General features: G+C 30.0%; 6 protein-coding genes across 10 annotated transcripts in view; 2 read left to right on the forward strand and 4 right to left on the reverse strand.

Moving 5' to 3' along the window:
• The window catches only part of LOC113870046 (triose phosphate/phosphate translocator, non-green plastid, chloroplastic-like), a 3,715-nt gene extending 867 nt beyond the window's left edge, over positions 1–2,848 (reverse strand). The window contains exons 1-7 of one of the 3 annotated variants that reach the window (XM_027506644.1): positions 2,268–2,848; positions 1,925–2,047; positions 1,686–1,838; positions 1,335–1,420; positions 1,137–1,221; positions 908–1,027; positions 734–802 (exon numbers count right to left, since the gene is read on the reverse strand). In XM_027506644.1, the coding sequence (XP_027362445.1) occupies positions 734–802; positions 908–1,027; positions 1,137–1,221; positions 1,335–1,420; positions 1,686–1,838; positions 1,925–2,047; positions 2,268–2,624 (993 nt within the window). In that variant the 5' untranslated portion in view covers positions 2,625–2,848. Of the gene's footprint in view, positions 1–733; positions 803–892; positions 1,028–1,136; positions 1,222–1,334; positions 1,421–1,685; positions 1,839–1,924; positions 2,048–2,267 lie in introns of all 3 variants that reach the window. The other 2 variants (XM_027506655.1, XM_027506649.1) reach the window with 2 other exon arrangements.
• Positions 2,849–12,122: 9,274 nt separating this feature from the next.
• Positions 12,123–15,562, forward strand: LOC113853113. Its single transcript, XM_027483567.1, has 6 exons — positions 12,123–12,549; positions 12,635–12,748; positions 12,938–13,018; positions 13,428–13,600; positions 13,723–13,819; positions 15,141–15,562. Exons 1-6 carry the CDS (start codon positions 12,331–12,333, stop codon positions 15,252–15,254), a joined length of 798 nt encoding a protein of 265 aa, XP_027339368.1. The 5' UTR covers positions 12,123–12,330; the 3' UTR covers positions 15,255–15,562.
• A 12,710-nt stretch (positions 15,563–28,272) lies between these two features.
• On the forward strand, positions 28,273–32,197 carry LOC113852490. The gene is made up of 8 exons (XM_027482781.1): positions 28,273–29,247; positions 29,809–29,842; positions 29,956–30,183; positions 30,456–30,545; positions 30,957–31,022; positions 31,114–31,205; positions 31,314–31,361; positions 31,973–32,197. Exons 1-8 carry the CDS (start codon positions 28,877–28,879, stop codon positions 32,088–32,090), a joined length of 1,047 nt encoding a protein of 348 aa, XP_027338582.1. The 5' UTR covers positions 28,273–28,876; the 3' UTR covers positions 32,091–32,197.
• Positions 32,198–40,403: 8,206 nt separating this feature from the next.
• On the reverse strand, positions 40,404–49,881 carry LOC113852475. Of its 3 annotated transcripts, none has more exons than XM_027482761.1 (5): positions 47,905–49,881; positions 46,243–47,238; positions 44,159–44,384; positions 42,381–42,523; positions 40,404–40,966 (listed from the first exon to the last, which is right to left on the reverse strand). In XM_027482761.1, the coding sequence occupies exons 1-5, from the start codon at positions 49,498–49,500 to the stop codon at positions 40,658–40,660; spliced, it is 3,270 nt and encodes a 1,089-aa protein (XP_027338562.1). In that variant the 5' UTR covers positions 49,501–49,881; the 3' UTR covers positions 40,404–40,657. The 3 variants fall into 3 exon arrangements, with proteins under 3 accessions (XP_027338562.1, XP_027338564.1, XP_027338563.1); XM_027482763.1 differs by lacking the exon at positions 40,404–40,966 and adding an exon at positions 41,370–41,929 and having other exon boundaries at positions 47,905–49,812; XM_027482762.1 differs by lacking the exon at positions 40,404–40,966 and adding an exon at positions 41,774–42,010 and having other exon boundaries at positions 47,905–49,812.
• A 1,636-nt stretch (positions 49,882–51,517) lies between these two features.
• Positions 51,518–55,545, reverse strand: LOC113849240 (anthranilate phosphoribosyltransferase, chloroplastic). Its single transcript, XM_027479000.1, has 10 exons — positions 55,198–55,545; positions 54,971–55,114; positions 54,657–54,818; positions 54,485–54,568; positions 54,098–54,286; positions 53,281–53,371; positions 53,108–53,167; positions 52,839–52,957; positions 51,940–52,074; positions 51,518–51,855 (listed from the first exon to the last, which is right to left on the reverse strand). The coding sequence occupies exons 1-10, from the start codon at positions 55,396–55,398 to the stop codon at positions 51,838–51,840; spliced, it is 1,203 nt and encodes a 400-aa protein (XP_027334801.1). The 5' UTR covers positions 55,399–55,545; the 3' UTR covers positions 51,518–51,837.
• Positions 55,546–70,506: 14,961 nt separating this feature from the next.
• Positions 70,507–73,222, reverse strand: LOC113852563 (glutaredoxin). Its single transcript, XM_027482877.1, has 5 exons — positions 72,905–73,222; positions 72,704–72,818; positions 71,854–71,942; positions 70,898–70,996; positions 70,507–70,776 (listed from the first exon to the last, which is right to left on the reverse strand). Exons 2-5 carry the CDS (start codon positions 72,808–72,810, stop codon positions 70,691–70,693), a joined length of 381 nt encoding a protein of 126 aa, XP_027338678.1. The 5' UTR covers positions 72,811–72,818; positions 72,905–73,222; the 3' UTR covers positions 70,507–70,690.
• Positions 73,223–124,335: the final 51,113 nt, after the last annotated feature.

A 124,335-nucleotide genomic window follows, 5' to 3' on the forward strand; every position in this document is an offset into this window, starting at 1 on the left:
TAGCAAAGAGAAGACTCCCTATTCATTACTTTGTTTTCCTCCATTTAATTTTTTCCTCTAATGACAGTAGTGTTAAAAAGTTTCCACTACCATCGCCGTTCATGTCTGTATATTAGCTCAGAAATGAGTAATGACTTTATTTCTTAAGCACAAAATTCTTCGGATAAAACAACTTTCTAATTGCATTTAATTAGTCAAAAAGACGTTAGGATAAGGAAAGACTTCAGTCATAATCACTTAATTAATTAATGAAGCCCACTCCAACACTTGAATGCTCTCCACAGGCAGAAAACTCTTCTTGAGTTACAAGACATTGAATACTAGTAGTATAATATCACACAGCATAATAGTTGTACTGTTTCTTAACTTTTTTAAAATATTCTTAACCATGTAAGAAGTTTATCCTATTATGTTTAACATTACACATCAAACAATTGATTTTTACAAATAAGTAACAATCAATTATGTTTAGTCTAGCAGTCCAAAAGTAAAATGCTTATAAGAATCATAGATTAAAACACTCTTGATTCTTGAATAGCAATAAGTTTGCAGCTCAACTGTCACTGGCCCCAATCTCTATGACGGGGTGTGATGTTGATGTTGAAGGTGCCATCATCTATCGAACCAGTTATACCACCATTACATGATGCATGCATGTTGAAACTTCAATGCATCCCCAAAAACAACAAAATATATAAAAGGGCATAATGCATAGGAGAGAAAAAAAACTCACTTGCTGATATGCATGGAAACAGAGAGCAGCAAGAAGAGATCTGATGTACAATTGTCTAACATTTAACCCCTTCAAGAAAGTTGTGATAATGTTAGTAAACTCAACATAATAATATCTTTTGATTGTGGCTAATGGTAACAGCAATCTATCTATTTTAACCATCAAGATACTCACAGCAGATTGCAGATAAGCAGGGGTAAATTTGACACCCTCCATGAAGACAGCCACAGGTGTTAACAAGAAGAATGACATTACTGTTATTATAGAGAAGAGAGTAATGTTGTCCATAGAATCCTGAAAAGAATAAAATGCTTGTTATACAAACGGGCTTCTGACATGGAAATATTAATATCAATAATGAAATATAACCAAAACATTTAGACGAGCTCATTGATCATATTACCTCTTTCTTAACCATGACCTTTTTGCTAAGAACATTACGAGACTGATTTGACACATTTGACGCCATTGCACTCCAAAATCCAGCCCTGTTCAACATACCACAAAAAAAAATATTCCAATTCACATGACCAAAACTTCTCGTTTCAAATAACCTCTCCTCTTCCTCTAGAAGGAACAAGACAAAGAACATGCACCTTACCAATTGAAAGAGGCCTCAGTAGCAGATGCCAGTGCAACACCACCAACAATAGGCAGAAGGGAACCAACCACCCATGGTGTAGGCATCTGTCAGAAAGTTAAACATGGAATTAAGATTGGAAAACATTAACTCAATGTATCAAATGTTTTAATTTCCTTTCAAAGGAAAATCCTAACAATACATAACTGATCACAGCCAACTACGTTAGAAATATACCAGTACGATAATCATCATCAATTACGTGAACAAAAAAGATATTTTATGCAAGCAACAAAAGCCACTAATAATAATAATAATAACAATAATTTGCTTGCGTTGCAAGAATAGACAAAAATATATAGTATATCTAACCTCTCCAAGAAACATGGCAGAAAGGACCACCGAAAAGAAAGGCTCCATAGCTTTGATCGTGTGAGTGAACGACACAGCCACCTTTCCAAGACTCATATTGGTGAAAAGGTTCCCCAAAGTATGGACCAAAGCCAATGGCAAAATAGCCGCAAGCTGCCAATAAATCACATACAACCAACATTAACATCACAAAACACAACACAAACACACAAATTCAACACAGCAAGAGAACAAAATACCTGAGCACCACTTATTTTCGGTCTCTTATAGAGATTCAAACCCCACATTAACGTCACAAGCACAGTCCCAACAGCAAATTGAACAGCCGTAACAGTCACCGGAAAATGATAAGCCTTCAACACCTGCGAAGAACAAAAGACACACACACAAAAAACGCATCACGATAAAACCAAATCCAATTCACCAAGCATTGCCAATTACAATTCCTTTCACAATTACAATCAAATCAACACAAATCAAAGTGCGTGCATGGCAAACGATTATTCCTTAGCAATAATCGCTTATTTTTAAATTGATAAAAGAGAGAATAACAGATCTCGCGAGAGCGAAGAGGAATAGAACCTGTTTGTTGTAGATATTGAAGTAGATGTTAAAGAGGTACCAAAGGCCAAACAAGGCTCCGAGTTCGAGAGTTTTGAAAAAGGCGTTTTCAGAGGGAGCGCTTTCGGGAACAACGCTATCGGCGGCGCGAACAGGGGGAGAAGGAAGGGGTCTGAACTTGAAGGAAGACGAAGGAGCGAGGCACCAAGATCGGCGTGTGAAGGAAGAGCATGAGTAAGAAACGCCATTGGAGTTTACGCCTTCGTTGTTGTTGGGTTTGGCAGAGAAACGAACGGTGAGAGAAGGTCTCCACTGTTTGTTGTGGTTGATGTTGCGGAGAGGGAGAGAAGGGGAGAGAGTGAAAGCTGCGCTTTGCATTTTCGAGATCTGAAAAGCGAAAACTATAAACGGAAACGCTACACAAGAGCGCGCTTCTCTTGTGTATCTCTATGAGAGAGAGCCAAAGGCTGTGCCTTCTTAGTTTTTATGGAGAATGAATGAGAGAGAGAGAGAGAGTCCCTCGGAGTGTCCGCCACCAGCAAGGTTTGGTGTGTGACTTGGTGGAATCGGGGTAGGTAAGTCCAAGAGAGAGAGAGAGACATGTGTTGTTTTGAAACGGAAGATACTTTAATAAGATGCATTCACCTGAAAGTGAAACAATTTTACGAAAAATATTAAATTTATTAATATATTTTTTATTCAAAATTATAAAAATAAACTTTTATGATTTTTAATAGATTTTTTATTAAAATTATTATTTACTTAGTTTTTAAGTGCGGACATCGGTTAACAATATTTAATAATTAATCATGAAAAAAAATAGAAAATAAAAAAAATGAATCTTGATTCGCAAAAGTAGGATATTCCATTTGTACTGATATTTATGCTTGCGTTTTTTGGTGGCTGGTGTTTTGGGGGAGATGTGTGAAATTTAAATTTTTAAGGGGAAAAAAAACAAATGGTGGAGAACGAAACATAAATTGGGATAGAAAAAGGAATAAGCTAACATCGTTAACATTTAGAATCAAAAATGTTTTCTTTTTCCTTTCTCGGTTATGTCTCTTGATTAAAAGATTTAATTTTTGCATTTGAACTATAAGTTTTTTTTTTTTCCTTATCTTGAACTGTTATAATTAGACAAGTCAAATTATATTATAAAGTTAGAGCTTAGCATTTTGACAAGAAAATTCATGAGATGATGACTAAGTGAAAGAGTTGCGTTTGTAAAGGTTAATAATATTAATCTTTTAAAGATGTATTTTAGACGTGTTTGATCCCTATACAAACTTGTAGAAGAAAGAGATTTATGACGATTTACTCAGAATATAAAAGATACGAGCAAGATGTGTTCATATATGATATGGGTGCTCTTATATGTATGGATTTCTGACTGCCCTAATTCCCTTAATAAATATTTGATTTTAAATTAATTTTATCATTTTTAAATATTTAAAATCAGCTAGATTAATGTTTCAACAATTTCTTAAATAAAATTATATCTTTCTTTGGATTTTGAAAAATATTAACTAGTATCTTAAAAATTTTGCTTAAGAAATAAAAATTATTAAGAAAAGCTATTATTGTTACCTATTATTTTTTAATACATTATCAACATAATTTTTAATTTTATTTATTTTTAACCATCAATACCCTTATTTTTTTTAATAAGTTCATGGTTATATCGTTGGTTTTGATTTCTTGCATCTTCACTTTTAATTGTGAATTCTCTCCAGGTCCAATAAAGTATTAAAAAGCATTAGTACGTGTTTGGATTTACTTCTTTTTAGAAAACTTTCAATAAAAATAAATTACTATAAACGCATTCTTTACCTACCATTTTAAAAAATAAAAGTTACAAAGCTATTAAATTTAGGAAAAACATAACAATTGGAAAGAGTAAAACATGATTTAGTAAAATAATTAGAAAAATGTTTTATTTCAGAAAAACAAAAGTTATGACATTTATATCTCTTTATTCTTTGTGTTGTCATTGTGTGCATTAAAATATAAAATTAATGAATATTTAATTAAGAATAGTAATTTTTTTAACAAGATTATAACCATATAGAAAGAGTCGCTAATATTAGAAGTTATGTATTTAAATATAATTATATATATCATCTTTAAAATCAATCAATTTTGCATTATAATTTGTGTTTTTTAGTGGTATCATGGTTAGACTTATGAACCAATGAGGGGTAGAATTAATGAGAAAAATGTTCATTAAATTATGAGTCTATTAAGTTTTTAAAACTATTCATATTGATTGTATTTTATTTATTGATATAAATATAATTGATTTCATGTCGTTGGGGTAAGAAGCGAGAAAGATGGTAGGTGAGCGGTTGAACCTAAAATTTCGGAAAGTCACACTATCAATGCCGGGACACTTAATTGCATATATACCCAATTTAGTGTATAGGCATAAGGACTTCTAATTAAAGGTTTTCTGTTAAATTCCACTTTGCATATCAAAGAGAAGGAGATCACACTGTCATACACCACCCAATGTTGAGTTAACATAACGTAACCATGTCAAATATTCTGTTTAGATTCACGTTAAATGCTTATAAATTTATGTATAATTTAGTGTTCTTAGTTACAAATTTTGTATTAAATATATATTTATTAGTCTTTAAATACACTCAATCGGTCATATTTTAATTGGCATATTTGTCATAAACTAATTCAACACTAAATAAAAAAAAGTGTGTATATTTTTTAAATAATTTTTTAAAAATAAATTATATTTTTATAAGGAAAATAATATTTTAAAAATTGAAGTATAAGAGGCTACTCTAACTCACTGTTATAAAGCATGATTATTGATCCAAAAGGATATAAAAAAAACACCAATTCAAAACAAATACAAGTAAATAATGATATTTATAGATGCATTTTTATTATGGCCTCATGCTACCTTTGTACATAATATTTTAATGTCAAGATATATTTTGTTTGATTATATGTACCCAATATTTTAATGTCAATATTTTAATTACGTTAGTAGGCCTCATGTTTTATTTTAAGGTACTGCAATGTATTTAAAGTTAACGTGATTAAAGATATTAGAGCAATGCATAATAGTTATTCAGCCCAAAGCATGATTTTGTCTTAATTAATTCAATAATCTTTGTTTTGTCCATTACCTTACCCATAAATCTCCTAATTTCCAGCTAGTCATAAGCTCCAATACTATTCCAAATTAAGGAAGTGCATATGATTATGAGTTCAACCTTTGAAACACTCTTTTCAGTGCAATTTAGTGTAAGTTTAATAGTTAAGCAATTATACTCTGGAGGAGAATATTGCCTTGTGTGAATATTCATACTCATCATGGTTAGAACATGCATATTATCGATGTAGTCATAGAAGTTATAATTCAATATAGTTATAGGATATCATATATTTTAAATTCTAGAATGAACTTTGGGAATCATCTATGGGTGTTACATAAATGACACAAAGTAGCACATTTATGGTTAGGCCAATCGCCAACAAACTTTCGCATGTCTCACTTAAATAAACATTACTAAAGTTGTGGTAAGTCCATTCCTGATGGAGTTGATGTAGTCATGAAAGTTACATTTTAGTATAGTTGTGAAATATCAAGTATTTTAAGTTCTATGTGAACCTTGGAAATGGTTTGAGTGTTGCCTTAATGATACAGAGTAGTGCCTTGGTGACTGGGCCAATCACTAGTAAACTTACGCAAGTCTCACTTGAACAAAAATTACCAAAGTTGTAATAAGCTCATTCCTAAATTTGTCCATAAGATATATTTTTAATTGAATATATTATGTTTTGCCTGTGAACTACTACTAATAAGGAATGAAGTCATATGATCACGTCCAATAAATGATGATTATGCAATGTAGTGAGACATTAGCATTTTTGGACCACAAGCATGACATGAAGCATGTTAATGATAGACATGATTCATTATTAAATCTACATCAAACATCGCTTATTGTATAGATTTGAATATGTTTGATGTTAAACTATTTGCAAAGTTTTGTTTGATTGAGAATGTATGAGTGAAGATTATGCTCGTACATTAAAACCCTAATATCTTAACACACACAATATTGTAATACTTATCATGTTGAACTCTCTATGTTGGCATAAAAATTATTGCAGTGTTGATTCTTGATAAGGAATATTTACAACATTTGGATCAAAAGGAAAGTTGGCTTTTGTTAAACTACATGTAGCAGGAATATTAGTCAATTCAACAATGGCAAGAGTTATGTTCATTTGCATTAGTGGAGCTTGTTTCACTTGATAATTTACACCTTAATCCAAGAGTCTTCTCTTTAGTTACAATTATTAGTGTTTTATAAGACTTTAATTGTGGTTGATCAATTTTTTCTTGTGTGCATGGATTTCCTTAGGATAGGTTAATTTTTGTTGATAGTGCAAAATTCTCATTATTAGACTTAGAGCCTTTTATCATTTTTGTCTTTTAGTTTAGGACAACCAATAATGTAATTAGACCTACCACGAGTTATGTATATAAACTCTTTCTCCTAATCATATGGATGCTTTTAGATTGAAATTCTATTTTTTTATATTTTACTTTTATTTTGTTTGGTTAGAACTTCTAATTTGTAGATGAATTAATGCAATTTGATTAATATTTTTCCCTTCTCATAGTACTACAAAGTATTGATATATTGTTCTATAAGCATTCATCATGATCCAATAATAATAATGACCCTTTAATTTTCATTTTTGTTTGTTACTATTACCATACCTACCATAAGCAAAACAAAAATAGTTAGTTTATTAAAAAATATATAATAAACATAATAAATACATATTTATAAGTTGTCAAAATCTACACAAATAAGTATGATTGCCTAAATTTACAACCACGTTTGGAAGGTTGATATGAACCTCAAATTTGTGTTTATTATCATACTAGTTAACAAATGAAGGTTAAAATTATTTTATATGACAAATAACACCATTAAAAGTATCACATTTATCGAATTATAATTGAGTACACTTGTTCAAAATTTTCCTTTTCAAGTCTACTTTGTTATATAGTTAATAAAATGTTAGTATGTGCGGTTAAATTTTGCTTATTTTCACATATGGTTCTTAGAATGTAGCATCTCACTTCTTTAAGAAATTTTACAATTAATTTGTTCCCAAATTCTAAAACTTTAGCACTAAACACTTCACATTTATGGTTACATGTATTATCTATTTTTACTCATTTATTAAAATGAATCTTTATCTGTGGATTCTTTGGCCACTTAGACAAATAAGCTTAGGCCTTTTCATTTATTATTTTTAAATATGTCATGTTCATATTAAATTAAGGAATTATTATAGCCCTTGCACACTTCCATAATAAACTACTCAATTATAATTTTTTGTAGTTTATTCAAGTCACCAAGGTTCCATACAACAACTAGAAAACCACTTCCAATTCTCCTTATTCTCTATGTCCACAATGTCATATGCAATGATATAAAAATGATTGTAATTGCATCAACCTGCATAAACTCTTCCAACTGGAACATTATCTTTTTGAGAAAAGACTCCATCCAAGCAAGGAGGGGAATCCCATAACAACGAACCCAAGTCTCTCTCTGCACATACATCATACTAGGATGCCACTCAAATATATCATATAACCACTTCTCCCATAAATTCCTATTTATGAGAATAGTATCCTCAATCAACACCAGCATCCGACTCCACCAAGACCATATCATTCCTCATCGTAATGGTCTTAATATCCAATAACTCTTCTTGGAGTAACTCCTTCCTAACACAACCCAAACCTTGTTGGCGTTATAGTTGTCCTACCATAGCATGTCAACAATCATCAATTACCTCAGCATCAACCAAAAAATGTAGATGACACCATGATAGACGATGTTGAGTCGCTATCAAAATAACTAAGTTTTCTAAATATTTTGTAGTGTAGAGCCAAACCTAAGTCAATTCATTGAGACATATTCTCAGTCAAATTTAATTTTAGGTTTTATTTTAAAAAAATGCAAATAAGGTTTTTGAGGTTTTGAAAATTATAAATTATTTGAATTGAATTACAGACACAATAAAATTGAATAAAAATAAATTAAGAAATATCAATCTATAGAATATCAAATGCGTGTAATTCCAATTAACACAGTATCTAAATATTTAAATCTGAGTTTGAACAATCACTCAATTCAATTATTAATTCAATCAAATAACCTAATTAAACAGAGTTACGAATTAAATCAAATAATCATTTAATCTAATTCGTATTAATTATCAAATCAAGCATTAATCGAGTCCTAATTTGAATTCTAATAACAGAAAAGTTAATCACAATCGCAATACCCAATCCTGAGATTAGAGATAAGAAGAGAACAAACTCAGAGCAATTTAACACATAACTCAAGTCAGAATTATAGCGTTTGGATTCTGCGGATTGAACGAAAGGTTTAGCTTTCCATTAAAGCACTTAACCCATGCAAGAATGACAGAGTTTGAGAAAAGGTAAAAACAAATATTCTTATTTCGGCCAAGTCTCAAAATCTCAAAGTGTTTTTATCACCCCTTAAATCAAAACCTTATTAGTCTATTTATAAGCTTTGATTAGGGTAAACTAAATGGATAAAATTTGAGCCTTAATTATAACTACAAGCCCAAATACAATTATCTAATAACAAAGCGTCTAAATGCAATCTCGCAACAATATTCATCAAATCTACCTCAACTTCAAAAATAATAAAAAATTGAAATCAACTACGAATTCACCGATCCATATATGCATTTTGAAGCCCTGGATGTGTAGAATCTAATGCAACTAAAATCAGCCAAAAATGATATCCGTAGAAAAAGTTATGACCAAAAGAATAGTCATAGGTTAGAATTACCGAAAAATACAAAATTAAAATATTTATATGTAATAGGCCTAATTTATTCCAATAAGTAGAAAATAGTAAGAACTCTAAAAACAAAGCACATTAAAAGTGTTTATAAACCAAAATAAAACTATAAATATAAACCTAAAATATGTCACATCAGACCATGACTCTTTCTTACGCACACATTCCCTAGTAACACTAGGTTCAGGCATCACCTTACCCTTCAACTTGTCAATATAGGATATTCCCATTCAACGCTCCTATCCTAGATCAAACATACACCTGTTTTTTGCAACCTTATCATCCCTTTTCCTTGCCGACGGCATCACTTGCAAGTGACTTGAAAGATTGATTTGCAAGTGCTAGGAACCAATAACAATAGAACCCAGACTTTTCTCCAAACCCTCCGCATCACGCACATTTGAGAATCTGACGAAGCCAAACTTTTGTCCCATCTTATCACGTTTTTTAGGGACAAAGGTGTCAGCCATCGAACCCCACCACTAGAATATTTTCCATAACACACTGATCTCTTGATTCTCTAACACATTCGTGGAGAAGAAAGACATTGAATTGTTTAACACCTTTTCTAGATGACCTCCAAACCCACCACCATGAACTATCACCTTTAACCTCCACTGTCTACAATCAACCTTCACATAAACCCCCTGGCTCAAGACATAATTACTTTAAATTTGAATTTTGTTAGATATAATTATTATCTTTTACAAACAATGGTAAAATAATGCCTTTTTCTAAAAGAAAAGAAAATGATAAATGATGCCCTTATTGTTAATTACTAAAAATTTGTGTTAATAAATAAAAATAAATTCAAGATAATAGATTTTTAAAATTAAGTAAAATTATAAAAATAAATTATTTAAATAAAGTTATATAATTCCTATGTTTATTAAATTGTGGTGGTGTATGAAAATTTTAAAATTTAAGTTCCAATAATAGTATTTGTGAGGGATAATTTTTTTTTTTTAAGAAAAAGTAAAACATGAGATATTTGATGGGGAAAAAGGTTGCGTAACTTGCTGAAAAATCAGTTCATCCTAGACATTTTTCGTTTAATTGCAAGCATTTAACTTTATAATAAAAAGTTAGATATTTTATCAGTAATTTAGATTGTAGAAATATATTGAAATGATGACAACTATTTTTCAATTCTTAAAAATATGATTTTTTTTTGCATTAATGCATTTTTAAATTTTATTTTTGTCTTTAAAAATATAAAAATATGTACTTTTAATCTTTAGTAAAAAAAATAAAATGTGTAATTTTTGAATAAATAAGTTAATTAAATATTTATTTAATAAATTCATATAAAAAGTTTGGATCATAAATTATTTTGATAAACATCAATTGAGATTTTATTAAACTATGTTTAAAAAAATTATAATGGTTATGAATTATTTTTATTAGTTTTATTAAGTTATATGGAAAATGCTCCAAACAAGTAATAACTCTTAATAATATATTACCATAAATATATTTTGGTTAAGTAACGCATTTCTATAAATATTTTATTACTTTTTTATTCTCATAAATTTTAAAATTTTATGCCATTGTTAATTTGTTATTAATATTGTTGTTTTTGGATGAGATAATTAAAAATTTTAGAGAATTTAAAATTTTAAAAAATTCAAATTTTATTATTTTAAAATATTTTATTTTAATATAATAATTAATTTTTTTTTCATTTAAAATATTTTTGTTTGAAAAGAGTTAAATTACTTACATTTAAAAAAAATAATAAAAGTATCACTATATTTGATCAAGTTAATTAAAATATGAAATTTTAATTATTAAATTAATCATGATTAAATAAAAATATGAATGAAACATATAATAAATAAAAATAAGTACTTCTAAATTCTCACACTTTTTTAGAATTTAAAATTTTTTATATTTTAATCTATTAAATTTTTCCACTAAAATTTCAAACAATAAATTTTAACTTGTAATATTATAAATTCTTTTAAAAGAGTGAATTATTCACTTGAAATATCTCATTCAAATGTACCCTCAGCAATAAAATGATATTCATCTAGTTAAATTGCTTTAAAAATATTTTAAAGTATAATTTTGTTTAAACCACATATATCTTTTATTAGAGACAATCATATTAAAATTGAATAAAATTATTATGACTGACAAAACTTTTTTTTTTTAGTATTTAACACAATTACATTCATTTATAAAATTTGAACTCAAAATATTTTTAAATTGTCATATGATATGGCATGTCTAAATATATGTTTTTAAATAAGTAAAAATATAATTTTTTTAAATAAAAAGTTTAAAATAATTAAAGTTAATAAAATAGTCTAAAAAAATTAAAATCAAGTTTAATTATGTATATGAACCGTCCTATTTTATCTAAGGAAAATAATTAACGTACTTTAGAAGTAAATTTTAGTTAATTTATTCCATTCAATAATAATTTATAGACATAATTTTTTAATTCAACAATTGATTTTAGATTATGAATAAGTAAATTAAATTTACAAAATTTGATAAAACTTATTTAATTCTAACAAATAATACAAATTTTTAAATATAAATGAATATTAATTATAAGATTATGTAATTATGAATGTTGAATTTGTTCAGATTCTGACATGCATAATAATAAAAATAGGATTATATGATTAAACAATTCAATAATAAAATTGAATATCTATAAATAATTATTAAACAAAATGAATTAAGATGACTTACTCCCGATTAAGTATACCCCTTCCTATATCTAAGGACAAGAATCTTTTGCTCCGTAGCCGCTATATCAGCTACGGCGTGGTTTAAGGCACAATATCTAACATAATTAGCGAGGCTAAATATTTTGCAATATTTATCCCATTCCCCATAATACCCTCAATACAAGCACTAGCTTCAAGCTGTGCTCGTTTGAAATTAAATATCTCTATAAATACGCAATGGCAAATTCGGCATCTCACTTTATAAAACTTTAATTTTAGCATGCAGACACAGATTTATGATCAACCCGTAAAAAACGGTGACAGCCCCAAATCCAATAGAAGAAAGGAAACCCGCAGAAAACGTGCTAGCACACAGTTCAAAAAGTGACTCTCATGTACGGCAAATTAAAATATCAACGCTACTTAATCTGATTCCAATCCATTCTGATTTGATTCGCACCTTCGAGCTTCAGATTCTTTTTGGTTTATAAAATTTGAAGGAACATGCAGTCTTTAAGCATCAAGTTTTGCCTGGGTTTACGGTCAGCCGTTATGACGGACTCCGAGGCGGTGATGAATTGCAGGAACCGGAGGAGAGGGAATTGGAGAGTGATCGTAGCGTGCGGCGGTGCGGAGAGGAACTGGAATGAGAGTTTGAGCTTGTCTCGGAGCCACAATTACGCCATGTTGAAGCACCGGATGGACGCAGCTGCCAAGTCTGAGGTTACTGTTTTTTCTTGGGAAAAATGTTTTTTTTTTTTTTTTATGATGAATGCGGTTTCTTATTTTGGGGAATTTGAAACGTTAGAATTATGAAGAGGCTGCGAGGATTCGTGACTCGTTGAAGTGCTTTGAAGATGATGTGCCGGTTCTGCGTCTGCGGAGGTTGTTGAAGGAAGCTATTGCTGACGAGAGATTTGAGGTGTGTCTATTTTTGTTATTAATTTGTGATTTTCTGTTGATTGAAAGCTCCACGTTTTACTTGTCTCTCTCTTTGTCGTCAACCATATAGTTGGGACATATGACAAGTTTATGTTGCTGTTTACATTTATTTGACTTTTTTTTGTGTGTGTTTGTGACCCAATGTTCTAATACACATTGTTGAATGCAGGACGCAGCAAGATATCGTAATGAGTTAAATGAAATTGCCCCACATTCTCTCTTGAAATGTTCGAGTGATGTTACAACCTCGGTAGGAATACTACTTTTACTAACAACAATTGTATTGTGACCTAAGATGGTTCTTTCTTGCTATCAAGTTAACTGCCACAGTATAATAATTAGTTCAATGCTAAGTAGCTCTCTTGGAAAATCAATTTAACCCATGGTTTTCATGTGGGTTGATACATCTGTTTGGGATATCATACTTCCCAAGTTTCAGGATACCATTTCTTTTTAAGAACTAAATGTTACATTTTTCTTTTTCCTTTTCATGTAGAAAACTGTACACTTCTGATTTTTTGGTTTGTAATTAGTTGTACCTAAAAATAAATTTGTTCCTATAAATTCCTAAAGGAAAGAAATGAGAATTCCTATTTCATGTGAGTCGCCACATAATTGTAATTATGTAGTTTTTAACTGTATATTTTCAACTTATTCAGGGAATCCGAGTCCAAGTTAAGAGTGTATATATAGAGGGCAGAAGTCAGCCTTCAAAGGAGATATATTTCTTTGCATATAAAATCAAAATTACCAATAACACTAACCGCCCTGTTCAGCTTCTCAGAACGCATTGGATTATAACTGATGCTAATGGTAAAACTGAAAATGTCTGGTGAGTTAACTATTCTTTTCTACGCTATCTACGTTCTTTATGCTTTCAAGGTTTTTTTTCATGTCCTTTTAAACTCGCGTTTGTTCAAGTTCAATGTAACTATCTTCACTTTCCACATGCAGGGGAATTGGGGTTCTTGGTCAACAACCAGCTATACTTCCTAGGACTAGTTTTGAATATAGTTCTGCACGCCAATTAAGCACACAAAATGGTCGAATGGTAAGTTTTTTTTCTCCTCCTCAGATGTCATCCGACCCTAGTGTGAAAAGGTTTTTGTTGTTGTTCTTTTATGATGTTAGATAATAAGAGTTGCTTTGAGTTTATTAATTGAAGATAGTATGCCCTTGGAATATTGCTCTTAGTGTTTGGTGCATTAAATTGATGCATTAGAGCTTTAGATGGCACGAGTATTATGGAATCAAACAGTGGATGTTATCAGCAAGATAGATAAAAAAAGAAAAATCAGATTATTTATGTTATGTACGACTGAAATCTAATGTAACTATCTTCACTACTCCTCAACAGTGGTGTTTATTGTTGACATGCGATATAGGTGAGTGAATATATAGAAAGACATTCATTCCAATGCTCGAAGTCAATTAATAATTGTTGAGAGGGACTCTTAGCCGTGTAAGAGAAATCGGATTATTTGGGTTTGTGCCAACTGTTGAAGAGTTCTGAGGTCTCCCATGATGGAGTTGTTGGGAATATTATTCTATTCATAGTGACATATGTTCACAACAGTTTCTTATAACTGTTTTTTTCCTTCTATCTTTTCACATCACATTACTCGCCTTATTTAATACTTATCTGTTTTTTCTTTCAATCACTCATTTAATTGTAAAAAAAGATATGAAGAATACGAGTAAGAATATAATTTTGATTGGGAATTTTCAAAAGGAGATCCTCATGGGGATTTAGGCCGAGATATGGGATACCCAACTGAGCTCAACCGATAGTTACAGATCCAACACTGTCGATGGCATTTGGCCTGGGTCCAGAATAGTTAAGAATATTGATTAATTTGCTTCAATCAATCAGTTGTTATTTTTTCTGACAAAAAAAAAAAGACATTTTATATTCTTTTGCTTGATTCCTCGAAAGCTTGTATCTAGAAAAACCTGTAATAGACCTTTGAAGATAAACATATTTGGTCATTTAAGTCATAGTTGATGGTGCTATGACATGAAACCAAAAAAAAAAAAATTATGATCAATTTTGTAATCAGCACTAAACGGATCAATTACTGGAAAAACAAAAGCAAAAGTTAAAGGCTTAATTGAATTTGACGGTCATATATAGATGATTGACTGCATCCTTTTTCACTATTTTATGTCTACTTTCACGTCAATGCCTAATATGTACTATCATTTTAACTTTGCATAAAAGGGAGGAAAATAATGATTGTACTCATTTGATACTTATTATCAATGACTTAAATAAATGTCTGTTTAATTCATGATTGACTTCAAGTTTCAAGCATTTCTAGATCTCTTTCCTTTCAATTGAACATAAAGCTAACTAATCTCCTATAATGCAGGAAGGTGACTTTGAGATGATACATGTTGATCGAGTAGGCTCGAGAGCATTTAACGTGGCCATTGCCCCTTTTTCTCTTGCTCTACTTGGAGATGATGATGGTCAAACTATTTGAGATAGAATTACACCATCACCTTCTTAAAATGCGCAAAAGAAGCATCGATTGGTTGTCAATATCATTGAACAAGATATGCTCACGCCTCACAGTCGTATTAAGAAATTAAAGCTGGCTATGTGCATTAGAGAATGAGTGATTGTAAAGGTTTAGCCTTACAGATTTTGTATTTGTATTTGTATTCTATTTTCTTGCTTTCTGGTTAGAACCTTATGTTGTTGTATGGTGTGTACAGAACTCCAGAAAGAAATCAATTTTCATGTGTATATATTGACCTTTCAAGTTGTATTATGCTTTCAACCCTGACTAAATAAAAAAAACATTGAAAATGCATAGAGAAGAAACTGAGAAAGAGAACTGGTGATGTAATTAACTTGGGGTAACCAAGGTGAAGGAGATGGACTTTTAATAGCAATTATCAAACGAATATATCAAATCAGTTACTAAGAAGAAAAGAATACTATAATTATTAAGATTACGTTTATTTGCATTTTTTAAAAGAGTTTTTTCTTTTTTAAAATGAAAAAAAAAGTATTTTAAAAAGAATTTTAAACATTCGGAAAGCACAAACATTTTCACTTAGTTAATAATTATCAGAATTTAATTTTGAGTTTCAAATTATTATCGGAATTGAATATAGTATCAAAAAATGGCATAATAACCGTTTGAGCTTTCAAATCAGGGATGATATGAAGTCGTGCAGGAATCACTTTCTTGTGTTAGAAATCGCAAGGCATACCGACCGAGTGAGTGAGTTTTGCCCGTGTTTTGTGTTAACCATGCGATAGTCATGTCCTTTCACAAGTCCATTGCCGGTTTGGCTTGTGCGTAAGCTGCAAGGATATTAAAACCATACATATATGTATGAAGGCCATTCTTTTAGATAAAAATAGTATATTGGAACGGTAATACCACACATATATTAAAAATTAATTAAACTTAATTAATTTTAAAATTTAAATAAATTTTTAAAAATACCCAACTTTTTATTTTAATATTTATTATTTATAATATTTAATGATTAAATTTAATTTTTAGTTCTCATAGATAAAATTATTCTTATTTAATATATATATATATATATATATATATATATATATATAAAGAGAAAGAGCGAGAGATATTTGATTCAACAACCACTTTAAATTTAGTTGAATGCTGTTAAAATTCTAAATAATATTTTTTGTTTGAATTGCACTAGTTTTAATGTTCTACTTTAAAATTGAATTATTATATTATTAAATTGAATTTTATATCTGTATAACATATACGTACGCATTTTTTATATTTATATATTTAAATTTTTTAAATAAATTAAATAATCGAAAGACCGGTTAAAATACTAGTTTTGAATATTTAAAATTTATTTAAATATTTATTTTAGTTTTGTTTAATGAAGGCACGATTTAATTTTTAATATGCTTAAAAAAATATACTATTAATGTAATTTTTTTATTTTTTTATATATTAATTTTTTTAAAAGTGCTTTTTTATTTATAAAAGTGATTGCAACTATAAACTTCGTCCTATAAAAGTGGGTTGACTACCGATTGACTGCAAGCATCACACTCACACGTCGAAGTCATTTTTTAAAAATTTAGTTTTGTTAATTGTAATCATATTTAAATAATAATTTTTATTAAAAAAATTCTTTTGATAAATATATAAAAGTGTAATAAATATTTTTAAACATACATTTTATTATTATTGGTTACGCAAACTTAGGGTCATATTTAAAATTTTTAGATCTCTGACAAAATTATTATAACAAATTAGTGTAATGTAAATTACTAATTTTTATATTGTTTTAAAAAAAATTGAACTTTTAAATATTTTATCAAATTTTGTAATTTTTAAATTATAAAATTTTATTCTTAAAAGAAAATACTTTTCATAGTTTTTATTGTAAATAATAATAATTTTTTATAAACATTTATATTAGTAATAAAATATCTTAAAATATTAACATTTATATTCATAATTTTAAATAAATTTTTAATATGTGTAACACGTTATAAAAACTTATATGATAAGTTTTTATTGAAAATTATAGTATATAATGTATTAATATTATTAAATAATACAATTTTTAATAAATTTGTTTATCATATTCCTTTAAACATATTAAAAAATAATTTTTAAATTACATAATTTTATTAATAAAAAATAATACAGTAAATTTATAATAAAATAATTTAAATTGGTATATTTTTTAAAAAATAAAAAAATATTTAAAATTAACTGCAGACCTAAGGTTCCCGACTCTACTTAAAAATCATTTTTAAATATTAAATTTAATAAAATTATATGCTTTTTAAGGATCTTGTTAACTATTATCTTTAAAGTATTGGTTAAAAAGATTGTATTAAAATTATTTTAAAATTGTATTAAAAATTATTCTAACTCTACGTATAAATAGAATTTTTAATAAAAGAGATTTTAGGATAATAGGTGACGTCTTAAAGTTTTTTTACTACAACACTTCTTGCTTGAATAATGGGTAACGTCTTCCTTGTTAACATAGTTTTCTCCTTGACATGACTGATAATTTTAAGTTGATTATTTTTTTATTATATAAAATTTAATAAAATTATTAATTAGTCTCTTAAAATACTAATTAAAGAATCAATAAATCATTCAAAAATATGTTGAGTGTATTAAAAATTATTTAAAAAGTTTTAGATCATTATATTTTTAATAAAAATAATCTTTAATTTTTTTACTTAGACTATGCATATAATATATAGATCTCTCCTACTCGAATTCAAGTACATGTGTTAAGATGAAATAATTTTTTTATCAATTAATTTATATACTCAAAGATAAATTCTTTTAATAGTATCGTAAGAACTCTGGTTAATATTTTTTAAATTTGATATTATCTTTTTATTTGGTTAGGAAAAATTATTATAAAAATTATGTGCATAAATTTTATCCATTTTTTATGCCCTTCTATTTGATATCTTTTCCATTTATTTGGTACGATCTTGAATCTTAATTTAACTTGAATCTTTAGGAGGAAAAATCTTAATTAAACTTTAATCGTTAGGAGAAAATGAGAAAGTTGTCTAAGTTGTATTTACTATTGATTTCTTTAGTTTGAATTGCGTGATTCTCCATTTGTTTGATATAAATAAGTTTAATTAATTTTAAATTTAAGCTAATTTTATTTTTCCATTGATTTTTTATTCAATTTTAACTTTTTAGGTTATTTTGTTTAAATATTTAATAATTTATTATAAATATAATATTAGGATTTGAAGAAAATAAATTTTAATATTTTTAATTATTTTAAGTGTAATTATATATATCTACATATATACATATAAAAAAAGTTAAAATATTTTAATATTTAATGTCAAACTTTATCATTTATATTATTTAATAATTTTTATAAATTTTTTAATTAATAAATTCTATAGTTAATTTAAAAATTTTATCAAATAAGTTAATTTTATAAAATTTAATACTAAATTAAAATAATTTAATATTTTATTATATTACTTTTTAATAGATAATATATTTTTAAAAGATGAATAAATATCAAATTTTGAATAATGTAAACGTTGATACATATAATTATAAAGATAATTAAGATATTTTAACAATTAAATTAATTAATTTTATATTTTATAAAAATTTATTAAATAATATAAATGTTTAAATTTAATTCTTGATGTCATTTGATCCTAACACTAAGGATTAAACTTTGATATTTATATTATTTAATATTTTTTATAAAATAAGATATTAAATAATTTAATTAATTATTTAAAAAAAATTATCAAATAAATCAATTTAAAAAGTTATACAAAAATAAAATTAATAAAGACTTTAACATATTATTTTATTTTAATAAATAATATATTTTTAAAATATGAACAAATATTAAATTTTAGATAACATATTTATAAACATCAAACTTATATAAAATTTAATATACATAATCATAAAAAATAATATAAAATAATTTATCATTTATATTAATCAATATGTCACATTTTATAAAAAAAGTTGTTAATATATAAGTGTATAAATTTTGCTTGTATTCTGGCGCGTTAAATTTCAATTGAAACGTGCACAGATTTGGCTCGATTGTAATTTAATTTGATTGAGTTATTATATTTAGTTGTTTGAAAGCTTTCAACGGATCCCAATTGCTGCTATAATAATTTGCTTTTAAATCATATATTCAGTTAACTACCTAAATTCAAATGTTTTTTTTTTATTATTATTGAAATTTCAACTTATCTCCTCAAAACTTTTTTATAAGAAGGAGCTAGTAACAATGGTATATTCATCGAACAAATTTTCATGAATTCTATCTATTTATTGTTCTGTTTATTCAATAAAAATTTTTGGAAGAGTCTATGAATCTTGAAAGATTTTTAAGGACAGAGCTCTTTTTATGTCTTAGGTTGTTAGTATTTTCTTTCTATTTGTTTCAACATTTCGTATGTCATTGTCGCACCAAGTTGCGTGCTTGCGCAGAACCAACCTCAAATCTCATTGTAAGCTCAAATGCTAAACTCATTCTTTATTCATTGTGTAAACGTTGTTTTCTCTCTCGCTGAATTTTAGGAAATGGTGGTAAACCAAGTTTTAGCTCAGTTTTTACTTTCTCTTAGTTTAGTTTACATGTATTGCTACAGTGTTATCTTGCGTTTTGGATTTGAATGAGTGTCTATGAGAGTAATCTGAATGAGATTCTAATTTTGTATTTTTTTAATGAGATCTAATTTTTGAATCAACGATGATGAGAGATGAGAGATGAGAGAAAAGTTATTATTCTCTACAATTCAAAGGCATTAAGCCTAAATTTGGTATATTACTTTACGTGTTTTAATTATATTTTTCATTAAAATTAGTGTTAAAGTATAAATTAATGCTAATATTTCATAACAAAAAGTTGTTTATTTAATTACAAAATTAAGACTTTTTTTATGGGAGAACAACGTAAAATATACTTATAATATTATATCCAAGATTTATTTTTGGTTACATTATAAATTAAGTTCATATACTTGACATTTTCTTTAATTTGATCCCTACATTAAAAAAAAAGTTACAATTTAGTTCTTAATTCTTACCCAAGTAAATATTTTAGTTAGCCCTTACTATTAAAAAAGTTAACAACGTTAAATGAAAAAAAGCAAAACATAAAATTTAAGTAAAACTTTAATTTTAATTAAAAAGTTAAGAGAAAACATACTTAAAAATTACATCTAAATTTTATCTTCCAAAAATTGAATTAGATTTGAAAGTAGATAAAGAAAAGATTAGTGGAGCCCTAAGTACACGAGAGCTATTTGGAGTAGTCCTTTACGTTCACACAAAGAATCCCAACTAGAAAGTCCCAGCCATTACGTTCAACACTTGATAGATAAAAGCACTTGAATCTCCTCCTCTTGCTAATGTAAATTAAAACTAAATAGGGTTCCTCTTCTTCGTGCACTCAACTTTCAAGCTACGCAGACCATTTTCCTTCCATTGTCACCGAAATGAAAGGTATGTCCCTTTCTCCCAATAATTTCTCCATGAATTTGTGCAGACGATCACAACATGATCGTTTGGTATATTCACAATCTTTTTTTACACATTTCTTTGATTTAATTTGTAGAGTCAAGTTTGAATTTTTCACAATTATTATTACAGTTTAAGAGAGATTAAAAAGAGAAAAGAGAAATATGAGATAAAATATGTGATGAGAGAGAAAATAAACGATAAAAAGAAGAAATAAATTGTACAAAATAAGATTTTGTTATAAGTGTATTATTATCTTTTTTAGTTTACTATAAAATCACTGCAATATAATGATACCAAAATGGTTCAATATAGTAATGAAGTCATTTGAATATATTTTATATGTTTAAAATTAATTTTACACATAATTAAAATTAAAATTTGTATTCAATAAAATTGATTTTAATCAGGTATATGACTTATTAAAGTTTAATATATATATATATATATATATATATATAATTAAGCTTTATGTTTTAATATTTAAATAAATAGTTTATTTAGCTGAACTTGCTCTTAAAATTTATTCCAAAAACAAATAAATTTTCTCAAAATTAATAAACAGAACCTAGAGCAGCTATTTTTTTTTTTCAACATCTTCATTTTTACTTTCTTTCTATTAGTTCTATTTTCAACTTTTCGTTATGAAAGATACTCAATTATATGTTTCCTTATACACCGATGGTTCATTTTTTATTTTAATTTATTATGATTTTTCTTTTATGAAATCTGCATGAGCGCGTCTTAATCTTGCTACGTACACACAGAAAAAATCAACTAATATTGAAGTTCATAACAATTTTTACACTTTGGATGTTAAATAAATATGTAAAAAAACCTATAATTTCGTGAAAGTGAAGTATGCGGTTTTTTGTAGAATGTTTTTAGTTATTTCTAAAACAAGAGAAAGCGATAGAAAACGCGTTTTCCTTAAGAATGAAGTTATGAAATGTTACACCCCTCAACTAAGCTGTTTTTTTTGTGAGAGCTGTGTCAGATCTCTCTAGTTTTTCTTCTTTTCGGTGATGTAATCAACTGTAATATTCCTCAATCCTAATAAGACTCGTGAAAACTTCCACTTCAAAATATCATTATAATTTTTTTATTCTATTATTGATATTTTATTTTCTAATTTTATAAAAAAAATTGTTTATGTAGCCTTATTTCATTTAATAAAATTATTTTAATAAGAGAATGTGGTATAATAAAATTATTTTAATAAAAAATCCTCTACTTATTACTAATGTATTTTAACTTTTACGAGATGAAATGCGTTTGAAATTTTATTTCTTTTTTGTGATAAGGACCGAAAAATTAGAGGTCAGCAGCTATATACGTTAATTAGTTCGAATATCTAAAAGTTTAAATCAATATAAGGAGAGTTTGCATAACTAACTTAAAAGCTCACTACTTATTTTTATTGCGATTCTTTAATTATAATTATAATGTAAAGGTTTAAACTAGCCACTAAAAGGTTGATTAAAACTAATCCTTAAAAGTAATTATGCGTACAATTAAAAAAATTATATCTTTGTATTTAATAAAATGTTAAGAATATAATGACGTAGACACATTATTAAAAGAGTGAAAAAAAAAATTGGGGGCTGTTGCCGGTGAGACCTTTTAAAGATCAGTTCAATGAACCCAAGCTTTTGGTTCCGTTATTTTTACCTAGTAATTTTATTATAATAACTAAAATTTCTTATTTTAAAATTATATAATTTTTTATTTCAAAAATTAAAATTATCACAATTTAATTTATTTTAATTTTTCTTTAAAGCACAAAAAAAATTTATAGTTTAATTTTTATTAACATTATTTTTTCACAGTCTAATTTTTATTTATATATTATAATTTTCTAAATCTTTTCATGCTCTACTTTCTTTTTTTAAATGTGTTAAAGGTGAAAATTATTTATATATTGTTGTATGTTTTTATTAAAGATGAGAATATTTTATATTTATTTTATTATTTGATGTCGAAATTAACTTTTAAAACTCTTATAATAATGATATGTTTTACTGTTTCATGCAAAATAGGTTGAACTCGTTTAATTTCTTGAACTATTAAAAAAATGTAAATTTATGAAAAAAATATTTTGATAAAAATTTAAAATAAATGTTTAACAATGTTGTAACAAAAATAAAATAAAATAAACTGTAATTCATTTTAATTTTTTAAGAAAAAAAGTTATATAATTTTAAAATAAAAGAAAGAGTTATGTAATATATGTATCTTTTAAAGGGGAAAGGAAATATAATTCACTCTAGTATTTAATTAGCACTTTATGTGGATAATATTGTTTATTTTTTAATTCACTTATATTTCTATATATATATATCCAATGGAGTTGCTGATGCTCTTCGGGGGTTTTCTTTTTAATCTGATTCCAAAGTGTAGGAAAAAAGAGAATGTCTAATCATCATCATAATCAATCAATCATAAAATCAACGCTAACAATTATAGCAAGAATTATTAAAGTATAAAGAATTTTTTTAAAAACCATAATTAATAACCTTTAATTTAAAATCAATAATCAAATTTTATATTATAAATAAGGGCACTTTATTTAATAATTAAAATATTTAATAAAATTTTTATTGTTTACAACTTGTCAGACATATTTTTTAATATCGAAATTATTTAAAAATAATGTATAAATTATTTTTTTAATATAATACATTTACTTTTTACATATTTTTTTATTAATTTTATTATAAACTTTTAAGATAAAATTGTTATTCAATTTTTTATTTTATAAATATTTTAAAAATGCTTGTAAATTTATATGTTTATATTTATAAAATATATTTTACTACTTTATATAAATTTTTATATTTTCTGGATTTATATATAAATTTCATAATACTTAATATATCATTTTGATTATTTGAAAATAAATTAAAATTTAAAATTATTATCATTTTATTAAATTTTTATCAGTTTTATATATATATCATATGTGGTTATAGAGTTAAATTAAAATTTTTTATAAAAAATTAATATTTCAAATATTTTTAATATATATATATATATATATATTTACTTATAAAATATTTTTTATTTAACTATTAAGTTATATATATATATATATATATATTATTTTTTTAATAAAATACAAGTGTTAACTAGTTTTCAACAAAAAAATTAAACAAATTATTAAAAATCAGCCAACAAATTCAACAAGGAATGTCTCAAGTTGATTGATGTGGAGTTTTAGGTTTATGAGTTTGTTAAGACGTCCCTAAACCATGCTGTCACCAAACTATTGAATCCAAAGCATAGAAAATATGTTTAGCAAGCATATGCATATATATCATCGGCTCTTATTTTCACAAACGACAATCATATCTTATTTGCCAATCTAGAGCTTTCGCGTATAATATTAAATTTATAACTCAAATGGGTTAGTGGAGCCTTTTATTTTCATTGTCGTTTAATAGTAACTTGGCCCAAATTAATGGGTAAAAAAGTCAATGTAAAAGCCATAAAATGTGGGGATTCATTGAAATTAGGTACCCGGCGGGTGAGCTTAATGTTGCTCACTGTCACAATCGATCCAGTGCCACGGTGTTTCGCTTTCATTCAAACTCAACCAAAGCCAGATTCCATTTACTGTTTGCATGTACCATCTCTTTCTCTATAGGACCACTAAACCAAAAACAGTTGCTTCTTCTCATCCATGCCTCTATATCAAAACAATCATTTAAATGGCTATTCAAAAAAAGATTTTGATAATTACGTGTAAAGGATTATTATTCTTATGTCATATGTATAATTTTTCTTTTATAACACTTTATTATTAAAAGATAATTTTAAAAAGTTATGTATAAAAATTTAAAAGATAACTAAATTAAAGAGTTTAATCTTTAAAATACTTTTTTAGATTTAAAATACATTTCTTCTCTAATACTTATATTTATTTTCTTGATGATTTGACATAAAATTATCGTATAATAATTATCATATTCAATTTTTTCCTTTTATTTTGAACAGTAAAATATTTTTGTTAGTATAATTTCTATTTAAAAGAAATAAAACTGCTTATATAAACATTATTGATTTACATTAATGATATGAAGTCAATTATATTAACAAACAATATTGTTTGTATAATATTTTGATATATATTATTGATATATCACATATCATGTTAGTTATATTATTAAGATAGATATATTGACAACACTTATCTTAGTAAATATATATATATCGAGATCGAGAGAAAGAGAGAGAGAGATTTTTTAATTGTGTAGGCTAACCAATTTGTAAAAGTTATTTTGTCATCATCTTTCATATACTTTCTTATTTTTGTCTTTTTAATGTAAATATTTGTCCTTTCTTTTGATGGTTTTTAATTGATAAGACTAATGTTATTTCTATACCTTATGTTCTATGCTTCCCCATACCTGTATCTAAGTTATCATCACGTGTTGCTAAAATTGTTATTATTAACTGTCCTGCAAAAGTTTGATTGAGATATGATAACTTTAGAATGGATTACAGTTTTAGCAGTAGTTAATGACAATAAGTTGCGGAGGGATGTATAAAAATAAAGTGCATAAATAATATTACTTCGTTAATCAATAATGAGGAAATCATTAAACTCACATGGAAAAAGAAAATCTTTGTTGATATTATATTTGTGTAAATGTATTTTGAGGGTGTCATCATTATCATCGGTCATCATAGCTCATATAAATTCCTTACTTCAACGGATGCTTTTGCACTAAGCTTTATGTACATAACATAATTACCTCTCTTCTCATTTTTCAATCATCAATAGAAAAAAGTTAATAAATACATGCGATTACGGATTTTTAATACTATGCTTTAATTTATCTTAATAATTAATATTGACTTTTAATATCAATGTTGTTCATACAAATTATTGAAATAAAATTAAAATTTTAATTAAAAATAACATAAAAACATTTAAGTATAGTAAATATTTTATTTCTTATAAAAAATATTTTACAAAAATTTCATATAAATTGATATATCATATAAAAATATATTAAATGTAAACTGAGATAATTATTTGTTAAAAAAATATGTTAGCTAGTTATTCATTCTTTTAAAGGTAAGATAAAAGGTAAAATTATAAAATTTAGTAAATTTTTTATTAGTAAAAAACTAAAATATGTTGTGAAGATAAAATTGAGTATAATACATGTTTTTTCCAACTAAGTTTGTTATATTATATTTTTTAAAAATTATACATGTTGATAAATCAATCTATTATTTACATTTTAATGCTTACATGAGTGTTTTGTTTTGTTTTATTCTCTTTCATATTGATAATGTTATAATATGGATAAAAAGATAAAAGTGTATTTTTTTAATTACATTAACTAATTTATAAACAAATATCAATTATAAAGACCAAATACATATAATTAAATCTTTAAAACTAAATGTATAATTAAACCTTTATAATATTACACTTGAAAATTAATAATTTTTGGATATAGTGATTGATATTTTATAGCATTTATATCATTGAGAATAAGTGAAATAAAAAAAAATCTATAAAATGAGTAATATAATTTAAAAATAAAAATTAAATATTACAAAATTAAAATAAACAATTTTTTTTATCTTTCACTCACCGGATCACTTTTAGATACAATGAGCATTAATAATGCATGAGTGTTAGTTTAGCGACATTTATAATTATAAAAGAATTACCATATTTTATCTTTATTTAATATAAAAATTATAAAGTATTTTTTATTCAAGATTTATGGAGTTACACACCTACCATTGAGTGTCTACCTAGAAAAACATAATTTTTTACAGATATTTGTTAAAATGATTTTTATTTTTAATTTAAAGTTGAAAAGTGTTCACTTTTATTATTTTATTAATGCTTTTAAAACTGATATTTTCAAGAAAAATTTTAAAATTAAATTTTTTTAATAAAAAATTCTCATGAAAAGGACAACGATATTTTATTCTTATGAAGGTGAAAATGTGTATATATATATATATATATATATATATATATATATTCATAAAAATATTTTTGAGAATCTTTTAAATATACTAAATATATTTATAACTTTTCTAAAAACATTGATTGTTATGAAACATGATTCGTGACAAACATAATTTTCATAAACGAAAAATAGTTAATATATATCAAACACCTCCTTAGAAAAAAATTATAATAAGAGTTCATGTTTTATGAAAAAAAAATAAAATTCAGGTATACATAGAAAATTTGGATTCTCTGCAGCCCTTCGTCTTCTCCTGCAAAAAATAGCTTATGACAAATTTTGTTGCATATAAAATTTACAAACTTTTATAACTGTTAAATATAAAATTAATGGGTGAGATCTCTGTTGCAGAGACTGCACAGCTGCAGAAAATTCAAATCCATAATTTATAGAAAATCATTTAAAAATAAAAAATAAAATTCATATAAATTTAAAGACGAAAATGTCCTCTAGATGCGAGGCGTGTTGCATTTGGCATGTGGGCATTTGGTTGGAGTGATGGATCCATAATTACAATAAAGAACGATAATCATTCATGCTGGTCACTGTTGCTCCTATTCCAACAAATCAAGGTGCTCTCAACGGTGGGCCCCATCAACACAGTCTCATCCTTTCACCTCTTTTTACATTCTTCACAACCTTAACTCATTCTCCCAAAACAATCCTTTCTCATACCACACTGTTCAGTCTATTCAATTCTTCCCCAGTCACGTGTATTTTAAAAAAGATAATTTTTAATATTTTTAAATAAATTTTTTATTTTATAAGTTAGGACTTCTAAAAGATATTTAAAAATATAAAAAATAATATAAATATTATATCATCATTTACATAAATTTTATATTGTATTATATAAATTAACCATAAGTTTGATGAATTGTCCAAATCAAACATCATGTACGATCCTACCAAGGGTTAATAAGCTCTAATGCACCATATAATCTCCTCAACGCATCGTTTTTACCCCCTTGTTTTTTTTGTATTGTGTCTGTCATATCCCTCTCAGTTAGTTAAGCACTTTCCTTTTCCTCCTTTAACAGCAACCAAGGACTCGCACAAGACACCTGTTATTGGATTACATACATGATGCATCTCCATAGCAAGAATTCCATACAAAATCCAAAAACAAAATTGTGCACTGTCCTGTCCCTTTCCCTCTCTGTCCTAAAAACTATAAAAGTAAAAAATAAGATTGGTAATCCTAGAAAACCCCACAAGAAGCATGCATGCATTAATTTAAAATTTGCATGAGTATATATATATATATATATACGGAGATCAAAATTGACAATAATAGTAATTAAATAAAAAAGAAAAATAAAAACAAGATAAGAAGCTTGTGCTCAAAGCACCATCCTTTTCTTTCCCTTCTCTGTCTGTAACCTTGAACCGTTTTTCCAACATACAAAAGCAAAGAAGCAAAGCATCTTCACTTCTCGTACACATCCACATTGCCTTGCTTTGCCTTGCAAGTTTCAACCTTTTTCCTTGCTTAAGAGTTTAGCTCCCTCCTTTATTGTTATTTTTTTTCCCTTTATAAAGCCAAATGATGCACTGTTAAAACTGTCGGTGTATCTTTTTGTGCATAAATTTCTCCCAAGTTTGGAATCTCTATTTAATCCAAACGTTTAATGTGGTCAAAATGGGTCAAGAGTTCAAACTTTTTGGTTTTTGATGCCTCAAAACTTTTGTACCTGTTCATATTTTTGAGAATCATGTGAAACCCATTAGTACTTTCCCGTCGATTCCTTTTCATTTGTATAAAATGGCTCTATCTCATTGTGGTGGTTCATTTGTTCATGAGTTTTCGTTCAGAGTCCACAATGGACTCTGAGTTTATTAGAGTTAGACCCTTTCCAAAGTTTCAATCTTTGCTTTCTGGGAATTTCTGAAATATCAATAGCAGGATACTAGTTCAATTTGTTCATTCATTCTTCAACAGTGGTTTTTTCCCCAACATTGTTTTTTTGTTTTTAATTCTCTTTTCCACCTTTAATAATCTGGGAAGTGGAAAGAAAACCACCACCCCAACCTTACCATTTTTGCTGTGAGAAACCTGAAAAGCACAAGAAGAAGAAGAAAAGTAAAGTAACTCAAATGAATTTTATAACAGGTTCTCCCAAAGGCTCTTGGCAACCAATTATGACTGCCAAGACAAACGTCCAGAGTTACTGGCTTAATTGGAGAGTTTTGCTTTGTGCCATTTGGGTTTTGGCATCAATCATCTTGTCATCATTGCTTATATGGAAGTATGAACGTTCGAGAAAACCAGCAAGAAATGGTGGCAGGGAAACCCAACAAGAAACACAAGCAACTTTGTATGAGGATGAAACTTGGAGGCCTTGCCTAAAGGGAATTCACCCTGCATGGCTCATGGCTCTCAGAGTTGTAGCATTTATTGTGCTTTTGGTGCTTCTCAGTGTCAATGCTGCTGTTGATGGAGGAAGCATTTTCTACTACTACACTCAGTAAGTTCTCTTCCCTTGCTGAATTTATCTGTCTCAAATTGGAAGGGACCTTATGAATAGGCACATTGTTCTACGTTGTTTCTTGTTGGATGGAACATAAACACTGCATTTGAAACATGCTAGACTTAATCTCAAACTACAATGAAGCTAGAAGTTTTGACAGTTAAAGGGAATCGTTTATATAATTGCTATTGTTCCTTCTCTGGTCTTGGAGTCAAGCCTATGAACTTTGTTTGGAAGAGCTTATAGAAATAGTCTGTAGCTCCCATACCCTTTTTTTCCAGCTTATTTCAATAAGCTTCTTTGTATTGCTTATCAGAGTAAAACTTTTCAGCTTATTCAAAGAAGTTTTATGGTCAATTTTATAGGAAAGCTCTCATATAAGAGAGTTTATTGAATAAGCACTTAATTAGGCATGCCTTGCTTGATTTATCATACCAATTTAAGCAACTACCATTTATAGCCACTGGGCAATTTCAACTCTCACTATATTCAGGCATATTCCAAGCATTTTTTTTTGGCAGTAGATTTGATTTAATTTTTTAATAATTTCTGAAACAGGTGGACTTTTACTTCAATTACCATTTATTTTGGGGTAAGTGTTAGCCTATATCTTATTCTTCTGTATTTATGTAATTGTTACTCATGTCTATCACTTAGTATGTTGTATCATAAATACCCCTTGTCCTCGTGTGCTTGATGTTGCAGCTTGGATCTTTGCTCTCCATGTACGGATGTTACCAACATCATAAGAAAGCAACTGGGGATAAGGTTGATAATGTGGATGGAGACGCAGAGCAAGGAATGTATGTTGCTTCTGAACTACCACAGAGTTCCAATGCATCTGACCAAGAGAAAAGCTTGGGAGCCCCAGAGGAAATTCTTGTTCGCCAACATGCAGGCACATGGGGTTATATTTTTCAAATAATATTCCAGGTACACTTTTCAATTTTCTTAGATCACTGATTGAACTACAAGGATGGTTTTTTACTATGACTTTTTCAAAGATAGAGTTATAATTGTGATGAGTTCAGTTCATGGTATTACATTGCACTCTGCTTTTACCCAACTTTGATTAATACGTTCAGCATTCCTTGCATATGCTGCATGTCTCTTCCTCTAGTTTTATGTTTATAAAAGCGTATGTCAGGTAATATAGCTTTTCCATTGACCACATAATTGAATTTTGTTTGTTCACTTTTCAACAGATTAATGCAGGTGCTGTAATGCTCACTGATTGTGTATTTTGGTTCATAATTGTTCCATTTCTAACCATCAAAGATTACAACCTAAATTTTGTAAGTATAATTTTATGACCTCATTGAATGACAAACTGTTTCTCATTGATCCTTCCCTATCATATTAAATATCACTTAGTACTAATATACACAATTAATAAAATGATTAGTTTTATCAATTACTATGATAAAATAAATTGATTTCACTTAAATACTCACGTTAAAAATGCTGAAGTTATTATAGTAGTTAGGTTATTAATCTTATAATTATGTTAGTGGTTAGTTGGTAAAAAGTATCCATAAATAAGGGTATTGTTGGAAAAAATAATTATGTTTTCTTAATATTTTAAGTGACACAAATTTGAGGCAAATAAAAAAGTTCAAAAAAGGCATCTAATTTCTTATAACTCGTACCAAAAATTAGGGAGACTTCTAAGTTTAATAACCATTTGTTATACTCTATTGTGGCAGTTGATAGTCAATATGCACACAATCAATGCTGTTTTCCTTATAGGTGACACAGCTTTAAATTGTCTGGTGAGTTCCTATATTTGATTCCATTTAATTGTCGAATTTCAATGCTTATGTACCGGTAGATTCTTACCCTTAACTTTTCTTTCCTCTTTAGAGGTTCCCTTGGTTTCGAGTAGGATACTTCTGCCTGTGGACAGTCACGTATGTGATTTTCCAGTGGATTGTTCATGCTTGCATTAATCTCTGGTATGAAGTTTTTGACTCTCTGCTTTTAGTTTGGCTTAACCTAAACTACTATAATAACATCTTAGCACCATTCATTGTCTAATATAAGTTTATTCTCTGGAGAAACAGGTGGCCATATCCATTTCTTGACTTGTCATCCTCATATGCTCCACTGTGGTACCAACTTTATTTCTTTCCCATTACATTCTGCATAACTGGTCCATTTTCTAACACACCCTCTGTTTCTTTTTGTTTGTCTGTTTTAAGAGGATAATATAGATTAATGGATGCAATTAATATCTTTGTTTATATAAAAATTATTGTTAACTTCAAAATATTATCTCCACTGTTATTTGTCTCTCATTTATTATAAGTGTGTAAAAGTATCTCAGAATTAGGTACCGATAAAAGGGTAATTAAAAAGTTAACTATTAATATTTTCTTAAAAAATAAAAAAAACAAAAGTTTTTTTAACGTAAGGGTTAAGTTTAAGGGTTAAATTTAAGCATTTAAAAGTAGTAAATTTTCATTTAAAAAGAAAATATTCTTACATTATAAATATGAAAGTGTAATAAATATTTTTTTAAATAAAAGTTTACTATTTTTTTTAAAGGGATAGATAAAAACAAAAAGAGAGAAAGTAGGAAATTACTCTTATTAGTCCATGCCACTAACATGTTACCCTCATTTCCATCATTGTTCTAGCCCTTATAAGAAAAGTGATTCCTATTAATAACTTGAATTGATATGCTCACCTATTTCTTCTATGGCTTGTACTTGATATGTAGGTACTTTGCAGTGGCATTACTGCACATTCCATGCTATGGAATCTTCGCCTTGTTGATGAAGCTGAAACACTATGTCTTGTCAACGCGGTACCCGGACTCATATCAATGTGTTAGATGACTTCGTCTTAGGACCGAACTACACTAGCTACGATTTTCCGAAGAATATCGTTTTTACCATAGAACGAAAGAAGAACAAAAGTGTTAAATAGTACAATTTAGCAATAAGAATTCAGACGAACAAATAAATAGCAAAATATATCTTTTTCTTTTTTTGTTCGAGGAAGATTAGCAACTAGAATTTTGCTCACTTTCTGCTAACACATTTCATAAGGCATGCGATGCGATGTAACTAATCGTGAATTCTTAAGAACTAATCTGATTAAGCACTGAATCTCGGAAATCGGATTATCCATTAGTGTTAATTCTTGAATATCCATAATTATTTGCAACTGATCATCATGAATTCGGATAATTATTTTTTTCATGTGTTCAAAGACATTTAAAAATTTATGTATAATAATTTTTAAGAATATAATTGTAATGCACTGTCAAGTAATTATAATATATTCGGATAAGAATTAATGTATTTAAATTAACTTATTTTAATAATAGTTTTGATAAAATTTATTATTTGTTATGTATTTTTAGAGATACCTTAACTCTTGATAAAAAAAAAAGAGCATTATTGATAGGCCTAGCGAAACATCTTCTACATGTTGATGCTTGCAATCTGGCGGATGGTTAAATAAAATTAATAAAAATATGTGACAACTTGAGGCTCCTTCGTGGTGCAAAAATGTTGCCAGGATGGGGCATTATATATATACATATATATAACTTTTCTATTAAAATTTTACGGTCTCTATTACATGATTGAAACGTGATTACTTTTTTCTTCTCACAATTAACCTTATAAATGTAAATTATTTTCTTAAATTTGGATCAAGTGATTTAATCATTAACTTCTAAAAAGTTGTAATTTAGGAAAACGTTTTGCAGTACTGTTGAAGATTATATTCTTTTTTCTTTAAAGAAAATCATTTTGCATGAATGGTTATTTTTCTAAATTTATTTAAAATAAACAAGAAAAATAACTTACAAGCGAGGAAGTATAACAAAAAACTTTGTTGAATAGAAATGTTCGCAAATTGTTAAAAATATTTTTTTTTTCTCTCCAGTTAAAAAGTCATCTAATTACATCTTAAAATTATATTGCATCTTGGTTTGATTTAATTTAAAAATAAAATATTAAATCTAATATAATTTATTCAAAAGTGTTTTTTTTTTTTATAGTGTAATAAAGTTAAAATTAAGCAGAAATTAAGGCAAAGTTACTTGTCCAAACATACATCATGCAAGACGAAGTTTGGAAAGTTGGCCCAAACAGTATAAGGTGCACCAGATAAAGCCACTCAACTAACTAAGCAGTGTGTTACTCTATTCAGCTCTCAAGGAATATGCGACATATACAATGTTTAACTCCTTCCCATCAACTCCCACTGTTGTCACCATGTCTAAGCAATCAGACTTATAAATCACAAATCGGTTTCCCGTGTCCCACACGAGTGAAAGATCTTCCCTAAATGAATTTGCAAAACTATGCCTCCAATTTCCAGTACTATCTCTAATGACACCACTAGTACCCATCATATTGTTTCATGGTAACTAACTACCATCTTCTGTAACCTTAACGTAAGGGTAATCTGGAGGCCGCCAAATAACGTCTGTCTTCCAAGGCTTGTTTTGTTTTTGAATCTTTAGGTTATCAGATACGTCCATAATAATGTTCCGTATCACATAATGGGAAGTCCATGCTATACCACCCAAAACAGTAGTGTTCCGTCATCTCTAAACCCACCAAGCCATCATGGCCAGGACGCCACCATAAGGAAGCATTAGCTTATGTAAAAGATCACGTATGGGACCAACTACAAGATCTAGTGCAAGAGCACAAAGAGAATAGTCTGTTGCAGATTTGAATGAAGCTATTGCTGCATATTTGAATGAAGGGCCAACTTCACCACCTTTATCAACTCCACCAAGTCAACTAACCAGATCTGAATAAAGTGACTGTGTTTTTTGGGAACCATTTTGGGAGGGAGAATAGTATGAATGTTATATTGTATTGAGAGTAATGTAACTTTATTTTAAACAATGTGCAGTAGGTTACTTTAAGTTAGTATTCATGTGAATGAGAACTCTTTTATGGCCCACTTGTTGTGCCTTTTGATTACATTAACCAATGTACAACATGCGCACTTTTTGGGACTACTGTTCTGTATGTTGATATCTTATTTTAACACATTTTTTAATATGGAAATTTAAGGTATCATTGTCCAAATTTGGAAGTTTAAGGTAGTAATATGAAAAATTAGATAAATGGAAGTAGTAATACGAAAATATTGAATTATGGAGGTAGTTAAACAAAAATAGTTATGTATTGTGATGCAGTATTCAATTTATGGATTATGAATAAGTAATCACAACAGTAATTGGTGCTGACATGAGGCTAATGTATGTAATTACTTGCTGCTGGAATTAATTTTAAATTATATTCATTTACCAATGTGCTGAGGCTAATTATGTCATTGAACCAAATTTAATAGGCTGAACAAAATAAAAAAGCCAAAATCAATAGACTGAACAGAATAAAAAACACAGTTAACAGAGTCACGAGCATAAATCTTATGTCATTGAATTTATTTAACCATATTCAAAGCAACTATTGCTCCATTGAATTACAAACTGTCTTTATTTTAAAACTTTCCTACCAACAATATTCATTGCTACTACTAGGGGTGTCCATTGGATCGGGTAAACCAATAAACCCGATAATCCAAACCGATCCAAACTAAAAAAAATCCAAACCAATGCTTAACGGGTCCGATCCGAACCAAACCGATCAAACCCGACGTGGTTTGGTTTGGATAACGGGTATTACTATATCAACCCGATAACCCGTGTTTATACCCGATGAACCCGAGCAAATTCACTTTGAAGAGCGGTTTGGAGAGCGGTTCAATTTCAACCGCTCTCAGAAGTGACATTTGGAGAGCGGTTCAATTTCAACCGCTCTCAGAAGTGACATTTGGAGAACGGTTCAATCCGAACCGCTCTCAGAAGTGACCTTTGGAGAGCGGTTCCAATATAACCGCTCTCAGAAGTGACATTTGGAGAGCGGTTCCAATATAACCGCTCTCAGAAGTGATATTTAGAGAGCGGTTCAAACCGAACCGCTCTCAGAAGTGACCTTTGGAGAGCGGTTCGGAGAGCGGTTATATTGGAACCGCTCTGCAAATGTTTCACCCCTTAACTTAGTTACGCACTTACGCCGCTGGTGAGGACAACCGCCATTAACCTGTTTTGTTGTTCCGCTACAGCTCAACTTGGATTTCTCTCGCTTCCGCATCTCAAATTTGAATCAAAGTGAGTATATGTCTAATTTTTTCTCTACTTTTTCTGTTTTTAATTTTTACTCTGCTCTGAAATCTGTTTATGCTTATGATTTTGCAGCCCACAAATGGCAAATAACAGTGAAACTGCTGAGAATACCCCAACAAGTTCAAGTGGCATGGAACTACAGCAAGGTGGTGTAGACACTCCATTGCTGCAAGAGACTCCTGCGCAAGGACTAGAGACTCCTACACAGGGACAAGAGACTCCTACGCAAACTCAAGGACTCAAGGTATTAAAAAGAAAACCTAGTCGACCGCCATCCAATGCTTGGGAACATTTCACTAGACAAAATGACAAGGCTATTTGTAACTATTGCCAAAAGTTATATGCATCTAATAGTTCTACCCATGGAACCACAAACTTGAATAAGCATGTTTTGTGTTGTCCGAAAAACCCAAATAGGATAGTTGATAAGAGACAAAAAACACTTGCACTTGGAAAGGAGAGTGAGGATGCCTCTACTGTTAGTTTTAAACTTGTTGATTTTAATCAAGATCGAACCCGGGCAGCACTTGTTAGGATAATAATTATGGATGAGCAACCTTTTAAGTTTGTTGAGAGTCTCGGATTTAGAAAATTTATGCTTGAGGCTCAACCGAGATTCAAAATTCCTTCTCGACAAACTATTGCTAGAGAGTGCATGCTACTGTTTGAATCAGAAAAGGAGAAGTTGAAAGCTATATTGTCTAAAAATGATCAAATGGTTTCACTTACGACTGATTGTTGGACTTCAATTCAAAACATGAATTATATTTGTGTGACTGCTCATTATATTGATGCTGGGTGGGAATTGAATAAAAGGATATTAAGCTTTGGGTTGATTACTGACCACAAAGGTGACACCATAGGTAAATACCTAGAGAAATGCTTGAAAGATTGGGGGATTTCAAAGATTTGTTGTATAACTGTTGATAATGCAAGTGCTAACAACTTGGCTATTTCATATTTAATTAGGGGCATGAGTGATTGGAATGGTAGAACTTTATTAAATGGAGAGTACATGCATATGAGATGTTGTGCCCATATTTTGAACTTAATTGTTGGTGATGGTTTGAAGGAAATTGATATCTCAATTGCTAGAATTAGAGCTGCATGTAAGTTTGTTAAGGGATCTCCGCTTAGATTGGCCACTTTTAAAAGGTGTGCTCAAGAGGCAAATATACCTAGTCAAGCATTGTTAATTGTTGATTGTCCCACTAGGTGGAACTCCACTTATTTAATGTTAGAAGTTGCTGAAAAATATGAGAAAGCATTTAGTCGTCTTGAGTATGATGATCCTGCCTATTTAATAAATCTTGAGAGTGAAGGGGGGTGTCCTAATAGCGATGATTGGACTCATGCACGCATGTTTGTGAAGTTTCTGAAAATTTTCTTTGATGCAACTCTTTCCTTTTCTGGATCATTGCATGTTACATCTAATACTTTCTTCCATAAGTTGAAAGATATTAAAAAAATATTGAATAAGTGGAGGCAAAGTAATGATATTGTATTACAAAGGATGACCAAAAATATGCAAGTCAAGTTTAGCAAGTATTGGGAGAATGACACTATAAATTATCTCCTATTTGTGGTTGTTTTCCTTGATCCTCGCTATAAGCTTGAGTATCTTGAGTTTTGTTTTAAGCGGATGTATGGTGTAGAAAAATGCAATGAATTGATGAAAAAGTTGAAGGACCTCATCAATAAATTGGTTGAACTTTATATGACACAGTATCCTATTGATGAATCTAGTAGTGTTGCCTCTCAGTCTAATCTTGATATTAGCAATGATGGTAATGATGATGATGATGCATGGGAGGATGAATTTAGAATGAATGTGAAAAAAAAGCAAGGTCAAGTGAAAAGGAATGAGATAGAAAGGTACTTGGAGGATGATGTTGAAGACAATGCTCCCGGATTTGATATTTTGCAATGGTGGAAATCAAAGTCCTCAACGAAATATTATGTTCTTTCTCATATGGCTAGAGATATATTGGCTATTCCAGTGTCCACTGTATCCTCTGAGTCAACATTTAGCACAGGAGGTCGAGTTCTTGACCCATTTCGTAGTTGTTTAAGTCCCACAACTGTTGAAGCTTTAATTTGTACCCAAAATTGGATAAAAGCTAGCAAGAAGGTTGATTTACAGGCTGAAATGGATCAACTTACGATGCTTGGAGAAGGTATTGAACTTGTTAATTTTTTAATCTATATCTTCAAAGTTCTATATTTATTTCGTTTTGAACTAATTTTTTTCCCCTTTTTATGTTTCTGTTTGAATTATTTTGGCTTCAGAGATGGCTGAGGCTGAAGCATTTACAGATGTTCAAGTTCAACCCAATATATCCACTTCTTGAATTTAATTTTTTTGTTTTGATTGAGACTTATTTTGAATTTATATATTTGTATTAGAATGTTGTGTAATTGTGTTAAATTTATGTGTAAAAAATTATTCAAATGAAAAATATTGATATTTTTCTATTTTTTTTATACATATTTTATTTTAGTTTATTTTATCGGAAAACCCGATGATCCAAACCGAACCAACCCGTTCGTGTTTGGTTCGGTTTGGTTCGGATTTTCAATTTTTTTTTACAAATCCAAACCAAACCAAACCAATCAATTTTTGATCGGTTCGGATTTTTTTTTCTCCTAAACCCAAACTAAATCGACCCGTGGACACCCCTAGCTACTACAATGCTGACAATGGTAATGAAAAATCAAAACACAATCACTAAACATCTTAAAATCTTCACCCTATTCCTCTCAACAACAATCTTTTTCTTTTTCTGAGATATTTTAAGCTTCATTGCTGCAAGTTGTTGCTGGAGATTATCACATTCTTGATGAAGTCTCACCATCTCTTCTTTAGTTTTTGCCATTTTCTCCTCAGTTGCTTTTTCAACCTCCATTAAATCACCAATCTTTGCCTTTAACTCTTGAATTTTATGGATTTCTTTCGACATAACAGACTTATTGTCCTCATCTATAGGGTCTTTAACCCAACGAAAATAATTGCAAGAATTAGGTTCCTGCAAACCAAATACAAACAAATTTGTAAACACAATCGCACACAATCGTAAATTTAGAACAAATCTGTAGCAAGTTGAACTTACATTCCAACCAGAGCATCTCCAAAATCTTCTACCAAGATTAACCTTGCTCTGTGAGGTCAAAATTATAGTCGGTATTTTACATTTGCAAGTTAAACCACGTTCAATAGATGAGCATGATGAACCATCAACATTACTCATTTCGTGAAGACGAAGACTCAAAACGGAACCCCAGATGGATAATGACAACACACGATAAAGAACCCTAACTTTCCTTTTCCTTTTCTACTTCTTCTTCCTTTTAAATTCGTTTTCAGCGTCTTCGTTCAGTACTTCTTCAATTACAAATTTAGATTTGGCCCTCTTTCCCTCATATCAGCCAAAACGCAAATGTAACTTTTAGGTTAAAATTTAAAAATGCTGATGTGGAATCTGATGTAGTAGTTTAGGGTGAGGTGAATGAGAGAGAACGACGGTGACGTGGCAAAGTGTTAGCCACATCACCAATTAACTGACGAAGGTTAACGTCAGATATAAATTTGAAAAAAAAAATTAGTTAGGCATTAAAATGAAAAAAAAAATTTCTGAGGTAGTTTTTTAAATTTATCCCTATTTAGAGGAAGTCAAAACATATTTAAACCTTAATTTTATGTATATTTATGAGTTTAAAATAATAAATTAATAAAAAATAAAATTAAATATTTTATAATCATTTTATTTTTTCTTTTAATTTAATAATTAGCATTATTGTTATTATATATATATATATATATATTGAATTTAATTTAAAATTTTATATTAAGTTTTATTACAAATTTTTTATTAAGATAAAAATTTAAAAATATAAGTTATTTTAATTTAAATATAAATTATATTAAATTAAGATGAGTCAAAATTTAAATTTATAAATATTTATTAGTTCTTACTATGTTCACATATTATTTTTCTACATCGATAAATTTTATAATGCAAAATATTCTATGTCTACAATTTCTACAATGAAAATATTTTTTTTTTAATGTATTAACTTTCATTAAGTTGATTTGACAAATTTTGTCAATATTATTTTTTATTGTTTATTTTATCTGTTTATTATAACTTTATTTATTGAAAATAAAATATTTTTACACAAATAAAATATAATTCTCAGAAGGAAAAAAACTAAAATCTATAATATTTTTAATAATTTTATAAGATAAATAAAATAATAATAAAAATTTTATAATATGAAAAAATTATAGTTAATATTCAAATAATATTTTAAAATTTATTTATAAAATTATATAATAATTTTTATTTTTATTAATTTTATTTAATAACAACAATCATTATAAATAACTAATATTATATAAATTTTATTTTTCTTTTTCTTTTTTTAAGTAATTTTATTAGACTACAAGTTTATAATAAAAAAATATCATATAAAATAAATATTTTTATTGAATATTTTAATAATTATTAAAATTCATATCAACTTTTCTCAAATCTAAATTTTTTAAGGACGTGTAAATGTTTTTGGTCCACAAAACTTTGAACTTAACTCTAGTCTTATTGACTTTTTTGCCTTATGAACTTCTGATTTGACGGACTTTTTGACCCTCACTCAGATGGAGTAAAGCAAAGGCTGTGCCAAATAAACTTTTTGACAACTCTATTTTCAAGTGCATGAATTCTGCTGTGTTTTTCCATATCCATAGCTCTCTTCTCATCGGTAAACCAATGTTATATATAATGTGGCAACAATTTTTACGTACAATAAAAACTGATTATAGATTCTCAATGGTAAACCAATGTTCCATACTGAATAAGAGTAAAATGGATTAGTGGATGGATTACGTAAGATTTAAACAATATTTTAATGCTTCCTACATGGATTATTAGTTTATTTTTTATCCATCCAATTCAAAAATCCAATCATTCCATCCATTTGCCACTGCTTATATCTCCTAGAGTTATATTCAATAAATGCGACAAAAGCAAGCAATAGTCATTGAAGATAAAAGAAAAGAATGAAGAAAAAAAAAGGCTTAGCACACTATACATGAATTTTTGCTACAAAGAATGGCAAGCCCAAAAAATGACTACATAAACAACTGTGATTATCGAAGAAACCTCCTAAGATGCAATAGAATGAGTGGTATAGCTGATCAACCTTGAGATATAGACAGACAACTCTATTCTAAGGTACAGGATGTGATCATAAAGAAGTGCTAGGAAAGGAACCCATTGAAATAATATTTTCGTCTTTATGCTCCCCAGACATCTCAGGCTTTTCCTTCGTAAACAGTCCAGAGAGGAACCTGGTTGATAACCCAGAACTCAGTCCCCTACCAAACAAGTCCAAAACTCCTCTTGTTTCACCACCTCCCATTTGGCATGCTCTGTTAGATAAGCTCCGTGTCTCGTTCAATCTGAGTTGTGCTCCACAAGGACAATTTGCAAGTTTTCTAAAGCAACGCTTATGGAAAACCAATTGACAAGCTTTACACCTTTCAATATCATCTTCCTGGCGATAATTTAGTTTTAGACTCAGTGATACTTTCATTATATTAAGAATTTCAAGACTATTAACAAAATAAAATGGAAGAAAAACAGTGAGGATATTTGGGCTTTTTTATGTGCCAATGGGCAAACAATAAGTCAAAAATAAATTATTTTTATTGAAAAAGAAAGTATTTTATTGTATTGAAATTACAAAAAGTCATTTAAGATTTGTTTTTACGCAATTTAAATAATTTAATATGGGTGTATTTAATGCTTTCACACCATGTGCTTATGGGTACCCAATAAACAATCCATTAACTCTTTCACAAGAGAAGAGATCCATAGCACCCCCTACACCCAATAAGAATCCCAACTCTGGATTACAGGAAATTCAACTGAAAGTAAACGAGACATAGTTTGTGATTAAAAATAATTACAAATCAGAACTCAATAAAAAGGAAGATAATGAAGAAACAAAATGTCATTTTATGATAAACTAGTCACACTTTTAGTTAATCATTATTATTTTACCAAGAATCAACAAGAACAGACAAGCAAGACCCTCAAGCAGCACAGCTTTGTAATATTCAAACCAATGCAACTAAATGCAATCGTGACATCCCTTTTGCTTGCATTTACATCATGTAAATGCAGAAAATCTGGTACATGCACAGACATAACCTCAGTCAAAATATCCAGTTGGTGGAATTCAGTTGCTTATTTACTGGTAGAAGGACGGATAGATTTAAAAGAGGTGTAGTGCAACGCACACCTATTTCAGCCACAATGTAGGACCCTACACAGAGTTCATTGAATCTGTGAAGTGTGTCAAACAGAAATGTGATGTAATTAATGCTCCGTTTGTATTTCTTTGAGAATCAATTTTAACCCAATCGAAAAATTATCGAAGCTGTTCAACATCCACAGTAATTCATGCCAAAAAAAATAAGAAAGCATGTCATGGCTGGCAAACTCCATTGGGTTCCTGATACAAACAGGCTTTCAATTTAAATCCTCTAAAATACACCACGTTTGCACCATGCACCATTAATTCAATGTAGTTATTCTGTAATTCATAAAAATTTGAAGCGTTGTTATATGCACATATATGCAGATAAGTTTTATAAAGAGATCTCAAAGACTCCCATTATTACCATTCATTTTTTTCTCCCATTCTTTCCCCTTTATTTCAAAACTCAATTGTCCAAGTTTGAGAGATCTGTAAACTTCCTCATTCTGTGCAACTATACTTTGCCAAATCTAATGCAATTTTTTCATCAACTGCCCACCCTGCACTTTATTCTCTACAATGCAACTAGCCACCTAGGGAGCCTGATTAAAATTCTAGGAAGAAATCATTTTCTTTCTCATTGATATATCATTCTTACTTCAATTAATTCTATACTATAGAATCTTAGCAACTGACAGATACACACCTGAAATGGGAAAATGAGAGAAGATGGGTCACTGCATTCTTGTCGAGCATTGCAGGGGACTCCCACATCACAGCATACGAGGCATTGGTCAGTAATGTGTTCCAGGATTTTCCTTGACAGAGTCTCCACCATCACAGGAAGTGCTGCATAAAAGTTGCTTTACATTAAAAAATTGGATATAATTAGGAAATGCAACATAACAACTTCAAATTAACCACTGCTTAGCTCCGAATCATGTAATTAATAGCCTCCAGTTCTATGTTCTTATTTAAGTGAAGAGAAAGAAATGTGCAGGAAGAGACTATATAGGCCATTAATTATAAATCACAATGCCCACCTCCAAACAAAAATATGTCAATTGCAGAGTCTGAATTAGATCCCATTTTAACAGACTAACAGTCAAAATTCCCAGTTTTGGGTTGCAGGTCTATCCACTTAAATAGTCAAAAACTATATACATATAAATGCTCAAAACTTAAAATATTATTATACTCAAAATTCATGGCATATTCATAATTGAAAATAAAAAAATTCAAAAGTTTTAAGCAAAACATACAGGTAAATAACAATCAAAGCTAAGGAAACAAACAAAATGAAGTTGCTGGTTGTAGTGTGGGTATTGTACAGTAGATAGGAGCATGGGAATCTACATCCAATTAGGATTTTTTTTAAGTTTTAAAAAGGGAAGGGAAATATCAATGTTGCCCCTAAAAAATACCCCACATCAATGTTGTTTTGAGTACATGAGTTTTTTTTTTAGGAAAAATTTCACTTTAGCGCTGGTACGGCTGTAAATAGGAATGAAAATAGGTCAGGCCGTCCGACAGGAGCCTACGGCCTAGTTTTTTTAAAGTCTAGCTTGACCTAGCCTATTTAATTAATATGCTTAATTAAGCTTTTTAAAAAATCTATTTAATTAAATAGGTCAGACTTGAGCTTAAAAAAAAGCTTATTAGGCCTGTTAGAATGACTTATTTTAAATTTATAATAATATATTAAATATTTTTATATAAAAATTATAATATAATAATATATTAAATTAATTAAATTTTAAAATAATAAAATCTTAAATTAAAAAATTTAATTCTTTTTGTTAAAGTTGAAGAAGGTTTCTACTACATACTCTCTAATAGTTTATTTAGATATAAGCCTTATGAATTTTAAAAAGACATAGCTATTTAGATGGTTTAATAACCTATTTATAAGAAAGCTTAATGATCTATTGAATGTCTCAATACGAAGTAGTCCGTTAAAAAGACTAATAGGCCAAATCAAACTTTTAAAAAAGTCAAACTTAGGCTTCAAAATTATTAAATAGGTCAGGCCTATTTATGTAAAGCCTAACGTAACCTATTTCCATCCCTAGCTGCAAATACAGCTGCTATGACCACTATTTGAAAGCGAACCGCAATTCAAACTTTTTATTGGCCCATGGCCCTTCTACACCACTATAAGTGCCATTATGGCCTGCTATTCATAACTATGATTCAGTCACACATGAATAGATTCGAAGTACATAATGATTAATAAAGCCATCCCACCAGGGCAGAAAATTTGAAAAATAATTACTAATAGAATCTAACTGGTCAGAATGTAAATTTCAGTGTTAGGACTAAGTAATGCATGTCTGTGCATGCATCAAAACTGGGCTTTAGATATGATTGCATCAAACCCAAATTTATTTGTGAAAAGAACAGAAACACCTGTCAGCGGAAATTAACTGAAATGAACTTCCAATTACAGCACAAAGAAGCAATAAGCCAAAAACAGAAGCTAACCAGCAAAGACTCCTTTAGAAAGTTCAATCAAATCTCTAAGAGCAAAAAAGTCATTGTTTTCAAGAAGATATCTCCTGTTTCCAAGTCCTCTGTTGATAGACCTCCGAAATGGGCAGCGAACATATGGAAGCATTGTTCCTATCTTTTTTCTGACACTCATGATGTGAAGCAAGGCTGGGACCTTTGACAAAAGCAAGGGATTAACTGCAGTGACACAAAGCATAGGCTGCAAAAGAAATTTCATTAATAAAAATGAGAACTGAATGGTAATAATAACTTGAAAACATACCAAGTTAAAATGGATGAGAAGGAAAAGAATCACCATCTATTGTATTGATCAATAAACAACACAAATATTTGTGTTCAATTCCCAAGTTATGCACTCGTTTTCTACTTAAAACAATTTTTGGGGGCTCTTGGTAGGAAATTGGATCCAAATCCAGTCAATGGCAGCAAATCAATGAAGAGAGAATATAAAAAATACAATTAACCAACACCAACCAAGAAAAGCCTTGAAAGTTTGATATGAACATGAAATGAGCCAATGAGACCTTAACACGCATCAATATGCATCAGTGTAGAAATTCTACACCACTTCACAATCTGTTTCCCCAATGCTAATATTAATTCCAAGAAAAAACAAATAGCAGACTCTCAAACTAGTAATCACTACATCAGTCTATATCCACCCTAAAGAATAAAGATGGCAAACTATAGTTTTCTGCACCCAACAAAGAGAAGAGAGAGAAGTAGCAGCTCTTTCTAGTCAACTGGTAGCCTTATATATTAGAGTATACTGTATCCATCCCCGGCTGCTGAACTGATGTAGAACTCTGAGTAGGGTAGCTGTGTCAGCTTGAGCAGCTCATGACAGCTGTTAAACTGAATTGGGATGCATTCGGATAAATAGCTTAATTAAGCACGTATTTAATAAGGTTTGTGTCACACAAAAGCTCATGGCATAAATTTGACAATGAAAATTATTGAAAAAACTCAAAAAGTTGAAAAGAGCTTAGTTTGATTTAGTTATACCAAAAGCATATTGAAGTAAGCTAAAACGAGCTCATAAGAGCCATGAATTATTTTCATGAGCTCCTGATAAACCCTTCCAAATTCCCCTTTGGTCAGTTATAGTTAGCTTAAGGAGAAAGTTTTAGATTCTGTTGTAACAGACTTAGAATAGCTAACAACCTTGCAGTTACAGATCTAACAGTTTTATAACTATAAAATACACAGTAATGTAATTATATTTTATTCATTCAATTCAGAAATACAAATATTGATATGAATCAAATAACAAGTGATCAAGGAATGATACAACGTAAATCAAATTCTGTAAGAGATCAATTACAAATTCCAAGTAGGCCCATCAGAAGACAACAAATTATAAGGTTCAAGACTTCAAGGAAGCTTTAAATGAACAGCTTCAAGAAACTTGGGCTAAAGATGAAGCTATTAAAAGAGATTTTGGGTAGGTGCATTAAGATAAGGTGATTGACTTGATTAAGATTTATAATTTATTAATATTTGTTTTAATTTATTTGAATTTGTTATTATAGGATTTATTTCCTATTAGGACGAGGACTCTCTCACAATATTAGGATTTATTTTTTGATTATATAATTATTTTTTTATTGCTAGGATTTGTTTTTGATGCTTAGGATTTATTCTTTATAACTTGTTTTTTACCATATTTTTGTATAAATAGGAAGTTATGTAATTCAAAAGAATGAAGTTAAGTTAAATGAAAATAGAATTTTCTCCAAATTGTAAGATCTTCTCTTTCATTATTGGGTAAAGAACTAATCCAATCTTATCAAGGCAACTTGTGGGGATCAACACATGGCTTATCACTCACCTTCTCTTCTCCTTTTTTGAGTATGACGTCAATATTCTTCCCCAAACTTGAAAATCAAAGCAATCCATTTACCGTTTTGTATCAAATATTGATTCAAAGATTCACCAAATTCTCTATCAGATTTTTTCTCACTTTATATCATTTTCCCTTACTTTCTCAACACAAGTTTCCTCACATCATACATTGGACATCAAACACAAATTTGAAGTGTTGGTAGTAAAATTACCTTATCATGTATAGAATCCAGATAAGACTTTGCAAGCTGAGAAACAGGATAATGAGTGAAATCCCAATGATGTAAAACCCTTGCTGGCAAGACTGCTGTCTCATTTGTATGGCAAGAAGAGCAAAACAACTGACCAGTGTATTCACAAAGTCGAGACTTACCCCATCCAAATGTCTGTACGAAATCCCAAATCAAAGCTTTTCCATCATCAAAATGTTTATGGCATCCAGCACATGTGTGTTGTTGTGCTTCTAATAACTTTTTCATAGATTTGTTTGGTGGAATTTCAACTATAAGTGAAATGGTTTTCCCTAAAGTGGAAGAGTTCTGAATATTTTCCCCTCTTGTAAAAGAAGACTGAGACACAGGTGTATCTGAGACAGGTGAAGTAGGAAATGAATCTTGATGGGACAAAAACCAAATCAATGCTTTTGGAGGACTTGAAAAGGACCTGGAGCGGAGAATAGACTGCAAACACTCTTGAATGAGAACACTTCTCTTCACAATAATATCAGGAGATGATGCACTTCTAAATATCTTGGTTTCCTTTTCAACAGAAGACCAAGGCAAAGGTAATTTCCAGCCTTGCTCATTGAATAAGGTTTTCATGCAACGATAAAAAGCAAGGAAATCGCGATATCTTCTTTCAACTTCCCACTGATCCTTGCCACTATACACTTTAATTTTATATACAGTGTATTCCTTCACCCCAACCAATCTTTCACTGAAAGAAACATCCCCTTTCTTCTGCCTTGCACCTACCACTTCAATCTTATCTATTCTTCTTGGGCGCTGAACAAGCAGGTAAGCATCATCTGTAGTAGAAGTCGAAGCAGTCAACCCACCATCTCTTAAAGGTGTAGCCAATTGTGGCTCAAGCAGTCTGTTGCTACCCATGGAAAACCTAGCCCCAGGAGAATCCATAGATTCCAGTAAAATTTCTTCCATTTCCTGAACAACCTCATCATAGAATTCATTTAACTCAAAGTCCTCAATCTGCAATATTAGGTGAAAAATTAAACCCAATATAGGTAAAATGACTATTTGTCACAAAGTTTAACTCAAGTAAATGTGCAGACAAATTGAGTTGCTTCAAACTGTAAGTCTATGGCAACATTCTTACAATCTTGTCTTATGGGGCAAGGGCAAGGTATAAAAACAGCCTTTCTTGACAACTGTAAATATAGGGAAATGAAAGGCTAATAATCATTCATGCAATCTTTTCAAAATTAAACAAATAATAATAGTTTAGATTCGAGGCTGTAGTTTCAATTGAATCCATTTTACTGAATTATCTAAATAAATAATTTCAATACTCAACCAAATAGTCATCCTGAAATTATGCATGTTTTGCTAATATCAAGTAAGAATTGCCATATAAAACCCAATGGATTTGCACAAGTTTTCAAATCATGGCCTGCATCACTTGATGTGGCCATGACAATTCGGATGGAGCAGCCACTTCATCTGCATCACACCGAAACTCCATCCCACATTGGCTCACAACAGCCATAATGCAACGATGACCTTGACACAACTACAACCGCAATTAAAACCTTGAGTTTACATATTAATTAACATTTTACAAAATTGAAATAGAAAATATAATAACTGAAGATGTTGAAAACGATAGCTTGAAAGACTACAGGACACATTGCTTACCTTAGATGTCACAGGACTTTCTTCAAAGAGATCAGTTGAAGTGGAAGAGCTCTCTAATGTTTTCCTTGTTCTACTATTCAAAGGCTGCGCAATTTTTTCAAGGCTCTCAAATGATTTTGCATTAATATCCCCTAGTTGGTTGGATAGATTGAAAGAATTTTTATCAACTCTGTTATCGCAAAAGTGATCCAACTTGAACTTAGAATTATCCAGCTCCGGGTTTACAAGTTGAGCATTACCAGTGGCAATAGCTTTCTCAATGTTGACACACTGATTCCTCCTTTCCATGCTACCACCATCAGTAGCATCCAAACCCATATCCTGAGGAGCTTCTTTTGCCAACAGATTCAAATCAACTTCGTCAACCTTAGTCATTGAAGTAGTATCAGTACAACTAATCAATATGTCAGACCCTTGGACCTGTGGTATGACACCATTAGAACAATCAGTTAAGGGAAAACTTTCTGTTATGGTATTACACACATCAGCATTTTGAACTTGACCACATGCTGCAATAATTTCCCCATCCCGGGCCTCTTTTATAGCAGCAGAACAATCAATATCTTTAGTTTCTTCAACTTCTTTATTGACCATGATCGTGTCATTTCCATCTTTTTCTTCCTCCTGACCAAAACCATTCAAACCCACAGACCCAGAATCCACCCTATTCTCTTGAACTTGACCATTATTTTCCCGCCGATCACAAAACAGATCATTCATGCCAGACATTGGTCCGTTTTGCAGCAAGAAATCATCCAAGTCTCGTGAACCAAATGCCACGGAAGAGTCCATAAACAAGGAATTCTCATTTCCCACTTCCAGCTTCCTATGATAATCATCCAAGTCTCGTGAACCAAAGGCCACAGAAGAGTTCATAAACAAGGAATTCTCATTTCCCGCTTCCAGCTTCCTATGATAATCATCCAAGTCTCGTAAACCAAAGGCCACAGAGGAGTTCATAATCAAAGGATCCTCGCTCCGCACTTCTGGCTCCCGACGATAACACACACTCCTCGACAAATAAGTCTCATTTCCTTCATCACCATCACTCCCATAATCATAAACAGAATCATCACCCTCCGAAAATTCCCCTTCTTCTTCCCTCTTCAACTCTCTGTCTTCAATTTCCAATCCAAAACCATCGATTCCGTTTCCACCATCCTCTTCACGATTCCCCTTAGACACTTCATTTTCCTTAAACCCGATCAACTCTGACGAATCGAGCACAGTCATAGAAAGGTCATCACTGCAATCACCGTACAACTCCAATCCACTGGAACCGTAGCGCAAATTCCGCTTCTGGTCGTTGTTCCTAATCTCCACGATTCCTCTTCCTAAATTCAAATTCTCTAAACCGTTGTTACCGTCGACGGAAGAACAAGCAAAGTCGCAATCGGAGAAATCATGGAACAGCGTTATGGCGCTGCACATGCTCATGCTGGTGTTTGGGGTCCCCATCACCGAGTTGGCGCTACAATAGCGCTCGAACTCGGAATCGGAAGAGTGACGCGATGCACCGTCCGATTGCCGAATCCGTAACGGAGGGAACGAATCCAACGGATCTGGTGAACCAACTTCACCTCTTCCGTTCATCATTTCATACTCCAAATAACGATGAAATAAAAAATCAAAAAGTGAGATTGAATTTGATCGAAGAGAAACAGGGACGCGAAGCTCTGGTTGTGGAAGGTTCTAGAAGGAACCGCAGGGTTCGATCGAGGTAAATAGAGCACAGTAGGGAGAGAGACGCTTCGCTGAAACACAAGGGTTGGGAAGACGATGAAGTAGGAAAATAAAGAGTAAAAATAAAAATGAGAATCGGATCTTCGCTATTTTGTCTTTAAAAAATAAAAATAAAAAATTGAAGAAATAATGAGAAGGGAGAAAAGTGGATTCAAAACTACCGGTGCAAAATACCATTTATATGCATCTTACTTCAACTACCATTCTCCCAATCAACTCTACCTTGCGCGCGTCTGAAAACTCAGCATGCAGAAAGAGATAGATTATACGATAATTTTTATTTTTATTTTTATTTTTATTTTATTTTTTTGTTTTACTTTTGGGGCTTTGAGTTTGACTAACTCAATTTATGAATTTTTTTCTTCTTTTGTTTGATTCTTTTTCAAGTTATGTATTTGATTATATTATATATTCATCAAAAAATATTTAATGCCATTATTTTTTTAAAATTTCTATTATGAATTAAGGCAATTTTTTTTTGTTAACTTAGTAAATAAATGCTGATGATGAAGTAAAAAGTAAAAATTTATTAACAGCAAAATAGTATGATTAAAGTATTTAGTGTATATATATTATTTTCTTAAAAAAATAAATATATTACACGAGTCTTTTTTATTTTAAAATATTATAATTTCTTCTTTAAAATTTTAAAATACATCATAATTTTATTTATTTTATTTTTTCGTTAAAAAACTATTAAACATGTGTTTGATATTTTTTTACTAAAATATTAATTTTTTAATATTTTTTCCTTTTATTAAGGTTTTTTTCAAGAAATTTAATAAGATAAATGTTATAAATAAAATAGTAACTACTTGTTATTACTATAAGAATTGTAAAGCTTATTTCAATATCAAATAATAAAATTAAAATTAAAAAATCACCTTTTGTGAAAAATATATAAGAGTCTAAATAACTTACAACTTTAATACATCTTAAAAAAGATAAAGTGTGAAAAAGTTCAAAAATTAAGGCATTTATAAAAATTCAACTATGATCAAAAGATAATTGGCAATTTTAAAATTATATATATAGTGTGTGTGAACTGTGAAAGTATATGAAATATAAAATATTTAAAAAAAATTTAAATGATATTTTTTACTATGTAAAATTAAATGAACTAAACAGTATATTTTCTAATAAGAAGAAATGAAGCGTAATATTTGTATCTTCTAGGAAAGCAAAGTGTATTTTAATCTTAGTGAAATTTAGTTTTTGTTTAGTCTTCTCTCATTTTTTTTCCATGATTTTATGGAGATTATTTTTTTCACCACTTTGTTTTTCTACTCACACCACATTTTTTTTATTATGATTTTCAAATTTAATTTTTTGAAAATTCTTTTTATACTTTGTAAAAATTCATTTTTGTAAGTGATTTGTAAACGCTTTTCAAAATGTATTATTTAAAGGTGATTTTATACTTTTCAAAAGCTAAATTTTATAAGTCACTTGCTAGTAAATTTTTAAAAATAAATTTTAAAAGTGACTTGGTACCTGCCAAAATTAAATTCTAAAATTCATTTACAAATCACTTTTAAATTTAATTTTCAAAAAATATTAAATAAAATTTCAAAAAAATTCAAAATTCATAAAAAAAAAAAGTGGGCACCAGGCCCTACACAGATCAAGACCAGGCCCAACTAGCCACAAAAACCATTTAGTTGTTACATTGTTTAGATTCAGGCTTACTTTCAGGGTCCAATAGCTTCCTTCAGGTTTATAACCAATAAGATCGTTGCACGCTGCAAATGAAAATCACCCCCAACCGTTAAAAGAATATTTCGTGTTTCAACGCTTTTCAGCTCTCAAAGCATAGAACCGGCCAGGTACAATGTGTTACAGATTTTTCTAAGATGTGAAGCATCTAAAGAGGACACAATTAAAATCTATATAATAAATTTTTATTAAAAATTACAACATCCAATACACAATTTTTTAATAAAATATTATGCCACTTTTTATTTTCCTTGAACGAAAACATGCTAAATTCTTATCCTCCTTTCCTATTGTAAAACCTTTTTGCACAGTAATGAAAGATAAATACTTTTTCAACACATTAAATTACATTATTTTGTACGTCTCTTCTGCAATACATGTATGAGGCCTTCCAAGCTCCTCCATGTTTGAATCCAGTAATCAAGTACAAAACTCAATCGTGATTCACACAAACTATTCAGGCATATTCAATAGCTACACCATTTTAATTGTCTGCAATAACAAGAGAGGCAAAAGAAAGTTAGCAGCTAACACGAAATTGTAATTGGGCTAGATGCAAGATCCAATTTAACTCACATTTGAAATATCCTTCCACATGTTGAGAGTTTTGAGAGCCTTTCCTGCTTGTTGGGTTTCACGCGCCACGGACACGCCTTCAGCTAGGTTCTTTACATGGCCGCTGACCAAGAGAGCTGCCGCTGCGTTCAGAACCTAGCCATTGTTTTTGAACCGAATAATCAAAATATATCTTGTGAGCAAGCCATGTTTAAAAAATATATCTTTTGGAGACAAGTGCATTCATAAAGGGCCAGACAAGTTGCAAAATATATCTTAGGAGACAACCACACTCAAAACGAGTGAGACAAATATAAAAATATTATGCAGGACATAACATGAATTTCGGTATTTCCCTGAGAAAGATTGAAATGAAAAGAACAATAATGTGCCTCTACATGGATTTCAGTAAAATAGCACTCTGAAGCGGCAAGAGAAGTTTTACTTTAGTGGTAAAGTAAAAGTATAGACACAAGCAGCTGCTTTTTATATTTCATCAACAGGACAACTTTCATCTGGTTAAGATGCAAAATGTTCTACACTGGAAGAAAACATTGAAAAGTAAAAAAGTTATCAAGGTAGGTTATTGATGAAATTCAACAGTGTATATAAGTTTCTTCAAAACGTAGAGTCACAATCTTCATCTCCTTATGAAGCAATTCAGAGCCATAAACCCATAACAAAATATGGAGGTAAGACTAAAAACAATTTGCATAGAATTGAAGGTAACAGGTTCAAATTAAGACAGAAAGGAACAGGTTCCATCTTAATCGAAATTTCATTGACTCAAAGCTGAAGTTAGTTGAAAGCATCGTTTATACTTTTCATTCCAGGGCTTCCTATGATTTACACAAAGATATTATCCTGTCAACTATTTAAAAGATTGGAAGACTAAGAGAAAGAAACACAAAGATACTCACCAAAGCATCTGCAATAGGTCCTCTTTCTCCACCTAGAACACGCTTCAGAACCTCTGCATTGTATTCTGGGCCACCACCTCTTAAGCTTTCAATATTACACCGAGGAATGCCAAACCCCACTGTTCCAATAAACAATCTAACATAAAGAGTATATTCAAGTATGCATGTCCAATAAAAGATCTGTTATAGCAATCAATTAGTAGCAAATGAGCTATATTAATTTATGTCATAACAAAAACAGATAAAACCATAAATTATGATATGCTTACAAGGATCAAATGCAAACTTATCAACCCTATCTGGAGTAACGTCAAGCACTATACCAGGTCCTGCATGTAATGCAAACAAGAGGTCATAAAGTAGCACAACCGATCAGATTTAGATGCATATTTCTTTCAAAAAAACAAAAGGATTTCCAGATGCTTAACAAGCTAAATCTTACCAAGAGGACTCATTTCATCCAAACCTTCAGAGTGGACAACTAAAGCTCTTTTCAGGCCAAATCTATGGAGTGCTTTGGCCATTTTGAAGACCTATCCAGAGGGCCAAGACAAATAGCTTATTAGGTATGAAATTGATGGAGAAAAGTAGGATCCTCAAACATTCAGTATCAATCTTTTTTTTATTCTTTTCTGAGGAAAAGATACAAAGAAAGTAAAGAAAGAAAAGAAAAAGTTTATGGAATAAGTGTAAAATTAAAAAAAAAAAAAACTGAATAATCCATAAAGTTTATTTGTCAAAAGTTCAATTTGGCTAAAATCTCTTTGGAAAAACAGACTGACTCTAGGCAATTTAAATTTTTTAATTTTTAAATTGAGCAGAAACAGTCAGTAGGATTACAGAGCTCTTTCAGAGGATACAAATACAAAAACTTTGAAGGAAAACACCAGGAGACAGAACTTCAAAGCCAGAGCTCAGTCGCTTCGTACACCAATATTTAAGAAATAAAGAAGAAAAAAAGAGTAAAATGGATTCGAGAGAGGAGGGCCGAACTTGTCTACCATGTTAAGTTTTGATTTAAACCAATTACTTCAAAATCCAAGCTGCTTTCAGAATTATCAATCTTCAAATACCTAACGTTAGAGGCAATAGAATTCTTATATTTCCTCTTTTCTAGATTAGATATTCTATCCTTGACTCAAAATTCTCTCTTTCAAAATACTAGCAAAGATTACAGTGCATGTAAATGATACCGAATGAGAGGGAAGCCATTTCCAGTAAGATTACATGACTGATCAAATCTCTATGATGGAACTTACCAAGTCTTCTGTGTATACTCCAACAACTGCAAAAGGTGCCTGTGCTGGATTCAACATGGGACCCAATATATTGAATACAGTTTTTATCTTTAGCTTCTTTCTTACAGGCCTGACAATCTTCATCGCCGGATGATACTTTGGAGACATCATAAACCCAATTCCAGCTTCATTCACACACTTCTTTACCCCCTGATTCGCAAGAACACGAGAATAACACCGATGAACAACAATTTCTGTCTGATAAAATTCTATCAATCAAAGACTCATTCGCATACAAACTTAAGTCAATATTAACAATAAACAAACTACAGCATTAGACATTCTACATTTCATTTGATTAACTCAACATGAACAAATGTTTGCATTGTTAATGTAATTTTCACTAACCTCAGGACCCAAGTCAATAACCACCCCCAACGCTTCTAACACGTCGGCACTCCCACACGCAGAGGAACTCGATCGGTTTCCTTGCTGCAAATCATCAACACAGAGACAGATTCGTTCACATAATTCACATGTTAAGCACAATGCACACATTAATTATACACATCCCACACACCTTCGCAACTTTGGCACCGCAAGCCGCGGCAAGAATCGAAGCCCCGGTGGAAATGTTAACAGTGTTGGCACCATCCCCTCCAGTTCCAACTATGTCAACCACATCAACCAAACCCTCAACCTTCCTCGCATGTTTGATCATTGCCCTCGCTAACCCCACAATCTATCCACATAACAAAAACCATTCATTTCATCACCTTCCCCAATATCACAAATTTTATTTTAGTTTTGAACTTGGATTATCCTTACTACTTAAAAATAAAGGTACTATTAAATAACTTAATGCAATTTGAAAAGAATAAAAATTCTCTTTACTTCTTCAAAAGTTTCTCCTTTGGCTCTTAGAAGCACGAGAACGGCGCTGATCAGAGCCTCGTTGGCTTCGTTCAACAACAAGTCAAGACACGCTTCGGCTTCGGCTTCCGATAAGTCGACCCCCTCAATTAACGATTCGATCAACTGTTACCACATTTTAATTTTAATTAATTAAAAAAATGGCAAACACGGGAGATAAATTTTAAATAAAAGAAATAACAACTAACCTGGGTTACGGACTGAATGGACGTTGCTGCATTCGAGGAAACGGTGACGTTTGCAGCAGATATCGCGGTAGTGGTTCTTCGCGTAAAGGGAGAAATTGAAAGGGAAAAGGCAACGGAACGGCGTCGGAGGTTGAGGCTGGGAGAGGGAAGATGGCGAGTGAAAGAAGAGAGTGTGCAGAGTAGAGCTTGTGTTTGTGCCATGACGATCTGGGTTATCGGCGTTACGGCGGCGCTAGTAAGAGTGAATGAAGAGTAGACGGTGAAAAGAGAAAGGGCGCATAGTTGACTCGAGAATGATTCGAATTGGTAATGTGTTGGTATCTTATTGCCCTTCTCAAAATTGGAGGATTATGGTAAGTGCAGAAATAGTGATTTGAGGGGCCGACATAGTCTGTCCATGTCGTCGTCCGAAACTAACGTGAATCTTGTGTGCTATATAAATGTTAGGTAAGGGGATATCTAAAATAAGAGGTATTTTATGTTTCATTATAATAAGATTAATGGTTTATTTAAAAATTAAAATATTAAAAATTTATATTTTTAATCTAAAAATAATATACAATATCTCTTTAAGAGTATCCTAACAAACATCTTTTAATAATAGATAAAGATTCTTTTTATTATTATATTGAGAAGACATTCTATGCATTTTTCACGGATAAAATAATAATAATTATTAATTTTATATTAATAAACAATATGATAAGTAATTTATTTTAAAAATTATAAATATTTTAAAATTTTAAAAGAATGTCTGAGTTTGTTGAAGCATTAGAAACAGATTCCGAGAGAGAGTGATTGCAGCAGAAGCTAATCTAAAAAAGAATGTCTTTTTTCACGGCACCGGTACCACATGCAAGCACCGTAAATAAATATACATTACTCTAATTTTTAAAACGTATTGTGATTTTATAAATCACCGAGCTGATCTGGGGAGTAGTTGGTGTCACTGTACATCGACAACGAGTGTTCCTCGCTGTCCTTTGTCACGTGCAAAGAATATTTTGTCGAAAAAATCTTTAATATTTATTGTAAATTTTTATTTATTTAGACTTTTATACCAATAACGATTTAGCTACTTAAATATTAATTTTTTTTCTATTTTTAAATGATAATATTTTCAATGTAAGTTATTTTTTATTTAATACACAAGAAAAAATTAAACAAAATTTATTTTTTCTGAACTTATTTAAGTACATAGAAAAATGAGAGAAAATAATAATAATAAAAGCACAATTATGCGTGGGGCGGTGGGGGAACCCACCTACCTATTAAAAAACAATTTTGGATAGAAAGAAATAAAGGACGTTATTTACTATCCCAAAATAATTGAATTAATGTGCCCCGAACCTTCACAAGGATCATCCTTTTCGATCTTCTTTCTCTCCTTAGTGTACCACTCCTATTGTAAACATATTATGCCGAACTAAGTTATAGCAATTTTATATTATTCAATAACTTTCGTTTTATAATTTAATTTTAATATATATTTTATATAAGTAATATATATTTTTTAAATATATAAAATTAAAAATATTTTAATTATATATTTATAATGTTTTATGTTGATAAATTTTAATAAAAATAATTCAAATAAATAATAATTATAATTTAAATCTTGGATTAATAAAAATGATTAAATGTATAAAAATTAATATAACTTTCTTTTGTAATGTAATGGACTCTTTTAAATGTAAAATTTGTATTAGGGTGTAATTTAACAAATTTAAGAACATAATAATATAATTTTAAAATCATTTCAAAATTTATCATATGTTAATAATTTATTATATTAGAAATATAGTATAATTCATATCATACCATTAATTGAATTTTATTATACAAATCAATACAATTCACTGTACAATTAAATTAAATATTTTATTTATTGAGTATATATATATATATGGGAAGGATTTATCACCACTATAAGTCTAAAAACTCTTACACTTAATCTGAGCCTTTCATTTAACTTAAATTTAATGGGCCAGTGAAGTAATAAATTATAATAAGTTAGATTTGAGTTAAATGAAATGTTCAGATTGAGTGTAAGAAGATTCTGCTTCATATATATATATATATATGAAAAAGTAATAAGAATGAAAAATGAAAAAAAAAAAGGTCGTCTTATTCAAAACCCCAATTATGAAATCCTTTCTCTCCCACTTCACACCTCAGAACGCACCATTCTTATAGAGAGAGGGGCGCTTTCACATCTTCTTAAGCCGAAATGGCTGGGGAGAGGAAAGGTTCCCATTTTTTAGGGATACGATATTCAACTCAATGAAGTATAACTTTACGACACATAACCTTTTCTTTATGCACAAATCTAATCAATTAATATTAGTATTCGTGCTTTATGTTGTGAACAAATATGAATCGTTTTTGACTAAAAGATTATACTTCTATATATTGGTTCTTCTTTATCATCAAATTCGATTTTCACTAAAAAATGAATAAATATTTATATTAGAAATATAAATCTTATATATATACGGGTTCTGATTTCAGAGGGGAGAGAGAGAGAGTAAAAGTTATTATGCCTTTCTACATATATGATTTTGGAGAAATAGAATTTTACCATCCTGTTGATATTAGAAGAAAATTAAGAGCAACAAGAAAACTTATAAATCAAACTCAAAATAGTATTTTGAAAAAACTCCTTCTCTTAGACATTAAAGAAAATAAGAAAGATTTAAAAGTTTTGGCAAGAGCTTGAATTTTTATCATATGCGTATCATTTATCTTGTAAACATCTTTTTGTCATATCTTGAGTTAATTATAATTTGTTCGACATAAGTTTGTTATTAAGAATCCAAATGGGTAGCAGTGACTGAGTGAGAGCTATTTGTACGTTGGTAAGCCTGGAGGATGTTCCCGGTAGTAAGTCCTGAGCGTGGATAGTAAAGCCGTTGGTAAGCCTTGGTGTTTCTGCAGCCTTTAGGATTTGAAAATGACAAATTTATTAAGAACAATGAATAATTTAGCTTTAGGTAGAAACAGAGAGATAATTACAAGAGTAATGAAAGCAGAAGATGAAATTCTTCCTCTCCACCAATAAATTCCTCAACCTCTTCAACAATACCACAACAAATTACCATAGATAATATAGAAAAATCTTTACATGATTGGTCAATACCTATAGTTAAAGAAAAAGATGTATATAAATATAAATCAGTTTGGTCGTTTAGAAATAATTATGAACAAATCCACAAAATAGAATATTCCTATCCTGGAATAACAGGAAATAGAGAAATTCAACTCGTAAAAGACCAGCTCATACAAAAACATAGACAAGAGGATTTTAAGTTCATCCATATAGGATTAATTCAATTAGCAGTAAAACCAAACTTTTAAGTTAGGAGTATATCTTCCTATACTTGTATTACTCATAGACATGAAATTACAATATAAAAATGACTCAATAATAGTAGCTTTAGAAAGCAATATGCATGATGGACCAATTTTCTTTAACTGTTATCACAATATATCAATGTCTTTAGACAATGAAAAACATCTAAAGCCATTAAAATATTTACAAAAATAAAAGAAAATATAGTCGATGACTCGTTTAATCCATTTCATGTGATCTACAGAGTCTATTACAAAATTACTAAAATTCCTTATGGATTTAAAGCAAATAGACAAATCAATAAAGATGAAACTGTAGTTACAAGCTAATTTAAATAGAAGTTTAGTACAAGTCCCTAAGAGATTAAGACATAATCAGTTAACAATACCAGAAGAATGGGTTTTTGAAGAACCCTCTTCTATAAAACAAGAACATACATAAATTAGAGATATAATAGAAGAACCAGATAGATTTAGACTTAGAATGAATAGGTCTAGATCAATCCATATAGGTCAACCATCCACAAATAGAGAACCTTCAAGACATTCTATTAGTGGATCGACAGTAGACATAAATCTAACCAAAATAGATAATATAACAAGACCAGGAATTTCTATTCCTGTTTATGAACAAAACTCAGAAATAAATTATAGTCCCACACCATCTCAAGTTTTAAATACAATAGAAAAAAATGAACCTTTTACTATAGATAAACAATGAATTAAAGAAGATATAAATAGAGAACATACTATAGATAGAAAAGATTGGTTAATGAAAACATTTAATCAACAACAAAGAATTAAAATTAGAGAAAAATTTTATAGCTACCTAAAAGAAATACAAATAAATACTTATTTTTTCCCTTGGATGGAAAAATATTGTATTAAAAACAATATAGATTATCCATTTAATAAAGAAATAAATCCTTTACAAAGAACTAAAAATATTTGTGTTAGGCTAGTGATTTATTATTGAGTAATCTATAATATTTTATACTTGTTCAATGTTAATTGAAGAATTATTTGGTATTGGAATAGATTTAGATGGAGTTTGAAATTATTTTTAAAAAAAAAGTGAACAGTACCGTATAAACAGTGTCAGATAAACAGTAAAACCGCCTATGAACAGTGCAAAACCGCGTACAAACCGCATATGAACAGTAAAGATCACGTATGTACAGTGATCGCTGACATCATCCTGATGTCACATATGCGTACAGTGTGTGTACAGTATTTTCGGCGTAAATAGTGTCCTAAACAGTGTTTCCGCGCGTGAACAATAAGGCGGTGAACAGTAAATTCTAGCAGTGAACAGTAAATTTTGAAAATTTTCTATAAAAAGGGAGTTTCACACGAAATTTTCATTCCTTTACTCATATTCAAGGTTCTCAAAGGTTCTAAGGCCATATACCACCATTTTCTCTCATATTAAACCCTCCTAAACTTAGATTTCTCGCCAGATCTGAGATTCTACATCTATTTTGAGGGATTTGAAGTAAGTTTCTTTAAGTTTGAAGCTAGATTTACTGTTCGTTTCTCTTCTTCTTCTCTTTCTCATAGAAGTTCATGGTGTTCTTAGGAGAAACTTCATTCTAAAACCAAATCTTCGGTGAAACTTGCTATAAATCAAGTAATATTCGGTAGATCTAGTGTGAATCATCGTTCTGAGGTAAAGGGAGCTTACTTTAACCTATGAACTATGTTTTGAACGGTTTAATATGCTATTTCAAGATGTTTTGATATGATTTTGTTAGATTTATTGAATAAAAGCTATTTTCTAAGCTGTAACTGCTGTTAATTGATTTAAAATGTTGAGATTTTGGCTGATTTATCTTAAACTTGTTTTAGCTAAGCTGTTAAAATAATTTTAGCGGTGTGCATTATGCTAAGATATATGTTTTGCATCATTATAGAGCCGAGTTACATGTTTAGGTGGGTAGACGTGTAACGGTAAGTTCATGTTGAGCTGCTGTGCTGTGTTGTCTGGATCCAGATACTGGAATGGGTCGCTCCCGGAGCGGCTCGGTTCGGTTCCTTCTGGATTACTTAGGCTTTGAAACTAGTTGGAAACCGTTTTCATGTTGTGCATTAAATGGGCTGGAAATGCATGGGACTATTGCTGTGAAAAATATTTTGCTCTATATATATGATTTTATTTTATTTTTGTAAGCTCATCCTTGCATTTCTTTCTATGTCGTTGTGTGCGTGTGTACTGCGATAATCGTATGGTGGTACGTGAACAGATATAGCAGGTGTTGCATCTACTTCACAGGCTGAGGGGCCAGTGAAGAAATGTTAGAAGGTGGAGTCAAGTAATATTGCATCAAAGTCCTTTTTTTTCCCTTATATTTTGAGACTTCATGTAGAGGGAGCTACGTAGTACAATTTTGTGTATTTTGAATATTATGAACTAAATGTAATATTATGTTTTCTGTTGGATATTTGTTGTAAGAAACTTTGTTTTATTTTGAATGAGTAGTGAATTTCATACTTATATTCTCTATTATTTATTTATCTTAAATAAGTATGTAATATAGAAACAATGTTCTCGGTTTCTTATAAAAAAGGGTCGTGACAATTTGAAAAACTACCACAGGAAAAATAATAGAAGTTGAATATCCACCTCTAGAACAAATAAAAATACAAGTAGAAAAAGAAGAGGTAGAAGCTAGTCCTTACAAAAAGACCAATGAAAATACTGAGCCAATAAATAAAAAAGATATAAATAAAATACATCAGCAATTAAATTATTCTAATACTATAATAAATATAATGACTAATCAATTAACCAGAATAGAAAACAATAAAGAAGATAAACCTAGTAGTAGTAATAATATAAAAAACCAATATTATTTAGATAAACCAATATATCCTATTACTACATTATTAGCCCAAGCCATGAAAGAATTAGGTAAAAAATCTAGTATCGAATTAGATTTAGAAGAGATAAAAACTAAATTAGCAAAACTCAGTATAGAAAAACCAACAATAAATACATTAGAAATTAATAAAATATATGATCATCCAAAAATTAAACATTATTACAATAGACCTACTCTACCAGATGTTTCCTTAGAAAATAGACCACATTTTGTACAAAACTCTTATGAAGGAACTGACATCGTTGAATGGAATATCGATGGTGTCTCTGAACAACAAATGGTTATTGCGGCTACTGCTTACAAAATGAAAAATGCCTCTGATAGAGTAACAGCTGAAGCTATTGTACAAGGCTTCACTGGACAACTTAGAGAATGGTGGGATCACTATGTGAGTCCTGCAGATAGAGAATATATACTATGTCATGTTAAACAAGAAACTAATGAACAAGACGCAGTAGTAACTCTTATATATACAATACTTTTACATTTTACAGGAGATCCTATAATATTTAGGGAAAGAGTAAGAGAACAATTACATGCACTTAGTTGTCCAACCATGTCTGATTACCAATGGTATAAAGACATGTTCTTTTCAAAAGTAATGATTATAGAAGATGCAAATGAACCATATTGGAAAGAGAAGTTTATCTGTTCTCTTCCTCCTTTATTTTCAAGAAAAGTTTTAGAAAATATTAACAATAGGTTAGGAGAAAATATAGATTATAGAACATTAACTTTAGGACAAATACATAATTTCATCATAGATACAGGATTAAAAGTATGCAATGATATGAAATTACAAAATCAAATCAAGAAACAAAAAATAATAGGAAAAGTAGAACTAGGAAGTTTTTGTGCACAATATGGAATAGGACCATTAAGAGCTCCTAGTAGAATTATTAGAAAAACACATAAAAAGATACAAAACAAACCCACTCCTAGTAATTTTCAAAAGAAGTCATATAGAAAAAATAATTATAAAAAACCATATAAGAAGGATATGAAAACGCAACAAGATAATAATAATCAGTTTAAGGGAAATTGTTGGAAGTGCGGGAAGTTTGGACACCGTGCTGACAAATGTAGAGTTGAAAAGAAAATAAACTCCCTTGAAAGTGAAGAATTAAAACAAGTACTTTATTCAGTATTGATAAATTCTGAACCAGAACCAAAATTTTCAGATAAAGATTCTGAAAATGAAAATACACAAGAAAATAAAATTTATCAACTAGACAATACTTCAGAAGAATCCAAAGAAGAACAAGATTTTTGTTTAGGACTAGGATTATGTGATTGTGATGATTGCAAAACTCCACAACTTAATGTTATAACTACAGACCAAACTCAGTCATTAATAACCATAATAGAAGGTTTAGAGGAAGGACATTTAAAAACAGAATTTATCAAAAAACTTAATGAATTTATTACCAGAGAAGAACAAAGAGAATTAACAATAAAACCTATAGAAATGACAGAAATACTTAACAGGTTTAGAACCCCAAGTCAACAGACAACAATAAAAGATCTACAAAAAAGAAATAGTAAACCTAAAGACAGAAATAAAAGAGTTAAAAGAATATCAAAAAGATTTAGAAATTAGGTTATTATCTTTAGAAGGAAAAGAAATTTTAAAATTACAAGAAAATCAACCAAGTATATCAGGAGAAAAAGAGCAGCCAGACATATTTAATTTAGAAATATTAACATTAATTACTTCACATAAATGGTGGTGTGAAATTACATTAATAGTAGAATAAGAAAAATTTAATTTAATAGTATTAATAGATTTTGGTGCAGATGTAAATTGTATACAAGAAGGAATAATTCTTACAAAATATTATGAAAAAATCACAGAATAACTATCAGCTACAGGAGGAAAGAAACTTAATATAAATTATAAACTATCAAAAGGAAAAAGTTGTAAAAACAAAATATGTTTTACTACGTCATTTATATTAGTAAAAAATATAGGTAATAAAATAATTTTAGGAACTCCATTCTTAACATTATTATATCCTTGTAAAATTATCAATACATGAATCATTAGTAGAGTAATACCAGATAGAGAAATAAAATTTGAATTTCTACAACCACCAAAAATTAGAGAATTAAATTTAGTACAAGAAACATCAATATCTAAAATAAATTTAATAGAAAGAAAAACAGGACAAATTAATTTTATAAATAGAGAAATAAAATATAAAAGAATTGAAGAACAGTTAGAAAGTATAAAAATTAAAAAAATCATACAAGATTTTGAAAAAAGAATCATGAAAGAAATTTGTAATTTAAACCATATAGCTTTCTATTATAGGAAAAAATATGAAATAGAATTACTATATGAAGAAGGATTCGATGAAACAAAAATTCCCACAAAAGCAAGACCAATCCAAATGAATAAAGAACAATTATAATTTTGTAAGCATGAACTACAAGAATATTTAGAAAAAGGATTAATAAGACCCTCAAAATCTTCATGGAGTTGTACTGAATTTTATGTTAACAAAGCTTCAAAACAAGAAAGAGGCGCTCCTAGATTACTAATAAATTATAAGCCTCTTAATAGAGTATTAAAATGGATAAGATATCCAATACCAAATAAGCAAGATCTTATTAAAAGACTGGTTAATGCTAATATTTTTTCAAAATTTGATATGAAATCAGGATATTATCAAATATCAGTAAAAGAACAAGATAGGTACAAGACAACTTTTGTAGTACTCTTTGGGCATTTTGAATGGAATGTAATGCCTCAAGGACTAAAAAATGCTCCTAGTGAGTTTCAAGAAATTATGAATAATATTTTTTATCTTTATATGAATTTTTCCATAGTTTATTTAGATGATGATTAATTTTTTCAAAAGGAATTAACCAACATATACAACATTTAAACAAATTTATAGAATTAATTAAGCAAAATGGATTATGTGTATCAACCAAGAAAATAAAAAATTTTCAAGATAAAATTAGATTTTTAGGTTTTAATATTTATCAAGGTACGATAATCTATAGAATTTGCAGATAAATTCTAAGACCAATTAAAAGATAAAACTCAATTATAAAGATTCTTAGGATGTTTAAATTATGTAGCTGACTTTTTACCAAATATTAGGACGATATGTGCTCTGTTATACAAACGTCTTAGAAAAAATCCCCAACCTTGGAATGAAGAAATGAGTAGAGTAGTTCAACAAGTAAAAGTCTTAGTCAAGAATCTCCCTTGTTTAGGGATATCGGATCCTTCAACCTATCTGATATTAGAAATCAACACTTCATATTTAGGATATGGGGGAATTTTAAAACAAAGATTACCAGAATCCACAGTAGAGAAAATTATAAGATATTACTCTGGAATATGGCATCCTGCACAACAAAAATATTCTACTGTTAAAAAATAAATTTTGAACATTGTTTTATGCATACAAAAATTTCAAGATGATCTATTCAACAAAAGGTTTTTAGTAAGGACTGACTACAAAGCAGCTCCTTCTGTTTTACAAAAGGATGTTCAAAATTTAGTTTTAAAACATATTTTTGCCAGATGACAAGCATTATTATCTAACTTTGATTTTGAAATACAACATATTAATGGGGAAAAGAATTTTTTACCAGATTATTTAACAAGAAAATTTTTACAGGAAAAATGTCAAAAATGACTAGTGCCGACTATGCCCTACCAAGAAAGAGTGAACCAGAAATTCTAAAAACTCCTACTAGAGATAAAGGTAAAAAACCCATGACTTGTTTACATGTTTTACAAACCCAGACTAAAATCCAACAACCAGAAACACTAAACCAATATACAATTTTGGCTAAACCATGCCAAAGCTCCCAGACAACTACTCAAACCACACAAACCAGAAAATTACTATCATGGGCAGAATCTGTTTACAAAAAGCCCACAATAACTGACAAAACTCCAAAATACTATGAAAAACCATATGGCCTTCCAATAATAGAAATAGAAGCGGAATGGTTTAAGTTAAATCGTTCTGAAATAGCAAAAAGGGTTTTCCCCCCTAATTGCCATGTAGTTCCATCTTCATCAGAACAAAAAAGAGAATTCTATGAATTAATTCTGATTGATTCAAAGTCAATAGAATTAACTCATAAGAAAAATAAACAAAAAGAAATTATTTTTTCAAAATTTAAAATTTGTCAAATACTCACTCCTAAAGAGTGGGGACAACATTTATATCATTATCGTAGATTTATGATAAATTATCAGCCTCCACAATATAATTATTTTGATTACATAAAAGCTTGGGAGAAATTCTTATTTCTTCGACCAGACACCCATTCCTGATTCATTTGGTTCCGGAAAGGGATTTTCTTACATTTTCTAAAATGGTTTTCAGCTTGGTTCAACAATTTTGGGCCAGTAACACAAATATTATCAGAAAGAGCTCAAATATCTCTAGCTCACTTCAAAGAAAAACCACTTTTCCAGAACCGTATAAATTCATTTCTTTCATAGCTTTACAAGGGATATCATAGATCATGATGTGACAATATGATTCTGCCAATCTAGATTATGATTCATCTATACAATTATTAATCAGGACCATAAAAGTTAAGTGGTGGGTTAATTATGATCTAGATTTACTCACTACAGGAAAAATTACCCAGTGGATACAAAATAATGTCCAACATCCTCCTTTGAGTGAGAATTTGATAAAGGATAAACAGAAGCAAGCCTTTTTACAACAAAAAGCCAGATTTCTAGCTAGCCTGAGTACATCTGGAAGTGAAGAAGAATTCAAGAAAATTATTGAGACCATATCTCCAGAGGTTACCAGCATATCCTCTGACAAAGACAATAGGAGAAGTCTTAGTCCAGCAGGAGATGACGACTATGGCTATTTTGACAATGAAGACGACTGCTATGGAATCTCTGTAACAAGATCTGATTAAAAGCAAGAAGTAAAAGACAATAGACTTGACAAAAGCAAAAGGAGATTTGACAAAAGTAAAAAAAGATTTGACAAAAGAAGAAATTATTGCCAAAAGAAATCTAAGAATAAGAATTTTCTATCCTATAAATTGTAAACTCTGCTTCATTTGAAGAGACGAGCAAAAAATATCAGCCCTAATAGTTCTAGGAAAAACCTCTCACTGTAAAGTTTCAATTTCTTTCTTTGAAGAATTTACAAGAAGTTTGACAACAATATTATAAGTTTTATCAAGTTTTTAATATATTCATATTTTCATCAAGTTTTCATTATTCATCATGTTGTTTTATCATGTGAAATCAGAACAATATATAGATCCTCACCACTTTGGTATCAGAGCCTAAACGGGTTCTGATTTCAGAGAGGAGAGAGAAAGTAAAAGTTATTATGCCTTTCTACATATATAATTTTGGAGAAATAGAATTTTACCATCCTGTTGATATTACAAGATGAAACTACATGATGAATAATGAAAACTTGATGAATATATATATATATATATATATATATATATATATATATATATATATGAAGCATAATTTTTTATATATATTATAAACAAACTTTACTAAGGTAAACAATAACTATTGTAATATATCTAAAACTTAGTTCTTAATAGAATTAAATATTATATTTATAAATAAAATAAAATATTAAAAATAGACTATTATTGATATACTCATTTAATATAATATATTATTAAATTTAATAAATGCTTATTAAACGTATGGCCAATGATGTTAAGAATTATTTTAAAATTGTATTAGAACTGTGTCTATAAATGTTTATTTTAGAATTTTAATAATAATAATAAACATACATATGCTTAACAAATAAAAATAATAATAAAATGGCAAATTGACATGGGATGATTTTAAGTATAGATATTAATAGATATATGAAAAGTTTAAAGCTTAACGCTATATTTTATAAAGGTGATAAAATTGTGTGATTGATGAACTTATAAAAATATTTATTTGATTTTTTTGCATTTGTGTTAAAATATTTTATAAAATTTAAATAAATTACTTTTTAATCTAATTAATTGGAGTCTTAATACTTGTAAGATAACACCTATTAATTACTCTAATAACTTAATCAATTATCTCGATAATGCTTTTGAGTATTTGTTGAGAAGACCTAACTTAATTGATTAGGACTAGGAGATTGTGTTTAAAGACCTAAATAATTAGAGATCTTCTAGAGTTTGCAAGATCTAGCATTTATGTTAGACTATTAACGTTTTTAATGAGAAACTTTCTTTTTTTTTTGTTTCTATTTGAATTCAAATAATTTTTAATAAATTTTAAAGCGACTTTTTGGAGTTTGTCAATAAATGAAAAACACATAGAAAAGGTCATATAACAATATCTTATAAAAAAAATTTAATTTATATTTCTCTTGAATTGTTATTTATACCTTTTTCTTATTTTATTTTGTATTATTGACTTTTGTGAGAAGCTTCTTCAATTTTATTTTATTTTTTGTTAATTTGTGAGAAGATGAAAAATTCTTAGTGTAAAAGAATTAAAAAACTATTAAAAAAAGTTTTAAATTTAAGTTTTCTATCTCAAAAGTTATAATTAGATATTATACAATGATTATAATGAAAAATCTTAAGTAAAGCTTAAGAGTTGGATGTAAGATATGAGTATATGGTAGTTAAAGTAGGATAAATCGAGTTTGCACTTTTTTATCCTACTATGTTTATTTTTGTTGTGTTTGGTTAGTTCTAAAAAACTTTAATTATTTTCTCATGGTTATCCATTTATTCAATTTTAAGATTTTTTTTAAAAATGTAACATCATTATTTGGCAAAAACTTAATTGTGAAACATTTTCAAAAACTTAAAAACTTAATTCACTTTTTTTAAAAAAAATTTATAACAATTAAGTCTTATTCCATTTTGTGAAGTTAACTATGCGAATCACACAATGCTATTAAAATTGATAAAAACTTAATTTTTAAGATATTATTTATTATAATATCTCTTAATAATATCTTTTAAAGTTATCATGGACCCTTATCTATCTTTTTTATCAAACTAAAAATCCTTTTTTATATATTTTCTTCAATAGATGTTATTATAATATTTATAAAAATAATCATTTATTTATTTTAACATTCTCATTTTTATAGTTTTTACTTTTTTTTTGTATTGTTCATTTAAAGTCCAATATTCAATATTATAAAGGATAGTTAGTTGCATAACAGTACAATAAAACTTTTATTTCTGTTTGATAGGTATTTACTATCATAAATAAATTTTAATATTTTTTTAATTTAACCACATAACTTATATTCTATGAACAACATTTTAATTAATTTCTTCATCATTTTATAAATTAATTCCTGTCCTGTAAGGGATATACTTGTCTTCTGTGATCTTTATCCTTATCCTTTGTTATGACGTCTTTGTTGAATATTTTAAATTCTTCTTGAATGTAATGGGGGATGGTACCTGCAAAGACACTCCAATGGTAAAGTTAGTGTTCGGTATAGAGTAATAAATATTATTAAATATTTTAAAGTCAATCCTTTACCTGTCTTTTTTTACTTTCTTTTTATAGACGTAATATTGGGCTAGTGAGCTTGATGAGTCAACCCTAGGTTAACCTTCTGATTACTTAGGTAATTAACCTCTTCTTTATTAGTTTTTTACCCTAATTGACTCATTAATTTATTTTGATATGATTGAAGGGGTGAAAGTACCTCTCGTCCAGGAGTGTGACTGAAGGAGTATTGGTACCCTTTGTCCTGAAATGAGATTGAAGGAGTTTGGTACCCTTCGTTCAGGGGTGAAGGAGTGAGGCCGAGGGGATATTCAATATCCTTTTTCTGTAGAAATGACCAAATAGTATCTTTATCTAGTGCAATTCCAAATACTTAAAGTTGGAAACATGTGGTATTACATCATCCTAATTTTAACTTACAATGTATAATTATCATATTATTTGTTGTTAAAATTATAATAATTATTTTTTAATCCTACTCAATTAAAAATCAATAAATTCCCAACTTTGTTTACAAAACTCAACTTTAGATTTAACTTTTTCTTTTGATTCTTCGATCGTAACTATGTCATACGCAAAAAAAACATATATTTAGAGATATTTTTTATATGTTACTAGTAAGCACATCTAAGACAAAGTTAAGCAAATAAAAACTTAAAGCAAACCTAGTGTAAACTAATGAAAAATTCTAAGAATTCTCATATTTGTAGTAATCTCATCATACATGGTCTTACATAAATAACATATATGCCACACAAATCATTTTATTTTTTAAAGTCTTCCAAAGCACCTTTATTTATTTATTTATAGATAATCATATTTTTTTCAAATAAAAATTAAAATTATATGTACATTTTTTATATCAATACTTTTTTATTAGTTTTAATATATATATATATATATATTATTGGAAACTTTTTTACTAAAATAAAATTAATTTTCTATGATTTTAGTTTCTTCTTTTAGTTCATGTTTAATCATTTTTATTATTATTTTATACTGTTTCATAAATTTTATTCTTTTATAATTTAAACAATGTTGAATGTTGGTACTCGTCCAACAAATTTTTAATCTCGTGGATGAACTTAAAAAACTAACATACAAAAGTATACAAAGTTTAAAGAAAAATCTTTGTTATTTCTATTATTATTTAGAAAAAATTAGTTTATGGAACATATTTTAAAATAACAAAATTCAAAACATTTTACTGTAATGCATGCATACACAAGTATAATTGAGACGTGTTAATAACACGTGATCCAACATTGTACTTGCATATTTATTTAATTTGAGTAATACATATTTAATTAATTTCAAATTTTTTTAAATATATACTTTTTAAAATTAATAATCTTACCATCCATCCTTTAGTTGTTCTTAATTTACACAAAATTACTTTTTTTAAAAAAATACATATGATGTAGAAAAAAAGAAGGAAGTTTCAAATGAATTTTACATATTCAAAAATATTTTTTATTTTTTAAAAAGATTTATAATTATAAACACTATCCTGTTTTTCGAAACAAAAATGTGAAACTTAACTTCCTATCCCCAAATAAAGTATAAAGATGAAGAATCCCTAGGAAAGTCACCTAATGACTTCAACAAGTGACACATAATTTTATGTTTTAATACACATTCATGATGGTAATAACATGATCCTCTCTCACATAATTGGGGTACATTAGACATGCTTGTTGCACCTTATACTCATACAAAGTATTAGTAATGCCAGATATTGTAGCATATATTTTCTCATTATTTCATCTTTCTTAAGAAAATATCCTGTGGCTATTCAGAGCTGAGCAGAGTTATTGGCAATTGCCCCAGCATCATTGAGAAGTGGAACAAGTTGGCCTGCGCTGTGTTTCCCCAAAACAGCTGTAAGATACACACCATATAAAATGTTATATACAAATAAAGAAAAAACAAAACAATAACACGACTAGTTTGGTCTTCCCCTTATGAAAAAGATCAAAGAATAATGCTATTTTAGCCTTACTGTCACAGCCACCAATGTGCTTTCCTCCAATAAATACGTTAGGCACAGTCCTAAGCCCTGTCCACTGAGCTAAAGCTGATTGAATATCACCTCCATCACCTTCAATAATAAGGTAAAGAAAATTTAATAGGAAAAGGAAACTAACTAAACAAGGCATCATACAATTAATAGCTAAATAGTTTCTTAAAAATAATGTGCCACAACCCTTCTGGTAGAGGATAATAGACCCCAGTTGTGCATATAATGAGGGATAGTCAGACTTCGCATTTTGCATATTCCACGTTCATGCATGCGTATAATTATGATTTTAATCGTTAATTTTCCCATCAATAATTCTAACTCTTTACCTTTATCTTTAAAGAAAACCTCTTTACTTTACAAAAGTCAAATGACATAAAAAAGTGATATAAATATATTTTTAACACTTTCTTTTTAATATTTTTTTAGTTATTATTTAAATTTATTAAAAATTATAAAATATGGATAAAATTTATTAAATTAAAAGTAAACTCATACAATTTATGTAATTCTTAGTAAATTATACTAATTAATAATAAAAAATGTATTTAAAAATTATTAAAAAATTTGGTATGACCTCTCTCATCCCACAGGGAGAGTAGCAAAACACTGAGAATGATACTCAACAATAATCAAAGAGCAAAGTAACTCTCAACTCAAGACAATTTTATAACATTAAATTTGCTATAGTGCATAAAACATCATAGGTGCTAAGAACCAATCAAGTCACAGTTACGTCAATCTAAAACTAACTATCTGGAAAACTTGCTGGGTCAGAAAGTGCAATAACACCCGACAAGACCAAAACGAGGGCAACAGAAGCAAGTCCTTCACATCACATCAACTTGGAAGTAAAACACCATTGACATAATGTACCAAGTCCAACCAAACATGAATTCAATTGAGAGAGTATCTCAGAGTATTCATAGCACCCTTACTTTCAGTGTCCAATTCAATGACTTTGTAGGCTGCTCCTAGCTGTTTCAGGAGATCTTTGACCCGATTGCAGTAACCACAGTAAGTCTTACTGCCATCACCCAAATTATTACATCATGGAATTATTTAGATGAAAAAATAAAAATAAAACTCAGTTTTTTTTCCCTTTAAAAAGTAAAAATTACTGAAATAAATTTTACCTCTTCTAATAATGTCTTCTTCGTACACAGCAACTAAAAATTGAACCTTGATTAATATGTCCGATTTTATTAGTAAAGGACACATTTAATTGAGCTCATCACGAGTGTTTATTTATCCAATAAAGACTTATCGGATGAAATTTATGTGGTAAATACTTAACAACTATTTTTTATTTTTTGTGTGAACTTATAAATGTTCCGATGATAAATTACCTAACAGCTTTGGGTGGAAAGAAATGGACGGAACCAGAGAGATTTTTATAACATATTTTTTTATATTTGATTCAAAATTTTAAAAGGGAACAAAATGCGTTATCTTTCTTCTATACTTAATTTTAACTCCTCTTCCAACCGGATAATTTAAAAGGGGAAAATTATAAATTAATAATACAAAACTATCCTTAAATTCATAATTTTATTTAATCGTCCTAAATAAACCACCAAACAGCATGTTTTGAAAAGAACAATAATAACAAACATCAGCACTTAGACACAACTTAGTGATGAACCTAAAAAATTAAATCCGAAAATGCACAGAAATACCACTATTACCACCCAATTTGTTTTTGGAAACCAACCTAATTCAAAATTAGAATTTTATCAATGAAACATTTTACATGCAAAAGGCAGATTAGATTGAAAAGAAAAATACCTGAAGACAATGGCAGGGGCGGAGGATGCTATCTCCTTAGCCTTATTCAACGCTGTTTCCATCTCTTCTTTGCTCATCGGCTTCTGCGAACTAAACAAAGCACCCATTTGCCTACCTGCGTGCGTATATATATAATTATACAATAATTGCAGAGAAAGCTTTATGCTTTGGGAATGGACAAGTGTTGGAAGAAAAGAGAACTGAGGCAAAAACAGAGCACAGGTGTTGAAATTCGCAGATGCTTGCTGGCACAGGGTTTGATCCAGAGCAAAATAACAAAAACTTGAAAGCAGTAAATGAAGGTTAATTGTTTAATTGGAAAACCAGAGGAATCGTGGGGTTAGGGTTCGGTTTAAGTTGGCTTGTGCGGTGAATTCGTGATCGGGATAAGTATCGTGTTTGTCGTCGGTTGAATAGAGAAAACGACAGCGTCGTCTACCCTGATGAAATGGTATGCTTTGCAAATTGACGTTGGTACTTGGTAAGATGATGATTCGCGTCTGCGTGACTCGTTGTTTTATGCTTAAAGTTAATCTAGCTCGAATTTAAGCATTAAAAAATTATTTTTTTTATCAAAAAATAAAATAAAGTAGTTATAATATTAAAAATAGAAAATATAATAAATATTTTATTATTTATTTAAATTAATTTTAAGATTTAAAGTTAAATTATTTTAAATTAAATTTTCATACTAAAATATGTACTTTAATGCAAATTTATAGTTAAAATTAGTTTCAATAAGTATTTTAATTATAGAAAATGTAAACAAGTTTTCTTAAAATACTAATTAAAAATTATGTTTTAGTAAAAACATAAAACAATATATATATATATGATTTGAGTGTATTTCAATGGGATTTTCAATAAAAAATTATTATTTATTAATTTCTTAACTAATATCTTAAGATATTGATTAACAAAAAAATTTTAAATTTATTTATAATTAATTTTATTTGAATTTAAATAAAATATCTTATTTAATTCTTCTTTTAAGATCTATTTAAAAAAATTTATAAACTACTTATAACAAAAAATATGACTTTTCTAGACTCTTTTTACCTTCTTTTAATAAATTTTATTAACTAATTTATAATATAAGTTATTGTTTAAAAAAAATATTGGATAAACACTTAAATAAGTTACATATTTAAACATATTTTTAATAATGGTCACTAATGTCATTGTGTGTTTGGATGTGTATAATTAAAGAAATGTATGAATATTTTACAGTGGGATCACTAATTTTGTTGTTTCTCTTGAAAGTTTGTAAGTGGAATAGTAAATAATCATTTATAGAAAATTATTAGCAACAAATATTTCTAACACATATTTTATTTTTGTTTAAAATTTATTAAAATTATAAAAAAAATGTAAGTTATTTAATAAAAACTTACATAAGTTTTGTAATTTTTAATAAATTTTAATCAATAATAAAGAGTGTGTTGTAAAATATGTTGTTAGTATTCATCTTATTGATATTATAACATCTTAATTTTCAGTACCCTGATTTGCTGAATTTTGATAAAAATTTTGTCAAAATTTTAAAAAAATTAAATTATTAGGAATTAGTTAAAGTAATTTTAGAGTTTTATATTCACTAGATAATTTGTGATTTTCTAAAATTTTTAAGAAATACTCAAAATTGGCCTATTTTGCTGGCATCTTAGCAAAATAAAAAAAGAAATTTACATTTGCAAAAGTGTAATTTTTAAGTTAAAAATGATAAAGTAATTAAATTTTGACTTTTAAAAGTGATTAAGAAAGAGAAGATGCATGAAAAATAATCTTCTTCTCCAACAAGCTTCCCGTAAGTTCTTTCCTCTATTTTTCTTTCAAATACTCTCACTTTTAAGCTTGATTTTGAGGGTCAAACTTTGATTTTCTTGAGAAGTTTCAAGAGGTAAATTTGTTACCCTTATCCTCCTCTACACTTATATGGTTTTATTTTTCAAAATGGTGCTTATTTAATTTTCTCTTCTTACTTGGATGAACTTGAATAAGAATGGGAAGGGTGTTATCTTACTTTTATTGTTGAGGTTTTACACCTAGGATACTAGAATCATGCTTGAAATGGAGGATAAGAAGTGGTTGAGCTAAAAACCTAAATTCACAGGTCACTGTTCACTAAATTTTGAGACTTGTATGGACTAAATTGGGAGTTTATGTCTTCATGAAAGTTGCAATCCTTTTAATACTTGAAATTTAGCCATTGGTTTCACCTCAAACGGATATTTATAGCTCAAGTTATGTTCATTTTACTAACAGGTGTTCTAGCTATCACCTTAGGAGGTTTTCCTGTTTCAATAACCATACATTTTGATTTACTGAGACTGATAAGTGTAAAATTAGGACTTTAATCCTTCATAAAAGTTGTAGGAAATTGTATGTCTGAAGTTTATAAATTGGTTTCATGTCAATATCTTATGTGTAACATGAGATATAGTCAAATTACTAAGGTATGTTCAGAGTGTTAGTGTAATTAAGTATTGTCAGAAACAACCACTGTAAATTGAAAACTGACACTATTCTATAGGGTATTTGAACTTAATTCCTTCATAAAAGTTGTATATAAATGAATCCTTGAAATTTAGAAATTAGTCTCATGTTAAAATATTAAGTATATCTTGAGTTATGGCAAAAACACTGAACCTTATGCAATTTGCTCGAAAATTTCTCTATCATGATTTTGACCAACTTTATTGTACAATTTATCTCGAATTAGACTTTGACCTCTCCATCAATATTGTAGATAATTACATTATTGAAATTCAGACTTTGACCTCATGCCAAAATAGTCTATAGAACTCTAGAAAATTTCAAAATACTGAACCTTGTTCATGTTCGCCATTAGGATTATTCCTACTCTAAGTGTGTATCAACTAGGATGATTTTTTTAAAGTTAAGTGTAAGGTGAATGTGAGCTTAACATATTACCAAAAATGGGTTAGCAAAACAAAACGAGTTTAAATTCCCACGAGATAAAATCAGAGAACTATAAGGTTCTAAGTAACATTTCATTACGTGTATAGATTTCGTCGAAAATCAACTTCAAGCGTTGGAGAGAACAAATGTGGATGTAACAGGTAAGGGATGGGTTATGTAGTAAAGATTATATCATAAACTTGTTTAACCTTATTTGTTGAAATTGTCTAAATTTTGTTATGATTGATGATTGTGATTTCTTTATATGCTTAATTTTGATGATGGTTTGCTTATGTGTTTGGTGGTAGAAATATATGTTTGACACTTCATTAAGACATAAATTGTGTTATATGATATGAATTTTCTTTGAGTGAGCATTTATGTACATGGTGGTTTTTATAAATTGAAATGATTGAATGATGGATTGAGAACCCTTATAAACTGTATTAGGAAGTTTTCTGATTGTAACATGTATTTGGAAAATTTTGGGAAGTCCTTATTACAGAGGAAACTCTGTCAAAATTTTGAAAAAATATTAAGACTTAGAAATTTTTTTAATCATTCTCGAACAAATTTAGGAATTTGGGAATATGAGACTTTTCTAAGAAAAACTACTTAGGAACTCATACATTACTCATCCGAAAATGGTATTTTGTGTAAAATGGAGAATCAAAGACTATGGACTCTAGAAATACAATAGGGAGGCCCTGAGGGAGGACTTTGGGATAAAAAGGGTAGTGGTTGTAAGCCCTAAAAGACTCAGGCTCGCTACCTGTCATCAGGGATCCCACTGTACAAACTCTCCTGTACTTGACTGTGCTCTTACCGTATATCATGGTCAGTAAGTACTAGGTTCATATTTGAGCGTGGGTCTCAACAATCCCATGGGTGGATTTCCATACCTATTAGTGTCACTTTTGACTACCCTAGCACTGATTTAAGAAATGATTCGGGCCCTTATGCATGGACATTTTAGAAAAACAAACTAGGATCATGCACCATCATCATCATTCATTTGGAATGCAATTGATATGTGAATGTTTATGATGTTTGATTTTAACGTGATGTATGAATTGTGGCTTACCCTATTGTTTTTCTATTTTCTTTATTTTCTCTGTACCTGTGATACTTATTGGACCTGATCGATTACCATCTGTAGCAAAGGGAGATGGCCCAGATTCCACACGAAATGAATATGACGATCAGGCTCATTAGCCCAGAGTCACATCGATGACAGCACGATTGAGATAGATACACCCATACTTTTGTAGGCATACTTACTATATTTTTTAGGAGAGCGACACCAGAACCCAGAGGTGGTGTCCCTATTACCATAAGGACTAGACTAACGCTTGACTTAGATAATAATAATAATTTTCAGCCCATACCACCACCAATTCCCCCTCCAGCTAAGGAGGAGAAAATGGATATTGATATTCCAAAGGATTATGATCCTTTAAACACCGATGACCCTAGCAACTCAGATGAGGGAGATTCATCTCCTAAGTCTGAAGATATAGATTTGGAGTAGGACCGATACTACTTTTTTTTTTTTTGTATAGTGGCAAAGGTTAGTCGTAGGCATTCTTTTGTTGTACATAGGCCTTTATGGTACTAGATAGAAGCCACTCTTTTTGTTTAGTTGTGCTGCTCTTTAGGAAGTCATTCCTGATATTGCCCTTATTATTCTGAAAAACTGTGACTAATATTTTATCTGTATGTAATTATGTTGCTAGGTAAAATGATAATTGAGTTCTCTAGTATATTGTGTTGTGTAATACGGGGAACTTATTAACCATTTGTCCTTTGTATTACAGTAAAATGATATCTAAACACTTATGAAAGTTTACCTTAAGTACTTTATGCAACGACGAAATTCTGAAATGTGTTATTGAAAATTTGCTTGTTAAAGTTTATTTTTGAGATTAATGGTTTAATACATCGATATTATGTATGAGGAGAAGATTATTAGTATATAAAAAAAATCAAAAATTACTAATTCTCTAATTGAGAGTTTCTAAAGTAGAGTGTTACATATATCATTTAATTTCCTTTTATTTTAACAAGTCCCTTTATTTTAAGATGTCAAACCATGATCATGTATAAGTAATAATAAGTCATTTATTAAAGGTAAATCTAGTTTTATATTATATTTATTTTCTTCTTTTTTATGTTACACTTCATCTAAACTTGAGGAAAATAATTTTTTTTTATTTTTTTAATCTATTTTACTTTATTTTATTTCATCCAAACAATATTAATATTTTTCTTTTATTTTTAATCTACTTTTATCTTTTCTTATTTTATTTTCTCCCATTTTGTACTTTTTAATTCCTTAATCCAAAGAAAGTGTGTAGGTCATTTTTTAAAATAAGAAAAATAACTAATTTTTTTTAATGTAAATATTAGGCATGTTAAATGACTTTTTGACTTATCTTAACCTAAAAAGCTCTATAACTATCAAATTGGATTGGACTTGACAAACTGGCCAACCTAGTTCACCCAAAATGGGTTTATGATCATTTAATTAAATAATTACATAGAACAAGAAAATTTCTCTTCATGTATATTTGAACATGTAATATTTTAAGATATATTTTTTTTAATAATAAATACATTTGGATAAAAGAGATAAAGGAGTAGATAAATGAATAAAGAAAAAAAAATGAATGAGACTATTGTAAATGTGTAAAATATCTTTTTTATTTTTTAAAAAATAAAGGGTGAAAATGTAATAGAAATATTGGCAATTAAGATGGTTAAATGCTATTTTTGATAAATTTTGAAACGCTAGCTTTTAAGAGCTATAGTCTCTTTTCATTTTATATTTTACCAAACAATTCTATCAACTTATTGGCTAAGTTAATAAGTTATAAGCTCCTAAATAAGCTACAAACTATCTTTACCAAAATATGCAATTTTCAACTAACATCATATTTAGAAGATACAAGCTCACAACTTTTAACTTGTTTTACTAAAGCCTATATTTGCTAGAAGATTTGTCAATATTTTAGTGCTTAGGTGGATGGATTAAACCTATTCTTGTTAGAATTATTATTGCATTTTAATTAGAATTAAAATTAGTAGTCAAAATTACCGTAGAATGATCTTTGGACATGCAAAATCCAATTTTGTCTTCATTCGAGGAAGTTACGTGTATAAAAAAGTTGATGATAAAGTACAACATGTGCCATTTTGGTGAAGTGGAAGGAAAAGGAAATGACTCAAGATCTTTATTGAACAACCTCTCTTGTTTTGTGTCTATATATATATAGGCAGTAGCATGACTACTATAATTTAGAACATAAAATGGCAAAAATAAAATAAATGTAGAAATAAAGCAAATGCAGAAATAGAAATACAGAAAATGAAAATTTATAATATAGAATATCGGAGTAGCGGTAGAACTAGTTCATAGCTGGTGGAAGGAGAGATAAATGAAAACTAGAAGGATGGTAGTCTGAGCATAATGATCTAGAGGGAAGAGAGAGAAAATATATTATAGAAAAGTTTACAAGATTATCTTAGAAGCTCTCACTAAAGTCTCTCTAAGGTTTGCAAAAATGAAAGAGTTTCTCACAATCTGGTCAATAACTCCTTATATAGAGATTGAAAATATTGTTTCTATAGTTTACTAGAACTGTTTTTACAGTATAAGTAAACTTTTTAATCTTTATTTAAATTAATTCTAAAATAATTATCTTTCTTCTTGCCTGATAGGAGTTTTAAAGATGAAACTTCATAAAAAATTGCTTTTGAAGATTCTTCGACTTGTTGCTCTTTTTATATTACTTGAAGAACATCTTTCAAAATTTTGACAAGAGCTTATTTTGAGTTACTTCCTACTAAAAAAGCTGCTAGTTTGACTTTCTAGTCGAGGAACAAATAAGTATATGAATTTACAACTTTCAAGAATTGGGGGTATAATACAAACCAACTATTAACTTGGTCAGCTCTTGCCTAGAAAGTATCAAATTGATTCCACCATTTTACAAAGATATGTCTTTGTAGTTATAGGAGAATCTTTGAGTTCTCTTGTTTTATGCAAAATCCAAAAAGATTTTATTATTATCAATAAATTCAACGTTAACAATATCTTCAAAAGACTAAAAAACAATCCAACCAAACCAACAACTATCTAAGAAATTAAAAATATTAAAGAACAACAACAAAATTTCCAAATTATTCTTTCTCAAATTGAAGAAGAAGGAACTGAGAAAACATAAAAAAACAATTTAGAAAATATTGAAGTTGAAAATTACAATGAAGAAATATTCATGGATTAATTAACAAAATTAAAATCTAAAAATTCTACATCAATATTAAAATTATCATTAATGATTTTGTTTTTAAAACTATGACACTTTTTTATACAGGTGTAGATTCAAATTATATTTTAAAAAGATTAATTTCTACACAATATTTTGAAAATTCTTTAGAAAAACTAAATAATGCATATGGTTTTAAGCTAAAAATTAACTATAAGTTGTGCAAAGCCATAATAGAAAACCAAAGTTTTAAGGTAGAAACAATTTTCCTCATAGTTAAAAACCTAAAAAATAAAGTGATTCTGGAAACTCCATTCATTAAAGCTTGATTTCCTCTATAGATTTCCAAAATTAATTTGATCCAGAATAAAATTAATCAACATAATGTTTTAAAAGAAGTTTCTTTTGAAAATATCTAACATCAGTTAAAAAACTCTTAGGTTCAAAGAAAGATTCAATCAGTACTCAAGCATATTCAATCATCAATTTGTTATGATTTACCACATGCATTTTGGAATAGAAAGAAACATATAGTAAAACTCTCATATGTAAAATATTTTAGGGAAAAGTAAATTCTCACAAAAGTTAGACCAATACAAATGAATAAAGAACTACTCCAATATTGTCAAAAAGAAATTAAAGATCTCTTAGACCAAAAACTAATTAGGAAAAGAAAAAGTCGTTGCTCTTGTTTTGAGTTTTATGTTAATAAATAAGTAGAATTAGAGAGTTTTATGTTAATAAATAAGTAGAATTAGAAAGAGAAACACTTAAATTAGTACTATAAACCTCTTAACTAGACCTTCAATGGATTAGATATCCTATCCCACATAATAAGGATTTACTTAACATATTAAATTCTACAAAGATATTTTCTAAATTTGATATGAAATCAAGACATGGCAAATCCTAATTAATGAGTCAGACAAATATAAATTTGCTCTTACTAGTCCTTTTGTGCCATACGAATAGAATATAATGTCTTTTAGTTTAAAAAATGCTCTATCTGAATTTTAAAAAATAATTAATGATATTTTTAATTCTTACTTCAAATTTGTCATTATCTACATAAATGATGTTTTACTATTCTCCCAATCTATTGACTAACATTTTATACATGTAAATACTTTTACCAATATTGTTAGATAGAATAGTCTTGTAGTGTCTAAATAAAAAATAACTCTTTCTAAACAAAAATCTATTTCCTTAAACATATTATTCACCAAGGAATAATTATTTCTTTTATTAGATCTATTGAATTTGTTAGTAAATTTCCAAACCAAATTTTAGACCAAATCCAATTATAAAGATTTTTTGGGTATCTAAATTATATTGATGACTTTGTCCCACATCTTAACAATATTATTAAGCCTCTACATGACGTGCTTAAGAAAAATCCTCCATGTCAGATGTTCATATCAATGTAATCAAAGAGATTAAGCTTAAAGTCTAGACTATAAAATATCTTTATCTTCTTATTTTTCAAGCTTTCAAAATTGTCGAAACATATGCCTTTCATATTAGTTATGGTGGTATTTTAAAATAAAAAATTGATTCACATGAGCATGTTATTGCTTATACATCAAAACATTAGAATTCTACACAACATAATTATTAACTATCAAAGAAATTAGGGTGAATAAATTATGGTAGAAATGGTTTGTGAAACTAAGTATGTTATCATGAGGAGTACTTGTACTTTATTGAGAAAGGAAGGATGATATCATGAGGACGTATATAGATCATCATTAGCTCAATAGAATGACCATCATTAATAAGTAATCGTTGTTGAGAGCAAGCGATCTCTTAGGACAATCAAGAAATTTTCTTAACTAATGACATCACTAATTAATTTGGTTCACAAGGAAGTCGGATAATCAGGAAGTTTGGAAACTTGAACTTTATATTGGAATTTCAGCCTCAGAATCTATTTTGTAATCCTCAAAGGTTATTAACAATTTGCTAAGTACAAAATTTGAACTGCCACAAGGAAACGAATATTTGATGAGGTTTACCCTAAGCTTCTTAAATTTTAGACCTAACAAGACTATGGCGTAACTCGAGGTACTGACCTCAGAATTGACTGTTTCAAAAATGTAGGAAAGGTCACATTGTGAACTACAATTTGACTCAAGAATCACTTAATTTGAAGTTTTAAATCACGAGATATAAATAAAAGTTATTCTAGGTACAAATTGGGTTTTATTTGGAAGAAAATGCTATGTGTAACACCTTAAATTTAATTTCAATAAATAAGGAATTTCGTAAAATTTTGAAATAATAAAACCTCCATTTCTAATCCAAGTTTCATCAAACATTTCAAAATAAATAAAGGGGGGGTTACAATTTCATCAACAACTGCTACAGGACTTATTCAAATACAACAATTTTCAAAATAATATCTTAAGTCCTATAGCAGTTCCATCCACCCCTTCACTGAGTCTAGTGCTGATCGTTTTGCTTACCTGAAAAATGAATGTAAGGGTGAGTACTCTACACTACCCAAATACACAGTCAACGTAGAGTCTCACCTCCAGTACATTTTCAATACATTAAACAAACACAATTACAGGCAGCATTATCACACAGCTCATGTCAATTTAATACCGATGCACTCACGGCATCGACAACATTTCACATCCATAAGTACAATACACAAACCTATGCATATGCACGCTAGCCACACTCACTGTTGTCACAGATTTACACCATGAATAGTTTCCGGTTACCCCGCCTCACAGATATAACGTGGGCAGTCACAGTTCGCGCAACAAAGATAATGGTCAGAGGTCTAGTCAGGAAGAGAGTGTGTGGCTCGTGGTGCACCCGTTCCACAGTCGGTGTCACCACCACTTTCTCCTCTCCAAGGTATTTTTACTGTCCTCATCATCCACACCTCTAGTGTATCGCTGAACCATTCACAGCACATTACAACGATGCTACACGCCCCATTCATATACATTTCATTCACACACGCAATATTCATGCTTGCACATGGCACACAACATATATTCAATTCACAGTACTCGACACATAGCCCACATTTTATCCACAATATACGGCACATAGCCTTCATTTATTCACAATAACATTAATTAACTAATCGATGGCATTTTATCATACATAATCACCCCCACGGGGCCTAACTATTACAACACACATCACATTGCACACCAATTTCCATCAAACACACAATTCCTACTCTCTATCTCAGCCACATTACATTAATTAACAAAACACACAAGAATTACAACACATTTGAGATAGGTAGAGTCCCCCTTACCTTGAATTGAAGACCCACAGAAGTGCTCCCCTTCACAGATTTCATCCTAAGCACATAAAGAAACTCCATAAAAATCCTAGAAATCACCAAAAATAAAGGAAAGAGAGGAAAAACGAAAACCTTAACTGTTTAAAACTCACCTCTAAGCATTCCCCACATGGATTCAACTTTCAATCTAGCACAAACATGATGTATATGTTTCAGTGGTTAAGTGAACATATATAATTCTAAAGGGCATGAGTTCAAATCTTGATGTAGACAATAATGCATAATGATATGTTTTTATACAAAGTACCAAGATAAATAAAAAGTCTTCCAATCTCATAAGCTGGGCTATGTTGAGCCTTATATTGGTGTTGGGTTTCTAGCATGGTGCTTAGCATGTGTTGTAGAGTTTATTAGGCCTTCCGTTGTCAAGATTAGGTCTTCAATTGGCTTATGATTTACTTCTTTAGTGACTTGTAGTGAGTTTTGGAGAGTTGAACAAAATTGGTACATTTTTTTTTGGAATATATTGCAAGACAATTAAGGATCTCTTCTCAACAATTGATCTGACTGTAAATCAATATACACATTAGATATAGACATTCACATGTACATGCATTAATTCAAGCTAGAAGCTACGGATATAGTTCAACATATAGACTATTATAAAGATATTTACAATGTGCATTCGTCCTTACTAGGACTACAAACCTCAAAGAGAGTGGTTCTTCCAAAATTACAAGAGTAAAAATAGATCTGATATCTAAGAGGAATTTTACCAATTTCTTGAAAAAGTCAAGCAAAATATCCCTTTCTTTGACTGGTATCATGCCTATACCATTCATAATAATATTGATTATCCCTGGTAAGAGGATGTTATTAGTACCTCCTCTGCTAATGTTATATCTTGGCATATTAAAGATGGACAAATTGTTCAGAGTGAACTGCCACCCACAACTCATTATCAGTTATCAAATTTGAAAGACAAAAGCGATAACCCTGTTACGGCTACTCCTTTTAAAACTAAGAATACTGATGAGTCTATCACTCCCAATGATATCCAAGGCCTCATGAAACAGGCTAATTATACCAATAAATACCTGCAGGTTTTAAGAGAAAAGCTTACAAAGATATTAACTCATAGCACTTCTCTCTAGTTTATCTTTCTAAGATTGCTTAATGAAAGGATGTCTCACATCATGGTCGAGGACTCCTTATAAAGGAAAAATAAATACTGTTTCTACAATTCTGGTTGGTTACTGGAACTATTAACTACAGTACAAGTTATAATTCTTGAATGTCAATACCAAAGCAGTCGTTTCCATTTTGATACATGTCATCAATATCTGCATTGGTATCTTGTTTGGTAGATGATTCAGCTTCATATTGACTTTGTAAGAGAAGAAGAATGTCTTTTAGATTTTTCTTCATTTTCTCCTTTGAGTCAGAACTTGATAAATAAGCTGCAATCTTTGAATTTTGTGAATCTTGTTAAATTGCTTTTAAATTCTGCTTTTGTATAGTTCATTATTTTATGGAATGCTTTTACTGGAAGTACAGCAGTTCTTAGTTCTTTGATATCTCTAATTTCTTTTTTGAGATTGTTAATCTCAATTTGGAGATCTTGGATAGTGGTAGGTTTAATGTTAGAATTCTTTTCTAATCTTTTAAAAATATTTGTTATGTCAAACTTATTAGTAGTAAAAAGTTCTTTGGGTGTTGGTTTTGCTTCTAAAACATCTTTGAATTTGTTAAAAAATTCTTTTCTTTCATGTAGATCAGAAATAGAACTTATTGCTTCTATAAGAAGATCTTGTTCTTTTGTTAAAACTTTGATTTCTGGAGTATCATCACTATCAGAAGAAGAGATTTCGTCATCATGTTGAATTTGGTCGACATCCTCATTGGTTTCTATAGCAGAATCTTCTTCAGAAGATTCAATAAGGAGGTTATTGATTTGATCTTCTACAAAAGGATCAAGGTTGAGGCTACTAATCTTCTTTTTAAGCCTGCAGTACTTACTGATATGGTCAGGTGTTTACCATAATTGTAACAAGTTACACCTGTTCAGGGTTTCTTAGGAATATTGCTGGGGATGACATTTTCCCCTTGTTTGTTGGAGGGGGTTTCCTTTTGTAAGGTTTCTTATGAGTTTCAACAGTTTCCTTTTTAGGAGTCTGTTTTTTCCTTTTGGTAGAGCAAGAAGGAAGACCAAATTGCTCGCAAAAAGATTCTAAATCTTTCTTATTCAGGGCTCTTTCCTTGGCTAACTGCTTATGGAGTTTATCTTTTTGACAAACTTTGATAGCATTATGAATAATAATGGTAGTGAGTTGACCATAGTCATAATTGTCATAATTAATATCTCCATTAGGAGAGTGACTTCGGAGTTTTCTTCTAATAAGATCTCCGAAAGACTTGAGAGGGCCATCAAGGTATTTCTCCTTCCAATGCTTGGTTATAATCTTCTCTGGTTAAGACCCTAGACATAAAAGTATCTTTATACCATTTAAAGTCTTCTAAGGTTTTACATCGCAGATTGGATAAAAGCTCCCCAGATCTTTCTCTCCACAAAGAAGGATCTCCAAGGAAATGTTCAGATATAGTGTATAATAAAGTATACACTACATTAAGGAGTTGTTCATTATCATTGACAATGGCTTTACCTTTGTCATCAATTTTTACTGCAGAGAGAATATTTTCTTTATCAGTTTCAGTGAGATAATTATCCCACCAACCTTTGAGTTGACCAGTAAAACATGCAACTAGAATGTAAACAATGGTATCTTCTGACATATTTTGGTTAGTAAAATAGCCCATAGCAACGACACGCATATTTTGAAGTTTGAAAATGATATTATATTTAAATAGACCATCAATATTCCAAATATAGATATCATTAGAATTAAAACTTTGGATATAATCTTGCTTATCTTCTAAAACAAGATCAGGAGCAGTGGCTCTATTATAATAAAGCTTGGAAGAATTTTTCCAATTTTGACTAGATTTATGGCTAAAACATAATCTGTCTCAGAATATTGTTCTGAATCAGCTTTAGAAATGGCATTGATGGTTTTAGCAAGAGATCTAGTCCTAGGTTTGGTGTTAGATTCCTCAGAAGTTTGGGGAGTATCAGGGACAGTGGTGAGCAGACTAGTAATTTTACTAAGTAACTCATTCTGGTTATCGTCAATGACTTTGGTTCTTTCTTTTTGCCTAAGTTCTAAGATTTTCTGTTTAGTTTTGGCGCTAATCTTGAAAGGCTTGAAGAGAGGTTTTTCTAATTAAGGTTGGGAAGAGGAAGAAGCTATGTCTTCCACCTTAGGTTTAACAAGATTCACAGAGATTTTTTATCAAGTTGTGACTATATTCTTCTGGATCTGGACAACAACAAATTGTCCAGATACTAGTGACTATATATATACCTTCTATTTAATTAATTTAAATTATTATTTATTTTTTTATACGCGTATTATACACTAATCACAGAAATTTGGATATTACATCCGTGATCTAGCTTTTGTCATGTGCCCTTCAAAGCCTTCTAATGGATCTTGGGCTTCTTGTGGTAGTTGGGCTTGGGCTTGGGCTTAAGTTTCACTCCTGATGTCCACATCAATACCAAGGCATAATCAGTGAATTCTAAGGTAGTTAACTTAATCTTTCTCTCCTCACTTAGGGTATGGCATGAAAATATTTGTTTAACTTTTATCTCCCACTCCATATAGGCTTTAGGATCACTCTTCCCAGTAAAAGGTAGTACATTCACTCTAACTCCCTCATTTCTGTCCACCTTAGGTTCCTCCTCATTTTCTCTCATTCTTCTCTTTCCTTGTCTCTCATCTCTTCTTCTATCTCTATTTTGTTCCTCACTTCTATTTTGGTTTTGATTTTCTAGATTATCAAGCCTCTCATAAATCTTCTTCGTATGCTCCCTCAGTATTTGACTCATCCTTTAAGTTAAGGCATTTAGTAGCAACCTATGTTATCTAGGAGGTGATTCCTCTCTTTCAGCCATACTTCTAATTTTATGATAAAATAAGGTCTTCACCAAAGTGTTTCACTCTAAGTGTTTCTCACAAAAGGCTTTTAAGCAAATTTTTCTCGCCTTTTTCCACTCTGCCTCTAGCCTAAGGTTCTTACAAGAATCAATAATCAATTATCATAAATTTATGAAATTGCAACAATCTAGAAACTTATTAAACCAGAATCAGTACCAAGATAACTAGCAAAGAACAATTTTACTACCAACAAGCAATGAGAGACAAGCATGAATTTTATGAATAACAAGAAGGAAACACAACTAAATTTAGAACAATAACACAATGAACAAAGGATAAAATAGCAAATAGGAACAAATACTTTAAGAAAATTGACCAAATACAAGCACAAAGTGATTTAAGTTGGCTGAATTTTAGAAACCTATTAGGTCCAAAATTAAGAAACTTAAAGTACTTAGTGCCTACTATCATATTTTCCTCCACTAAAGTTCAAATACATCCAAACATTTTTTTATTTTTTATTTTAACATATTCAAAATTCCTCCAATTTTATTTTAAACACCACTTATTACTTCAAAACTTAAGTACTGAATTATTATTATTATTTTACTTCACTCACAATGCCAACATACAAATACAAATGGTATATAGAACACCTACTTGGTCACCAAGTGAAGCATTCAAGCAAACACCCCATGAACATAATTTGGCACCTACAATTCAGCCTCTTCTACAGGTGCAACTTTCTTTCTGCTTGTTTCAATTGCTACACAAAATCAAACAAACCACACACACACAACCAGCAAAAAGTATTTCCAAACTAAATTCAAAACTAGCCCTAGCTATTAGCTTTGATACCAAATGATGAGGTTTGCCCTAAGCCTCTTGAATTTTGGACCTAACTAGGACTATAACGTAACTCGAGCTATAGACCTTAGAATTGAGTGTTTAAAAAATGACAAGAAATTTTACGGTCTGAACTATAATTTGACTAAAAAATCACTTAATTTGGAGTTATAAAATACAATATATGAACAAAAGTTATTATGGGTACAAATTAGAGTTTGTTTGGAAGAAAATGCTATAAACCTTAAAATTTAGAATTGGAAAAAATCGAAATTCATACCTTGTAAAAAGAATCAGAGGAAGGAAATATTATAGAGAGGGTGCCATGATGAAAAGATTGTCGTTATCTTTATCAAAGTATAATTATATTAAATGTAGTACTAGGTTAAACTAATCTAGGTCGTCTCCTATGAATCGTTGGATGAGTGACCAAATATCAAACATGTAGTGTACATTATATTCATAAAACACAGGGGTATTTGGTTGTGGTTTAAAGTTCATAATTTTTCAAAATAGAAATATGAAATTGAGAAAATCAATCAACAAATCAAATTAATCCCTAGTTTATCCACAATTGGTTCAATCATTAGTTAACTAAGAATTAAATACTAATTTTCTCATATATTTGAATTAATTAGAACAAGCGTCAATCAATTCTTAGATTCTTATGCAAGATTAAGTAAATTACATGAACTCCAATCTCTAGTCCTTGGAATTAAGCAAACCTAAAACCTAATTCAGAATCAAGCAAACTAAACTATGAGTCCCTTCTTAAGAAAAGAACATGGATTGAGTTAAGCAAACAATTCTTATTCAAATCCTAACTTAGATTTCAAGAGATTAGGGAAACATGGATTGAATTAAGCAAACAACTCTTGTTCAAATCCCAACTTAGATTTCAAGAGATTAGGAAAAATAAAATATGTGCAAGAGAAAATTTGTATTAACAATCAAACCTAAACTTCAAGAACTATTGTGAACCATACTAGGAATTAATCCTCAAAACTTAGCCTTCCATAAAGATGGAATCCAACATTATAAGCATTTAATATTAAGAAAATAAAAAAAATAGAGTGAGAAAAGGAAAAAAAAAATGAAAACCCTAAAAATGAAGTTCTTGGGCAGCTACCCAAAACTCCTACCCTAATCCTATGAAAGTGGAGAAATGAAAAATTACAAGAAATGAAAAAAAAAGTCCATACCCTATAAGTGAAAATCTATTTATAGTAGGGGTAATGCTTCTTGAAATGAAAATTTGGCTATTGAAAGTGTTTACACGCAGCTCCATGCACTTTTCTTCTCTGTAGTGTCCACTTTCACTAGTGAAAGTAATTACGCACAGCCCGTGTAACTACTATGACTAGTGAAAGTAAACACGCATAGCTTCGTTTCTTTGAATTGGCTCTGAAATGATTACTTTCAGTGTTAGGAGTAATTACTTTCACTTGAATCTTGGAAAAACTTGTTGGAGTAGTTACTTTAGGTGCTATAAATGATTAATTCCAATAAATTTTCTATTCCAATAAATTTTCTCTTCCAAGCTCAAATCCAATAGATTAATTGTCCAAAAATTCTTGCATAATTGTTCTAATTAGCAAAATTACAAAAGATAATTGTAAAACTAATGTAAATTAAACTAAATTAATAAAATTAAAATTAATAACATAATTGACATTTTTATGTTATTTACATTTTCTAACTTTGTTTTTCTATTGAAAATCTATTAAAATGATTAGTAAAATATTAATAAAATGTGGATTCATCACGCCACAAATATGGATGTTTGATAAGCTAACGAGATCGCCACAAGAATGGATGAATTCTTGATAAAATTGACGATTGCAAGGAAGAATCCTAGTATAGCACAATACTCACTATAATTTAATTTCAAACATTTATATCGTCAAATGTTTTCCAATTGTTTTAGTACAATTTAGTTTTACAGTTTGTCCACATGGGCTCGACATAGAAAAAACAAAAACTAATCCCTTTAGCATGAACATGATGTATATGTTTTAGTGGTTAGGTGAACATATACCATCGTAAATGACATGGGTTCAAATCTTGATGTAGACAATAATGCATAATTTTATGTTTTTACCCATAGTACCAAAATAAATAAAAAGTCTTCCAATCTCAGATTGAAGCTTTAGGCTCTTCCCTCATTCTAAGTGGGTTATGCATGTGTACACTTTAGAATTCAAGTGTTGGGCTTCATTTGAGTATTGAGTCTCATATTTGGGTTGAGCTTCTAGGATGGTGCTTAGCATGTGTTGTAGAGTTTATTGGACCTTCTGTTATATAGCTTTTGTCATGGGTCTTCCAAAGCCTTGTAATGGATCTTGGGCTTCTTGTGGTAGTTGGGCTTGGGCTTGGGTTTTACTCTTGATGTCCACATCAATATCTAAAAGAGATAATATCGTGAAAAGAATGACGTAAGGATATGGAATTATTCTATAATATTACCGGACTCACTAGATTCAAATACAAAGTATGTATTTCTCAAGTGAAGGAATTAAAATAGGTAATGTGAGTAGAAGTGAAAGGGACAAGCCTGGGTAATCTGATAAAAGAAAGAAGTATCACAAGTTTATGAGAAAAGCCAATGTGATTGAAGCAGGAATTTCGGGGGCAAAATTCCTAAAATGATGGAAGATTTGTAACACCCTCATTTTTATTCATTTGTTTTTATAAAAATAAGAATTTTAGTGCAGGACTTCTTGCTCAAGCAAGACACATATTTCTGAACTGAGCTTTCTGGAGTATTCTCACTCAAGCGAGATAAGTCTCACTGAAGTGAGAGAGGATAATATTGTTCTATTTGTCCTCTCGCCTAGGTGAGAAGGGGTCTCGCACAGGCGAGAAACAGCTTGCTCAGGCGAGAAAGAGCTTGCTCAAGCGAAGAGTCACAAGAAAAATAGGGAGCTATTTGAACTCATTCTCGCTCAGGCGAGATATGCTTGCCTAAGTGAGAGCCCACTCGCTCTAGTAGGAACACGCGAGTTTGAAGGGTAAACCTTCAATAATTCTGGATCTTTGTCATATGTGAGCTCAAATGTCTATTCTACTCAGATCTAAGTAAGTTTTTAAAGCCTAGCTTTTGAATCTAGTTTCAATTTATCTGTTTTTTCTTCTCATAATAGTAATCTGCCTTGTGATATTAGGAAGAACTCTAATCCTTGGATAATGTTTTTGGTCAAGACATGGAGTTTCTCTCTAGAGCCCACAAAGAACTTAGTTTTAGAGATCCATTTCCAGGTAAGGAGAGTTATTCTTGAACACTAGATTCTACCTAAATATGTTTATTGATCTTGAAAGAAAAGAGTTGCCTTATTCTAAATGACAAATCCATAAAATTTTCTTGAAACTATATAGGAAAAATGAATTTTTGGTTTAAAAAGGTTTTTGATTTGTTTAAAATCATTCGGAACAAAGTTCACTATAAAAAGTCACGAGTAAGAATGAGTTTAAGCAGTTTTTATAGACAAGTTACCATATTTTTAAGTAATATATGTGTTGAATGATGAAAATGTTGAACATGCTAAACTTTAGGCTATAAGACTTTATTAAGACCGAGAGAGTGTGATCTCTAGCAATATATTTCTAGATTGTACAATTTAGCTATTTGAATAAAGAAATGTGTTTCATTATAAATATGTGAACTAGACTAAGTCTAGTTTTATGAAATATTAGATATGTTTTACTTAATAAAATGATGAGAAAGAGATGATGGAAAATGTAATAGTGATGTATGAGATTGATGTGTATATATGAAAGTTGCTAGTAAATAAAATTGGCAGAAATATATGAAATTGTTAAGAAAATGTAAGTAAAAAGGGAGTAACTAATGTCTGTGTCAAAAAGAAACTGATTAGTGTGATTATAATATATGTGTCGTAATACATCAACGAGTGAGGTTATATCACATGTGTTGTAGTACATCGATTAGTGTGATTGTAACACATGTATTAGAATAATATAATTTGATGTGTCATTGTTGAGATACTGTATGGATAGTTCGGGGATACACTTGCGGTATAGGGTCTGGGATTGATTATGAAAATTTGGGAGAAATGAGAGTGGTAAATGTAGTTCATTGATTTGTACATGATGTAAAAGTGAGATGCATTTACAACACACTCATTTCTTAACCGAACTCCTAACTATATATTTGCTTAAAGGGTTGTGAATGAACACGTATCCGTGTGTAGTTTAGTTGACCAACGATTATCCATGCTATGTAAGTTTTGTGTAACTAGGGAGAGTGCATTAGCAGTGATTTAGGGACCCGAAAGTACTTAGAGTACTATTAATTAATGAGATGTTTAAAGTTGAAATGGATAAAGTGACACCAAGTTATGGATTGAATAATGATGTCTGGTTAAGTGTGGAATAAGGTGCATGGATGACTTTTGTTTGATTAAAAAAGAAATGAAACCTATATGGTTAAATGATGAATGATGCATATGAATAATTTTGTTTGGTTAAATTTATTAAGAATGGAATATTTCTATTTGTTACATGTTGTATTAGAAAATATTTTGTGTTATTATTGATTATTTTATAAAATAAGAATTTTAGTGGTGTAAAGGATACTCACCCTTATAAATATTTTTAAGTAAAAAAGATTGATCCATTTTAGAATCATACTTGCATGGAATGGTAGGAAAGTGACAACTCTATTTTTTAAGAATGTAATTATATTGATTGAGTTTCTAATTAGAACTTGAAGTATTTTAAATAAATCTATTGTAAATGATGATTCAAGGTTTATGTATATTAATTAATAGTTAATTGTTAAAGTTTTAATCTATATCCAAAGTCTAGAAATTTATTCTACTTAAAAATACTTTGTTTGTATCAAGAACTCGATATATATATATATATATATATATATATATATATATATATATATATTTCATAAGACATACGAGAATTCTTTTTCAAAATATTTAGTAGGAATTAATCCTTCTAAAATACAATCTGGTATCAGAGCCTGATGGGGAAGTAGAAATATAACTGTTGATCATTTATAATTATGTTCTTCTGGATCTGGGCTCTATATTTTAAATTGAAATTTCTGTAACCATGGTTTATCGGCTGGACAACTGACAGGCCCTTTGAGTGAGACCGTCATTGGTCGTCCCTGTCTATAACAATGCCACGAACTAATGGTCCAGAAATATTGTATAGTTCTTTATTTTATGAAATGCTTTTACCAGAAGTACAACAATGCTTATTTCTCTTGAATGGAGCTGCAGCAGTAAGACCCGTGTGGATGAAAGGCAGTAAGGCTGATTCGACGATGCTATATTCAAAAGAAACAAAGAACATAAGAAGCTGGTGGCTATTGTAAAAGAATTTCTGTTTCTATATAAAAGAAAAAAAGAAGTCCACAAATAACCAGATCTAGTTGAAAATTATAAATGATTAATTGATATATTTTTATGGAACCAAATGAAGGTGATGAACCAAATATATTTTTATGATGTCTTGTCTCCTTCGCTCTTTTTCCCGTATATCTTTCTGTTCTGGTTCTAGCTCTTCCTCCTCTTCTCCAACTAAAAATACTCTCTTCAATGACTAGGAGAAACAGTCTCTTGAAATCACACCTAAACACAATCTCTTTGACGAAGAAGTTTGTTTCGAAGAGATCAATCAAAGCATGGATAACTGGACTATTCCAGAAATCCCTCAAGATACATTATATGTTCCTGAAGAACAATCCAAGAAAAATAGTTCTAATTATATAATTAAAACTGTTGAAAACAATATCCCATTAGGAAAAGACATAGGAGAAGAATTTCATCTCCTGTCCAAATCCTTCATCAATGACCATAAAAGGAAATATAAGTATCTTCACATAGGATGTGTCCAAGTAGCTATCAAACCTTTGATAGATATGGGTATTGATGCATCCATCTTAATGTGTCTTAGAGATGTTACACACAATAAGTTTGAAGATTCCCTCATAGGAATTGTTGAAACTAGTTTAGGTCAAGGACCGATTTATTTCAATTGTTTTCCTAATAAAACTATTACTCTCATGGATGTTCACATCCTAGACTCTTTATTTCTCAATATCTGCTTTCATGGTTTAGACATGAAAGAGAAATATATTCTCGCAGCTCTAATCTATGGGATTCAGTACAAGGTCATGAACTCGTGTGCTTCTAGAGTCCTCCTTAAACCACAGAAAAATGATACTACCTTGTTCATTACTGATATGACAAAGGTTAATGTCTCTTTACCTAGAATCACCAAATGGGATGAGGTTACTCTCCCTAAAAAGTGGATTATGAACAAGGCTGCACCTTGTATTACTAAATATGCTTCTCAAATCCAAGACATTTCTCAGTCTAATTCTGGGAAAGTCGAAATAACTTTTGATAGGAGAAATTCTTTCTCCTCTAGGATTGATGCTTACAGTAATCGATTTGATTTTGTTTCTACGAGGAGATCATTCTCTTCCAGATCTTAAACTTTTAAATATGAAATTCCCAGGTTTATTAATCATGATCCTTCCATAAACCTACAAGGTTTAGATACTTCTTCTAGGATTCCTAGAAATGTTTATCAAACTACTGATAAAGAAGAAGAAGAAAATCAGAGTATCCAATCTCCAACTTATTCTTCCCTTAATGAGTCTTATGATATCCAAGAGAAGTTTTATAAATTTCTTGAAAAAGTTAAACAAAATATCCTATTTTTTGATTGGTTTCATGCTTATACCATTCAAAATAATATTGATTATCTCTGGCAAGAGGATGTTATTACTACTTCCTCTGCTAATGTTATTTCTTGGCAAATTAAGGATGGACAAATAGTCCAGAGTGACTTGCCACCTTCAACTCAATATCAGTTGCCAAACCTGAAAGACAAATGCGGTAATCTTGTTACTGCTACTTATTTCAAAACAAAAAATCCTGATGAGTCTATTACTCCAAGTGATATCCAAGGCCTAATGGAACAGGCTAATTATAACAATAAGTACTTACAAATTTTAGGAAATAAAATCTTTATCAATCCTGTTAAACCTAAAGAGGAAGAAACAGCCTCTTCTTCTCAGACTCAATTAGAAAAACCTCTCTTCAAACCTTTCAAGATTAATGCCAAAGCTAAACAAAAAATCTTAGATCTTAGGCAAAAAGAAAAATCCAAAGCCCTTGAGGATAATCAAAATGAGCTAATCAGTAAAATTAATAGTATGCTTACTACTGTCCCTGATACACCTCAAACCTCTGAAGAGTCTAGCACCAGAATTAAGACTAAATCTTACTAAAACTGTCAATGTCATTTCCAAAGTTGATTCGGAACAATGTTCTGAAACAGATTTTGTTTTAGCAATTAATCCTGTTTATACTAACAGTAAAAATTGAAAAAATTCTTCTAAGCTTTATTATAATAGAGCCACTGCTCCCGATTTAGTTTTAGAAGATAGTCATAATCATCCAATTCAAAGTTTTAATTCCAATGAAATTTACATTTAGAATATTGATGGAATGTCTAAATATAATATCATTTCTAAACTCCAATACATGTCTGTTGTAGCTATAGGTTATTTTACCAATAACAATTATGATGAAGAAACCCTTTCATTTACACATTCAAGGGAGTTTTAGAGAGAGAAGCTCTGAGTGAAACAATCCCTTGTAAGCTTTTCTTTCAGTTTTAATAAAATCTTGTTTCTGTACAATTTTCTCTCTTCTCCCTCTTAGCTGGTTCTGTTCAGACTACCGTCGTCCAGCTTTTTTCTCTTCTCCCTCTACTAGATCTGTACTGGTTCTACTGTCGTTCTAGTTTCTTATGTTTTAGATTTACATATTTATTTTTTGCATTATATTACATTTAGTAGTTCTGCTACTGTCTATTTTCCTTTTTGTGATTCTTTTCTTCCTTTGTTCCGCATCGGGTAATATGATATATATATATATATATATATATATATATAATATGAAGTTTTAGCTTTCATTCTAATTATGAATTCAAGTTATAAAAATGAATCTTTACTTCACAATGAATAAGACTTTTATATATATAGGAAAAGTATTGAAATTTATTGATCTTTGTCAAATATATTCATGCAATTTTGCAAATTATTCAAACCCCTTATGATTTCACCAAATTTATTTTAAAATAATATATATTATTAAAGTAAATTAATTGAATTAAAGCAAGAATGTAACATCATCCATCCTAACTGGGTCATCCACCTAGAAATTAATGCAATATGAAGATCATCTAATCAAAATGTTGAGATAAAACCCAAAGTTGAGTGATAAATGTTTTCTATACTTGATCCTACATTGTAATTCATGAATGATAATTGAGAGTTTTAAGCTATTCATTGATAAAATTTACTATTATTAATTTCATTTTATTTATATTTCAGGAAAAAGGATCAAGAAGTGAAAGCCTTAAAGATGTCAAGAATTGAAGAAAAAGAAACCAGAGATATACACGGGCAAGTACATGCCCGTATATATGAGCGTGTATCTCACTGGTCGCATCAATTGAAGTGTATCATCAAGACCAGAGATGTACACGGCCAGATACATGGCCGTGTACATGAGCGTGTACTTTTATGGAAAGCTTTGAAAGGCATCTATTAAAAAACAGAGATGTACACGGCCAAGTACATGGCCGTGTACTTGGGCGTGTAATTTTACGCGCGTCAGAAATTTAACTTTTGCGAGAAAATTAACCCTAGGATAATTTCTATAAAAGGAGAATTGAACTCAAACCTAAGGGAGGCAGTTTTTGGAGACGAAAGACTCAGAGACGGCAAGAGGATGGGATTAAACATTTTATTTCATCTCTTTTGTAATTTTAATTTCAAGATGTTTAGGTTCTAACTTTCTTTTGAGTATCTAGACGTAATGAATCCTGATTGACTAAATTTTCTGAAATTCTTCTAATGCTATTTCATGTTCTTTTCTCTTGGGTTTAATTGAGTAGTATTAATTTTCTCTATCTTGTTTTCTTGGTTGAATTTGAGTAAAATTCTTGCATGAATTTAACATTGCTCAATTAAAAAGACTTGAATGTATTTCTAGAGATAGAAAGACGCGAGTTTTCTGTATTAGGATTAACCCTAATTATGGAATTCATAATGAACTTAATGCAGCCTAGGGGTATTAATTAAGGAAGAGATTCTGATTAATCAACTGAGGGTTAGGAATCATTATCCTTGAGAAAGGTATTGATTTAATTTAGAATTTCCTGCAGCGATAAGGGTTTGGAACTAAGTAGTTGAAGAAGAATTTCAGTTATTTGGACACTTAGGGGGATTTACAGTCTAGATACTTGCCTTTTTACATTGAATACCTTTAGTTATAATTTTCTATAATTTATTTTCACAAGAATATCTGTTTCTTTTAAATTATTATTCTTTTACTTTTATCAATTTCATCAACAAGGTTTATTTTTCATATTTATTAACAATTACGCAATTAAGGAAAAGTTTCTTAATAACAGTCCCTGTGGATACAACACTTGCTACTTTAATTTTAATTTTAATAATATTACTTCGACAACGGGTACACTTGCCCAGTGATCAGTTTTTACACACCAAGTTTTTGGCGCCGTTGCCGGGGACTGTTTAATTAGGATTCCCTTTATTACGTATTTACTAATTTTATTTATTTCTTTAGTCTTGAATTAACTTATCTATTTTGCTTTCATTCTTTTTAGGAGCTGATTTTTCTAGTGTATGATCAGAACCTGTTCTACTGCACTGTCTGAAGAACTATTTGAATTTGACCCAGAGATCGAAAGAACTTTGCGAAAAATTCAGAAAGAGAGACAACTGCTAGTACAGAGGGAAAACGCACAAACACCCATGGAAGGAATGGCAAACAACGAAGATCAACCAAGGACCATGTCCGATTATGCTCGTCCATCATTAACTGGGACAGAATCTAGCATTGTTCGTCCGGATGTGCAAGGAAATTTTGAAATAAAGCCCAATATTATTCAGATGGTTCAGCAGTTTGTCCAATTTGATGGATTACAAGATGAAGACCCCAATGCTCACATTGCAAATTTTCTAGAGATTTGTGATACTTTCAAGATTAATGGAGCTACTGATGATGCAATCCGCTTGAGGCTATTCCCATTTTCTCTCAGGAGCAGAGCAAAGCAATGGTTGAACTCTCTCCCGCGAGGATCTATCACTTCATGGGAGGCTATGGCAGAAAAATTCTTGGCAAAATATTTCCCTCCCGCGAAAACTGCCAAGATGAGGAATGATATCTCTTCCTTCTACCAGTTAGAGACAGAGACGTTATACGATACATGGGATACAATCTATCAATCAATCTAATTCTTTTCCGAGGTGCCATCATCCGGATTTCCTGAAAATTTCAGTAATGATGAGCATCTATTCTACCATTTTACAAATCATTATTGTAACATCTTAATTTGATTTTGTAAATAAATAAATTTCACAAAATTGAGAATAATAAAATTTCCTTCAAATAATTTTCCAGTGCATAAGTTCAGTAAAACCTTTCAAAATAAGGATGGGTTACAATTCATATCAAATCAATGCTACAGGACTAACCCTAGTTCCCTCATTGTAGCGACCCCCCTCTCACTATAGTGAAAATCTCAGAGGAAATTGCACTCTAGTTTCTGCAGAATCTCGTTACAGCGAGATCTTCTCGCTACAGTGAGACTACATCTAGAAATGCACCCATCTTTGTTGCTCTCTCGTTGCACTGAGGGATCTCTCGCTACAACCAAAGCGTAATAGATTCAAGTTCTACGTCAAGGGCCTTCTTGCTACAGTGAGAATCCTCTCGCTACAGCGAGAATGCCCCTACAGCATACTCTAACCTATATTTTCCAAATAATCCAGCCTAATTACAATTCAAACATGTCCAAATCTCCATTCAAATTAATATTCAAACCATGCATCAAAATACTTCATATACATAGATATATATACACATCCAAGCAATAACTCATTTATCAATAATAAATAATTTATAAAACTCGGAGCGTTACAATTATAACACAAGAAATCATAGTTGTAACATAAAGAAAACATAATCATTTCAATGACCAACTTATAGAACAACATTAATCACATAGTTATAACACACAAATTTGTCATTAATTATTCAGTTCTCTCTTTCAGACACACACTCCCAGTCCATTATTATCACAGAAATACGATGCCTTTAACACTTTTTGAGGTTTTACTTAACTAGGTAAATAATCGCCGGTTAGCCCATGCACACGGATACAAAGTATATAATAATTGGGCCCTTAGCAAAGGTATAGTCAGAAGTCTAGTCAGGAAATAAGGATGAGGCCATGTGACACATTCGCTCTCAGAAAGAGTGTGTACATGTAACACCTTAAATTTAATTTCAATTTAATAAGAATTTCAAAAATTCAAATAACCAATTTTAGTAAAATACTTCAAAATAAGGGAAGGGTTATACATTAATATCAAATAACTGCTACAAGACTAGTTTAGTTACAACAAATTTTAAAATAAAAACTAAGCCCTATAGCAGTCCATTCATCCCTTCACTGAGTTCGGTGCTGATCGTCTTGGTTACCTGAAAAATGAATGTAAGGGTGAGTACTTTACACTACCCAAAAACACACAATAAACGTAGAGTCTCACCTCCAGCAAATTTTCAATACATTAACAAACACAATCACAAGTAGCATTTCTCATCCATAAGTATAATTCATAAACTCATGCACTACAGCACTGTGATCACAGATTTACACCATGAATGGTCGCTAGTTAGCCCCGCCTCACGGATACCACGTGGGCAGTCACGGGTCGCTCAGCAAAGGTAATGATCAGAGGTCTAGTCAGGAAGAGAGTGTGTGGCCCGTGGTGCACCCGTTCCGCAGTCAATGTCACCACCACTCCCTCTTCCCCAAGGTATTTCTACCGTCCTCATCTTCCACACCCCGAGTGTATCGCTGAACCATTCACAGCACATTACAACGGCGCTAACACGTCTATTCGCACACATTCCATTCACGCATGCAATAATCATGCTTACACACGACACACAACCCACATTCCATTTCACAGCACATGGCACATAGCCTACAATTATCGTTTATATTACACGGCCCTTGGGCCCACATTTTCACAATATTGAATCAAATACACGGCACAAGTTCCCATACTCATTCACAACACTCGGCATACATGCCCTCATTCTATCACACAACATTTACATACAATCCATCAATTTCGGGTCAACACACATAATGTTCACACATCATGACACTTGACCCACATTACATTTCTCAGCAATTTCCTACCTACTAACTCAGCTACAACACAATATTCAGCAACACAATAACAATTCATGCACAAAAGAGTAGGATAGAGTCCCCCTACCTTGGATTGAAGACCCACACTCGGATTTAACCACGAACGTGCTCCCCCTACACAGATTGCGGCCTAAAACACATGGAAGAACTCCATGAGAACCCAAGGAAACCCAAAAACAGAGAAAAAGGATGAGAAACAGAATCCTAACCATTAAAACTTACCCTCACACAGATTCAACCTTCAATCAAGCTCTCGAACAGCTTTAGAGGCAATTAATCGGTGGAATAGGGTTTGGGAGTGAGAGAATCAAAGGAATTTCGAAGGGAGAGGGAGAAATAACTCTCCCTGAACCCTAAACCCCTTTTAAATCATTTTCTGGTCGCGACACTTTCGCTACAGCAAAAAAACCAGAGAAAACTGTACTCTGGTTTCTGCAGAATCTCGCTACTCGCTGTAGCGAAAAAAACCAGAGAAAACTGCACTCTGGTTTCTGCAGAATCTCGCTACAGTGAGATCCTCTCCCTACAACGAGACTGCACCCAGAAATACACCCCAAACTATCGCTCTGCCGCTACAGCGAGAAGGCAACAATTCTGGTCCTTCCTCCCAAGGCCCTCTCGCTGCAGCGAGAGCAGCGAGAACAACCCAATATCTCGCCCTGTACTTAGGCACTTAGCCCATTTCAGCCTAACCAGTCATGCATACACACACACATATATATATATATATATACACATACATATTCACAATATATATTTAAAAATACACACATGAATATACATTTAGATTTATATAATTATCAATAATTAATATTACAAAAATTGGGGCGTTACAGTACACATACGCGAATATCGCTCGCCACCTAGGTTTCCCCCAAATTTTCCATCGTCTCTGGACTTTATACCCCAGTTTATCTTTGTCACTATTCATATTAGATTCATTTCAAATTCACTACATAGTGATCACTCTACATGTGTCTAACTGACATAATTCACTACATAGTGATCACTCTACATGTTAAAAAGATCACTCTACATTTCAATATCGCAAAAACTGACATAATTCACTACATATTGATCACTCTACATGTGTCTAACTGTCTGATCTTTCACTGTCAAAGTAGTTACTATCAACTAGCATAGTAGTTACTTTTGTATGCAGAACTACTCTGATTTGCCTCAAATTTTCTCTGATTCATGCACATTTGCTGTGGAATTATGCACACACATTACCTCTGCATTATGTCATGCTTTATTGCCAAAGTAACTACTTTCATTCATCATAGTAGCTACTTTCTTCTGCAACAGTACTGTATATTGCTTGCATTTTCTCTCTTTCATTTTCAAATGGTGTGAAATTCTTGCTACATGGTTAATTCTGCACTATCACTCATTTATCCCTTTTCTTTGTGCAGATTAATGGCAAACACTCCTAGAAAGAACGCACCCAGGGCCAAGAGGACCAAGACAGCTGTTGCTTCTTCATCTAGGCCTCAGCCTGCACATGATCCCAGATTTAGGTCCCTGGCTCACGAGAATTTCTTCAAAGCCAATATTCTCAGGTGACACATTGTGCAGGACAGGAATTTTGACCTGCAAAAAGGGACCTACCCCCAATTGTAACAGGAAATCCAGAAAAGAGGATGGGATTTGTTTACTACACGTGCTGGGCATGGGTGGAAGGACATCACCCTGGAGTTCTATGCCAATGCCTTCAGGGTTAAGGGAGATGATTTCCCCTACAGGCACTCTATGGTCAGAGGCAAGGTAATAGACTTCAACCCTGCCAACATCCAGAGAATTCTCAATATTCCTCTTCCTGAAAAGAGGCCTGGACAGCTGGACTACACTACTTTCAGCTACTTGGAGGAGAAGGACTACAAGCTAATCCTTCAAGCAATATGCAAGGCTGGAGAGAACTGGGAATTTGACATGAAGCTCCAGCCCAAGAATCTAACTACAAAGCACCTCCTTCCACCTGCCAAAGTCTGGAGCATCTTCATCCTTAGCTCTTTCATGCCAGTCATGCACTTATCTACCCTGGTAGTGAAGAGGGCAGAGCTAGTTTATGCCATCATGACAGGGATGCCCATCCATGTTGGCGATGTTATTAGCAATGCCATCATTGAGATTCTAGCCAGGAAGGACTCCATGGGTTTTCCCTTCATCATTACTATGCTCTGCCAGGATGCTGAAGTTGACTTTGGAGAGTATCAGCAAAAAATTAGAGCAGCTCCCTGCATCACCACAGCTATGGTAAAGGAGCTGTTTAAAGCTAAGAAGAGCTCAGCCCCAGATATGCCTCCCCAAGCTGCAGGGAAGAAAGGCCTACCTTCTAAAATGAAGGACCAGCTGAAAGAAATAGCTCTGCGACAAGATGCTATACATGCTGGTTAGAAGGCTGCTTGACCCTCACAGAGACTATGTTGCTCAGCATAAAGAAGAAGATGGGGATGACCGCTAACCAGATCTACTATGCCCGCACCTTCTTAGCTCCTTATCTTCGAGCAGTAGTTTAGAATGATCTTCCGCCTTTCACACCTACAACAGAAGAGGAGGAGGAAGAGGAAGATAGCAGCTCTAAGGGTGAGCCAGTACCAGATCCAGCAACAGCAGCAGAGGAGCAGGATGATGAGGATATCGATACTGATGCAGCTGATGATGATGACCTCTCCTCCAGCTCTGATGAGGATGCAATATAGCTTTAAATTTTTATTTCTATTATTTATTTAACCTTCTCTTTCATTGCACATATCTTTTCAGCTAATTTCCCTGTAATTAGTACACTTTTCATTTATTTTCCCTGTCTTTAATTTTCGTTTATTGCTTCTACTCTGAACAACAACTTAACTCTTTCATGCTATATATATATTATCTGGGTTTGAGTTATTTTGTTCTGCTGGTTCTGAATTTATTGTCTCTTTGTGCAGAGAATGCCCTCAGTTCCATCAAGAGGAGCATCAATTTTTGTTGCCCATGAGTTGAGGCACTATCATTCTTAAAAGGGGCGTGAAGTTCATTGCCTCTATTTCATATACTCTTAACCTCATTTTTCCTGCACAATTATACATCAAAATACAAAAATATATCTTTGTTCTTTTTCTTTCTTTTTCATTGAATCCAATTTTGTAATTCCAATTCTAGACTCTTACTGCAATTTTCATCTCATGAACACACTCTACTTTTGTAAATAATTTTCTCTCCATGCCATGCTGAATATCTGTTCTTGCAAGGTGATTTATCCTCACATGATGTCAAGTAGTTATCACCATTTTTACCATGGTAGAGAATTGATCCCTAATTTTCTTTCTGTGTGTATGTTCCATGTAATTTTGCATCTATCTTCTAGAACTTGCCCTGTTTCTTAGTTGAATATGCATTATGCAAGTTTTATCTAGATGATTGAGGCCTCCTTTACACACACCCACTCACCATTGCCCACCTTTGCACCTTATTGCATTACATTCCTTTCTTTTGCCGAACTTAGTTTGCCAAACCATTTTTTCTCCCATCAAGAACGTATTTCTTTTGAGTAACATCAAGAGTGTATGCAAATACTAAGTTTGGGGTGTTGATTTTGACGGTAGTTGCTTGAGGACAAGCAACCTCTCAAGTTTGGGGTGGTGGACATCATACATGTTATTAATACATGTCAAAAAAAAATTTGCTTAAAATTGAAGAAAAAGAGTGGTTGTCAAAGTCCAAGAAATCATAAAAGAAAAAAAAAATGAAGCAAGGTCCAAGAGATTGAAGAGATCTTCACATAATGAAAAATGATGAAAAACAAGGTGAAAAATGCTTGAACCTCTTAGGCTACCTCATTTGATGCATTCCATTCTAATTGTTGTATTCACTCACTCAAGAGGATTCCCTTATCTTGAAAACCCACTTGAGCTTTTGACCCTCCTTGATCAAATTGAACCTTACCTATCCCTATTTGTGACCAACTAAGTCCTTTTGATAGGTAAATCATTGTATTAAGGCAAAGGAGATTGAGAATATGAGTAAGCATATGGTAGGGTAGAGCAATTTGCATGTATTGAGGGAAAATACCTAGCTTGAAACACTGACGAGTGATGAAACGAATTTAGCTACTCGTCATGCAAAAGATTGTCGTTAATCCTCATCAAATATGCAAGAAATGAATGCAATACTAGGGTGTTATCCTAGATTGTCTCCAGGGAATTTTTGGTTGGGAACATACATCGAACAAGTGTAAACATGGATTTTAAAGCAAGTAAAATAGGGGGAATTTTTGTTAATTTCCAAATTTAAATCAAGAACGAAATGTGAATTAATGAAATTCAATCAATTAAAATGAGTAATCCCTAGTCAATCAATGAGTTCCATCATTATTCTTTCAAATGATTCAATAATCCTCTTTCTTTCCCTTGAATTAAGTTAATCTAACAAGCGAAAATTAACTTTAACATCTCAATTAAAATTAAGCATCTTAATGGGCTCCAATCTCTATCCCTAAGATTAAGCAACCTCAAAGATTAATCAAAATTAAGCAATTTTGAATTAGAATTTTGTTGGGTAATTTAGGGTTCATTAAGCAATGTTTCCTTCATGCAAATTCCATTTCATTCAAAGATTGGGGTCAATAAATTCAAGGAAAGAAAGATTTGTATTACAATTAATCCCAAGAATTCAAGATTCATGTGCATTGACTAGGAATTACAAGGAAGTTTAGCCCTCCATGTGGATGGGCTTCACAAATGAAAGAAAGAAATGCAAGAACGTAAGCAGCATTAGTGTAAATTCAACAAAAATCAAAAGGGAAATTAGAAATTAAAACCTATAGAGGACCCTTGGCTGTCACCCAAGACTCCAATGTTCTGGGAAATTGTCTCAATTTGGCAAAGGAAAAATGTGTAAAGTGTAAAAAGTCCCGTACCCTAATTCCTAAAACCTATTTATATTGGATGCCATGTCAGCAAAGTGTCCACTTTTTGCTTTGAAAGTGTCCACTTTGGGCCAAAAGAGTGTCCACGCGCAGGATGAAAGGTTTGCTACTTCTCTGGAGTTGCCACTTTTTGTGCTGAAAGTGGCTACTCTGGTTCGCGTGGCCACTATGAGAGCCAATAGTGTCCACGCACAGAAATGCTTCCCAAACGGCGTCCTGGAGCTCCTTGGAGTGGTCACTATGAGAGGCAATAGTGGCTACTTTGGGTCCTTCAATTTCCAAACTTGCTGTAGTTGCCACTTTTGCTCTTGAAAGTGGCTACTTTGAAGCCAACCTTCATCCAAGGGCCAAGATTTCTCAAAAATTAACTTGGGGACTCTGCAAAATTATTAAGAAAATTAAAATTGCAATCTATATCTATGTAATTAAATGCAAATTAACTAAAAATTAATAAACCTATGATTTTTACTCAAAATGTAATTTTTGTACTATTTACACTATATAAGTCTAATTTTTCTATTAAGGAAAACTAAAAAGACAAGTAAAAACATGATAAATGTGGATTCATCACAACCCCAAACTTAAACTTTTGCTTGTCCTCAAGCAAATCAAAACTCAAGCAAATTAAATGAGGAGAGTTAGATTTATCCCAATTTTTTTTTCTTCTTCAAATTTTTTTTATTTCAACTTCATGCTTTAATTGGCAATTCTAAAATTTTCACAACCATAGATTCATTCAACAGAGAAATCATGTTCATGTCAAATATTTCATGCAAAGTCCCACTAAATTAAAACAAAAGAATCAAGTAAGGCTTCATGTGACTCATATAATGCAAAGAAACTATCCAGCTCACAAGGTGGTGTTTCACTCATCACTCAATAACATTTCAGGCTAAGTGTTTTCCCTCAATTCATGCATTTTACCTCACCCTACCATAGGCTTGCCCCTAGCTCCTGTCAACACAAATTAAAATAGGATCTAATTACATGAATCTAGAATACCAATTTTTGAGTAATTGTAAAGTCACTTACTTATTATAAACATTGTGAATCATGCATAGACAACTTATGTGAGATGCAATGTCTTCATAGGTAAAAAGCCAAGGTCTTCCTTTGTCTAATCATGCTCTCTTAATCCTAGTTTCTCAATGGGACAAACCTAGAGAGCAGTGAAATTTGTTTCCATGATGTCAAAGGGGACTTAGCTACCATATTTATTAACTCTAGGCACTTTCCATAATGTGCTAAGAGGTTAGGCTCATACTATATCCCACATAGACTACTATTAAATGTTCAAAGCTCATAAATAATTGATCACATTATTAGTAGGCTTAACTATCATCAAATGAATTATAATATTAGCCTATTTTTAACAAAATAAAAAATCACAATTGATTGTAGCCTATAACGAATTTTATAGGAAATTCTAACAGCTCCAACCTTTTTTTCTTTGCATCTCCAAACGGGCTCTACATTTCCCCTTTGTCACGAGGAAGATCTTCCAAGTTGAACGATAATATCCTTGGCCTATTTTGCATGCCTTTTTCCTTTTTATCTCTTCGCCTAGCTTACCTCCCAAGTTGTTGAGACATCCGCAAGGAAAGGTAGCATTCCAGCTAGTTATTAGCTTTGAAATCATTGCCTTATTGTTCCTTTTTCCATTTTTTGAATGTGGCATACTTGCAATGTGGCTTGCCACTTGATGTTTCTAGGCTGCACTCTTGTGGAGTTGAAGGATGAGGTGTCAAGTCTCCAACCTGAAAAAGGTGCCCTTTGGATATTGCATCATCGTAGAGTCTATTGCCTACTTTTCGTAGCTATGAGATGCCCAAAACCCTGATCCTTGCATGGCAGTTCAAGACTCTGTCTCATTGCTTTACACCTGCTATAGGGGTGGGCAACAAATTTCAAACCAACCAAACCCATTAAAACCAATGTAATTTTTAATATTTCAAATGGGTCAGTTTGAAGTTAAGAATGAACAAGTTTTAAATTTGGATGTATGCAGGTGTTATGGTCAAGTTTGGGTTCAAGATTTGGTATTCGACCCAACCGACCTATAATATATGTTATTAATTACTATAACCCAGGCCCAACCTAACTCTTATCTCTCACATGGCTTGGTAAACAATTTTAGGGTTTTAGTTTTTCACTTTTCAAAGTTTCTTATCTCTTCTCTCTTTGTTTGTGCCGCTCTTCCTCTTCTTCCAAGGTTTTCTATTTTAAGGTTTTCTTCTCACCATTTTTTCTTATTTGATTCTTCACCTCGTTTACTTTCCTCTTCTAAGTGCTTCCTGGTTCCAGACTCCCTACCTTGGCTATCATTTCCAAAAGAGTTGGACTACTTTCCACTAAGCTAAGGTAATCCCTGAAGCCCCTTTGCTTGCGATGGTAGTTGCTGGTGAGTACGATAGTGAAAGCTATGGCTAGAGATTTTCTGCTTGACAAGGAGAGGAATTATTTTGGTCTTTAGATTTTCCCTAGTATAGAATATAATACAATTACTTTACCCCATTCTCTTTTCTTTCTTTTGAAGCAGTATATCCATATTGTAATAAAGTGAGATTTTTTTCATTGGAGGATAAAGTTAGCTAATTTAACTAAGGGCAAAAGCAACTACAATTGAAACTGACTCTCTAATCATGAATCATAATAGTTCCTTCTTTTTGTCCCTTTTTTTTTAATAATCTCCCCTTTGTTTATTGATTTTAGGATCAATGAGCCTCACAACTTGAAAGTTTTAAAGGTACAATAAATATAGAAAAAAGTCTATATCTTTTTTTTCTTATCGTTCGCAATTTTTTCTTAAGTAAAATTTTTGAAATTTTTTTATTAGGGAAGTGGATTTGAAGAACAACAAGTCTCTCAATTTAAAAGTTCTAAAAGTACAGCATGCTCAAAAGTACGCTATATTTTTCTTTCATTTTTTTTTTTTTTTGCTTTGACATCTAAGAACTTAAAATTTTTGAGATTTTATTTGCTGATTTGCAATTCTTCAATGACATTCTATTTTTTTTATTTTTTAAAAAGATGGAAATATATGATATTTAGTTTCTAATATTTGTTTTAGATTTTTTATAAGTTGTTAAATTTTTTTAGATAGAAGTTTGTTTACTGAATATAGAGATAATGAATCAAATTTATGTTCTTGTTATTTTTTTAAATTAGTTGAAAGTTAAAGAAAGACCAACAATACTCTTTAATCTGAAAGTTCTAATAGTATAACATACTCAAACGTAACTCTATATTTTTCTTTCATCTTCTGTTTGCTTTATCATATCTGAGAAATTAAATATTTTTAGATTTTATTTGTTGAGTTATTATTCTATAATAACATTTTATTTTATTTTCAAAAAGATAAAAATATATGATATTTGGTTTGCTATATTTGTTTCAAGTTTTCTTTTTTTGTTAAAAGAGTTTAATTTTTTTTAGGTAGAATTTTCTTTGCTGATAATATAGATAATGAATTAAATTTACATTGTTCTTATTATTTTTCTTAATTAGTTTAGAGCTAAAGAAAGATCAATGAAATGCTTTAATCCGAAGGTTCTAAAAGTATAACATGCTCAGAGGTAAGTTTATGTTTTTCTTTCATTTTTTTAGCATCTTTGAGAACTTAAAATTTTTTATATTTTATTTGCTAAGTACTATTTTGTCATGAAATTTTTTATTAATTTTCATTTTTCAAAGAGATGGTAATATATGATATTTAGTTTTCTATATTTGTTTCTGATTTTATTTTTTTTGTTAAAAGTTGTTCACTTTTTCAAGTGAAAGTTTGTTTACTGAACATAGAGATAATGAATCAACTTGTTAACTTTATCAATGTGTGTTATTTGTTGTTTGCACATGATTTGCTTGCACATGTCTAATTAAGTTTCTATTTTTTAAAGAAATTTGGAGTATATAAAGTTGTATTGTTTAAACTATAATTCATTTTGCTTGCACATGTCTAACTGAGTTTTTGTTTTTAAAATTGCATATGGTATGCTTATTTTTATGGTTTGATTCTATATAAGTAGGTCTTGTTCATGTAATTTTTAAAACTTAAGAATTGAGTATAGTAAATTGTTAGTGATTATGTCTACTTTGTTGAATCACCAATGGAGCAATCTAGTCAAATCCCACTTCCAATACTTACCTAACCAGTACCTACATATTTAAATAAAATTGGGGTTGTTTTCACTAATTCTACCCCAACAGTAGGAGGTAGTGGAAGTGAGCCTAATATAGAATATGTGGCAGTTAATCTCACTTCTTCTCTTCCCAAATAAAAAAGAAAGAGAAAATTAAATGCTAGTGGTTCTTGAAAAACTTTAGCAGTTTGAGACCACTTTACTAAATTATCTAAATCCGAATGTAAAGAACTTATAGTTGTATGTAATTATTGTAATAAAAGTTATTATTGTGACACTAAAGTTCATGAAACATCAAACATGTTTGGACATTTAAAATGTTGCTCTAAATATACATATGCTATTAGTAATGATCCCAGCCAAAGAGTCCTTACTTTTGGTCCTATTAAGAGTAGAGAGAATTCTAATTTGATTGCTGCAAGTCAGAGATTCAATGTAGAAGCATGTAGAAAGGCTTTGGCCTTATTTGTCACCTTAGATGAACAACCTTTCAAAGTTATTGAGGGTGAAGGATTCAAGATTCTTTGTAAACAACTGCAACCCCAATTTATTGTGCCTTCAAGATATATTGTGGCTAGAGATTGTTTTAAATTGTATGAAGCTGAGAAGACAAGATTAAAAGCTCTTTTAAGATCAAATTATAATAAGGCTTCCTTCACTACTAATTGCTAGACTTCTATTCAAAATCTTATTTACTTAGCCTTCATGGCTCATTTCATAGATAATGAGTAGAATTACAAAAAAAAGAATCATAAGCTTTTCAGTGGTTCCCAATCATAAGACCATAGAAAAGTATATTGAGGACATCTTAAGAAACTAGGGACTTAAAAATGTATTTAGTATCATTGTTGATAATGCTTCTTCCAATGATGTTGTTGTGGGATATTTGAAAAAAAAATTAAGAGTTTTAGTGGGCTTGTTTTGGTTGGTGAATTCTTGCATATGAGATGTTGTGCACACATATTAAATTTGATTGTTAATGATGGCTTAAAGAACATGCATGCTTCTATAACTAGTATTCGGAGTGCTATTAGATTTGTGAGGTCTTCACCTCAAAGGCTAGTTAAATTTAAATAGTGTATTGATCCTGCTAAAATTTCTTTAAAAAAAAATAATATGTCTTGATATTCCAACTGGATGAAACTCAACATATTTAATGTTGGATTCTGTTGAGAAGTTTCAAGTTATTTTTGAGAAGCTAGAATTTGACGATACAAGTTATTTGGATTATTTTGGGGCTACTAGTCTCCCTACAAGCATTGATTGGGAGAATGCTAGGGCTTTTATTAAATTTTTGAAGATATTTTATGATGCAACAAATGTTTTTTCTACCTCCATTCAAGTCACTATACATGCTACCTTTCACTAATTAGCTTTGATTTTGTTTGCGTTGAAACAATCATCCATGAATTTGAATTCAATAATGGCCTCAACGGGATGGGAGATGAAAAGAAAATATGAGAAATATTGAGGTAATATTTTGAACATAAATCATCTTCTATATTTTGGAGTTATTCTTGACCCTCGATATAAGTTGAAATATGTTAAGTGGTCTTTCAATGACATGTACTGTGATGACATTAGTTTTTCAAATGATTTAGTCAGTAGTGTGAAATAGAGTTTACATAAATTATATAATTGGTATGCTACAACTTATAGCAGTAAAATAAGGAGGTACAACCTTCTTTTGTTTCAATGGAAGGGTATTCACATGGTCAAACGTCTAGTCCTACCACACTTGCAACATATTTGGCTAGGACTAGACGTTTGAAACAACATTTGAAGACAAAAGATTCTATTGACCAAAAAAATAAACTTGATAGATATCTTGCTGAAGGTTGTGTTGATGGTGATGAGAATTTCCACTTGCTTCTTTGGTGGAAACATAACTCCTCACATTTCCATATCTTATTATTATCAATGACAAGAGATGTGTTAACCACACTTATTTTTATTGTGGCTTCTAAAAGTGCATTTAGTATTGGGGGTTGAATATTGGATATATTTAGAAATTCATTATACCCTGAAATGACCGAGGCACTCATTTGTGCTCAAAATTAGTTAAAGTCTTCTCTTTATCAATTTAAACACCTTGATATTGGTGAAGATTTATAGATCTCTGAAAAAATCATTTTAAGTAATTATTTTTTATATTCTTTTCATTTTATACATTTTTTTTTTGTTTCTAATTACTTCTTTTTCATGCAATGAAATCAAGAAATTTACGATGAGTCATCTAATTTTGGTTGACTTGGATATGCAAGTTCACTATCTCAGTCTTTGACCATTGGGTGAAATACTTGATATAATTTTTTGTGAATTATTTTTTGAATTCATTTTTCTCATTTAATGCAATAATTAGACATTATGTATTTATAAATTTTATTGTATATTTAAAGGTTTGGAGGTCTGTATTTTTTAGATATTTATAGACATGACATGTTGCAATATCAACTAATGATATATTTTGAGTTATTTCTATATTTAATTTTCTATTTTAATATATTATTAATTTATGCAAATTTAATTTTGGTTGTCTTATGTGTGCAATTGTGGGCTATTATTGTATTAGGCTGAAATACTTAACTAATACAATTTTTTATGAGTTATTTTATAAATTTATTTTTCTCATTTAATGCAATAATTAGACATTATGTATTTATAAATTTTATTGTATATTTACAGATTTGGAAGTCTGTATTTTTTAGATATTTACAAACATGACATGTTAGAATATCAACTAATGATATATTTTAAGTTATTTCTAAATTTAATTTTCTATTTTAATGTATTATTGGTATATGCAAATTTAATTTTGGTTGTCTTATATGTGCAATCGTGAGCTATTTCTGTATTAGGTTGAAATACCTAGGTGATACAATTTTTTGTGTTATTTTTTAAATTTATTTTTCTCATTTAATGCAATAATTAGACGTTATGTATTTATAAATTTTTTTGTATATTTACAAGCTTGAAGGTTTGTATTTTTTTAGATGTTTACAAACATGACATGTTGGAATATCAACTAACAATATATTTTGTGAGTTATTTCTAAATTTAACATTCTATTTTAATGTATTATTTATATATACAAATTTAATTTTGGTTGTCTTATGTGTTCAGTTCTGAACTATTATTGTATTTGCGATATATATATAAGGGTACACAACTTTTTAACTTTGACATCAACACTTCCCACTTGACTATTTTTGGATAATTTATAAATTATAGTAATTAAAATTGCATAATTTTCATATTTTCAATTATTATTTTTTTGTGTGTCATATGTACATATCTACATTGGAAGTTATTTTGAGTGACTATTATGTGACATAATGACAATAGAGCTTATATTATTGGAAGTTCAAGAAAGATTTCTATTTTTTTTATCTCATTTTTTATACAAAGTTCAAAAATTGCTAGTACATTAACAATGCATGATAATTAGAGAGATAGTTTAATTATGAAAATGAAATTGATGGTTTGAATACTAGAAGGATGACTTTTGTTATATCATTTATGTTGTTGGTTTGATAATTTTGTTTATAGCACAACCTTGTGCAATTGGTTTAGAGTTTAAAAATTGTCTCACTTGCAACTTTCACACAAAACAAGAGGTATAAAAATTAGTTTAAATTTGTCTTTTTAAAGAACTTTTCAAATTTTTTCTTCAAATAAATGTTATTTTACAAGTATTATGTTTTTTTTTTACAGATTTGATTACTAGTTCCTAGCTCAATGCTCAACACAGGATTCCTAAAAGACATATTTTGTAATATTTGCTCAAAGTTGAAGGAAGCAAACTTATTTTGATTTGTTTTTAAATTTATTTTCTTTATTTGATTGATCTCATGCTTATCAAATATTTATTACTAAGCAATGGACATATTATTTGAAAAACATAAAATTTGTTCTAATTAATTAGCTCAAACAGTTAATTATTTATTAGTATTCATATAGAGTTATAAATTTATAAACACAAATAAAATATATATGTATAATAAGGTTTTAAATCAAATTGTTCCCCTTGATAAGTGGGCCCAATTTTTTAAGTATTGAGCTATCCAATTGGTACGAATTTAATCTGTCTAAACATAACTTCCTTTTATATCTTTTTTGGAACAAAATTTTTGGGTAGTTTCCTAGAATTTGTAGATAAATAGAAACAATGTTATTTTCCATAATAATCCTCTATCGGATAAAGACTTCTTGAACAAAATTTTCCTAGATGTTGATTATTTGTGCTCCTATTACAGGTCTACTAAGAAGCATCTTTCTAGGATCCAAGGATCAAATATTATGGTGAAGTGGTTGCCCCATTGGATAAATAGTTTAAGTTGAATACTGACTACTCTGTTTCTCATTCCTCGGGTCTTACTAGTTGTGGAGGATTAATTAGTGATGCTGTTAGAAATTTTGTGACTAGTTTCTTCAAAGACCTTGAAATTTGCTACCCCACTGTTGCTGAATTTTAGGGCATATATTGGGGTCTTCAGCTAGTCATAGACAAAAATATTCAAACCATTTGAATAGAAGGTGATTCAAGAGAAGTTATTTCCTTTGTAGTGAATGTCCAAAGCAGTAACCATCCCTTTTATTTTTTTAATTAGTAAAATTAGGGAACTAATAAGAAGAATTAAGTTTATTATATTTAATCACTTTCTTAAAAAGGTAAACCAATGTGAGGATTAGTTGTTCAAGATAGGCCCAAATTTAGAGTTACTTTCCTACACCTTTAAGAAGGCTATCTTATCCCTTGAGCCTTTTTTTATGTTGAATTTTTCCTTAATTTATGTTCTTTAAGTATTAAACTTAGTTTATTAGCAAAAAATAATAATAAGATTTTTGAATAATTATTTTTACGTAAGCTGACTAAAATATATATTAAATTTTTTAATTAGGACTTAGCAGAGCAAAGAATTATTTTTAATTAAAGGCATAAGATATAAAAATAATTATGCTTTATTTTAAAAAATAAAATAAAAATGAGCATAAGTATTTAAATTAAAAATATATATTCTCAAATCGTAAAAATCTACCTAGTCAGTAGTCAAACTGCTTTTTTTTTTTTTTTTTTACCGACGTCCAAATCAAGTCAATAAATTTAAAATTAATTTCAATCTAAAATATTTAAATACTTAATTTTAATCGATTCTGAGTTTCTAGACCCAAATATCCGACCTGACCCACGCGTTACTCACCCCTAATTTCTTCACTCTCTCGGACCTTCACGTTTCTGCAGCACCGCATCATTATCGCTCGTTGTCCAAATCACCTCTTCATAATCATGCGCTCCCGAGGGCACCCAACAAGGCTTAACTTCGACCTAGCGCCTCGCCTTTCAAAATTTTTCATCTTCTTCCTCTAAGCCTCTCTTTTGGGTTATTTAAAATTCTTTCCTTGTCTTCCGAGATTTTCAATCTTATCTTCAATATTTTATTAAGTTCCAACACTGAGTGATGGTTTATTGACAGATGATTGATGGGCAATATGGTGGCGGTGTGGAGTCTGAATGCAGCTGAAGGTGAACTTAATGGGGGACTTCCTTTCATATTTGACTCCACATGAATATAAGTTTCTATTTGCAACATATTAAAGTTTTAAATTTATTAAGAAAGAAAAAAAAAACACGCTGGATGAAAGCCACCAAAGAAAGGTTATTTAATACTAAACTTTGATCCAAGATGAAGAAGAAAAGCACGGGTATTGGGCTAGTGGCAAGAGACAGAGGACAAATCCTAGATGTTTGAAAAGTTCATAAACAGGTCCGGTCCTAGGTAGTTTAAGAGGGCAATCAACAAGGCTCAGAGCTCAAAATAAAAATTGTATTATGTTTTTATGTGAAAAAAAAGTTTAACTCTTAATTATAATTTGTAGTTGAAAAAAATTAAATAATTGTACTGGTGGTGACAAAGTATACAAGTATACTTACTTTTTTAAGGAAAGATTTTGGGTTAGTCTTGACAAATAGAAATGAAAATAGGTCAGACCAGGTTTTACTCTAAACATGAAACATAATTATTAGGCTTAAATCTGTTCTATTACCTGTTAAAGACTTTATTTTCAGTCTGATCTGACTTATTTAGGTAGTCTGATCTGGCCTAAAGTCCGTTAACAAAGCCTGTTACAAAAAAAGATCTTAATATTAATAAAAATATAAATATTTTATTATCAAATTATTTTACATATTTTTCTAATTTTCATGTGTTATTGATAATTATTAAATAATTGTAATAATTTTTATATAATTTTTAAAATATTATTTGAGTATTAATTATAAATGTTTCATATTAAAAAAAAATATTTTTATTTTTCTTGATTTATTTTTAAAAAATTATTAAAGTATTAAAGATTTTAATTTTCTTAAATCATATTTTGTTTGTTTAAAGACATCTTATATTCAACAAATAAAATCATAGTGAACACATAAAATTGATCACAAAAAATAATATTCACACAATTTATTGAATCAGCTAAAAAAATTATTATGTTTTAAAAAATAAATAAATTTAAACTCAATTCAATACATATAATATATATATATATAATGAAAATAATAATAAACATGTCAAAACAGTTCAGGCCTGGTTTGTTTATTTAAACAGGTCTTAAAAAAAGTTTAAGTCTTGTTTATTTATTAAAAAAGTCAGATCTAAACCAGGCCAGGCTGCAGAGCAAATTTTTAGCCTAAGATGAACCTTTGTTTTGAATTATTTGTTTTAAACTTATTAATTACACCTTTTAAAACACACATCGAGATAGAGTGACTATAGTATTTATCATTAGTTTTAAAAGTCGTCGTTAAAAGGAATAACAAATACACATAAACATAAACATACTGATCTGACAAGTTACAAATGAAAAAAAAATATTTACCTTTTGGTCTATACTAACAACATTTTTCTAGTCCCTATAGAAAAAAAATTACTCTAACAAGATTATGATATCAACAAATAGCAGAGTAGTTTGTAAAAAAAAAAATCACCTAGAGACCAAAATGTAGATTTTTTTCATGTAATAAACAAGAAATCAGTGTCATGTGTAGGAATTAAATTTTTTAAAGATTTACTATTGGTCAAGTGCTCCAACAACATGTTTGAAGGTTGTTGAGAAACTCATATTAACATATTTAAATTAAGGCCAAGATATTTTTTTTCTTCTATAACAAAAACGAACTATAAATTGTTTTATCTCTAGACTAAAATATAGAGTTTTTTAATATAGAAACTGAAATGGACTAAAATAAAAAATTATGTTAGGTAAGTGTAGGGAGTAAACTTTTAATTTAACTTAATTATTTTCATTAATCAATGACTTTAAGAGTAAAGGACATCTTATTTTCTTTTGTATCTCTAATCTCTATCTTATTTCTATGATAAAATTATTTTATTGACATAAATACAAAATTATTATAGACTTATTCACTGTGGTATTATTACTTTTGCTACAAGAAATTGTCTTTATTGCAAATTTGTGAGTGTAACCTAGAGTTGTTTTTATGTCGTGCATGAATATGTTGAATTTAATTGTGTTTGAGGGATACAAAGACACACGAGAATGAAGGCTAGGGTTTTAACTTTCAAGCCAGCTTGATTACCTTGTCCACAAGATCCATTAAGTGCTTTGACAAAACAGTGAACCAATATCTCATCAGATACAAACTTGTGTTAGCTTCAGAAGAAACACTACAAACTATATAGTCCGAAGGAGCATTGATTAACAGTCGTTTGCTTACTCTAATTCATTGTGATCTGAAAGTTCAATGGTAGTAGGCTCATACCTATAAACACGAAATTTAAAACTTGTTTAAAAAATAAAATACTAATATCATATGATCACATTGTAAAACTAAATTTTGAAAGAAATCACATAAACTTATTGATAGAAATAACACAAACTCATTGACGAGTAAGTAAGCAAATCATAGTCAATAAATATAAAGTGAGCAAAAAATGTGGCAAAAATGGTTTGTTATGAGAGAGATGACCACTTTTAAAGACTAATTTGTGTATTTACTCTATTTTATTGTGTTTCTGCTTATTTCTTTTTGAATGAAATGTATGCCTTATCTTAATATCAGGGAGCTGCTAACTCTCTTTGTTTTTATAGACATTGAATGTTTAGCATTTTCTTAAAAATATTATTAAACAGGCAGGTTTTTGTTTTACTTTTCTTTATTACTTCTTTTAATTTATTTTTTAACCTTTTTAGTCTCTTTGTTCTTTCTGAATCTTTTCCTTCAAAAACAAATTTGTATAATCCAACCAATAGAAAAGTGACAGTACATATTTTTAAAATATTTTAACACATGTCTAGACATGAGTGGCGAATACCACATAGTCTCAGACTACTAAGTAATTTTTTGCTCCTTTTGTCTTCTCATATTCTTTCTTTCTATAATATCCTTAATTTATTTAATACAATAAAAAATACTATCATAGGTTAAGAGAGAAAAATTTAAATTAAACTCGTCTGTAAGCAAATTATGTGTGGAAATATAAAACATCTCATGTACTGTACTCAAAACTTATAAAAATTCAGAAAAACAAAGCAATGGGGATCAGATAAGTTAAAGGAAACGGGAATGACATTAATGTACATCGTTCTAGTAAGTTTACAAGAGTTTTATAGTTACAAAATATAACTCCAAAATACATAAGGACTCTTTTACAACATTTATAAGATACAAAATATAATAAATCCTAATGAGCAGTCTATAAACCTAGAGACTGAAGACAATACTAGTCGTCCCCACGCCATCTCTCAATCTTTGTGAAATCTTTAGAATCAAGGTCCTCATTTAACCCGAGATAAAGATCTCCAGAGTCTTCAGTAACTTCCACATTTGAAACTAGCTTGAAGGTGACTCGAGTTAGACTCCTAAGGAAATCATGATCATGATATGTGAACAGGGTAGGTCACTGCTGCTAGAATTCTCATTGTGCCTTGGTAGAGGTATACATATAGAGTATGGTGGATCCTATTGTTTACCAGGAATTCTAAAGACATACTATAGTATAATTCCATTTCCATCGTAATAATATTTCTAGGTATTTCATCCACATGTATAGCAAACTTAAAATAATAAATCCTTTGATATTCGTTAAATACAAAATTTAGCCTGCATGGTACAAAACTATCTATAAGTTTAATCCTCTCTCTGGGTGTCGTCATCCCGGTTTCCTGAAATGTTGTATAAGGATGAGCCTTTATTCACAATTAAACCATACAATACAAATAAGGTAATACAACAATCAATCATGTCACAAAATCATATTCATAAATATATAAAATACGAAAATCATATATTTCAATTCCTTGAAAATATATTTCTAAGATAATTTCTCAAATGTTGATTCCTCAAACAGTTAATAGACTATCCAGCATTAAAATCAGGATTTAGAAGCAATCAATAACTTGAAATCTATTCCTAGAACAACCGATTATTGAGTAATCTCAATCAGATCTAGATCTAAACAATATCTTTCCAAATATAACTCAGATCTGAACACCAGAAACTGTCAAATAACTAGATTCAAACATTAAAAACGGATTGAGATCACCAAATCATTAGAAATGAAGAAGAAACAGCTATATTTATATAGATTACTGAGAATACATCAGGTTTGAAGATTTACATTCAATCCCATAAGAAGATTTAGCTACTCATGGCAACCATAACAGCCAAAATAGAGATACAAATGGAATAAAGCATAAAAAACATGAGTATTCCTACTCTTTTTCTATGCCTTGCACCGTTTCAACCTCTGGAAACGAAGATTGAACAGTTCACCCCCCACTTGAATATAAAAGTTGCCTTTTATACTGGTCTGGTCAAACTTCTCTCGCTAAAGTAACATGGCCTCGCTGTAGCGAGAAATGGAGATAAAAATTAGGTCATTCTATTTTATTCTCGCTGCAGCATTAACTCTCGCTACAGCAAAACAACAGACTCTTGCTACAGCGACCACTTCTCGCCTGAGCGATGTGACAGTTGGGCTAAATTTATCCTATCTTGCTTAAGAAAGAATCATCTCACCTGAGCAAGATTGCCCTAAAAACATGTGGTTTTGGGCACTCAGTCTCTCTTGAGCGAGACCTATCTCACCTAAGCGAGATCCCTTGCACCAGACTTCTTCAAAATGCTCAAAATTCATTCCTAGACACATCCTAACACTATATAATACTAAATAATTCATTGGTTAACCAAAAAAAAAAGATGTTACATTTTCTCTTTTTTCTCTCACTCAATTGTAGTTTAATCATAATAGTATTTTTTTTTTCATCTTACAATATTTCTATTAGAAAATGGATTATGTGATTTTCGCTTTCACCTTTAGCTATTCTAATTTATATATTTTTTATCAAATTTTTTTCTTTTAAAAGGAATGAAATAATAGTTCACAAGAATCAAGAAGTAATTGACTTTTAAGAAAATCAATTTAGTCGCACTAATTTTTATTAGTTTCTTTACGTGTTTGATCTATTAAATTATTTAGATCGGTCAATTAGTACTGAGTTGTTCATGGAATGGATCTGAATTCTCTCTAATAGTGCTGCTTCTGCGTCAAAGATCATAGCCATCACTTTTATATTCAACGATTATAAAAATTTATAATGTTTTATAATTATTTTTAACCAAAATCATGATTGGAAGGATCTAAATTATCACGAAATGGCTCAACTTTTGACTATACTAAACTCAATCCTGACTTAATTATTTATTTATATACTCCAGTATGACTAAATCAAAATCTAATAATATATTGGACAAAATCAAGTTTGTTGGTGGAATATATCAAATGTATCATAAAATTAAAGACATATAAAATTAAATTTAAGGTATATTTTATAGTATATTTTGTAAAATAAATAATATCAATATAATATTATAACATACAAAATTTACCAACAGAGGATAGTTTGAGTGGCAAGCGACTTCGTATCGCTTAAGTAAGGTTTCGGATTTGAAGTCTTGTATATGCAAAACATCTTCAGTAGTAGATTTTCCAACAATGTTTAAATAATTACATAATTATAACATTTTTCTTTTGATTATATGTATTAAGGAATGTTCTAGCTTTTTTATTTTTTATTAATTTTTAAAAAACTATTTATTAAAATATAAATATTTTAGAACAAATTTCCTAAGTTTTGCAATTGTAGATGATGAAATTTTTTCTTTAAGCTAATATCACCACCAAAAGTGCAAGACTTATAGGATCTTGAAACATTTGCAAGTGTGTCACACTTATGGTGGCAATTCATACTAAGAAAATTTGATATTTAAATTTGAACGGCTGAGATTATAGAAAATGGTAATTTGCTAGTCTTTTCTCAGTCGTTTCTTTATATTCCAAATGAGATTAACATACTTATAGAAAAGTGGAACAATTTCCATCATAAGATTTATGACCTATGTCGCATTAGAGAAACACAAAAGTATGTATGATATTTAAATTCTAAGTCATTTTCTACCCCAGAAACATGATTGAGTTCGATATGTGTATTGTCAAAAATGCTAATGAACACAAAAGTTCCTCTAAACTAATTTTCATCCCTATTTCTAATAAGAGTATCAAAACTAGTTCTTTTTGCTCCCCAAACACTTCCATCAACATTAAGGATAAATTCAAAATTTTGATCAACCTCCCAACAAATCTAGAATAACACTATTAAATATTTCAGACATGTTTACAACCACATCAGTCTTAGATTGGAAAGAAAACCTTGACTTACTCCAATATCTTGGTGGAATCTTCCGAGAAGCTTGAATGCTTCTTCATTGATGTTCCTTATTTCTTTTATATGTTTTTCTCACAATTGTGAATAATTTGCTTTTGCTGCCCTTCACACAAGTTCTTTTACTTGTTTACCTGGATATACATTTCTAAAATTATTATATAAGTTCCTGACACAAAACGTTTTCTCTACTTCAAGAAACAATTCTTCAATGGCTGACAATAATTCTTGCAATATGAAATATTCAGTGTCCTACACATAAGTTAACCAAGATAAAATAAAATGAGTAAAAGAAACACGAGGTGCAATAGTCATACCTTCTGTTGATTAGACATAAAAGTGAGTGTCTTGCACACTCTTACACCCCTTAAATAAAAAATAAGTAGCTGTAAAAATCACTGCCATGAGTCCTTATTTTCACCTTCCACAACTACAGTTGCTAATGGCAACAATTGCTCATTGGGATTCCTCCCTACACAGCCAAAATTTGCCCACCATAATATCCTTTTAAAAAATAGTCATCCAATCCTATGATACATCTGCACTTTAAAAAAATTTCTTTGCAAGCATGAAAACAAACATATAGTCTATGAAAAGTAGGAAAAAGTTGTCTTGGAAGATTGTCGCATTCCTCAAATGCATGACTAAGTTGGTCAAATGTTAAAATTATAGTAGAACCAAGATTTGACCTTAACATCTCATGGAAATAATCATACAATCTTTTATATTGGTAATTAAAACTCTCATCAAAAGGGTCTTTTGCTTTTCTCCTAGTTCTCTGTGCTTTTGACTTACTTACTCTAATATTTCACTTCATTTGTACTTTTTCTTTAATATCATTAACATTTATATTGGAATTTTCTCTTACATCAACTTGTAATTTTTTTCTCAACCAAGTTGAACTTAGCAACCTCACCCTATATTCTCTACTGCATGTGTGTTTATCAATAATTTTTCTCAATTGCCAATGTCTTTTTTTTTGATAACTTGGCATAAAATGTCACCTATTTGCATTCACCTTTACATACCACTCATACTCTTTCACTATTATTCTTTTGAATCTTTGAGTCCCTACCAAAGTGAATAGCATATGTCTTTATAGCCTCTTTAAAATCTTCTCTGAATGCAAATAATGTGCCTAACTCTCATTTGTAATCGGACATTTTTTCACACTTGTTCTTGATTTTTTTTTGTCCTTGACTTCTTTGTTTTTTTTCCCCTTTTTTCTTACATTTTTTTTTTGCAAAAGATTTTTTCTCTATTTGACTGTTATCAACCTTCTTTGGTTAGTCCTTATCTCCCTCTTCCACTTTAACCTCTTCCTGTTCCACTTCAACTTGTCCTTGTTCTACTTCAACCTCTCCTTGTTCCACTTCAAAATTTTCTTGTGCTACATCTCCTTCAACACCTAACTCCTTAACTTGCACTCCATCAACATTTATGGGATATTCAAGTAATGGAACATTCATACATATCTCAGCTTGTGAAATTACATGCACTACATACAACTCCATTTTTCCATAACACTTTGACACTATGGCCATCTTCATAGCTCCTTTATCAACTTTTAGTTCCTTCAATCCAACATCAAGACCTTTTTCACCTATTTTGTACCACATACTATCAACCACATCATATCCCAAATCACGTATCTCATCCAAACACTCAAAACAACTTGAAAAATCTTTTTCACAGTCTCATATACTTGTCTCACCTCCAACTTACTTAGTCTTTTGTGAATTTTCAAACTTGCCACTATGGTGAACTTATACACATAATTTACCCATCTCCTATGACCCAAAAAAGTTAATAACAAGAAAACTTAAATTTTAAAAAGATGAAATCTTTTAAATATTCAACAATGTTGTCACTCCTATCATCCCGCAAAACATGAATAAAATAATATACTTAACACATGTAGAGAATAAATTTTAGAAATAAGAACATCCTTTATAACCTTGATGTTCGATTGTACTTCAAATATTCAAGTTTTACCAATAAGAACCTCTGATAACACGAAATATTTTGCTTTGGGAATAGATTTTTTGCTTTCAATATCTCAAATTCCCTCTATAATACAGTGACAGTTTCCCTCCCTTAAGTGTGTTTCAAGTAACTAGTATCTCCATGTGTGACAATGGCTTTCAATTCAAGACTACTATTTCTAGAGTCCAAATAGGACTAAATAAACCACGTTAAGGCCACTTTAACGCCACATAAGATGCCTATGTTAAATTATATAATAGACCTAAAGGAAAGGACTAATGTACGAAAAAAATAAAACTTCAAGCACGAAATTGAATTTAAAAAAAAGTTAAAGACTAAAACAGAATTTATCCTAAAGTTAAAGGATCAAAAGACTAATTTTGTCAAAAAATTAATATTATAATTATTACCTAATTAATAAAATAATTAAACAAGTAATCATAAAATCATATATGTATACATACATACATATACATACACACACACACACACACACACACACATATATATATATATATCATTTTGTTCACTTTTATTTATAAATAATAAAAATATTTAATATTGAATAATTTTATGAATTATATGATCTGAAATAAAAAATTACATAAATACAAAAAACTAACATGTTCTTTCTTCTACCACTCTTTATTATTTTTCTTGTAGTTGCGATTCCTTAACAACTTTTTGCATGTATATATAGGCAACAAAATTCAAATAAAATAATGTATCCAAATATTTATCTAAGGGTAGAAGGGGGGGTCAAAACAGACACACAAGAATCATCCTTCTAAGGACAATACTGGAATCGGCTCTGACCTAGACGACACCCAATTCTAGATGACACGTTTCTTGCATAACATTTGTCTACGACACATGTTCCCTGCATGACACATGGCTACGATAGGACAATCCCTATCTGTGCCGACACACTCCCAAGTTGCCACGTCACACACAATCTCGACCCTATACCAAACAATTCTTATTTTTTTTAATATAAAATAATAAGTGTCGTCCAAAGAAGGAAAGACACTAGTGCCACTTGTAATTCTCATCCCAAATGGAGAAATTGTTTTTGCAATATCTTATTTTAACAATTTTTTAAAATAATTAACCACAATCAAGCAAAAAAAAAACCTATGGTATCTTGATTTTTTTCCCTTTGTAATTAGATTTTACACATTTATGCAACATCGATGGGACACATTGAAGCATGTGTATCCATGGCTAACCTAGTAG

This window comes from Abrus precatorius, unplaced genomic scaffold, assembly GCF_003935025.1.
Source record: "Abrus precatorius isolate BTA unplaced genomic scaffold, Abrus_2018 Scaffold10, whole genome shotgun sequence".
Taxonomy (NCBI): Eukaryota; Viridiplantae; Streptophyta; class Magnoliopsida; order Fabales; family Fabaceae; genus Abrus; species Abrus precatorius.

Bases quoted from the DNA above. Each gene is read 5' to 3' on its own strand.
- LOC113852490 (XM_027482781.1), top strand. From the start codon at position 28,877: ATGAATTTTATAACAGGTTCTCCCAAAGGCTCTTGGCAACCAATTATG. The intron at 30,546-30,956 runs GTAAGTATAATT...CTATTGTGGCAG, and splicing joins AAGATTACAACCTAAATTTT to TTGATAGTCAATATGCACAC. The intron at 31,023-31,113 runs GTGAGTTCCTAT...TTTCCTCTTTAG, and splicing joins ACACAGCTTTAAATTGTCTG to AGGTTCCCTTGGTTTCGAGT.
- LOC113852475 (XM_027482761.1), bottom strand. From the start codon at position 49,500: ATGATGAACGGAAGAGGTGAAGTTGGTTCACCAGATCCGTTGGATTCG. The intron at 44,385-46,242 runs GTAATTTTACTA...TTTCTTTTGCAG, and splicing joins TGGATTCTATACATGATAAG to CCTATGCTTTGTGTCACTGC. The intron at 42,524-44,158 runs GTTAGCTTCTGT...ACTTTTATGCAG, and splicing joins TTCTAAAGGAGTCTTTGCTG to CACTTCCTGTGATGGTGGAG.
- LOC113849240 (XM_027479000.1), bottom strand. From the start codon at position 55,398: ATGGCACAAACACAAGCTCTACTCTGCACACTCTCTTCTTTCACTCGC. The intron at 55,115-55,197 runs GTTAGTTGTTAT...ATGTGGTAACAG, and splicing joins CCATTCAGTCCGTAACCCAG to TTGATCGAATCGTTAATTGA. The intron at 53,372-54,097 runs GTAAGTTCCATC...CCCTCTGGATAG, and splicing joins GAGTATACACAGAAGACTTG to GTCTTCAAAATGGCCAAAGC.
- LOC113853113 (XM_027483567.1), top strand. From the start codon at position 12,331: ATGCAGTCTTTAAGCATCAAGTTTTGCCTGGGTTTACGGTCAGCCGTT. The intron at 12,749-12,937 runs GTGTGTCTATTT...TGTTGAATGCAG, and splicing joins TTGCTGACGAGAGATTTGAG to GACGCAGCAAGATATCGTAA. The intron at 13,601-13,722 runs GTGAGTTAACTA...TTCCACATGCAG, and splicing joins GGTAAAACTGAAAATGTCTG to GGGAATTGGGGTTCTTGGTC.
- LOC113852563 (XM_027482877.1), bottom strand. From the start codon at position 72,810: ATGGGTGCTTTGTTTAGTTCGCAGAAGCCGATGAGCAAAGAAGAGATG. The intron at 71,943-72,703 runs GTATTTTTCTTT...GGGTGATGGCAG, and splicing joins GCCCCTGCCATTGTCTTCAG to TAAGACTTACTGTGGTTACT. The intron at 70,777-70,897 runs GTAAGGCTAAAA...TGTATCTTACAG, and splicing joins GCACATTGGTGGCTGTGACA to CTGTTTTGGGGAAACACAGC.